Here is a 139,823-nt window from a genome sequence, read left to right on the forward strand (position 1 = left end):
GAATGATGTAAGGATGTGATTTGGAAGATCATAAATATAGATCAGGAAAAGATTAGGGCCCAGGATGGACCCCTGAGGGACTCCAGCATTAATACTAAGAGCTTCTGATTTCTGCCCATCAACCACTACTCTTATTAACCTATCAGAGAGAAATGATTTAATAATTGAGAAGGTATTTCCAGCTATACCATAACTAAAGATCTTGTGAAGTAAACCTTTATGCCATACTCTATCAAAGGCCTTTGATATGTCAAGAGCAATTGCTCTAGAAAGGTAGCCTCCATTGAGAGATTCGATAATCCTATGAGATATAACTGTAAGCACATCTGCTGTAGATCTAGCAGAACGGAAACCATATTGTGTGTCACTAAGAAGGTTATTTTTGCTAAGATGGTTGATTACTTCTCTATTTAACACATATTCCAACAACTTGATGCACAGGAGACTTATTGGCCTATACTGTGAGGGAGATGACCGATCACCTGAATTCTTAAATACGGGGCATACTGATGAGATTTTCCAGGAAGCAATTCTCCTTAAGACAACGTTTAAACAATTTTGTAAGTATGGGCGCACGTTCTGGGTGAAGTCTTTTGAGTACTATAATTGGAATACCATCAGGGCCTGTTGCTTTACTGGAATCAAGGTTTTTGATTAGCTTAGCAACATCACGTATGGATATTTATATATCACATAGCATGTTTTCTGATACAGGAGGAAATATTGGAGGTTGGCAGCGTTGGTCGCAAAGGTTAGAATTAGCTGCAAAGTTCTTGGCAAAGAGTTTGGCTTTGTCTGATGCTGTTTTCCACATTCATAATTTTCACAGACTACAAATTTCTTAGATACTTGAATCAAAAGAATTTAATAATGCTAAAATTAGGTGATGGCAGGGGAAAATTTTCTCTTAAGGGTTCGTTTGGGATGAAACGAATGACATGCTTAGCAGAAGCCATGATGTCAATAAGATCAAATGTGACCCAGATAGTTCACCAGTTACACGAATATTCAAAAACAAAGATATACAAGCGTATTTTGAACTGTGCATGACCTGTACAAAGCGAAACGGGAACAATTGTCATCAAAGTCACACACTGTAAGAGAAGAAAAATTTTGTGCAAATGCTGTCATCCAAACGCAACCGATACATTGACAGTTTCAACCGCCACCTAACGATAATACCATGTGGAAATAGCAGTAGATATGGCAAGAAGCCTATACGTTTTTTTTTTCTTTAGCACAGGGAGATTCCTAGTAGCATATGATCTGACCGGAGTACACACTTCACAATCGAGACATAGAAATTGTTCTGTGAACTGACTTCAATTAATGGAGGTCCCAAAGTTTGGGAAACATTAAGAGGCAGCACTGCCCTCTTAACAATGTATTATTTATGTTATGTGAGGGCCGAGGTTGCGAATGTACAGGCATTATGGACTCAGTTGTATCTTTGATGACTACCATGGTCTACAGCACGACATTATATTATTTTAGGCAGACATCCAAATGTGAAACTTCCATGAATAAACAACAAAACATTACAGCGAATATTTCCACAGCCTATGGAATGCAGGTAAATGCTTTACTAAGAAAATAATAGAGTGGTACTTGCAAGCAATGAGACCGATCACAAATATGACAGTTGTCCAAACCATCTATGTTTCAATGATCGTATACAGGTTGGCAACAAAATCCTATTACATCGACCAAAGTTTCATATAAAGGGCAGGAATTTCCTGACATGGGGTGGGGGACGTCTCATGAGTCAGCACCTGGTGAGGGATTGGCGAACTAATCAAATCACAAGAAACCTGTTGACGAACATTAATTTCTGTTGTTTGGACTTTTGTCTTGACAAGTTCACATCATTTCAAAAAAAAAGAAGAAAAAATCCTTTGTCTTTTTTTCCCATCAATAAATGCTTATTACTATATCATTCTCCATTAAGTTTTCTTGTCTTAACGTTTTGATTTTGTTGTACCATTTTTTGTATTGTGCAGGGAAGATTAATTATCTCTTCCACCTCTGGGTGCCAACTCAAGTCATATTTATGTGTCCCCCTATAAGGACAAAGTAATATGAGTATTGTCAACAATAACCAAGAATATAACAGGAGCAGAAGATGCCACTATAAGAACGTACAAAATCATAATTTAATGTAAGATGATTTCTTCTCTTCTCCACAGCCTTTCTCATAGAAAAGAGACATTGCTAGTCATTTAAAAAAAATGCAACTCATGAATCATTAGTATCATTTAAAAAAATGCAACTCATGAATCATTAGTATCATTTAAAAAAAATGCAACTCATGAATCATTAGTATCATTTTAAAAAAATGCAACTCATGAATCATTAGTATCATTTAAAAAAAATGCAACTCGTGAATCATTAGTATCATTTAAAAAAAATGCAACTCATGAATCATTAGTTTCATTTAAAAAAAATGCAACTCGTGAATCATTAGTATCATTTAAAAAAATGCAACTCATGAATCATTAGTATCATTTAAAAAAAATGCAACTCATGAATCATTAGTATCATTTAAAAAAAATGCAACTCATGAATCATTAGTATCATTTAAAAAAAATGCAACTCATGAATCATTAGTATCATTTTAAAAAAATGCAACTCATGAATCATTAGTTTCATTTAAAAAAAATGCAACTCGTGAATCATTAGTATCATTTAAAAAAAATGCAACTCATGAATCATTAGTTTCATTTAAAAAAAATGCAACTCGTGAATCATTAGTATCATTTAAAAAAAAATGCAACTCATGATTCATTAGTATCATTTTAAAAAAATGCAACTCATGAATCATTAGTATCATTTAAAAAAATGCAACTCATGAATCATTAGTATCATTTTAAAAAAATGCAACTCATGAATCATTAGTATCATTTAAAAAAAATGCAACTCATGAATAATTAGTATCATTTAAAAAAATGCAACTCATGAATCATTAGTATCATTTAAAAAAAATGCAACTCATGAATCATTAGTATCATTTAAAAAAAATGCAACTCATGAATCATTAGTATCATTTAAAAAAAATGCAACTCATGAATCATTAGTATCATTTAAAAAAAATGCAACTCATGAATCATTAGTATCATTTAAAAAAATGCAACTCATGATTCATTAGTATCATTTAAAAAAAATATTAAAACAGATATCATCAAACTACTGCCATTGAGACAAATAGGGTTTGCTACATTTTTTTGTGACCCGTGAGTACAAAAAAGAAAAAAAACAACAACAACAACAATTATTATTATTATTATTATTATTATTATTATTATTATTATTATTTGGATATCATCGACAAAGTATATTTACTTTTTTAATATTATCTGAAATTTTATTTTCGTTTGTAGACAAAAGCAAGAAAATTATTGAAAAGTTTGAAATTTGAAAGTAGAACAAATTCTGTGTTCTTTAATGCATATCAACACCTTTTGAAGACATACAATATCCATTGGAAACTATTTATTGAACAGAAGTTGCTATTGCACCTATGGCTGGGAAGTTCATATCTTTTCCAGTGGTATCATTATAGCGTAAGTGGATGCAATAGATTTGATAAGATTTAAGCTAGTTCCATAGTCAGTCATTATCCGCAATATCAGGCAAGATATAGGCAGGCTCGTTCCACAGCAGACATCCTAACTGTAATCTCAGAGCGTATATACCATTCACTGGATAAAGCGGGGGAGGGTAGAGTGGTAGCTCTGGGTATATCTAAGGCTTTTGACAGGGTATGGCATGAGGGTGTCAGAAAAATCAGATCATACGGTATCACTGGAAGAATACATAACATAATTAGATCCTTCTTAGATAAGAGAAAAATCCAGGTTGTCCTTGACAGTCGTACATCTAAACAATATGATATAAATGCGGGAGTGCCTCAAGGGTCTATCCTTGGACCTCTGTTATTCCTAATATTCATAAATGACGTCCCGGACAAAATTGTCTGTGAGATGGGTATATATGCTGATGATACCACGCTCTATAACAGACACTACAGGAAAACAAATGAACACATATCTAAAGAAATGGCAGAAACATTAGAGGATGACCTCCGATCTGTAGTGGAATGCGGACAAAAATGAATGGTCACATTCAATGCTGCCAAGACTAAACTTGTTTCCTTCAATAATTACAATGGCCAATGACTCTTTATCTGAAAGTACATCTTTTAAACTCCTCGGCCTAACATTCACAGGAAACATGAGTTGGAACAATTACATTGAGAGTATTGCCAGGACCACTGCAAAGAAGGTGGGTTCTCTCTACCGTGCTAGAAAGCTACTAATGCCCGAAAGTATCCTATACCTCTATAAGGCCACCATTCGCCCATGTATGGAATATTGTTGTTATATTTGGGCTGGTGCATCTGCCACTAGTCTCTCGCTCCTAGATGAGGTTCAAAAGAGAGTAGCACATCTGATAGGTCCTGAACTGTCATCTAAACTTCAGCCTCTGTCCCATCGACGAAATGTTTCATCCCTCTGCCCGTTCTACAAGTACTTTGACAGTGAATGCTCTGACGAACTGCAAGCACTTGTACCCCCTCAACGTAAATACACCCAACAAACCCGACAAGCAGCTAAATCTCACCCCTTCATGGTAGAGATCCCTAGATGTAAGAAAGCCTTCTACTCCAGTAGTTTCTTCCCCAGAACTGCTAGACTTTGGAATTCCCTTCCGGGTCCCTACTTCCCCAACTGTACTGACATGCAGAAGTTCAAGTGCAACATGAACCGACATTTTGCTGCCCAACTCCCTACACAGTACTCCTGATGTTTATGTCCCTGATAGTAGCCCCCTACAACAAAGTGGCAATGTGCCTTGTTTGGGGTGAAAATGTAAAAAAACATTTTTTTAAATATCACATATGCCCCCTGATTTAGAATTTAAATAAGAGAGTGAAGAGAGAGTGAAGAGAGAAGTAAGAGAGAGGGACAGAAAGAAGAGAAGTGGGATAATTTTTTTTTTTTTTCATGTGATAAAAAGTACTGCGAGTTTTCAAATTTTAAATCCTGGGTAACACCAGGTTTCTCAACTAGTTCGAAAAAAATAAAAAAAATAAATTCGAAACTGATGCTGTGATGGGATAATTTTTATTGGTCCAAATTCATCCAATTCACAATCGCTCCTCTTCTCTCATGCTACCCTCCCACCAACGCATTTCTGAACGTGTCTATCAAAGACTTGAGTACCACAACAGGAAGGAGAAGTGCCGATTTTGGTGGAGACTCGTCCCGCGCAGCAAATTTCATAGCGAGGACTGTAACTTGTGTAACCACAGCAGGAAGAAGGATCGTCAACCTTTTGAGCCACGTGACCGCTGCAGCAAATTTCCAACGTCGGGTCGTAATATTTCTGGTCACAAAACCCTGCAGATTAAAAGAAAGATTTGTAGAATTAAACGTTTAAAAGAAAAACAAACAATAAACATTTAATAGTTTTTTCTCCGCGGTTAATTGTATAATACAAATCAGTGGTACTTAATCTTTTTTGTCTTAGGTGATGCTATAGCAAACATCTAAATGACTACGTTAAACACAGTTCCTGATTTCAAAAAAAGAAAAACTAAAAGATTCATCTGCCTTACTTTTAATGCTGGGTTTATTTATGGTGTCTTTTAAATTCAATAGAAATCCTCCTAAATTTGCTGATGAGGAGACCGTGCTTACCAAAAAAAACTATATATAATTGTTCTACATAACTTCATGTATACTACAATAAAAAGCACGGATTTCCGAAACGATCGTACAGATAATTGATTTTGTTGTTGTTCCTTCTTATGAAACTGATTTTTAATTTGATTAAAATTTGATTTTTGAATTTTAAAAATTTTTTTAAATTTTTAAATTTTAAATTATAAACCACATTACTTAATATTGAATTAGCTCTAGGACATTTAACTATCGAGCTTATTATATATCTAAATTACAACGAGCACTTTCTATTTCCTGTATTTTAATTAAACTAGTAATTTCACTGTTACATTAAAATACACTTAGCTCTTTAAACTATTGTTCTAATCTCCTTTAAATTATATATATATATATATATATATATATATATATATATATATATATATATATACATATATATATATATAAAATATAATTCTTGGTTTGTTATAGGTGAATAAAATCATATTTCTACGTTATCAATTTATTTGAAATTTTCAGACAACCCATCTTTAGAGTCGAGGGATGTTTTTATGTTATTAAAATAAATTTACCTCGCGAATTATTAAAATATTAAATAAAATAAATATATTTTTTTAACTGTTAGAGCGAACCTGCTTTGTTGATAAAACTGAACTTCCGGTTCGATTCATTTCACAGCCACGAATTGACGAAAAAGAAGTAGATTTCATTTTCTGTTTACTTGATAAGTAAAAAAAAAAAAAAAAAAACATAATTCATTTGTTTATCTTCCAAATTTGTTAATTTACACATTTTTTCTTTATTATATAAGGCCAAAAAAAAAAAGTTTGTTGCTTGCTTTTTGAGTTTTTTTTTTTTTGTTTTTCGATATAAAATTGGTTGGTAAAAGTACAGTTTTTTATTTGGTGCTAATGCAAAGAGTGGTCCGAGCTATTTTTTAAATCGTATTTCCAGGTTTAATTAAAATTTCATTATATTTTTTTTATTCAATTGTAAGGTTAAAATACACTCTCCCCTCCCCATGTTAAGAATAGCTTTTTAAATATTAACGTTATTATTACAACACGGATCAATCTTTGCATGAGTACTGTACTTTCACCTAACAATTTAATAAACAAAACATGGTACTTATGCAGAGAAAGTACCATAATAATATAATGATAGAATAATAACGTTATTTAGAAAGCCATTCTTAACATGGGGAGGACGTTTTGTTATTATTCTATACTTTCACCTAACAATTTAATAAACAAAAGATGGTACTTATGCAGAGAAGGTACCGTGCTGAAATACCGCTATTAAGAAAGCTATTCTTAACATGGGAAAGGGAGAGTGTTCTGTAACTATTTTATATTTTCACCTAACAATTTAATAAACAAAAGATAGTACTTATGCAGAGAAAGTACCGTGCTGAAATAATACCATTATTTAGAAAGCTATTCTTAACATGGGGAGGGAGTTTTGCATCTATTCTATACTTTCACCTAACAATTTAATAAACAAAAATAGATAGTACGTATGCATAGAAAATACCGTGCTGAAATAATGTTATTTAGAAGACATTCTTAACATAGGGATGGTATTTTGTAACTATTCTGTCCTTTCACCTAACAATTTAAAAACAAAACATGGTACTTATGCAGAGAAGCTACCCCGCTGAAATAATGACGTTATTATTTAGAAAGCCATTCTTAACATTGGGATAGGGGTGTTTTGTAACTATTCTGAACTTTTACCTAACAATTTAATAAACAAAAGTTAAACTTAAGCAAACAAGGAACAGTACTGAATCATTAACATTATTTAGAAAGCCATTCTTAACATGGGGAGGGAGGATGTTTTCTAACTATTCTGTACTTTCGGTGCTGATGCAGAGAGTGATCTGCGCTATTTTTTAAATCGCATTTCCACGTGTAATTAAAGTTTTATGATATGTATTTTATTCAATTGTAAGGTTAAAGTACAGAATAGGTACAAAACCCGCTCCCCATGTTAAGAATGGCTTTTTAAATAATAACGTTATTATTTCAGCAAGGATCACTCTCTGCATGAATACCGATTAACGTTTTGTTCTTTGCTTTTTTTACCGTATTTTTTTTTTTTCAAGAAAACCTTTTTTTAACAAAGATTGAAAGTGCACGTTTTTTCTTTTTTTTTTACAGAAGTTGTTTATATATAAGAAAATATGAATGCTTATAAAGAAATTGGGTACTCGTGCACTTATTGATCCGTGCTGAAATAATAACGTTATTATTTAAAAAGCCATTCTTAACATTAGGAGAAGAGGGTGTTTTGTACCTAATCTGTACATTAACCTTACAATTGAATGAAAAAAACGGTAAATTTTTAGATTAGGTCCACCTCCACAATTTTCTTTTAAATGACGACTTTTGGAGGTTTTCGACTATGCTGAATACGGAAATCGCATTGAAATTTTGCAGAAATAAGTAGTTATCGAGATATTAAAAATTTGTATAATGTATTGTAATCTCTGGCAGCCGTCTTTTTTACACGCTTGCGCGCGTCATAAACAAATCTATGCGCATAACAAAGATGGCCGCCAAAGAATACAATGCATAAAACAACTATCTATATCTCGATAACTACTTATTTCTGCAAGATTTTAATGCGATTTCTGTCTTCAGCATAGTCGGAAACCTTTAAAAAGTCGTCATTTAAAACAAAATTGTGGAGGTGGACCTAATCTAAAAAAAATACCAAAAAACATAAAACTTTAATTAAGCTTGGAAATACGATTTAAAAATATAGCGCGGATCAGTAAGTACATTAGCACCCATTAATCGACTCACATGACCTTATTAACAAATATTATCAAAGGCAACATATGTTACTTTATTACCGAAATGGATATTTTTTTTTGTTTTTTTAATGCTAAATTTTTATTCGGCTCAAAAAACACAGCCTTTACTGTTATATTTGAAAATTACAAATGGCGGCAGACTGTGTTAACATATTAGGTTTGGGAAAATGAGTTAAAACTAAAAAAAACTATACAATATAGTGTTAAAAACCACTGAATACATGTCTGCCTATGTCACAGTAACATATATTGAGTGAGTTCCTGACAGTATTTTGTATAGTTTTTTTAGTTTTAACTCATTTTCCCAAAGTTAATGTGTTCAACAGTCTGCCACCATTTGTATTTTTCAAATGTACAGATAAACACTACATTTTTTCAAACCGATTAAACATTTTACACTAAATGAAAACACTAAAATCTTATCCAGTTAGGTAGAAAAGTAACTTATCTTGCCTTTGATAACATTTTTTTGTTATATTTATTTTTCAACAACTTTTTCGTTTCTGTGTTTAATAATACAAACCCGTTTTATTTACTATAACGTTTAGTCAGCTCAAAAAACAGTGTTTATCAGTGTATTTGAAAAATACAAACGGTGATGGACACTGTTGATGATGTTAAGTTTGAGAAAATGATTTAAAACTAAAAACTATACAACATACTATCAGAAACCCACCGAATATGTTAGCCTATGTCACAATAACATATAATCAGTAGGTGTCTTACACTGTTTTGTATAGTTTTTAACTGATTTTCCCAAACTTAACGTATTCAACAGAGTCCGCGACCATTCGTCTTTTTCAAATACATAGATAAACACTGCGTTTTTGAGCCGATTAAACATTTTACATTAAATAAAAACACTAAAAAATTATCCAGTTAGATAGAAACGTAATTTACCTTACCTTTGCTTTCATTTATTCGTTTTTGAACAACTTTTTCGAATCTGTGTATAGTAACACCCCCCCCCCCTTACCCAAATATTAATTAAAAACTCACATTTTTTAATACAATAAAAAAGAAAACTATTTAGCATTTCAATGGTTTAGCAACTTTCGGCTTAATCCACTGAATGTTGGTCGAGCGCAAGCCATGATTGATGGTAACTCCCGAAGATCCGGATCCAATTCTGCAAGATTACCATATTTTTTTTATTTTCGCCTTTTTTTTAAAACTTTTTGGAGTGGATTGCTGTACTAAGAATATAAGAAACATGCATTTCCTCTTTTTATTAGAATTTTCCATTACACGAAATTAAGCCACAGCAACGCGTGGCAGGGTACAGCTAGTATATATATATATATATATATATATATATATATATATATGTGTGTGTGTGTGTGTGTGTGTGTGTGTGTGTGTGTGTGTGCATAATATCTATCTATTTATATATATATATATATATATATATATATATATGTATATATAATATATGTGTATATATATATATATATACCAGCTGTACCCTGCCACGCGTTGCTGTGGCTTAATTTGGTGTAATGGAAAATTCTAATAAAAAGAGAAAATGCATGTTTCTTATATTCTTAGTACAGCAATCCACTCCAAAAAGTAAAAAAAAAAAGGCGAAAATGAAAAAAAAAAATGGTACCCTTGCAGAATTGGATCCGGATCCTCGGGAGTTACTGTCAATCATGGCTTAGGCTCGACCAACATTCAGTGGATTAAGCCGAAAGTTGCTAAAACGTTGAAACGCTAAATAGTTTTCTTGTATTCAAAAATGTGAGTTTTTAATTAATATTTGGCTAAGGGGAGGGGTTACTATACACAGATGCAAAAAAGTTGTGCAAAAACGAATAAATTAAAGCAAAGGTAAGGTAAATTACGTTTCTATCTAACTGGATAATTTTTTAGTGTTTTTATTTAATGTAAAATGTTTAATCGGCTCAAAAACGCAGTGTTTATCTATGTATTTGAAAAAGACGAATGGTTGCGGACTCTGTTGAATACGTTAAGTTTGGGAAAATCAGTTAAAAACTATACAAAACAGTGCCAGACACCTACTGATTATATGTTATTTTTACATAGGCTAACATGTTCGGTGGGTTTCTGATAGTATGTTGCATAGTTTTTTAGTTTTAAATCATTTTCTCAAACTTAACATCATTAACAGTGTCCGTCATCGTGTATATTTTTCAAATACACTGATAAACACTGTTTTTTGAGCCGACTAAACGTTATAGTAAATAAAACAGGTTTGTATTACTAAACACAGAAACGAAAAAGTTGTTGAAAAATAAATATAACAAAAAAATGTTATTAAAGGCAAGATAAGTTACTTTTCTACCTAACTGGATAAAATTTTAGTGTTTTTATTTAGTGTAAAATGTTTAATCGGTTCGAAAAAATGTAGTGTTTATCTGTATATTTGAAGAATACAAATGGCGGCAGATTGTGTTGAACACGTTAAGTTTGGGAAAATGAGTTAAAACTAAAAAACTATACAAAATACTGTCAGGAACTCACTCAATATATGTTACTGTGACATAGGCAGATATGTATTCAGTGGTTTTTAACAGTATTTTGTATAGTTTTTTAGTTTTAACTCATTTTCCCAAACCTAATATGTTAACACAGTCTGCCGCCATTTGTAATTTTCAAATATAGCAGTAAAGGCTGTGTTTTTTGAGCCGAATAAACATTTTACATTAAAAAAACAAAAAAATTATCCATTTTGGTAATAAAGTAACATATCTTGCCTTTGATAATATTTGTTATACATTTATTTTTTGACAACTTTTTCGAATCTATATGTACAGTAGTACAAACCCAATAAAAACACTAAAAATTATCCAATTAGGTAGTAAAGTAACTTATCTTGCCTTTGAAAATATTTACTTGTTATATATTTGTTTTTGTTGATAACTTTTTTAAGTGTTTGTGCAAGTACAAACCCAAAGGTGTATTTTTCTGTCTAATTTTATTTTTAGTACTGCGCTTAAATTTAAATTTCACGAATTCCCTCCCCACGTTAAGAATGGCTTTCTAAATAATGTTAATGCTTCAGTACTATTCCTTGTCTGCTTAAGTTTAACTTTTGTTTATTAAATTGTTAGGTGAAAGTCCAGAATAGTTACAAAACACCCCTATCCCCATGTTAAGAATGGCTTTCTAAATAATAATGTCATTATTTCAGCAGGGTAGCTTCTCTGCATAAGTACCATGTTTTGTTTTTAAATTGTTAGGTGAAAGGACAGAATAGTTACAAAATACCATCCCTATGTTAAGAATGTCTTTCTAAATAACATTATTTCAGCACGGTATTTTCTATGCATACGTACTATCTATTTTTGTTTATTAAATTGTTAGGTGAAAGTATAGAATAGATGCAAAACTCCCTCCCCATGTTAAGAATAGCTTTCTAAATAATGGTATTATTTCAGCACGGTACCTTCTCTGCATAAGTACTATCTTTTGTTTATTAAATTGATAGGTGAAAGTATAAAATAGTTACAGAACACTCTCCCTTTCCCATGTTAAGAATAGCTTTCTTAATAGCGGTATTTCAGCACGGTACCTTCTCTGCATAAGTACCATGTTTTGTTTATTAAATTGTTAGGTGAAAGTACGGTACTTATGCAGAGAGTGATCCGTGCTGAAATAATAACGTTATTATTTAAAAAGCCATTCTTAACATGGGGAGGGGAGGGTGTTTTGTACCTAATCTGTATTTTAACCTTACAATTGAATTAAAAAAAAACATATAATAAAACTTTAATTAAACGTGGAAATACGATTTAAAAAATAGCACGGACAACTCTCTGTATTAACACCAAATATTATTTACGCACGTCATCAATCCATAAAATTTCTTCGAAAAAAACCTGTACTTTTACCAAACAATTTATAATGTTAATAATAAAAAGAAATTCATATTTTCTTATATCGAAAAATAAAAAAAAAACAAAAAAAAACAAAAAAACGACTTTGACTCAAAAAGCAAGCGACAAACTTTTTTTTTTGCTTGATATAATAAAAAAAAAATGTTTAAATTAAAAAATTTGGAAGATAAATAAATGAATTATGTTTTTTTGTTTGTTTTTTTTTACTTATTGAGTAAACAGAAAATGAAATCTTCTAATTCGTTTCGTCAAATCGTGGTGTGTGAAATGAATCGAACCGGAAGTTCAGTTCTATCAACAAAACAGGTTCGCAATAACGGCTTACGAAAAATATTTTTATTTTATTTAATGTTTTAATTATTGGTGATGTAAATTTATTTTAATAACATAGAAACATCCCTCGACTCTAAAGATGGGTTGTCTGAAAATTTCAAATAAATTGGTAATGTAGAAATATGGTTGTATCAACTTTGAACGAACCAAGAATTACATTTATAAAAGAGGCCGGAAAGCCAGGCTTGGAGAACAGCTCGGCAAAAAGACAAAAAGGAAAAAGGCAAATTGAAGGATCGCACAGATCAAAAACATAAAAAACATAACATCGAACCCAGAGATATAGTACTCCTTAAACAAAACAGATATAATAAACTAACTCCAGTATACCACTCAACACCATAGACAGTAGAACAATGCAGAGGGGACTCCACAAGTATAAGGCAAGGCACCAAACTAATCTTAAGACACACGTCGTAACTGAAAAGAATCCCCAAAGATAGTACCCGTCAACAAATAGAAGATGATGATTTCCCTTTAAGTGAAGACCTGGGAAGACAGAAGGAACATGAGCGAAAAAGCGAGGAAGAAGAAACGGAAGAAACGGACCTCCCGATCGCCCTCAGATGAGCAAGACGCCATATAAGAAAACCCCAAGCAGCAGTTCAGAGGATGAGGAAAGCAATCTGAATACAAAGGAAGGGGCAGATGTGATATCGGATATGACGTCACGAGAAGGAGTATAAATAGAACTCATTCAGAGAAGTTCAGGACTCTTCAGCAAATAGCTTCTTTTTTTTTTTTTTTTTTTTTTACACAGTGATCACCACTTATCAAGGCCCAGAAGCCACTCAGGGATAAGGGTTATTGCAAGTACATTACGTTAGTGTGGAGATTTGACGAAGTGTTTACTTAAGGGGGCGGTTCATTAGGAATTTGTTAACTTGAAGACATCCAAGTTGTAGTCCGGAGGGAAGCAGGCAGACGGAACAGAGATCCACAGGCGTGCAGTTCTAAGAAAGAAGCTTTGTTCATGGAATCCGCATTTTGATTTAGGCACAAATATAAAGTGGGGGAAATTTTTCACAGTGGATTCAGCTAGACGGGTGTTTTTTGTGAAAGATTGGCGAGGGGGGACCAGAGATTGGAGTTCAGACGAGCACCTGCCATGGAAATAACGATAAAACAAGGATAGGCTCGCAACGTCTCTTCTGTGGGAGAGAGGTTGCAGGGTAGAAAAAAGGGCATCCCCCACTAAGCCACTAAGTCTATTTTGTACTCTGTCAAGGCAGGATAGGCTGTTTTTAGCAGCTCCTGCCCAGCTATGGCAACAGTATCTCATCCTTGGACGTACTTGGCTTTTATATAGATAGAGAATTGCATCAGTAGTGAGATATCTTCTGGAGCGGTAGAAGGATCCCACGATCTTTCCAGCGACCTTGGCAACAGACTTGATGTACGTGTTCCATTTCAGATCAGGAGTAAAGGTCAAATCCAGAAGCTTGTCAAAACACGGGGCCTCACCCAGACGAGAGCCATCCATCACAATTGATGCGAGATGGGGATCAGAGCGTTGATGATATAAGGATATGAGTTTGGTTTTGGATGCATTACAGGTAACCAGCCACATCTTCCCCCACTGAACCACGCGCTCGAGATCAGAGGAGAGAGAATCAGAGAGAACTTTGTCATTTACAGCCTTTGATGTGTTGCCAGAGATGGTCGTGTCATCAGCATAGATGTCAACGAATGATTTAAGTATGTGTTTAGGGAGGTCATTGATGTAGATCAGGAAGAGAGTTGGGCCCAGGATTGACCCCTGAGGGACTCCAGCATTTATATTGCAGGACTCCGATTTTTGTCGATCTACTACTACTCTTATGAGCCTATCGGAGAGAAATGATTTAATGATTGAGAAAACATTTCCAGTTATACCATAGCTGGAAATCTTGTGAAGTAGACCCTTATGCCATACCTTGTCAAAGGCCTTTGATATGTCAAGAGCAATTGCCCTAGAAAGGAAGCCTTTGTCAAGAGATTAACTAATCCTGTGAGATATAACCGTCAGCACATCTGCGGTAGATCTTGCAGAGCGGAAACCATATTGTGTGTCACTAAGAAGGTTATTCCTGTTGAGGTGGTTGACTATTTCTCTATTTAATATGGATTCCAGCAACTTACTCATGACACACAGGAGACTTATTGGTCTGTACTGAGAGGGAGATGACTTATCACCTAAATTCTTAAATACAGCGCAAACTGATGAGGTCTTCCAGGGAGTCGGAAAGCACTTCTCCTTAAGGCATCTGTTCCTTTCTTTACTTTTCCAATAACTAATCAATGGAGAGACCAATCAGAAGTACCTAACTCCTTAAAAAAAACAGGGTCTAAGGGAAAAAGGAGATAATGACAAGGGTCCCCTGTCTTCCAATCAAATGACCATAACCAAAAGAAATAAATTAAAGATGGCAAAAACGAATTATAGCAGTTAGTGAAAAAAGGATGATAAGGAACAAACCATAGTTTGTTACGCTGAATTTCGGTTCAACACATTCGACCAGATTTCATTCTAATTCCTCCTAGCTCACCATTAGAAAAATCATTGAACTTCAAAAGAAAGAAATTCGGGAAAATCAGTAAATACAAAAAAGAAAAGAAATCCCGTATTTTTTCAACAACATCAACGTTCCAAAGTGCATGAACAATATGAAATTGACATTTGTCATTTTTACGCAATACTCATACAGAAAGACTAAAAAGAAATGATAGATACGACTTATCATAAAAAACATTATAAACATTTATTTTGTACGAAATTCCAATATTTTGTAGTTAGAAATAAAATATATTTTAATTATAAAAAGGGTAGTTTTCAATTACTAAAATCAACCAATACCACAAATAGTGACCCCCCTCCCCTCCCCGACGTTCAACATTGCAACCAAAACAACAAATGATGATCTCCAATGTTTATAACTATAAATGGTAATTTCCGATTTCCAGCATACCCAACTACATATATAATAGATGCGAGATTGCAACCTTCCAGTCGCTAGATCACTGTAAATCGACATTTAATAATGTCTATGCGTTATAAATGTTTTCACTTGAATATCGTTGTGGTTGATGGTGGTCATGTGGTTATGTTCTTTGCAAATAGAGACAAAAATGGCTTTGTTGCAGGGTTTGAATCCCACGACCAGCAGTAATTGTAACTTTGTGCACTGATGATTTCAGAAGGATTAAAAGGTATTAAAAATAATTATATATATATATATATATATATATATATATATATATATATATACTAGCAGTACTCATGTACCGGCGTTGCCCGGTGGAAGTACTACACAAAGTTAGAACAGAACAGATTTGGTAAAGGATCTTCTCCCCATAAAACAAATTAAGCCACAGTTATTAGGAGTGTGGGGGGGGGTATTGTCAGCTCTTGAAAATAGCAGGTACTGGTAGTTGTGGCCAAAATGAGATCATCTGGTTTCCACTGTCAGGCATTGTCTTGTCATGGCAGGTAGTGGAAGCTGTCATTGTCAGCACTGATGTTTACTGGCAATAAGTGCTGGTTTGGGGCAATTACTTGCGAGTACTGGCATTTACTAGTGGGCACTGACTGCCTTTGCAATTGCCAATCACTGGCGCCCATGGTGGTTAGTGTTGTTTTGAGGCAGTTACTTGTGTTTACTGATAAACACTGGCTGCCTTTACAACTATCGGTTTTGGTGTTAACTGTCGACCATGACCAGTATCTCAATTAAACTGCTTCGAAATGAAATTGTCTGTCCTCAATAGTGAGCACTGGCATTTTGAAGCAATTTATTAGTGGACATGGTTTCCTCTGCAAGGATCAGCGATTGTCATCACTATCTATCATGACTAGTGTTGAGCCCCATTGAACTGCTTTGCATTGAAATCATCTGTTTTCAATTGTCTTGCACTGTCTACCATTGTCGGTTACTGTCATTAAGTGGAAGGCACTGTTGATCACTGGCGGTCATGATTGTCATTGGCAGTAATTGGTGATCAATGCTCTTTTAAGGTTGATTTTTGTCACTTCTTGACAGGGGCAGGCACTAGTGGGAAAATTGCTTCATTGCAATTGTTATCCAGTGGTGGGCACAATCATCCATGGTCAGTACTCTTTTAAGGTGGTACTGTCACTTCATGGCAACAGACGGACACCACTGTTTTATGCAGAATACTAACAAAATACTATTTTAAGTTATGATGCTTGTTAAATGTATTTTATACGGTATCGTTTGTGTGTTAAAATATTAGTTGAAAGTACAGAATAGTTTTTAAAAATCTCTCACCTCACAGGTTAGAAATGGGTTTCTAAATAATAATGTGATTATTTTATAACAGTTTGTATTCTGCAAAAGCATTTGTTAAATGATAAATGCATGAATATATTTTTATGAAGAAAAATATGTAATGTACTGTGTATATGAAATAATTTTGGTGACCAAAATAGGATGTTTATTTTTCGAAACTTGGAAATGTTGTGATGTCACTTCTTGAAGTTATTATTTTTGTTAGCGTCAGGTTGTTTAGTTCTAGTTAGCTTTTTGTAACTGTTCAAAAATTTCCTTAATCTGATATTCTCTTAATGTAATAAACATATGCTTCATGTAATAGATAAAATTGGAAATGGCAGACGAAACCTGGTTCAGTTAACCTCCAAAGAATGAATTGTTTTTATTTTAGACATTATTCGTCCAGAGCAAAGTCGATCAAAAACATATCAACTTTGTGAGTGTTTGTTTTGTAGTTTTTGAGTTTGTAAATACATACAACTGCCTTTTATATAATGTTTTTTTAATGCAGTTTTACTGTTAAAAGCACTTTTATGAAATCTTTATCGACAATACTTTTAAGTAAAGAGAATGAGGTCTCAAGGATCTCATTGAAACCATCCCTGCCTGATTCCTCCCTTCTGCACTATTAAGTGGTGTCGCAGACAAGAAGTTTTCTATTTCAGAAAAGAAAAATTGTCTGAGTTTTGTCTTTTAGTCACAGCAAATTGTTCCATTATTGCCCTAGAGAAAGTGACGTAATAGCTAATCAAATTGTGTTTTTTTGCTTTTTTTTTCTTGATTACGGTCATAAAATGAAATTGGCGAATGCCCAAATGATAGTTGCCAACTTCATTTTATGGCAGTAATTGCAAAAGCTTTGCAATCAAACATTAATTAGTACTCGCGACCTTCTCACAAATTACATCTTGCTGTTTCCAAGACAGTGCGCCAGAAAATTGCAGTGCAAAATAGAATTCAAATATCACTGTCTGTTATAAATTTCATTTAAAATCTTTCTAAGCTGCAGTTGTACAATTGCTATGAGTATTAATATGTGTGCTCAGTGATGGGCACAAGTATGGTGATATCTTCTTTACGCCTGGGACCAACTCCTCGATTGTATGTCCTAACACATGTATAAATCCTAGTACCGAGAAATATTATGAAAAATCAGTTTGAATATGATTGTTTGACCCTACAATTTAGATAACCACTCCTGCTCATCACCCCTACATTGCATGCAACTGTGTGTGATATCAATTCACTATATAGACTACAAACTTTATGTGTCTTCCAGGTGCAAATATTTAATAACGTTATAAATACTTATAAAAAAAGAATACAATACTTTTTAAATTTTTTTTATGCAGGATGCGTAAGACTGTGCTGAAATAATAATGTTATTATTTAGAAAGCCACACTTAACATGGGAGGGGGGCGTTTCAGAATTATTCTGGATTTTCACCTAACAATTTAATGAACAAAAGATACAGTAAAAATTGAATTTAACTTGAAACCCCTATTTTAAAAATAGCAGTTTGTAAACTGCAAAAGTACTAATAAATCCGTATTTTGTACCCAATTTTAAATCATCTTTACATAAAATGTATACATGTATTTCACATATAAAGTAATGATATTATGAGATTTTTAAAAATTACACCTAAACAGCATTTAAGCTGACATATTAAACTTTGATTTTGTATTAGCAAACTTTTCATTTAGCTGTGCATGTTACTTTGTTACGGTTTATTTTTTACAAAATTATGTAGTCCCATCCAGACAACTGGTAATATGGAAACATTTTTCAATTATGACCAAAAAATCAAAATCAGCAAGAGCTATAACTTATATTTGTAATTGAAAAATATAAAAGAGATTGTCTCCCTTACAAATGAAATTTTATTTCTTTATAAGTTTTAAAAATGTGTAAACAAATGAAAAATAGAATAAATTCTCTACATCCCAGGCAACGTCGGGTATGTACAGCTAGTAATCTAATTATGAGACAACTTCATGAGTGTGGGTGTTTCTTCTCTTGACTTAATTTCGATAATTATACATCTTTATTTATTATTTATCGAATATTTACTGAAATAAAAAATGTAATAGTGTAAAATAAAAAACATTTTTTAAACCCTATTTCAAGTTTCAGTAATGTTCACTCTCTTCTCCTTTTCGTTCACACACAAGATTGACACAACATAACACACCTTACCTGCATTCATCACGTAATCAGCATCCCACTCTAATTATCGGCTTGTTTGATGACTTTAGTTTTAATTCATTATTTATAAATTTAAGATTTTAAAAACATTTGAAGTGTTTACGAAATTAAAAAAGAAAGAAAAGAAAAAAAAAGACAGTAAATGTATCCTGGGCAACACCGGATAGGTATAGTTAGCATATTATAATACAGCTCCTTTCATAAAATGTACACAAAAAGTTGTAATCTAGGTATAAAAATAAGACAAAATAAAAATTTTTTAAACCGTTACATAAGCTAGCATAATATATCACTATCCCCCAGACACACACCTAACAAAAAAGAAGATAATACCTGGAAGGATGATATTATAACGACAGAACATATACTACACTATCTCCTCAAAAGAGGAAGTAATGTCTCATAAGATGGTATCATTACAACAAATACTAAACCAACCCTCTCTAAATTGAACATTGAAAGACAATAGATTAGTCTGAAATGTATAGTTTGTACTTGTCATTGTAATAGTACAGTTTGGGCATCAAACAGACAGATACTAAATTTTCATCAGTAATAGATTGAAGATTCTATGTTGATTGTTATCTGACATTTTATTCTGTATCTATAATATATATATATATATATATATATATATATATATATATATATATATATATATATATATATATATATATAGTATATGCTAACCATCGACCCCAGCACTTTCCAGTGTTGTGTGTATTTTTTTAAAGTGGATCCAGTCCTAAGAGGTCTTCATTCCAGGTTAATTGTGTGTCAATAGAGATGCCGTCATCTGTGTGAAAATGATGAGGAGACTGTCAAAAATTTGAGTGATGTTAAAGCACTGGGATCACCACAATAAAATGACCTTGTGTCATATCTTGCTGATTGACTCTGCTTTGCATTCAATTCTTCTTCTTCTTCTTCGTCATCGTCGTGGTTTGGCATGTCTTTTACAATGGATCCAAAGTATTCAGACGTGACTGATCTATGGCCATTTGTTGTAAATCGATATCCAAAGATGATTATGGAGAATTGACAGGAAGGTGATACAAGGCGTCTGTCACGACCTGCTGTTCACCGGAGATATGTCTTATAACTTATGAAACAAAATCCGAGTAGTAAGTTTCAAAAGGAGAATATTTATCTGGCTTAGAATGCAGTACAAATGCAAGTAGATAGTGATCAATGTAGATTACAAATTAACGAGTGAATGCTGAAAATGTTTCACTGTCAGATATGCTGTGACATTTTCCTGCAGGTTTCAGTCATCTAAAAATATATGTAAGAGATTGTAGCTGTTATTGGTGCTTATTTTGTTCATTCATGCCAATTAATACCAGTAAAGAAATCAGAATTCAAAACTGAGGATAAAAAATCACTAATGAATACTCTTGATGTGATTGAGGAAGATAATAGTCATATTACACCAAATGAAACTGATTCTCAGAATGAAAATACATTTGATGGTGATCATTAAGAGTAAAAAAGTAAAATCAATATGAAATTCTTTTTTTGAGTACATGATCAGGGATGAAGATGAAGAAAAGTGGAAAGAAACATAAAAAATTACAAATCTAAACAAACGGGAAAACATAAGGAATGATATGAAGGGGGTGAAGAAATAATATGTGTTAATTGAGATCAGCTTGTTACAATTAGAAGGAACTACTTGATTTAGAAAATGCTATAATGCTAACCGCACCGCAGATCAGGAAATGCCAGGTTGTTGTGAATCAGAGATAGAGAAAGAGTTAAATAACTTGATTAATAATGACATTTTGAAGTAGTTCACTTGGAAAATATTTTTTCTGGGTAATATCTGAAAAATTACAAAATATGTGAAAATCAACTAAATCATTTTTCCATCTGCAACAGAGAGTTTATTTGGCATATTTGATGGCAGCCTGATGTCGTGGAGGTTGCAATCTATTGATATAACAGCAACATTTTTACAAGAATATCCTTTGATAAGATAGGTATTTCTATGCTTACCTAATAATATCTGTAAAAAATAATGAGATTAGGTATCTTAAAATATGCACCTATGATCTTTGTATTATTTTTGGTTAATTTTGGCTTTTGTGGCAATCTTTGTTATTTTTATTTATTTTTTTTTTTCAAAAAGCATTACAGGAAAACTGAAGGAATATTTAAAGTTAGCATGCAAGAAAATGGATTATTTAAATATCTGGGATTTGAAGCTTTACAAACTACAAAAGAGAAGGAAATAAAGAAGAATCTTACATTTCGACTATTACATTAATTAGCATAATAGAAGAAAAACAGATGAATTGACTGCAGATGAGTAAGTTGACAAATGATGTGGATTGCTTCGGAAATCAGACCAAATATTAAGTTATAAAAACTTGTCTTATGAATAATACAGGAAAAATGCCACAGGAGAAAAATACCATTAATGATGGGGCGATTCCAAAATTTATACCAATCCCAATACAATTACCGATTATGTTCTAAAATTCTGATTCTGATATAATTACCAATTCTGATTCTTTTTAAATATTTAATTATAGATTTGTTGTTTTTTTATTTTTTGTAATGTTTGTATATATTTTTACAAACTTAAGAAACACACTATATTATACGAGATCTTTCTAAATATTTTTACTGAATTGTTTTCCTTGTAAATAATTGAAATTTGTGGGAGGACTGAAGATTTATTTCTTTTTTAAAACAAAACTAATTAGCATTAGTCCGCCTTTAGATGACAAAATGATATTTGATTTTTTCATAAACAATTGAAAATAGTCTGCGATTGGTAAGTAAAATAAGTAGCCAGTATGAGAACAGAATAGTTAACAAAACCCTCTTCCCACCTTAAGAATGGGTTTCTAAATAAGAATGATGTTATTATAGATAACAGATCTCTTCATGAGATTAGAAAATCTCATGAGGAGAGTAGGGGGTGTTTTTTTAGTAGATTGATTTGTTTTACTGTAAAAATAAAAATAAAATACAGACGACGACGACGATAATAATAGTAGTAGTAGTAGTAGTAGTAGCAGTAGCAGTGGCAAATTTATAGATTAACGGCCTCAACTAAATCATCCCCAAGGAGATTTTACTTTTTAAGTTGATTACGTTTGAACGCCTTGAAAAAAGTCATAGAAAGAAAAATAATTTAACTTACAAGGGGAAATCAAAGAATTAACGTAAAATGATTATCATTTTCTGGCCATTCTAACTTTTTAGAAATGTTCAAAGTTTTTAAAAAGTTGTAAAAAGCGCATTGTTATGGGGTGAGCACTCTCGTACAGGTCCGTCAAAATAAGATATCATTAGATATTATTAGAGCTCTGTTCCTATGTTAATTCACCCAAAAAGAAAAATACGATTCTCCTTTTTTAGGTGATTACATGTAACCAGCTTAAAAACTTAGTGATAAAAATGAATAAAACAAAAAGTCAGTTTCACAAATAAATTTAACGTAAAATGATCACCCCTTTCAGACCAGACAGAACATGTAGCCATTGTTTGAAATCTTAGCCATGTTAAAGTTCCTGATCAAACTTTAATATGAAATGTCATTGTTAAAAATCATAAAAACATGCTTCCTTCCTACTACTAACCCTAAGTTCAGGTGACAATATGAAAAACGTGTAGTTTTTTTTTTTTTTTAGTTTTGTTGGTCGGATTAGTTTGGGTTAGTTGTTAAAACTTTAGTTAACTGCCCTAAAAAGTTAGAATGTTCCAAAATATTACATTATATTTATATGCGCAACTATCCCCCCTACTATAAATTATAAATTAATAATTTGTTTGTTTTTTTTTTCCTAAAAAATTAAAATCTAATTTTTGTAGGGAAGTGCGGTACTTTTATGTAAATATATATATTTTTTAATTTGACAAACTTTTGAATACATTGTATCAAAGATTTTGATAAACTCATTGCATGATTTTAAATCTATATTTTTCACTTGTGCTTTTTTTTTTTTACTTCAATGAAAATAGCTATTTTAGTTTTAACAATTGAATGTTTCCAAATTCTCCATTAACTGAAAATCGATTTAATTAATTTTAAAGGGAAATAAACATTAGGTTTAAAGAATTTCCAACCAAAAAACAAAAACAGCGAAACATGAATTATATGAGAGGATATAGATGTAGTGACCATAAACACTTGTCAGGATCAAGACGGCGCTAGCAACAAAAAACAAATAAATAAAAATTGTGAACCCTTTGAAAGATGTCATATAGACGTTTAGCAAATACATGCAAAAATAAATTTTTAACATTTCAAAAGGACACGATTGAAATCTAGAATATTTATTTTGTTTACCATAATTTACCAAGGAAACAAATTAATTAGATTCAATGACTGAGAGTTAATGCTAAACTTGGGAATGAGATACCTAACCTGTGGTCCTCTGGCCCTTCGTCGTATGTTTTTTTTCATGCTTGCTTCATTTTTTATTGCAAAATCATTTTTTTTTAGATAAGTCTCAATTTTCACTACATCTGCAAAAGTTGAGATTTTTCTGATTCCCAATTCTGATTATTCATCCCAATCTTAATTAGATCGAGAAAAAGAGTGTTAAAATTTCCCAATTTAGGTGATCCAAAAAAAAACAATGTTGGCATGTTCAAATGCTACACATGCTAGCCTGATATCCAATTTATTGCTGGAAAAATAGTTGGACCATTCTGCTGCTCCAGAAAGTACCTGACTCCTGAAGGCAGGCCCTGTTTATGACAATCAGTTAAGAAAGTTCAAAAGCACTGTGGAAATTCCATGGTGACTTACCTACTGTTTTCTCTTATTTCTTATGATAAAAATATTTGTCAGCCACATACTTTTAAACAAAAATTATGAACGTTTGAATTTGTTTTGTTTTTTTATCATAAGAATTATAATATTGTTTTTAAATCTCTTTTTATCATAAAAATAATTTTTAGGTAAATACCTTTTATCGTTTTTAAATAAATCGAATTCACTTTGAAATCGATGACAATGACGATAGAATTCTATTTATGGCGTTTTATTCGATTTTGGAACAATTAATTTTAAAATGGGTAAAATCTTAATTTTTACAACAATCTACTCCAGATATTTCTCAATTTCGAATGATCAAACGATATCTTTTTAAATTAGAGTGAATTAGAGTGAATTAGAGTGAATTAGAGTGAATTAGAGTGAAAGGCCAAAATTTATAAAGCGATATGCAGTCTAATTTCAGTTTGATTTATGACCCAAAAATTGAACACAATAAATTAGTTTGAAACATCAATCTATTATAATATAAAATTCAAATCGTCTTGCTTGGGCGTTGAAACTGTCCATCCGGTTTACAGCTTCCGGTTGAAAAATTCTGCACATGTGTAAATAAATAAAAACAAAGCCATGAAAGCTATTTTTTAATCAACAATTGTTTTCGCATTTAAAATATGCAAATAAAAACAAAACTGTAAATGTCTTCTGTTTTTTTTGTTTTTTTTTTGCATTGGCATTTTATGAATTTTATTTGTATTTTTCATTGTGGGTTGGAATCGTTTTCAAAAAAACAAAACAAATATGTTTACGGTTTAACTATTTTAAAGTCTTTTAGATATACTGTAATTGACAGTTTAAAGACGTTAAAATTAATCAAATCAGCTTGCCCAGTCGTTGAAACCGTGTTAATAAAAAGAAACTACTTAACTATCAGCACAATAACATTCAACTTTTTTATAAATGGAACATAAAAAAAATACGTATAATAAGTAAGTGTTACCAAAGGCAATAAAAGTGACATCTCATAGTTAACCGGTTGGTTAAGAAAAAAACGAAGAAATTAAAACCATTTAACTGGTAAATCCTTTTTCAGGTCCCTTTAATTTTAAAAGTGTATTTCTCACTGTAATTGTACCCAAACACAATAGCAGTTATTTTTCTACGTATTTGCTTTAGTTTTTTACAATTTAAACTATTTTTAATTCTTTTATGTTGCATTAGATTCCATAATTGTCAGTTTAAAGACGTTAAAATTACTTACAAACGTTTATTAATACTTGAAGCTTATTTTTTTTTTTTTTTTTTTTTTTACATGGGTGTCACCACTTATCAAGGCCCAGAGGCCACTCAAGGATAAGGGTTAATAGGTATACATTAGTCATTGTGATTTTAGCATAGTAAACAGTGGGAATTTTGTAACTTGGATTACTTAGGGGGACGATTCAATTTGAACTTGTTCACATTGGACTTTTTTTTTTTTTTTCATAGGTATCACCACATTATCAAGGCCAAGAGGCCACTCAAGGATAAGGGTTAAAGAGTGTACAGTAGAAATTGGACAATATAATAATCATTAGTAATGAAAATTTGTTAAATTTGATAACTTATATGGAACGGCTCATCAAGAACTTATTTACGTTAGACTTGAACACAACCATATTGTAGTCAGCCAGAAAGCAGGAAAACGGAAGACAATTCCACAGGCGTGCAGTTCTAAGAAAGAAGCTTTGTTCATGGAATCTACGTTTAGGTTTAGGCACAGATAAAGAGTGGGGGGAATTATTGATAGTGTTTACAGCTAGACGAGTGTTTCTTGTGAAAGTTTGGCGAGGGGGGACCATAGATTGAAGCTCAGTCGAACACTTTCCATGAAAATAACGATACATCAGAGACAAACTCGCAACATCTCTTCTGTGAGATAGAGGTTGCAAGGAAGAGAAAAGGACATCTCCTACGAGGCTACGAAGTCTATTTTGAACTCTATCAAGGCAGGACAAGTCCTTTCTAGCAGCTCCTGCCCAGATGTGGCAACAGTATTCCATCCTTGGACGTACCTGGCTCTTATATAAATAGAGAATTGCATCAGCAGTGAGATATCTACTGGATCGATAGAAAGATCCCACCATTTTTCCAGCGGCCTTGGCAACAGATTTGATGTACGTGTTCCATTTAAGATCAGGAGTAATGGTCAAGCTTATGCAAACAATAGATTTTTTTAACTTATTAAAACGGGCAAAAGTTTTAGCCGTTGACATGATAAGTGTTTTATGCTATTCTTATAGAGTAATATACTAATCTCTATTAATTCCTAACTGTGCATCGAACGCATACCATAATATTTAGTCCGCTGCACCTTATAACAAAAAAATCACTAAAACATTCCTCAATTAATAATCTTGTATATGAAATCGAATGAAGATAATCACACACACACGCACACACACACACACACATACTGGGAGTATAATTAGGTTTAATGTTAAAACGACTGAGAGAAATCTATCTATATTTTTCCATTTTAATATACTTTCACACGAATGTTTTTGTTATGTAACATTATATCTATATATATGTGTGTGTGTGTGTGTGTGTGTGTGTGTGTGTGTGTGTGTGTGTGTGTGTGTGTGTGTGTGTGTGTGTGTGTGTGTGTTCTTGATCTATTTATGTAATTGTTAAAAATATTTTTTTCCGTCACGAGTATCGCGTTTACACATTAATTCTGTACTCACTATAGCTAGCTATAACATATACTGACCAAACGGGTCACGGACAGTCTAGTTCTTTATAACTATTGACACCAGATATTTTGCCATTACTTTTATTGGCGATCGCATAATATAATTCAAAAATAACTATAAAGCATTTCATGAAAGTGAAAAACAATGTTTTTTGAATAAAATAAATACGAAATCTGTATATACACTATTAAGAAGTCATCGTGTTTTTTTTATATCCGTTCGCACGCAAATAGAAACATATGATTGGTTTGCAAAAAAGGAATATGTAGAGTACACACTACTAAGGCAATCGTTTTTTGATATGTCAATACCAGTGTCCGAATTTCACGTAAATCTAAAGGGTTTTTTTTAACGGGATACATGTTCTAAAATATATATATATTTTATATATATATATATATATATATATATATATATATATATATATATGATACAAAGATATCTTTTTTTTATTCCTCAAAAGACTGGACATAAAGAGTATTCAACATTAGTTCAAACTGAATTATTTTGCTCATCATAATTTCTAATGTTTTTGGTCAATAAAAGTAATATGAAATACAATCATCGTAGATATTCATTTTCTCATGCAAAAACTGATTTTTTTTTTTTTTTTCACAAAACTTCACAAATATTTTTCTTCGTATTAGCTATGAAGCTTTATAAACCAGGTAAAGGTGGAATCGATATATGTATGAAAGCAAAAATAAAGTAGGAAACTCACTCCTGACGACAGACGAAGAGTTGATCACGATGAAAAGAAGGCACAGAATTGCAGTTGTCTTCAACATTTGGGAACGAGAAAGTCGTCGAAAGAAATAGAAGAATTTCAAGCAAAGGCAACAGACTCCCACCAGTTATAGTATTTTTGTGTATAAGTGTCCGGGTGTGACTTATTCAACGTGACGAAGGAGGATATGACATAACATGCATTGAAACTGTCTGGGAATGACGTCATGGCATACTAATTTACTTGGAAAAAAATACTCGCTGCCAAAATTTTGAATTGCACAATAAAGAATCCGTCAGCTGAGAATTGTCTTTGATATTCATTTACTTTGTTCATTAAATTGGCTGAAAACAAAGCGAGTCGTTTTATAGATGAACGATTTGAACATTTCAATTGGAAAAGTTGGAAAGGATTTACCGTTTGTGTTGTTTTGCCAAAATGGTTTGAAAGACAACGAAAGAGTAAAGACGTACACAAAATGGTGACGCCCAAATGTTATTGCAAAAAGATTACAAATTGTTTGCATTTCTTGAACAATTAGGCACTCTATTCGTGATGATTCATTTCCGAAGGACGTAATTATGACTTGTATTGTTTTATGGCATATCAACCCTTTAGTGTAATTTAGATCTATCAATGATGTATTGTATACGATCAGTTGAAGAAAGACCATTATTTTACCAAGAATTAAGCGTAATGAGTGTCCGGGTGTGACTTATTCAACATGACAGAGGAGGATATTGCATAACAGGGAGTGAAGGCATTTAAACGGAGGGGTCATCCAATCATATCCAAACTATTTCATTTTTTTCAAATTAAAATAATTTTCAGAACTAGGACTTATACTTGAGTCTATTGAGTATGCAATCAAGGAGTTTGCTCCGGACATCACAACGATATCACCAGACCTCTGCATGTCACTGGCTGTGTGAGAAAGGTTATATGTTTTGCATTGTTATTAATGAGTAGTCAAAGATATTATTTGAAATCGACATCACAGTTTTCATTGTCTCAGAGGTTAATCTTTAAGGTAAATCTCGTAGATAGTTTTAATATTTTATTTTAAATAAACAGCGGTAGTTATTACTCAGCAATCCTATTTATGTGCATTTTAATACACTTTTGATACTGAGGGATGTCATTTTTATATAAAGTTATCTTGTAAATTTTTCAAAGTAAGGTAAAGTAAGGATGGAATACTGTTGCCACATCTGAGCAGGAGCTGCTAGAAAGAACTTGTCCTGCCTTGATAGAGTTCAAAATAGACTTCGTAGCCCCGTAGGAGATGTCGTTTTCTCTTCCCTGCAACCTCTATCTCACAGAAGAGATGTTGCGAGCTGCTCTCTGATGTATCGTCATTTTCATGGAAAGTGTTCGACTGAGCTTCAGTCTTATGTCCCCCCTCGCCAAACTTTTACAAGAAACACTCGTCTAGCTAAAAACACTATCAATAATTCCCCCACTCTTTGTCTGTGCCTAAACCTAAACGTAGATTCCATGAACAAAGCTTCTTTCTTAGAACTGCACGCCTGTGGAATTGTATTCCATTTTCCTGCTTTCCGGCTGAGTACAATATGGTTGTCTTCAAGTCTAACGTAAATAAGTTCTTGATGAGCCGTTCCATTTACCGAATTTCCATTAATAATGATTACTATATTTTCCAATTACTACTGTACACTCTTTAACCCTTATCCTTGATTGGCCTCTTGACCTTGATAATGTGGTGATGCCTGTGTAAAAAAATAAAAAAATAGCAATCAATCTAACAAATCGATATTATGTTATTGATCCGAATACAATTTCCTACGTTTCTCTATCTGTGTCGAACTTCCGATATCACGTCAACAATTACTTTTTCCTTAATTAGACATTTCATATAATTAATTGTATGCAGTACAAAAATAATAAGTTAGAAAACCTGTTCCTTCCTATATTTACTTATTATAAGATAGAAGGGGCCGTTTGGATATTAATGTTGTTTTGAAAATAAATGACTATGTGTTCATTTATTATAATAACATTTAACATTTCATTTTAAGGTTAGTTCTTTCGTTATTCTATGTGTTATCTTCAACTATAACTGCATATTACATTCTATTTCTAAACCATTCACTTAATATACTTAACGCCTAAATATATATATATATATATATATATATATATATATATATATATATATATATATATATATATATATACTTAACGCCTAAAAATAAACAAATCATATTTCGTTATTTCGTTATAAAATGAAAACAGTTTAGATACGTACAAATGAAATGATATTACGTTTTAAGATTTATTTTTTTCTTTTCAACGATTTCTGCTACATTTTATTTTTAGACACACGAACAATAAACTTATATGTCCCTTGTTTTTTTCTTTATTTTAGTTTCCATGCTAAAAGTCAGTTACTTCAAACTTATATTAATAGTGTTTTACTACTAAAATTATTTAGATTATTCGGATTACTCTTCTCATTTTGAATGTTTCGAAATTTTATTTTCTTGCCCATTAAGTAGTGTCAGGATGATGGTGGAGAAGTTAACCTTTTAGTCCAATTGAATCATTATGGTCACCTCTTGTTTTGACATGCGGTGGGGCACTGTCAGTCGGCCAAGGGAGAGACTTGATTGGATGCTTGGAGATGGAATCTCTGGGTGCCTTTTTCCGAATTTCCTCTCACACAACAGGTTGCGTTTTTCTAATCTCCGCCTGTAATGATATAAAAGCGATCTGAAGAAAAGATCCCAGCGGTTAATTTGAAATTTTCCTTTTAAAGGAACGAAAAGAATTCACTTTTTCATGAAAAACAAAAAGTTTATTAACAAAGACAAAAAAATCTTTTAAAGTCAAATGTGAAGAAGTTTAAAAAAAAGAATTCCTTTTTCATGGAAAAAAAAGGGAAAACAGTTTTTCATTTAACGCTTTTTTTTTTTTTAAAGAAAACCTAAGAACATTTAACATAAGGTTTTGTATTAAAAAAAGAATTTAATTCAAAATGACGTATTTGAAAGAGAAGAAACATTTGAAGATAGTCTTACAAAAGACAATTTTTACTGAATTTTTATGGCATGTTTTTCAGCCTTTTCTTCAAGTGAGACCACTATTTTTTTCCTTGTTTTGTTGTAAAAATACAAGATTAGTTACTGTTTTTCTCCATTTTTATTTTATTTTTTATTTTTTTTTGCTATTGTTATGTCTCATCTTAGTATATATCCTGGACGAGAATCCATGTTACGATATGAGAGGGGGCGATTGTTGTTTGTGGAAATATTCCCCTGTGTAGAATCTTATGACTCGATAAGACTAAATAAGACTAACAGTACCTCTCCATATTCTCATAACATTAATAATGAAAATGAAAAAAAAAAAAATTAATAATGTGTGGGCCATACGGCCTATATGATACGTCTTTTTCACAAAACACAACAACTGTGTGTTATATACATAAAATAATTTTATTACACAATACGGTTCTATCTCCCCTAGAAAATCATTATACAATCCTCAGTGGAGGGAGCGACCGAAAAAATTTGGAAATGACATAAAAGAGATATCTGTCTTTCTTTTATTTATTTATTTTTTGTTCTTGTCTATCAATTTAAAAAAATAAAAAAACAAGAATCTTATATGAATCAACTGAACTGTCCAATGGGGACGATAGTGGGGTTGGAGGTGGGGAGTAATGTAAAATACTTAGCTGGATACGCGATATCGAGAGAGAATGATAGTTTTTGCAAAGAAAATAATAATCCAATTTCAAAGGGTGACGATGTATTCTGGATATAAATCCGCATTTCTTGTTCGAGTTCTCTTTAGTAGTATCAACTCTTTCGTCAATAAGTAATTCCAAGGCAGATTGGGAGAAAAGTCTTCGCGTCTTCTTAAGCAGGATTAACCTTGTTTACTTTTCTGGTAAATATTTCTGCAGGCTCTTCTTCAGTGAATAGTTTTCCATGGAATATCAGACAATAGATTCCTTTATTTCATGCAAAATAATCTCTTACAATATCAGTTCTTTGTGCCATTGTGCAAGGCGGTCAAATCTGCATTCAATTTGCCCTTCTCTGTCCATTCCAGTTCTATGGATTAGTTTGGGCGCATATAGGCAGATTATGGATTCGATCACAGCGCGTGGGAAGGGGGGTATGCGTTTCGGTTTTCCCGCTAAAACATTCTGGATTAGTTTTTCTTTCATCCTCCTTACTTTTCAGAAGAAAGAGAGTGTATGGAGAGAAAGAGAGAGAGGGAGGATGTGATGGAGTAATATCGACTCAAGAGTGGGTGTGGGGGTGATCCTGTTTGAACTGTTTCCGATTTGGGTCTTTAAAACTGTGGCTGTTTTGAAGAAAGGGCTTGTTCAGTTATCCAAAATAAAAATGAAAAAAGGTGGAAAATGTTATCCTACATGATAGTGGCTCTGCCACGTCACATCATTTTGAGTAAGAAATTAACTTTTGTCGCTCAAGGCAATAATTCTTTCAAAAAATTCTCCCTTATATATGCATTAATTGTTTGTTTGTTTTTTTTATTGTTACTTCGGTTAATCTTGTTAACCATGTTTTTATTTCTTTATATTAATAAAATTGGACATAATTATTTCCTACGTTTAGCTTATTATTTGCTCTTTTGCTGTTTCCCTCTTTTTTTATCATTTACTGTTACTTAAATACAAATTTTGATAACGATCCCAGAATTTCCTCAACTATTATTCTTACACTATTTTGTTTGATGCAATCTCTCTTCATGTATCTTGTCGAACGCAGGAATTGTACTATCAGACTCGGGAAGTTAAACAGCCTTTGAACTTTTTCTGGGTTAACAGCGTTTTCCAATTCTAATATATCTTCTTTCAATAATTTCGTCATTATAATCCACGATTCTTTAGCTTGAATTGTAGCAAGAAATATTTTAAACGTTACCAAACAAAAAATTCAAAAGCTCTTCAACTAAAGATTCCCAAGTTCGGTTGAAACGTTGTGAGAATAATACTCAAGATGAGAACAGTATTCCAAATAGTTCAAAGTATCAAAGTTAAGCTCAAAAATTCAGAAAGTATGTCACCTCCTTTATTGACGAACGAAATAGAGAGGAATCACAGTTAGGGTAGAAAGTTCAATGTTAAATCATTAAGGGAAGGTAAACAACAGTTGATTATAAAAATGGTTTGAAAACACAAGATTATTAAATTGTAATTAAATAGACGATCATTATCCTAAAAAAATCTCATTTGGAGTCTCTGAACAGAGGGTGAATGTCTGGCATCCAGTAGGATACTATATCCCCAAGAAAAAGAAAGAGAAAGGAATTTAAAAAGAAGGAGAAGGTGGGAGCCTGGACAAATGTACTAAATGCTCCATTAGAGCTGGGAAGGATATTCAGCTAGAGAAATATTAAAACAAATGTGCAAAACCCACACCCACCATACCCTTATTCATTAAATAAAGGGGGCCGTTCGAAATTTTGTGCAAATTCCCGAATTTGACAAAAAGATTCCAGAATTCAACAAGATACACGTGAAGAAGGTCGGGGATTACATTGACGGAAATGTTGTGAAAATAATGTTCAAGTAGTCCAAATAATCTCAAATAATACGAATTATCAATCCTCATCTAAAAAATTTCAGGATAAAAAGGAAAATAATTTATTTGAATGTTTAAAATAAAATAATTTATGTGGGAGGGTAACCGAAACGAAATTGATCCAATCCAAAAATTCAAAAGCACTAACTGATTTGTGTGGGGAAGTATGCATTTTTGCTTTTAACTGAATTATAAAAAGTTATGTTTTATTACTTAAGAAAAGAGATCCTTTTACTGAGAAAATTTTTATTTTTGTCCCAATTTTTTTTTTTTTTTTTTTTTGAGAGATGGATTTCTTTCACATTAAAAACCGACCTTGTGTCTAACTCTGCCCTGGCGAGGAGACAACTAAATAAGGAATGCATTTGTTTTTAGATTTAAACTTCTGGTGATTGTTCATTCTTGCTGGTTTACAATAAAATAATCACAACGGTTGTTCAATCCCCTTAATTCTGATATATCTATAGATTTGAATGAAATAATATCAAAACAATGTTGAGTCGATTCTCAATTATTTAGTATTAAATACTAAACATGTCATACATATGTAACAATTTAAACAAGTGGTGAATCATCTCACTTCTTCAAAGACTTCCGAAAGTGTGTTGAAAAACAAGAAATGGCAATTCCATGTAATTCGGCATGACAGGCAAAAAGTAATGGAGATAATTTTTGTAGTGGAAGTACAGGTGATAGCAGTAGCAGTGAAAGTAAAAAGAACACAACTGCAACAAGCTCCCATTACAATATTGAATCCATGCTTGGTTCCTAAGCTCAGCACTGGTTGGTGCAAGGACTTTCTGGCTTGCCCAATCAGAAATAATCTTTTAGGTGAGCTAAGTACACTACCAAAACTGATAAAAGAAAATGCCAGCTAGTTTCTCTCTATTTCCAGCCAGATTACATAATGAGCTGGTTCATTTCAGTGTTTCTTTCAACCCTCAAACTTCTCTCCTGGGAGGCACTCCTCCCAAGCCATCTATCCCTAGAGTTCAAAAAGAAGCTGCAAAGATTCTGTCACAGTGTGCTAGAACACATGAACTTGTCTTCGTCAATACTCATGAACATATTCTTTCTCTTACATGCTTTTTATTTAAATGTTAATAAAAACAACTCAATAAAGTTGAAATGTTAGAATGAGACTTTGCCTTCTATTTTACAGTTTTTACTTTGATTATTGTCAGTAGTTAAATGCCTTTTTCAATGGCTGTCATTGGTGAATTCCTTTAAGGCCATGCCGCCACTGTTTTATACCTTTTTTTTGTTTTGTTAAAAAACAAAAAAAGAACACACTATTTTGAGCTATTTTCCTTATTTAAACCTCTGGCCTGTCAGGCAAATGACACCGTTTCATGACAAACGATGCATTAATTTGAATCTGGTACCATTCAAAACCTCTATTTAGATGCAAGTATGAATTTTTGGAGAAAAATAAAAATTAGCCCCCAAAGAGATGTTTTTTTACCACTAAAACACCCCAGGCTTAATTTTCCCAGGGTAAAATATTACGTTTACAGATGTATATTTATATGTTCTTGCTTTTGGGTAATTTTCAGCAAAACCTAAGTATCAGAAAAGATTCTATTGTGAGAACACCTACCAAGATGAGATTGATCGTCCAAACAATCAAAATTAATACCAATCCTCATCTCAAAATAATTTAAAACAATTTATCTAATCAGAATGCATCAAATTTATAGAAATTTTGTTCAAATGAAAAAGAAATAAATTTGAAAACTTTAGAAAACCGAGTAATGCTGATAATTTTTGTCATTAAATAAAAAAAAAATGAATAATTTTCCGGATTGCTGCATTAATTCATATTTCAGTCACAAATTTTTTTTAGAGTGGAATGATTTTAGCATTTCTTCCAAACAAATTATCTGTACTTAAACCACGTTTGTAATAATAATAAAAATGATTAAGTTATAGCAGGTTTGGAACTTATGTATGACACGGGCCGAGATACACAGTTGCCAGACTATGATAATTTTTCAAGGTCAAATGTTTAAGAAAACAATTCGATAAAAATGATATCGTAAAACTTAAATTTAACTTGTAAATACTATTTAACAAGTAGCGTGGATTGTTAAATGCAAAAGCACCAAATAACATTTTTGTAAAAATAAAATTGTAAAAACATTTATTGTAACAAAATTTAAGGCACTTATGCATTATACAGAGGGGGGTCATTTTGTGTTGTTGGGTTTCATCGAAAGACCAATAAGGGGACACAACTGTTCAATCTAATTCAGCAGTGACAATAATTAATTTTGTTATAGTTTTACTTTAATTGAAACAACTTTTTATTAAAATTCTGTTTTTCTCTTATGGCCACTTCTTTTCGTTAAATTGTTTAAAAAAAAAAAATCATGCTTCAATTCAAAAAGTGTTTTAAAAGTGAAAAAAAAACTCCAATGTTGCTTTAATTTTTATTAAAATTCTATTTTCTTACGATGAGTTTCCATTAAATTGTTTGAAAAAAAATTAAGGGCGGACTTAGATATAAGGTCGGTTTTTAATGTGGGGAAAGGAACAAAAAATAACATTGCCTCAGTCTGGAAGGATTTCTTCTCCACTGACTGAGGACAGAAAAGAGGATGTGTAGTATCAGAACAGATACTACACTTTTGGTTTTCAAGTATATTAGTGTTACTTATTTTTAATTTATTTAGTGTGTAATTTGACCAAGAAGAAATTATGTTTTACTAAATTTAGACGAGAAAATAATTCAATGACTTTTTTGGTAAATGTAAAGTTGAAGCGTGATGCTCTTTTTTTTATATTATTATTTAGAAACCTATTATTTAACATAGGAGGGGATGGTTATAACTATTCTAAGAAAAAATTGGAGTTATCACCCCTAACAATGGCGCCGTCCGTATAATGCATAAGTGCCAATAACACAGTTCTCGTTCAAATTCAACTTGGAAAAAATATCCTTCAAGACCGAGGCAATTTTTATTTTTGTTCCTATCCAAGGTGGCCCTTTTGGGGAAGTTAGATTTTCCCCACATTAATACCCGACTTTGTGTCTAACTCTGCCCTCGTGGGGAAGCAAAAAAAAAAATTAATAAAAATTTAAAAATCAAAGAGAAATAACCTAAAAAAATTTTTTATCTAAGACAGAAATAAATAAACTAGAATTTTTCATTTTGATTTTAAAAAATCCACATTTTTTTTAACCCCTTTTATCTTTTGGAGACGAAACCAGAATTTTTTCAGGGTCAAATATTACATTTCCAGATAAATATCCATGTAGTCTTGCTTTTGGGTAATTTTCAGCAAAACCTAATGATCGGAAAAGATTCTATGTACCAAAAAGTGCTACTTTTGGTAATTCTGACCATTTTTACTTCATGGGGATGCAATCACAATCTTCCAATCGTCCAATATTACGTTTCAGATGTATATCAACATGATCTTGATTTGGGTAATTTTCAGCAAAATCTAATGGTCGGAAAATATTTTATGCACCGAAAAAAGTGCTATTTCTAGCTATTTTGACCCCTTTCGGTCCCCTAGGGGACATACCCAAAATTTTTATCAAAAATCCGAGGATGCTACATTTCCTCCCTTGCCTACTTGTACCTATTTACAATGCCTCCTCACGGGACAGAGTTAAACACCAGGGTCGTTTTTTTAACGTGGAGAAAAGGTACGAAAATAAAAATCGTCTCAGTCGTGAAGGATTTCTCCTCCACTGAAAGAGAACGAGAAATGGAAGTGCCGCATCTGAAGAAGAACAGATACTACATTTTGATCTTGCCCAGTTGTAACATCATACAAAATTTAAAAAAAAATGTAATCAGTAGTCATTGAGAATTTTTGAAACGAACGGAGAAGGATGAATTCTAAGGTCCAAATCTGATTAACTTGGTGGACGAATAATAAGAATAATATTAAGAAGAAGAATGACAATGAACAATCATGGCTTCGACTCTATTATAAAGGGACGCCCTCTTGCCACCGACTGATCAGTAGGGCAGGTCGATTTTGGAACCCCGATGAGGCAGTGGTGATGATAGTTGGGGTTTGACATAGAAAAGACCTACATGAAATATTTTTCTCAAAATCGTTATGCTTGAGGAAATGACTTTAAAAGTTGAAAAATTGAAGCGATTAAAAGTTTTTCGGTGAATTGTCAAGAACGTCCCGTCATCAAAACAATCTGTACTGTTAAGAAAATGGAATCATTATTTAGAATATATTTTAAACTACATTTTTAAATAAAATGAGTGAGGATAATGAATTAATAAAATAAATATTAAGTGTAAAGGCAAAATTATGTTTTTTAAATAATAACGCCCAAAGTTCGGTTTTTCATTTCACAAACTTTTTTGTGTGAAAACATTTTAGATTTCACTGTCGCAAAACACGCTCGTTATTGATATTGAAAATTAATATTTGTTTATTATTTAATTTGAAAACATAACAATTTAGACTTAATTATTTCGAAAGGTAAAACGAAAAAGACTTGTTTAAAAAAAAATATATATATATATATATATTTCAAGTGTCTGGAGCGAATTTAAACATATTTGTTTTATCTTTTTTAATTTGTTTTTCTATTAGGTTGGTGAAAAAATAATGGCATTTTTTGACGTTCAAATGACCGTCAAAAACATTATTTTTGCACCAACCTAATATTTCACATCAAATTCTATTTGAAATTTTTATTAAAATATGGTAATACTCCAGTTTTATATTTAAAAAAAAATATATATATATATATAGTCCATACAATTTTATTCTACACATTCTTTACGAAACATAACCACATAAATTTTCAAGTTTTTCTACTTAATAAAAATTACTTTACAGAAAATTAGTGTCAAATATAAATTTCTTTTATTTTTAGGGAGTAATTGTTTTTAAGTAGTGTTTTTCTTCTAAAATTATAGTTTTAAAATCAGATAACCCACAAAGATTAATACGAGTAAATAAGGAAACTCCTTTAAAGGTTTTTCGTTATTTGTGCATCTATGTTATTGTGCTAAAATAACTTTGTTATTTAGAAAGCCATTCTCAATATGGGAAGGAGGTTGTATTGTAACTATTCTGTACTTTCACCTAAAAATTTAATAAACAAAAATTTCATAAAAATTAAATTTAACGTGAAAATACTATTAAAAATAGCAGAGTAACATAGATGCACAAGCATTGGTTTTTCAAACTCTAAACATTAAACATTCGTTTAAAATGGCATAGCTACAGCAAGAATGAATCTCTTTATGGATAAATTCATGTTATCGAAAGAGGAGCTTAAATCTGCTAAGTGTCTAAACTAAACACTACTATGCCTCTGATTTGGTTTGGTCCTCTCTCTTCAATACATCTAATTCAACTCTACAAAGTTTTTCATTATTTCTTATAACTAGCACTTATATTTTTACGTATGAAACTGGAAGATAGCCTAATACAGTTTCCTTCAGTTATAATCCATTTATTTATTTTACTTTTCAGATTAGAATGTCAGTAAAAGCACGACGTTCAGTTTTAACCCATGGTTCACAAAATTTGCTGGTCCACCTTGTCATTTGGATGAAACAGCACCCCCGACTTCACGACAAGTCATCCAGTTTAGTTAGTTCCTCAAAAACAATTATCCCCACTTAAAAAATACTGAGATTTCTAAGTTAATTGCCAAGGAAATAATTAGTATTCGGCAAGCAGTCAATCCACAATTGCCCTTGTTAAGGTAATATTATATAGGACAGAAGGTCAATATATTTTGCTATAAGAGGGCCAAACAGATTGACAGGAAATCTCTTGCAGCAATCAAAGTGAAAAGAATGGAGCAACAGCTACACAGACTGTTTGATATATCTTCTTGTCGGTGTAAACTTTCTGTCTTGAGATGTGATGACTTTGCAGTAAAGTGCAAGGCAGAAAATTGTCAAACAGGGCACATATCTACACTTGTCCTTCTAACAAGGAGGTAAAATTAATTCCATAGATTCACCTGCAATTATGTTTCTTTTTTTGTGGAAAATAAAATAATATATTGGTATTTATTATGTAATCTGGCTCATAAAACATGCAAATTTTCCAATTTTCAGGCTCCACTAGAAGAACTGCCATTTACAGCAATTTTTAAATTAATTGATGGAACAAGAAAAAGCCTAATCACATTTACTGGTCCTTTGGTGAAATTTTGTATCAATAATTATCAAGATTTGGCGCAAGTAGAATTCTAAAAATTAGTGCACCTCCCTATCATCATTATCTGACAGCAGAAGAAACAAATAATTTAAGTGTGAAGACCAGAGGCTACTTTCTGAGTATGCTGTTGGCATTTCTTGTGGAGAAGTTAACTTAGAAAATTGGGCCCTTGAATCAAGGAAGATGGCTTATATAAGCCACAAGATTAATGTGTTTATGGACTAGAGTTGTCTATCCTCAAACACTATGATAAATTAAACATTTTGGTCAAATTTATCATCCAAGTGTGTGCAGTTAGTTGGTTTGAGATCAAAACCGACAATATTTTTTTTAACCAACAACAGTATATTTTAATATGATTCCGAGAACAAAACAGTTAACTGAAATCCAAATTACTGTTTTAAACTGGTGAAAATATAGTGCTTTTGTACTATTTCCGGAAAATATAATATCGATGATAAACTCAGATGAATTGGATGTGAGAGAACAGGGCATTCAAACGATTTTGTCCATTAGGTAAATAAATATTTATCCATTAAATTTTAGTAGTTTTCTTCCATATTAAATCGCAAAAATCTTTTTTAAAAAAAAAAAAAAAAAAAAAAAAAGAAAGAAGTGTTTTCAAATATTTTTGTGTGTGTGTGTGTGTGTGTGTGTGTGTGTGTGTGTGTGTGTCGTTTTTTCCAGAAATAGTGAACAACTAAAAAAAAAAAAAAATGAAAAAGATTACTGCTATCAATTTTGCAGCCACACACTGGTCAAATTTGATTGATTTTTCTCAAAAAGTTGTATATGGGCAGGAAGCAAGACATAGACACAGTATTACTAAGTCATCATGCCAGCAAATTAGACTTCCATTTTCCTCAAAAGGAAATTATACAGAACAATTTATTTCTATTATAAGTTTATATTATTGCCTCTAATAAAAAATTAAAATACATAGTTCTGTAACTTGTATCAAGTTGTTATATTGTGTAATACATCTCCACATCTTTTTGAATTGTGAAATTTAAAAGACTTAGTTGCTAATTAGCTTTTTTTACAATTTTTGTTTAATTAATGCAGTAAAGGTTGAGATATTTTGCTAGTTGTGATTCATAATTAAAATTATAATTAATGTATTTATTTTTCTTTCAATGTATTTTATATAAATATATCAATTTTAATTGAATATTTTATAAAAAATAGTGAAATTTCAAAGTCAGTGTTGTGAAAAATGATATGAAATGAAGGATTTTTCGGCATTTTTCTAAACGATTTTTAAAATTAAATGCTCAATTTTCTGTTCAAGATGGGAATCTAATTTTTGGTATATGTTCTTATCACATCAAATCCCAACTATCATCACTAGTGCCATGTTGATTTTCTGAAAAAAGTTGCAAATCGACCTGCCCTACTGATCAGTCTTATTATTTAATTGGCAAACATTTCAAGGGAGATCACTCTGATGGTCTTTTATAATATAAGAGACATAACTCAAGCTCTTGAAAGCTATTCCGTTTGTACTTTTCTCAATCTATGAAACGTGTTACGTTGGATTGTATCAGCAAAATACGAGAGACAACGATTGTATCTATTGTGAATGAATTTTTTTTTTTAATTATTATATTTTTTATTAAGAAGAAGTAATGCTTACTAGGGTTAGTTACTTTAGATTGAATTTATGAACAATTCATAAAAATCAATATTTCTCAACTTTTAAGGCAATCGGTTGATTTATCTAAATGGAAAATCATTTCCTAATTGTACTATAACTCAAGATTCAGTTATCACCTTACCACAGAAGAACAAAACTGATTTCAAAAGAATGTGATATAAGGAAAAACGTGGTAGTCCCAATTACATAGAAAGACATAACATTTATTACTCCCATGTATAACGATATTATCGGCAGTATTATTCTATTATTCTTATTATGCTAATACTGAATGTATGGAAGTAGAAAATCAAGGGGAAACACTCAATATTAATATTTTATACATAAAGTATGAAGATATTAAAATATTTCGTTCTTTTGAAGGTCAACTGGAACAAAATTGATCGGGGAGAGGATTGAGAACAACATTTTTAATATCATGTTATAATTTAGGGAAAAAAAACAAAATCAACAATTTACCATTTTTTTAAAGTTCTTTTAAAACTATTGTTCTCATCAACATTATTTCTATTCAGATTATTGTGTGCGCGAGAGAGAGAGCAATAATAGTGATAACACAGTATTACATTTGATTAGTGATATATATATTTAATCCAAAAGAAACCCTAGATAGATCAAGTGTATGAAATAACACAGCAGTAAACTTGATAGTACATGCTGAATCAGACAAAGTATTTAATGCCTTGATTCTTTAGCATTTAAGAAACACAGGGAAGATGGGAAAAAACTAGAATCTTTGCATTAACCGAGAGTACATTAAAACAAATGTTTCATTATATTTTTGCATGGGAGAGAGGGAAAACATGAAGCTCAGTATTGTCCAGAAGCAATAACTTTAAAACTGAAAGCTTGGGTAAAAGTCTTATATTTTTATTAATATTTTTAAGCTCCAATCATGTAATAAAAATAGTGACAACTTTTCTTGCTTATATAACAAAGAAAAAACACAAACTTTATTTTTTCACACATCCAACAAAAACAACAGACTTTAAGTTTGGACTGAGAATTATATATACACAATTAATAAATATGACAGACATTTTTGACTGCTGAAAATCCGGCCAGAAATTAATTGTAGTCATTTGTATGTTTAACGTGCTCATTCCAGTAACTTGCTCAACTTTGCATAAAGTCAGCAACTTTTTTAGCAAGCAGGAGCTCAACAGGAAATTCAAGGAGACTCCAAAATCCTGACTAAGACATTCTCTTGTAAAGTCATTAAGCCCAACAGTCGAGGGAACTAGCAGCAGCAGTATCTAAACAATACTTTTCAAGAGTAACTATTCATGTAATTCAAACTATCATTTTAAGGACAACTCAAACTACCTGAATGTGATACACACTTCACTCTCTGCTGCTGCCTGCTTTGTGTGACTCCCCTCACAGGTTGCTACTGTAGTTTCTGCTCCTGCTTTGACTTTTCCTTTCTGCAGCATCAGTTTCAGTGGTTCCAGCTATCAGCTCCAGTGCCTGTCAACATCCGCCTCCTTACTCCAGTGCCCATTGATGTCCATCTCCCAGTTCCAGTGTTTGTCAATGTCCAGTACCCCATCGATGTCTGGCTACCTGTTCCAGCATCAAATCCAATCTATATGACCTGGACCAATCTGATGTACATCATTCTACCTCAGGGACATCCAAACTTACTTCAAAATGATCCAAATACATGATTTCCATTGCCTTACGATTTACCATTTTCCTGTAACCCAGGCTCAATTTCAGAAGGAGTATTACAATTTTGTACCATTCTTCCCCCCTTGACCTGAACCTGCTGGACTACTTCGTTTGGTCATACATTGAGAACATCACCAACATGACTTCCCACAACACCAAAGCCAGCCTGATCGTCGCCATCCACTGAGTATTCATAGAGCTCCCACCGGCTCTTATGGAAAAGGCATGCTCTCAGTATTAAGACTTGTATCGAGGAGATGATTGAGGCTAAAGGCAGTTACATGTGAGCTCTACTACATAATTACGTTGGCTGGATTGATTTTTTTCAATAGAAGTTTTAAAATAAAGCCGTAGTGTTGTTTTCTTTAGGGCGACAACTTTATCGTTCCACCCTGCAAATAAAATACACAATATCGTTTGTAACCGATCATCTGTTTGTCATCTCTTTGCCATTGCCGTTACCTCTTCGCTTTGTGTCTACTTTTTTAGTTGTACATTCGATTGGCATCTCACCAATTCAGCAGTGGATATGCATGGAGAGGAAAAAGAGGAAGAGAAAATATGTTACACACACTTTAATTCTCATTTTTTGTTGTTTATGGCATTGGCCAATGCGGAGTAGTTCTGTTAGTTTTAGTTCTGTCAGCAATGAAATTAGAATAAACGAATATACTCTGCATTTTTTTTTAGTCTTTTTGACTCATTCCTTTCACAGTTTTCACTTGTTTTCTTTTTGTATTTAATGCATGTATAGATATTTGTCTTAATAATTCAAATCCATATTTATCATTCTATGCCTATTAATCTGTTGTCACTACCTATTATTAGTTTTATTTTCAGAAACAATGACTTGTAAGGTTTATTGATTTGGTTTGTCCGTTTTGTGACATATCGACCCTTTGCAGATTATTTGATGCCAAAATGCATTACAATCGGTTGTAAGTAATTTTAGTATATGATTAATTAAACACAAATTGCTATTCTTTGTGAAAAAATTATTAAAAAAAAAAAAAGGGAAAAATGGTCTCTGTTGAAACGACATGCTATTGGAACGGTTGTTGTTGTATTCTTTTCTTTGGTGAAATTGTATTTAATGAAACGTGGTTGCCACTAGATCTTTAATACCTTTTTAAATACTGATCTCAAAAACAATGGGTTTGCTACTAAAACTTTATTCTGTGGTATACTTTTCTTCAACAATGTTTTTATTCCTAATCACAATTACTGTTATAATCTTAGCCCTTAGCGACTTCCATTAAGTTCATTTTTTATGGATAATAAATCACATCAATTAAACATAAATGTGAAACAATATTCTCTTCAAGTTTGTACTTATTTTTTCTGACATAAAGGTTCTACACGTTAAGCAATAATGTGCTCTTTTATTGGGGGAAATTAATTAAGCCAAGACTATTTTTGGGGGGCAATTAATTAAGTAAGCCAAAACTATTTATTGGGGGCAATTAAGTAAGCCAAGACTATTTCTATCTGACACATTTTATCTAAAACTGAGTGGGTATTTTGTCAGGTTTATTCAACATCTTTATGAAATAACGTGAAAAATATGGAGGTGATATAATTAAGGCTTTAAAACCATTTTCCTGCTAATCAAACAGAAATTTGAATGAAGAAAAAACTGTTTTGAAAAAAGATGGAAAATTTTTATTAAAATGAAAAGAAGTGTTATCTTTCGGTGAAATTGCTGTTCAACTGCATTTTTGTTCGTTGGATGTTGTACTTGTTTCGTTTTAGTCGTTCTTCTACACTGCTCATGGCAGCATGTTTGGCCATCATTGGACTACAAATACAAAAACAAAAAAAAAACAAACATTAAACAATTGAAAAAAAAAAATGACAAAACAAACAATCAACAATAGTTGAGAGTGACAGAAAAGCTCTTTTTTTTTTTTTTAAGCTTGACAGGAGAAGATGCCATTCCTTTCCCATCTTGAAACATAATTTGACCTAGCACATCTGAGATTTTATTTATATGCATGTTTTTGGGCTGGGTTTTATATGTAAAGATATACCACTGAAAAGTGATCACTCGAAAAAGAACTATGCAACTCACTAAACATGCAACCTTGCACATGTTCACAAAAGGAGGAAGAGAATATTGATAATAAGAAAACTCATGGCCTTCTATACATACGACCCTGTATGTTACATGAGAGGCCACGTTTCTAAGAGGCCATTGTTTTTATTATGGAAAACTGTAAGCTCGAGCCGCATACAACGTTGAAAATTTCAAAGGGAAGTAACTCAAAAGTAGTTTATATTAACTCTTGAAATAATGAATAATAAACTTTTATTTAAATATTTTTATATTATTTCATTCTTAAAATACATGTTTTTATCCATATAAAATGTTTTCACTGCTTTTATTCACGTTAATTTACAGAACAAAAGTACAATAGAGTTAACCTCCATTGATTTTTTTTTCAAAGACGTAAGCGGTCTTTATGCTTACAACCATTTTTGCGATCTCTACTTGTTGAATTTTTTCTACCCGTTTTAAATATTGTAAAAAAATATATATTATCTTTTTTAAAATATTGTTTAAGTTTTGTTATAATTTGCTTAACAAAATGGTGAACAAATGCATTGCATTTGGCTGCAAAACTGGTTATAAAAACCACGAAAATCTATCAACTTTTCATTTTCCACATGGCAAACCCGACCTGTTTGAAAAATTTGTAAATCGTGCTGATTGGATTGCAACAAAAAATTCAGTTTTATGTATAAAATATTTTAAGGAAAAATTTATTTTAAAAGGGAAAAGAAATAAGTTAAATTGGTCCCTACATCCAATACCAACAATTCATTTACCGTTAGTGAATATTAAGCCATCTCTTCTACCTACATCAAACACAATGAGAAAAGTCCCAAAAGATCAAAATTACCAAGATGATGAACTACCAAATTTTCTTTCCGCAGATATTATTATGAGTTTCGAAGATTTGGAAGAAACAAAGTGTTGCCCCACTGGTTTCAGTTTTTAAAAAAATTAAAAATATGTATGGATTTTCCGGATAGATTTTGAGACAAATTTTCCATTACTAAAAGAGTGCATTTGGATTTTTTTTTTTTTTTTTTTTTTTTTTATTCAATTTTCACCCCAAACAAGGCACAGTGCCACTTTGAAGCAGGGGGCTACTATTAGGGAATTAATTAGCGGGGTCATTATGAAGGGAGAAGAGTAGAAAGATGTTTGTTAACATTACACTTGAACTTCTGCATATCATTGCAGTTGGGAAAGCAGAATCCCGGAAGGGAGTTCCAAAGACCCGCAGTTCTGGGGAAGAAACTATTGGAGTAAAAGGCTTTCTTGCACCTAGGGATCTCCACTGTAAAGGGATGAGACTTAGTAGCTTGTCGGGTTTGTCGGGGGTAGTTACGTCGGGGAGGTACAAGTGTTTGCAGTTCGTCAGAGCATTCACCATTAAAGTATTTGTAGAACAGGCAGAGGGATGCAACATCTCTTGACAACAATTTACACGTTCAACTTCAGAATTATGGAAATCCAATACCATTACCACATTGGTTTGTGAAGGGTCACAATGCAAAACTTACAAGGTATAGCATGTTGAAAAATTTCCCCTCTTATATTCAAAACATTGTAGCAGAACCTCCAAATTCCATTCTAAAAGAACTATACAAATTTCAACATTTTAAACCTAAGGGTCGCCCTTCATTTTCTGTTGAATTAATCAGATTCTCTTTATTATTGCGCTATACTTCTCCTCAATCATATAAACTACTGGTTGAGCAATTACCATTTCCTTCATTTTCTTCATTAGAAAAAATACAAAAAGGTGATGTAGAATCTATAACTGCTGCAAAATCTCTCTTGGGAAAAGGTAAACTTTCTCAGGATTGTATCTTGATGTTGGATGAAATATACCTTCAAAAAGGAACTCAGTTTCATGGTGGGACGTATGTTGGTGCTGATGAAACTGGCAACTTATATAAAGGTATCATGATATTTATGATTTCGGGGTTGAAGGAGACAGTGCCAAGTGTAGTTAAAGTCTGTCCTGAAGTGACTGTGACTGGTGACTGGCTCTCTCAGGAGATAATTGCATGCATTGTACAGCTTTTAAATGCAGGATTTAATATAAGGGCTGTTGTTGCAGACAACAATTCTGCAAATGTAAATGCCTTTAAAATTTTATTCAACAAATTTGAAGGAGATAAAAAACATTTTATTACTTATCCAGATTCTCCAAACAAATTTTTTTTCTTTTCTGACACTGTTCATTTGTTGAAGAATATTCGAAACAGTTTACTAAACAAAAGCAAATTTGTTTTTCCTTCTTTTGATTTCAATATTTTGGACCTTCATTTGTGTTCCCAGTCAGGAGTTTTATCTTGGTCCGATATACTTAAAATATATGACACGGACAGGCTACATTACGAAAAGCACCAAAATTAACTTTCAAGGCATTACATCCCGGTGACAATAAGCAAAGTGTCAATTTGGCCATTGCTGTATTCCATGAGACAATTGCTGCTTGTAAAAGCTACTTTTCAGATCGGACCGACATTGCAAATTTTCTTAAATTGATATGCTGCTGGTGGACTATAGCCAATTCTAATCAAAGATTTACCCCTAATTTTTTGAATAATGCTGTTACTGCAAGTGATGATAAAATCAACTTTTACCAAACATTTTCTAACTGGGTCGAGTCTTGGTCAAAAATTTCTGACTTTTGCCTCACTGCACAGACTAGCAAAGCATTTGTCACAACTTTGAGAGCAGAAGCAATGCTTATGAAAGAACTGCTGAATGATGGGTATGAATATATTCTCACTCGTAGATTTCTAAGTGATCCCCTTGAAAAGCGATTTTCACAGTATCGTCAAATGAGCAGAGGGAGATTTTTAGTGGGTCTTCGTGAGATTTATAGCAGTGAAAAGATTTTAATCTGTAGATCCCTTTTAAAAGAAAATATTAACATTTGGCAGGAAAACCTCAATCCATTGTCAAAGAATGAAAATTATAACAATCTTCTGGATATTTTGTCCAAACATGAGTCAGAAATAAATGAACTATGTTTATCACTTGACACAAAAGAAGTAGCATATTCAATTGCTGGTTATGTTGCAAAAAAACTTTTGAGGCGCTTTAACTGTGATATTTGTTCTACTTTTATGGTTGGCAATGATACAGAGATCACAGAGAATCATTATCTTAATTTATTATCTCGAGGAGGTTTGACAATTCCATCCACTCAGCTTGCTGAATTTATTTGTTCTTGCTTTGCAATTTTGGATTTTTCTTCTCAATTCATTGAAAAACATGGTCAGTCTACAACTAGGAAGTCTGGAGAAATAATTTTAAAAACTTATTTGCCAAAGTATGTATTTACATGTGAGAAACACATTGAAAAAGTACATAAATTTGCAACAAAAATTGTTATAAATATATTCTATAACAACAAACAAAAACTTTCTTCAGATGAAATTAGAAAAGATTCATTAAAAATTTTTAAAAAGTGACAACGCTAAAAATAAAAGTGAAATTTACTGTTGAACAATTACCTTTATTTACACTTTTTATTGAATTTCTTGTGCTTTGTAAAGATACTTTAAAATTCCTCTTGTAAGAAAGATAGCAGTTAATGATTTGATAATTTTGTAACAGAGTGAAAAACAATTTACTTGCTTTCCAATCTTTATATTCATGTGTTTTGTAAATATTTTGATATTCTTAAAAAAAAGATATTCTAATAAAATCTTTAAAAAACAAATAACCTGCTGAAGTCAAAGTAAAAAATTTTTTTTTCATGTTTATAAACAACAAAATTATTCGAAAGGACAGGGGAGACAACTCAAAATGAATTTGTTTTTATTTTGTTGTGTATTTTAAAGAAATAAAAGGGAAAAATACATCTAATTAATGGAAACATTTTACTTTGGACAGGATAACAGTAAAATATGTAAGTAGAATTCATTTAAGCATTATTTCAAATATTAAAACCTGAAATAATTATTTAATTATCTAAGCATTAACATCTGAAATAATGTTTGAATAGAAAACAATTTCTGAGTTACCTCCCTTTGTCTTACTTTCAATGGCCTCTTAGAAAATTGCCTCTCAATGTGACATATACGGCCATATTATTATAGTAAGTCATGGAAAACTTACTTTAAAAAATCTGAGCTGCTTCCTTTTCCTGCATTTCTTGCTTCTTCAGCACATTCTTCTTCATATCGTTTCACATTTTTCTGTCGAACATTATCTCGCCACTTAGCATTGTCCATCATCTCTTTGAGTTTTCTTTCTCGCTCACTCTCATTTAACTTTTCACTGTTCCAGAAAAAGAAATATAAAGAATGAAATGCGATAGAAAAAATAAAGAATGAAATATGATTTTGAAAAAAAAGAAAAAAATTATATAATATTTCTCAAATGAACACAAGAAAATGAGAATGTTACCAACAAGATTATTAGCAGTAGTAGTAGCAACAGTAACTGCTAAGAAATAATGTCTAAACTCATTCAATATTTGCTGGACTTAAATGCTGGTTACTGATTGGAGAAAATACTTTTGGATTGGTTCCCTCTATAAGGAGTCAACTAATCAGAAACAATCTCTCCTTAAATTGAGAACTCATGAATTTTACTTAAAGAAGCGCATCCATACTTTTAAAACAGTGAACCAGCAAGAAGAGTAAGTGTTCTAACAAATTCTTGTCACTCAGAACAACTACCAACATTCCTTATTAGTGCCAAAACAAAATTAGCCTTTAACGTCTGCCTATTGATATCAGCATGCGATGGCAACACTTAAGCACAGAAACTTAGTTTCTAATAATAATACAAACTCTGCCAGTTTTATGAACTCAATATTCTTACTTGCATATGGTTTAGATAACATTCTCTTCTGATGGATTTATTACATTTTCCGTCTTGCTTCAAAGACTTCCGTCAAAACACATGAACATCCAATAACTTCTTTGATAACTAATTTAATAATCCATTTCTATTGTTGAACAAAGATGTGAAATGAAGTTGATAAAATGTTAAAATAAAAGTTTGTCATTTCATTTACATTTTAACTAAAAATGTCTTACAACTGCAAAAGCCACAAAAAAGAGAAAATTTAGATTTAGAATAACATTAATTAAAAGTTAGTTTTTTTTATTATGAATGTAAACTGATTTTTATTTTTAGGTGCTTATTTAAAAATGTTTCACATAATCAGTTGTCTAGGTCAGACTAAGTCATTTTTAAATGACTTATACTGAAGTAAATTATATAGACAATAACATGGTACAACAACAATAAATGAAAATTGGCTTTTAATTTATCAACTAAAATGCTGTTTTGATCCAACTTAAAATTCAACAAGATAACCTGACATTTTGGGATTATGTGAAAGAAATTTTAATTTTAATTTTTCTTTTTCTTTTTGGGACTTCAAATACTTTCAAAGTCTGCGAAATTCACATTAAAAAATGTGTCACATAAATGATTATTTTGCTTTTGAAAATATGAAACTCACGGTGGTCGTGGTGATCGATTCCGGTATTTTTGTGGAGACCTGCTGCGTGAACGGCGTCTGTAGTTACTTTGACGTTGGTTCGAATGAAATGTGTTGGATTTTTCTCGAGAATTATGAGAGTATTTTGATGCATATTCAGAATCGGAGCTATTGCGAGAGGAGTCATTTTGACGGTGAGATGAATGGCGAGATGAACGTCCCTCTTCTCTGTCTTTTTGCTGATGCCGCTGAAAAAAGAAACAAGAAAAAAACCAACGATGAACATTTTTTACTTTTAAATTAAAAAAGCTCAACTTCAAATAAGAAAAACTAAATTTCAAATAAAAATTAATAACAGCTGATCTTCAGTTGCATCCAACCAATGCGTTTAGTGACAAAAATGTTATTTTCAACTTAAGTGTGACAAACAGGAGTCTTATGAATGTATCTAATAATAAAAGGTGTTTAATGTAACTGACCAACGGACAGATAGACAAAAACAAATTTTGAAGTATATACTTTCTCTATAGCTAATGAAAATTCAGACGTGGAGATAATATATTTGTATGGTGAACCTATTAAAGTTGTCTAAATATTTTGTTACTTTAATAATACCGTTGGAGCACAGGGGGAAGCAGGTGTTAATGTGATTGAAAGAGTTAGAAATGGATGGAAAAAGTTCAGAAAATTTAATTCCAGCAGAGCATTACCACTGTGAACCAAGCAAAGAGTCTATCAGCTTTTTTTAATTACTTTTTTCAATGAATATATAGGAAATATAGTATAGAAAATGTGTGCAGAGCAGGAGACTTTAATGGTATGGCCACATTGAAAGAATGTGCAAGAGGAACAGGATCAGTTCACAACGAAAACATGGCAGGAAGTAATAAGGAAATTGGATTTTCAGAAAAAAGATAAAGAAAATTAAAATATAACAGTGGAACCAGCTATGTAGATTAACCTTTTATAAATACAACATATTTGTGCTTTTTTTTATATATTTTTAATATTGTGTTCTTCCTTGCATCTGTGTGATCTGATAAAAATTTTGTATCGTATGATATTTCAGGAAGATTTTTCATCTTCAGATCTATGTTTAAACATGCATAACACAATACAAATGTTAAAAGTAGAGAAAATACACATCTATATTGTACTAGCGGGCAGCCCGGCATTTCCCAGTTGTAAAATGCCCTTAAATATGATATTTTGATTAATGCAGATCTCATATTTATTATTATATTGAACCCAATATATCGTAATGATTTAAAAAGTTAAAAAAAAAAAAAAAAAAAAAAAAAAAAAAAAATGACTTGCGCATCACCACCAAGAATCGAAACCAAAACATTTAGTTTACAATTTACTTTTTCCTTTGATGTTAATGAAGACATGTTTGCTGTAAGGCTAAAAATTAAAACATGAAGCAATAGCTATTATGTTACGCATGCATATTCATAATGCCATTGTTCGATCTTCACCTGGCAAATTACATTTTTTTTTAATTTTCACACTTTTGTAGCGATTTTACTTGGCTAAAACCCAAATATAAAGTTTCACATGAGTTCGAATACCCTATATATATATATTAAGTTTCATGTCTGTAGACCAAAAACTGACAGGAGTTTGGCAGGCAAAATTTTTTCAAACAAACATATGCACATACATAAATATATTTAGAAAGAGGTTTATGTTTACTGTAACCTTTTTACACAAATATTACGCAAGTGTCAATAATGTAGAATATCTGTATGAATATAATTACACGTAATAGTTAACTAATATATGGCATAATCACGTTGACACACTTGTCTGTGTCAGATCACTGAAATTAAGCAACGATGAGCCAGGCCAGTACCAGATGGGTGACCATTTGAGACTTCCATGTGTTGTATGTGCTCTCCGCTTATCTCGGCATTGTTTCTAGTCGTCCTGGACCTCTCTTTGCCACTGGACTCGAGCAATGCCGATTCAGGAGAGGTGTGGTTGGAGATTGTGCAACTCTTGTCACATAATTACACGTGCAGCTGCCCCTACAGGAGTATCCTTTGTCTTTCGAGACTGAACGGAGGCATCATGCAATAGTTAACTAAAGATAAATTTTCTTTTTAACTAAATAGAAAAGATGGTTTTTAATATGAATATCAACACACAAAAAAAAAGGTTTTTAATATGAATATCAACACAAAAAAAAAAAAAAAAGGTTTTTAATATGAATATCAACACAAAAAAAAGGTTTTTAATATGAATATCAACACAAAAAAAAGGTTTTTAATATGAATATCAACAAAAAAAAAAAGGTTTTTAATATGAATATCAACAAAAAAAAAAGGTTTTTAATATGAATATCAACACAAAAACACATAGGAGTATAGATTAATAAGAGATGAATAATTCCATATGAGGTGTTGAATGTCAGAACTCGGTAAGCGCCATTGCGACAAAATATCAAGTTGGTATATCATTTTATTCCCCATAGCCTCCTCTAGCACGTACCAGAGTAGTTATAGTTGAATTCAGGTCGTAACATGGATAGAAATCGACTAATACACAGTATACCCACCAAACTAAACATTTTCTAAGTGTTTTTCTTCATTTTTTGTTTTTGACGCTTACCGAGTTATGACATTCAGCGCCTCATATGTCTTAATTTGCTTGTGTTAATCCGCTACATCTCTGCATTGTGTTGCCTTCTATAAACTTAACTCTATATAAATATTTATATAATCTTTGTTAGCTGCATTTATACACAGAATTCATGTTCCAAATCTCATAATTAGTTGATGGTTCGAGTTGTAGTATAAAGAAACATACAAAGATATGTCTAGAATTACAGGCCAGGAAGGAGTAGATGTTAGTTTGATTGCAAGAGTTAGAAGTGAATGGAGTAGGTTCATTACTAATCAGTGTTACCATTGTCAACCAAGGGAAGAATGTTTACATAGTCTGATGTATGGAAATTAAATTTGGCTAGAGTAGAGGATATGCGTTGCATGGGGAGAAATAATATGATGGATGTGTAATGTGACAGTTAAAAACAGGTTTAGATGTGATGAGCTCTGAGGAAGATTAAGTCTAAACAATATAGGGAAATGTGTGCAGAACAGAAGATTTCATTGGTTTGGTCATGTTGAAAGAACAAATGACAGTTCTTGGGTTAGTAGATGTAGAAGCGTTGAGACAGAGGAAGACAAAGAAAAACATAGGAGGAAGTGATAAGGACGAACTTGAAGAAAAAGGATACAAAGATAGGTTAGTTTGGAAGTCAATTTCTAAAAGCTGTCCAACACATGCCAACATGTAAAATGGATGTTAAATCAATGATGATGATTGTTGAGGTTAAACAATTTAGTTTGTTTGCTTCACTGCATTTCAACCAATTCCTTAAACATAAACTACTATTTAGAGATGGGACAGGGTGTTCATACCTTTCTCCCCATGGTTTGGCATTGTAAGTGAATGTTATCAATTCCAAAGTACATATTTTTATCAATTACACCCTCGTGTCCCACAGATAAGGTTAAAAATTGGACACCAAACCAACTGCAGAGAACTCTATTTGTCTCCTGACTAGATGTTCAAATTCCATAGCACAAATATTTTCTTTTATACTAATGGATCACCATTTACAAAGACCAAAAGCCACTCAAGGAGATTTCAAGTTGGATGATGGAAAAGTACTATGAAAGGATTGGGAACTATGGTTAATTTACAGAATGAATCAAGAGATATTTGTTTACATTGAACTTGAAAATGATGTTGCAGTCAGTAGGGAAATATTCTTGTGATAATGTGTTCCATAGGTGAAAAGTTCCATTTGATTTTAAATATACAGAGGAAGAAAAGAGAGTTCTTTGCAGTATTAGTAGAGAGACGAGTTCTTGCTGAAAAAGTTTTACAGGAGAAAACTAAAGTTTTAAGCTCAGTCAAACACTGGAAATACTGATTGAGGAGCGAGCCATTCATTTCAACTGAGGCAAAACCATGTTTTGGTGAATAAAGGAGAGAAGCTTGATTTTAGAGCAGATAAAATTAACAGCCCCTTTTTCCCCCCTGTTGCACAACTTTCTTCAGATCAGAAGAAATTATCGGTAATGCTTACAGGTCTGATAAAATAGATTTCCTAAAAGCTTATAAACCATTCACAGCAAGAACTCGTCTTTCTACCAAAACTAAAAACAACTAGCCCTGATGGCATTTCAATCATAGTGCTCAAAAAGCTTCAAGCCGAACTAGCTTCCATACTTACAAAGCTGTTTGAACGTTGCCTTAAAGAGAAATGCTCTCCAGCACCTTGGAAAACTTCAGTTTGCTCTGTATTTAAAAATTTGGAAGATCATATACCTCTCAGTATAGACCAATCAGTCTCCTGTGCAGCATGAGTAAGTTGCTGGAATCTGTGATAAATAGAGAAATGATCAACTACCTCAGCTAAAATAACCTATCCAATGACATGCAATATGGTTTTCATCCTGTTAGATCTACAGCTGATATGCTCACACAGGATTAGTAAATCTCTTGCAGAGGGGGGAGGGCTTCATTTTTAGAGAAATTGCTCTTGACATATCAAAGACTTTTGATAGGGTATAGTATAAAGGTCTACTTCACAAGATTTCCAGCTACAGAATAGCTGGAAATGTCCTCTTAACTATTAAATCCTTTCTCTCTGATAGATTTATAAGAGTAGTCGTCGATAGGCAGAAATCAGAAGTTCATAGTATCAATGCTGGTGTCTCCCAGAGTTCCCTTCTACGCCCAACTCTATTCTTGATTATCAATGATTTGCCAAATTATATTCTTAGATCATTCGTAAACATTTATGCAAATGACATTCCATCTATGGCAACACTTCAAAGGCCGGCAACGACTAAGATCTTTCTAATTCCCTCTCTTCTAACTTTGAGCATGTGGTGCAATGGGGAAAAAGGTGGCAGGTTAAGATTAGTGCATCTAAAATCAAACTTCTTCCATCACCAATGCTCTAATCCCCACCTAGCCCCAACTGAACTGAATTTTCATCTTGAGGAAGCACCATGTTTTTACAAGCTTCTGAGACTGACTTTCACTCTTGCTCTGAAATGGAACACATACATCAAATCTGTTGCCAAGATGGCTGAAAAAAATGGTTGGATCATTCTCCTGCTTCAATAGCTATCTCACTGCCAATGCAATCTTCTATCTGCATCCTAAGATGGAGTACTGTTGCCATGTCTATGGCGGAGTTGCTTAGAGATTCCTTTCCTGCAATCAACAGTGTACAAAACAGACTTCGAAATCGAGGGAGGGGGGACAGCAATGTCCTTTTCCCCGCTCTGCTGCCTCTTTTTCATAGAAAAGACATTGCGAGCCACTCTCTGCTCTATTGTTATTTTCATGGCAGGTGCTCGACTGAGGTTCATTCTATGGTTCTCCCCTGTAAGTCTTTCACGGCAAACAACTAGCGACAACTACTATGAGCAATTTCACTTACTTTCTATCTGTGCCTAAATCTAAACCAAAATTCTGTGAAAAAGTTTTTTCTAGAGCTGCTCATATGTAGAACGGAGCAACTTCTGGACTGATTATAACATGGTCATTTTTAAGTCCAACATGAACAGGAAGAGCCATCCTCTACAAAATAAATTAACTCATGAAATTTCCATTACAGTACCCATTAACCCTTATCCTTCAGTGGCTTGCGGGCCTTGATGAGCAGTAACTATATGATGCAGAAATAAAAGAAAAAGAACTTTTTTTCCCTCTACGTACTTAGTATCAAGTGGAATTTACATAAACAGAGTTTTGTTCCCATCTGTGGAACACATTACCAAAGAACATCTTCCCTGCAGACTACAACATGGTCATCTTTAAATCCAATGTCAACAAATATTTGTCATAAACTGTTGTCATCAATTATCAAACTTTGCTTATTCTATTCATTTTCAATCCTCTTATAATATTCTTCAATCAACTGACAATTCATTAAGCCTTATTCTTGAATGTCTTTTGGCCTGGATAAGTAGCAACTCATTAGTAAAATGAAACATCTAAATACTGGATGAAACAAATCTGTACAGATATGAAAAAACAAATCACTATTGATACGAACAAGAATTGCCTTAAACAGTGATGAAAAGCCTGCGTGAATGTGAAGTGCGTAAGAATCTGTATGTGATTAGGCCAATAGAAGATATGATTACTTGTAATCCATGGCGCCTCCTGTTGTCATGATGATCTCTTTTGTCTTCTTCTGATTTATCTTGGTGTTTTTTGTTGATGATGTTCAAATAAGTTTGCATAATTTCATCAGCAGATTGGTCCGAATCCTTGTGATGGGATCGGCTTTTCTTTTCTTTTTTGCTTTTCTTACTTTTGCTTTTCTGGCGTTCTTCTTTCTGTTCTGTAACCTGATAAGATAATACAAAAATAGACGTTAACGTATATCTGTTTCTTTCTCTACAAATATTTCAGAATAATAAAAACAAATGAATATTATTTAAAAATATTAAAATATATCAAAAATACTAAATTGATATTAGGATGCTTAATTAAGATTTTATTTGAAAAGATGGGAGAATTTTTATGACTTAAAGAAAAATGTCAACCTATCCTAATTGTTGCAATATTTTTGGCATAGTAGTACTGGGTATGATCATAAAGATTTGAACAATTATATTCATAGCCAGGGGTGATAAAAACAAATTAACAAAAAAAAGTACCAGAATCACTAAATAAAACTTTGAATTTTTCAATCATAGCTTTTTGTCTTGACACAAGAGGAGAACCACTGCTTACCATTTACTTGAAATTATTTACAATTCGAAGCTTCTCTTACTGGATTAATGCTGCCAATTTTTGTTTTTCTGCTCACAATGATGTCCTCCAGCATTTCCTGTTATTCTTCTACTTTATCAATAAACAACCTTTTATTTTTTTACAATGTTTACTTGCGTTTGTCATTCCTCCTTTGTCATATCTTTGCTGCAATCTTTTCTTAATTGTAATCCCAATTAGTTCTTGCAACAAGTTTTAAAAAGAAACTTCATGCTAAAAAAAACAAAAAACAAAACACTTAAATAACTGAAGAAAAAAAAAAAAATGATTAAATTTACTTGCCATTTTCTGTAATTGTTTCATTTTTACTGGATTATCGAGGATTCGACGACGAGCCTCCTCTTCTCGTTTCCTTTTAAAAACAAATTTTTAAAATTTAATATGAAAAGAAAGAAATAATAGTTAACAACTTTTTACATTGTAAAATGTTTTTTTTTATCCATATGGCAGTCCCTTAATAATGACGAAAACTTAAAATTATCATGCATCCTCCAGACAAGAGTTTGCTTTAAGTAAATTATAACAAGCAGTAATAACTCAATAACATCTAAGAATTACTTCCCCTTAGATTGTAGTATTAAATTATTAGCAACTCCAATATGGTGAATAAACCAATTTGATATCTCATCATATGTTTGTGTTATTATCTGACCAAGTACAAACTATTGCAGAACATGACTCACTCTGTCCATCAGGCAAGTGATGAATGTGCAGATGTCAGATCTATCCGATTGTGACTGTTATAACAAAGTGTTCATTTTCCTAGGCTAGTTGCCCTGCCAAGGTTTGCAGTATGATTTCACTTACAGCTGGAAGGAGGGAGACAAGCAACTTTTTCCAAGGGGATTTAATGAAAGTGAAACAGCCATGACTAAACTTTAACATAACATGCCAAGCTCTTTTCTAGGTTAGCAGTATTTTGCACAAACAGTTGGCAGAGATGGCGGAAATTTTCTGTTTCTATGTCTATCCTTGTAGCCATGTCACTAGTAAAGGTGCTGGAGGTAAATCTTTTATCTGGGCTGACGTTATTCGCCTGATAGTCAGGGACCCGAACCTTGGATTAACCACTAAGGAGGCTGTCCTATCAGCAGGTGCAAAGTATTGGGGCTGCTGTATTGCCATTTGGTGAATGGATTCTGGACCATGAAGTAGCTTCTGGTGTGGCCTCTCGATTCCATATTAGTGGATAATTGTTACGGCTTTACCTTATCATATGCTACAAAAAAAAAAAAAATTCTTTGTTTCTTTTTCTCTCTTAGTTTCCCCTCTCTGTCCTGCTCTAAGTAAATCTGACGACCTAGTCCACAAATTCCAAAATTTCATCATGGCAAGTTTCAAGAAAAAATACACGATTAAACCCGGTTCTCCAACTTCTAACGTAGACTCCTACTACCATGTCTCCTTCTCCAACATCAGGGGTCTATGTTCTAACCTTCCAGAGGTTGAAACCCAATTACAGGAGACTAAACCAGACCTTTTATTTTTAAGTGAAACTGGCATTGGACAGGCTTTCCCTAGAAGAGTTCGCAATTAAAGGATACTCTAACTTAACTTCTAAATCTGACCCCCAAGATCACCATGGGTATGGAATATGTGCCTATATTAAAGATGGCTTTCCATGTGGTAGAGACATCTCCAGGGAAGATCCTAACTTACCGTATATGTGCTTCCGGGTTGCTTTATCTCACACTACTGCATTTATATTTACTCTCTATCACCCCCACAACAGCAGAGTTACTATCTTTAAAAGCATATCTGAGAAAATTGACCAAGTCCTATCTGCTTATCCTTCAGCTAACATTCACGTATGTGGAGACTGCAATGTTCACAACGTGGAATGGTTGACCCACTCAAACAAGACCGATGATGAGGGGAGGTTCTGTCATGATTTCTCCATTGCTTATGACCTCACTCAGATTGTTCAGGAACCCACCCATGTGCCCGACAATGACAGCCAGTATGCGAGCCTACTAGACCTTTTTCTCACAACTTGCCCTGAACTATGTTCAGTTTCTGTTCTCTCTCCTCTTGGATCTTCTGACCACTTTGTTGTATCAATTAAGATAAAAATGAAATGTAATAAGTCCCCAGATGTACCTCTCCATCATACAGAATGGTTAATTGTAGGTATAGATCGTTTCATACCCTCGAAAAAGTTCCAGCAAAAACCTAACAGCCAGCCATGGTTCTCTCCAGAATGTGCTGCTGCCATTGCGCACAGAAATCACTTTTTCCACTGCTTCCAACGTAATAGATGTATGGAAACTAAAGCTGCTTTCAGGACTGCCAGCAACCATTGTAAGAAAGTAATAAAGAATGCAAGAGAGTTGTATGCTCAATCCATTAAGTCCAAAGTAGCTGAGCAGCGGCTTGGTTCTCACCAGTTTTGACAAATAGCAAACAGAATCCTAAACAGAAGCGTGTACTCTATCCCAACTATCATCAATGGACCTGAGGTAATCTCGTCAGCATCAGACAAAGCCAAACTCTTTGCCAAGAACTTTGCAGCTAATTCTACCCTTTGCAACCAAGGCCGCCAACCCCCAATATTTCCTCCTGTATCAGAAAACATGCTATGTGATATACGTATATCTGTACGTGATGTTGCCAAGCTAATCAAAAACCTTGATTCCAGTAAAGCAACTGGCCCTGACGGTATTTCAATTATAGTACTCAAAAAACTTCAACCTGAACTAGCACCCATACTTACAAAACTGTTTAAACGTTGTCTTAAGGAGAATAGCTTCCCATCACCCTGGAAAATTTCATCAGTATGCCCTGTATTTAAGAATTCAGGTGATCGCTCATCCCCTTCTCAGTACAGGCCAATAAGTCTCCTGTGCGTCATGAGTAAGTTGCTGGAATCTGTGTTAAATACAGAAGTAATCAACCATCTCAACAAAAATAACCTTCTTAGTGACACTCAATATGGTTTCCGTTCTGCTAGATCAACAGCAGATATGCTTACAATTATATCTCATAGGATTAGCAAATCTCTCAACAGAGGCAACTTTTCTAGGGCAATTGCTCTTGACATATCTAAGGCCTTTGATAGGGTATGGCATAAAGGTTTACTTCACAAGATCTCTAGTTATGGTATAGCTGGAAATGTCTTCTCAATTATTAAATCATTTATTTCTGATAGGTTCATAAGAGTAGTAGTTGAGGGGCAAAAATCAGAAGCTCACAGTATTAATGCTGGTGTCCCCCAGGGGTCCATCCTGGGCCCAACTCTTTTCCTGATCTACATTAATGATCTTCCAAATCACATCCTTACATCATTTGTAGACATTTATGCTGACGACACTACCATTTATGGTAGCACATCTAAGACAGTAAACGACCAAGTTCTCTCTGATTCTCTCTCCTCTGATCTTGAGCACGTAGTACAATGGGGAAAGGAGTGGCTGGTTACTTTTAATGCATCTAAAACCAAGCTTCTCTCTTTACATCATCAACATTCTGATCCACATCTGGCATCAATTGAAATGAATGGCTCTCGTCTTCAGGAGGCCTCAAGTTTTGACAAGCTTCTGGGCTTGATCATTACTCCTGATCTTAAATGGAACACGTACATCAAATCTGTTGCCAAGGCCGCTGGAAAAATGGTGGGATCTTTCTATATATCCGATAGATATCTCACTGCTAATGCAATTCTCTATATAAGAGCCAGGTACGTCCAAGGATGGAATACTGTTGCCACATCTGGACAGGAGCTGCTAGAAAGGACTTGTCCTGCCTTGATATAGTTCAAAATAGACTTCGTAGCCTCGTAGATGTCCTTTTCTCTTCCCTGCAACCTCTATCTCACAGAAGAGATGTTGCGAGTTTGTCTCTGATGTATCATTATTTCCATGGAAAGTGTTCGACTGAGCTTCAATCTATGGTTCCCCCTCGCCAAAACTTTCACAAGAAACACTCGTCTAGCTGTAAACACTATCAATAATTCCCCCCACTCTTTATCTGTGCCTAAACCTAAACGTAGATTCCATGAACAAAGCTTCTTTCTTAGAACTGCACGCCTGTGGAATTGTCTTCCGTTTTCCTGCTTTCCGGCTGACTACAATATGGTTGTCTTCAAGTCTAACGTAAATAAGTTCTTGATGAACCGTTCCATATAAGTTATCAAATTTACCGAATTTTCATTACTAATGATTACTATATTGTCCAATTTCTACTGTACACTCTTTAACCCTTATCCTTGAGTGGCCTCTTGGCCTTGATAATGTGGTGATGCCTGTGTAAAAAAACAAAAAGCTCACTGCCCATATTTTTTTATAAAAGGAGAATGCAAAAACTTTTAACATTTATTCAAAAACTATACATTACTGCTTCATCAATCAGGTACAATGTATACGAGTGCTAAGTAATAATCCATAATAGAAATCTCACCAATCTGTTTAAATGTATGTATGCATGTTTATAGGTCTGCCTAAAACTTTTGACAGAGACAATGGATTTTTACGAGATCAGTATCATTTTGAAGCTCAACCCCTCAGACAACAAATATTGAAAAATTGTCTAAAAACATTAATTCTTTCACCTTCAACTGAGCATTTTTCTACAGGGGTGGGATGGAGGGGGGCTTTTCTACAGGGGTGGGATGGAGGGGGGCTTTTGTCCGATATTTTCGAAAGTCATTCCATCTTTTCGATTGACTAGTCTTAATTTAAACTTTCATCACTTCTGCTTTGGCGATGGGTGCAACAGCAAAAATGTTTTTTTTTCACGTCCTTTTCCTCCTTCGCAGTACGGGTTCGAGCCTGCCTGCCTGCCTACCACCAGTTTTTTTTTTGCTTAACACATAACTCCAAACACCAGGAACGCTGGGCACCCAGGCTAGTCACTTTTAAATAACAATCTTCGGCACTCTTGCATAATTTGACCCGAATTCTAGTGATTTCCCAGATCGGGCGAGACCGGCAATCATTGGTGTCAGTCGAGCGGTGTAACAGACGCAGACTAAGGAAAAAAGCAAAACAACACCCACCCCCCCAAAAAAAAATACAAATGCAAATTATCAAAAAATAACAAAAAACCTACCTTGAAAAAAGCAAATATGTTTATTTAATTTATTTTAGTATTTATTTATTTTTTTTTTTTTTTGCAAAATATTTATCAACAGCAAGTTATTTAAATAATGTTATCTTCATGAAAAGGTTGTTTACCCATATAAATGTTAGGTGTAAGTACAATTTTTTGTTTTTCTTTAACCATATTTTTGTTTCTTGTTTTTTATTTTATTTTCAAGACTTTGTTCAGTCAGGTTGTTTTTTTTTAATTTTTAGGGGTTGGGGGGATTACACAGAAATAGAAAAACATGTTTTTTTTTTTTAAGAAAGTGATTTTTTTTTTTTTTTTTACGGTTGTTAATTGCCGGAGGAAGAACTTTCTTGAGATAAGGATATTTCCTTAGGAATCTTTTACTTCTGTCGACTGTTGATCGGCCATCGACAGCAAAGAGGGGGGGTGATGGGGTAGAGGAAATGGAAGGAAGCCCCCCCAACCGGGTAGCTTTCGGAAATGTGATTTATGATGGAGACAAAAGGATCGTTTTCCAAATTTTTGTCTTCACATAAATTCAAGTAAATATGTACCCAGAAGCTCCCAGCTGGTCCTGCATTCTTGCTTGTTAAGCTGTTTTGACACAGAGCGGTTCAAGGATTCTCCCTACATTATGTTTTCTTCGGTTGAATAGAGATTCATCAATTTCTAGTGTGCCCTGGGCCTCCTATCTGCCAGGGATTCCTCAGGAAATACTCCTGACAAATTTCTCTCGGAAAGTTTACAATTGATGCACCTCATTCTTTGGGAAAGCAATTTCTTTTCCTGGCAATATGAGATTGTCAGCATCGACGTTCCCATTTGTTTTTCTACCATGTACAGATTTATTTCCTTGCCTGTCATTTTTCTGTTTGGCGAGTCTGAAAATATAGTTGTTTGTCAGCTTTTTTTGGGTTCAGTCGATTTCTTTCAATTCGAATGTCGTCTGCTTTCATTTACATATCGCTTTTGCAAACTCCCAGAAATTGAAGTACAAAAAAAAATATTCAAATTAAATAAATTAAAAATAACTAATCATAAAATAAAAAATTACTAAAAACATTAAAAAAAAAACTTTTTAGCGAATTAGCGTTTCAACATTTGAACAACACTCGGCTGACCCCGATGTTTGCCGGTCTCGTCCGATCCGGGCTTGACGGGAAATCACGAGAATTTGGGTCAAATTATGCAAGAGTACCCAATCTTCTGAAGGTTGAAGTTTCAATTCTCAGTACTGGTGATACTAAGAGTACAATTACAAATTAATTAAGACTTCTACTTGTTCATAGCTGATGGAACGAGGACAAGTTACTTCTGTGGATTAAATGAAGGGTTTCAAGTTTGACAAGACACACTTACAGAAATTCGGAGATTACATTTGCTAAACATTGTGAGAATAACATCCAAGATGAGAACAGTAGTCAGGCTAATACAAACAAGACAATTTTAAATGATTTAAAACGTAATTATTGTTAATCTTCAAAAATAATATGTAATTTGATATAGCAATTACTGGAAACAATCTTTCATTCTAATAGAGACCAATATATATATATATATATATATATATATCATGTCACACAAAAGTGTGTAAAAAACTGCTGGATGAAATCATTTCAAATATTTAGGGAAAGGAAGAAAGCAAATAGCATATCAGCCAACGTCTGCAATGAATTCTATTTCCATAATGAAATGTTTTTTTCACTTTTTCCACAGATTGATATGTTTTTCTTTCAAATTGTTCTTAACTTTCAAGTTTTTCAAGACATTTTCTTTTTTCTTTTGTTTTTAATTTTACTGATTCAGAGTGTGAACAAGGATAATTATTTTTCTATCATTTTTTGACAGAAGTTTAACATTATTGTCCGATCTGCAGATCAAGATATGAAAAGGTCTAGCTAATCAGTTAATAAAAAGAGAGAGAGAGAGAGGAGCAACAGATGTACACAATAAGATCGGACAATAAAACAAGAAACAGTGAGAAAAGGAGCATGATAGAAATTTGATAAGACATGGATCATTTGATGAGTTGATTGTAAATTTAAATCGATTTTTTTTTTCTTCAAACATTCCATAGGATATTTCTTGGCCTTTGGGTCAAGATCAAAGTGTAGTATCTGATCTGATGCAACACTTCAAATTTTTGTTTTTAAATCCTTCACGACTGAGACAATTTTAAATTTTTGTTTCTTTCTCCACATTAAAAGACGATCTTGGTGTCTAACTTTGCTCTTATGGGGAGGCAAAGTAAATAGGAACTCGATTTCAAAACTGAGGAATATTTTAGCATGTATACATATGTCTAACAATATAAATATATGCAGATGCACTCGATGAGAGACTCTAAATTTTAGGCCTATCATCCAATGAATACATGCATAACTTAAAATAAGAATGTTCAGAATTGGTAGAAAATCTTTTTCAACATAATTAATAGCACAATATATTCTGAATGTTAAAACTATTATAATTTGAAAAGTGTTAGCTTGGAGAAATACTACTTATCTTTCATTTAGCAGTACAAATAAACATTAATACTTAACTTTTGCATACAAAATATAATTCTAACTCCTAAACCAAAGATATACAGTATTTCTTGGAGGAGCCACTGCTCAGGCAAAAAACCTTTCTAGGAATAGAATGGATTTATATCTTATGTTGATTTTTACAAATTTATAAAAAAAAAAAAAAAGCAAAATCGAGCTACATCATAAATTGATAAACGAGACATAAAATTGTAAAAAAAAAAAAAGAAAAGCTCAGATTTTTTTTTGTTTACCTGATTTGAAACAACGGATCCTCCCTCATCTTGGCTGCCATGTCCAGTTCAATATTTGCTTTGACTCTTTCACTGAATGTTGCACCATATTTTTCTGGAAATGATATTCCCAAACAAATAAAAAGAGGATTCATAAGAGTGACTCTTCATATAAATAAGACTATCTCCTATAATAATTTGTAAAAATGGATTGTTAAAAGAAAATTCAAAAACAAGGTTTTTCTATAAAGAACAATTTCGTATATGAATTTATTTTATATGGCATATATAGTTAAGTACATGTGACCAAGAGTATGATTTAATTTGTCTTTTTAAGAATTAACGTTTTGTTTAGGGAGCAATTTATCTTCCAGCGAGGATAGCTATGTTTAAAGTGTCAGATAGATGAATGGCAGGAGAGAATATGTCTTTCTTCATTTATGTCTGGAAGCTCTCTCTAACTGTTTCACAAACCCTTAAATAGTGAAGTTTTTAAAAGCTCTGTTAGAAATTACTACAACTAATAGTCTAATTGGTAATTTTTTTTTTTTTTTTTTACACAGACATCACTATATTATCAAGTCCTTTCTAGCAGCTCCTGCCCAGTTGTGGCAACAGTACTCCATCCTTGGACGTACCTGGCTCTTATATAGATAGAGAATTGCATCAGCAGTGAGATATCTACTGGATCGATAGAAAGATCCCACCATTTTTCCAGCGGCCTTGGCAACAGATTTGATGTACGTGTTCCATTTAAGATCAGGAGTAACAGTCAAGCCCAGAAGCTTGTCAAAACTTGAGGCCTCTTGAAGACGAGAGCCATTCATGTAACTAAGTAACCTTGCTACGACTGTTTTTCATCAGAAGAAAGGAATGTCAATGTTTATGATTGCTAGAGAGTCTTTTGATTAAAAGTAATTTCTAATGGACGTTTTAAGACTCCATTGTTTAGGGATTATAGACTATCATCATGAGTCGCATCTTCTGCTTGGTGCAAATGGCAAACCCACAGGACTTATTCTTTACTATTCCTTCTGAACCAGGGCAAGTTGGTTGATTGTTGAGAGATGTCCAATCAAAAACATTTTCTCTCCACCACCTTCTTTTTCCTCTCCCTCTTTTGTCTTCTAACATACCCTCAAAGCATAACTTTGACAGGCCAGTGGTTGATCCTTTGACATGGCCAAAAAACTTTAAGGGTTTTACTTTTGATTTTATCAAATAGATGGGGTAGGGAAGTAGTTTAAAAAAGGGTGGACATTTTGTTTTTTTCAATCAGGAAATGTCCCATAATGAAACGCATTACGTGATTTTGAAACACCTCAATGCGATTGGGTAGTTGTTTAGTCCATGTGATGCAATCAAGGGTATATAAAACTTCTGGGAGGACAGAAATAAACTTTTACTTTAACAGTTATCAGAACCCTTTTTAATTTTAGAATGGTGTTGTGTTTTTGGAAAGCCACCCAACCCAGTTCAATTCTGTGTTTCAATGTCATCTCATAATCACTGGAGAAAGTCAGTTTATGCCCTAAATAAATGAATTGAGTGACCTGTTTGATGGGTTTACTTGTGAATAGTCATGTTTAGGTTAAACTGTGATTTAGCTGTAGACATACATTCTGTTTTCTCTAGGTTTATTTCTAATCCTATCTCTTTTGCATTCTTTGCGAATACATTAACAAAAACTTGAAGTTTATGTGTGCATTCATTAACAAGAGTGAGGTCATCAACATGTCCACCTACAGAAAACCCATTTTGGCAAGTTTCTTCTATCTTAAGCATAACAGCATCTAGTGCAACACAGAACAGGATTGTTGAAAGGATATCTCTTTACTTGACGCCCTTTTTGATGTTTATGGAGTGGCTAAATCCAAGGTGAGTTTTTATAAAAGTTTAATATCATTATAAACTAACATTGCATTTTATCAAGATGACTATAAAAAATATAAATAAAAAAATTATGCTGAAAATAAAAAGAGAAATGAGTGTGTGACAGTAAATAAATGAAATTTCAATCTCCTTACCTTCTTTGGTAGGTTCCGAAACTTTTTCAATATATTTGTCAACTTTTCTTCCGAGCAAATATTCGTTTGCATCAGGCTGACCACTTGTATACATCCAATCAATCTTTGCATTATCTTTTCTGGAATTAGTAAAAAAATAATAATATTTGTAATCTATGCAATAATAATACACTAAGACAGAGGTTCTCAATCAGGGGTAAATATACTCCTAAGAGGTAAAAAAAATTATATAAATCGGGGGTAAATAATTGAAGTACCTGATAATTTAAAAATAATTATTTCTTTTCAGAATTTGTCATGTCTAAGAAACGTAATACAGATTAATTTCATAATTTTCTATTTAAAAAAACGTTTGATTTTCTTTATTTTTGTGATATGAATGTGCAATACTATTTTTATACAAAACCTAAAATCGTAAACAATAAAATAAAGGTTCTTTTTAACCTTGTTTTTCTGTCACTTTATGATGACTATGCATTTTTTGTATGGAAGTAGGGGTAAATGGAGAAATACATAAAGCCGAGGGAGTCAATGATAGAGGAAAGGTTGAGAACATCTGTTCTAAGGCATTTCTTGTTCATTAGATGTACGTTACATACACATTAAATAAAATCATTAAATAAAATGAGTCTGCTTGATCAGCAAACATGGTGATTAATCTGATGTCACCAAGGTAAACAATTTCGACTTTAGCCACTTTAAAATGAATTCTAAAATCGAATTCTATCACTGAGTTGAAACAGTGCAATTTTAAATAATAAATACATTTCAAAAAGCGACATGATTTTACGGCTTTGAAGAATATTTTGTAGAAAATTATTTTTTAAGATAAACAATATTGCTTCAAAAAGAATTTAATTGCTAGTCTTCAATAAATAAAGACACGTTTGTTCTATTTTAAAAATATTTACCTGCTAATGATAATTGATTGAGAATACTTTTTTCTTAATAGTATTAAACCTTAACAGACAACATTTCAAAAGAAATATTATTAACAATAAATTACATGAATTGATGTAGAAAGCACAGTGGAATATCCACATGATCTCATTAGTCTAATATAATGCCCATTACATGATTGTTTATAAAAATTATGCTTTTCATATGCAACATTGACAATACTCCATCATGATGCATGAAATAGAAAGAGAAACATTGTGTATCATACTTTTTCCTACGCTAAAAGTAAAATAGCATTTTTTTCATATAAGAGAAAAATTAATTTTCCTTTCCTTTTAAATTTTTTTTTTTTTTTTTTTTAGCATTTGGAAGGATAACATAAAATATTTTTAAAAATGGATGAATGAGAGAAGGGAATCAATTTGTATCTCTTTTAACTAGTTTTAAACATGTGTAATATATATTCATTTGTCACGATACTATACTCCCAAGCATTACATTTTTTAGGAGGTGGGATACTGCAGTATATGTTTTCCGATACCATTCTCACAAGCATAACTTTCTCCATTTTTGGAGGGATGGGGGTGGAGGAGTAGAGTAACTGTTCTGTGGTGGTGATGCCATCCTCTCAGACATTATCTTCTCCTTTAGAGAGTTATGAGAGTTAGAGTGACAACATCAACAAAAAATTGTCAAAATTAGCTGTTCATTAGTAAACTCAATACTTTGTTTGCATATTTTTGCTTGTAACCATAAAATTACCAAATTTTGTTGATTAGAACACGAGGTCAGCTGAAGTTTTAATTTTCACCATCTCATTTTGATTTGTATACGTATCTCACACACCTGTCCACCATTCGCTTCTACCCTTTTACCCAGTTTTCTTTTTTTTCATACTAATTGGTATGAGTCACCACTCATTAAGGCCAAAAGCCAGTCAAGGATAAAGCTTAATGAAATGAGTTGATTGTTAGTTGGATGATGAAGAATATTATGAGAGGATTAATAATGATGAACAAAATTTGATTACTTATGGAGACAGTTTGTCAAAAAATATTTGTTATATATATATATATATGTCTATTCAAATTTTCTAGATTGAGAAATAGGAAGTTTCACATTCATTCCAGAAACAGATATTTTACCTTCTTCCATTGAGGTTATGTTCCACATCATCAGTCAATCTAGCTTGCAGTCAATCTTTTAGCACTTAAATGCAACTTCACATCAAGTCTGGGTTGTTGGGAAGCACTTCTAGTTTCTATTCTGTCACTTTATATTTACATAGGGACACCGATTGTGATCAACTTGCATAAACATTCTGTGCAGTATTTACTTGTTTTGATATATCCAAGTCACAGCAACAAATTTGAATATTGTTGGATATTCTCTCCCAAAGAGCATCTTTTTTGAATTAATTTTTGGAATTATTTTGGAGATGAGTAAATTTGTTGTTTTTTTATTTAATTTTTTGGACTATTATCCTCATCTTCTAGTTGTTTTTTCTACAACATTTCGGCCAATTATTCCTCTGACCTTCGTCAGGTCAACCGTGACGGGATAGGAATGTCGAATCCTCCAACTACATCCACAGCAATTACTGCTTCCAGTAGTTGTTGTTATCTCACCAGTTTGGTCCATTAATCTTCTGACCGACTTTGGGTGGGATTGAAACCACTACCTCCAGATAATACTCACTTGGAATCTTTGATATTCCTGCATCTTTATCCACTACGCCACGGGCCCCAAAGGTTGGATTTTTAGATGTTATAAATCCACAATCTTCCAATTGTTGGGTCCGTACCGATTGTTATATTGAATTAATTTTTGGAATTATTTTGGAGAGGAGTAAATTTGTTTATAACAATCAGTATGGACCCAACAATTGGAAGATTGTGGATTTATAAGATCAAAAAATCCACACTTGATTGCCCTTTGGGGCCCGTGGCATAGTGGATAGAGATGCAGGAATATCAAAGATTCCAAGTGAGTATTGTCTGGAGGTAGCGGTTTCAATCCCACCCAAAGTCGGTCAGAAGATTAATGGACCAAACTGGTGAGATAACAACAACTACTGGAAGCAGTAATTGCTGTGGATGTAGTTGGAGGATTCGACATTCCTATCCCGTCACGGTTGACCTGACGAAGGCCAGAGGAATAATTGGCCGAAACGTTGTAGAAAGCAACAACTAGAAGATGAAGATAATAGTCCAAAAAATTAAATTAAAAAAATCATCTTTTTTGTGGTTTTATTTGATTTATCTAGGCTCTTTACATGGTGTTATCTTGATTTTTTTTCTCTTTGTAGTTGGAGACTGGCTTGGGATGAACAGACGAATAACAAAAATACTAAAAATTTATAATATGAAGTATTTTTAATGTTCGTCTGTCCATCCAAAGCCACTCTTCAACTACAAAGGGGGAAAAAAAAAAAAGAAAATCAAGATAACACCATGTGGAGAGGCTAGATAAATCAATTATACTAACTACTCTTAGATACTGAGCAGGTAGATTACACTAGTATATAATTTAGAAAACCGCAGAGAGGTTAGCTGACGTCAACTCAGTAGTCCAAAGTTGAAAAACTGCTTACACTCTGGGAATGTATTAGAAATGAATATGACATCACATGGCTCAAAGAGAGGGTGATAGAAAAGAGTTTGGAAGTACACATGGGTGTCAGATGTGTAATGACATGTGCTAACAAGACATAACTAATTAATGTTCTCTCTGTTCACCTCCCTTCCCACTAGTTAGTTATTTAAACGAAAGATCATATCGAATAAATGGTTTACATTCTTCCATTAGATTTCAGTCTTTCTCTCTTCATCTCCTCCTCTTGCACTCAAAAGTGATTTGGAATGACAATCAAATTGAATGTTTCACTGTCTTCCATAAAGTTTTGTCTTGAGTTAATCTCTTTGAAGTATAAAAGAAGCTTAAATTAAAGCAAGATGGCATTTCCTTGGTCAGGCAGGATCACGTTGGAGATGTGTACAATGAAATTTTCAAACAGCCTGGCTAGAGATGGTGTTGCATTCTCAAACTTGTGTCATAGATGCACTAACCAAGTTTCTGTAATGATTATACAAAAAAATTAAAGTTCACAAATTGTTATCCATACCTTGGATTCTGATTGTTACCAATCAACACCATCTCTAGCCAGGCTGTCTGAGAATTTCATTATACAATTATTCCACTTCCTTATGCAGGCACGCTGGAGACATTCTCCCTACCCCACTCACAGGCCAGCATTGCTAAACATAAATTGCTTACTGTTGACTATCTCAAAGGGACCCTCTCTCTAACATGATTGGCATTTCATTGTTTTATCTAATATATTGAAGCTATTTAAAATAGCTGAATCTCTTTCATATAGATCATGTGTTTTTGCATAATTTAATTACAATTTGTGTCTAAAATATACTTACTTGGTCAGGATTTCACGAATCTTCTTTTTTTCATCAATATCCATTTTGAAAAAGTAGAAATGGCAGCCACTAAAAGGAGATCAAATATTGAACAAAACAAAATAAAGAATCACAACAGAGAATAAAAAAGAGAAACATTTAATAGTATACATAACAAATACTAACCCAATTGATCAGGTGCTGCCCAGTATACTACTTGTATCTTATCACCATGTACACTGGATGACGTCACAAAGATAAATGAGGACATCAAAATAGGATTTATCCTTTTTTTTAAGTATATCCATAGAGATTTCTTTCTTGCTAAGAGAACAGGAAAGAGAGGAGGAGAAGAGAAAAACAGAAGAAAAATAAAAGAGAAAACAAGAGGAAGAAGATGAGATTTAATAATAGATATCACAAATACTGACTTAAGTCTAGTGTATTATTGAAACTGTGGCTCTTATCTAGTTTGCTTCTAACTGATCATTCACACTGAATGACGTCACAAAGATAGGTGAATGATATCATAAAGCTACAATTCATAATATCCTCTATTTTCATATATATATATATATATATATATATATATATATATATATATATTTTAACAACATATGTAATAAATTATTTTTATTGAATTTCAAACCAAGAGAGAATTTCTTTATTTTTATTATTTTTTTTGCTCTCCAAAAGCCGATGTCGTCTGCCCTGTGAATTATGTAAACAAAGAACAAAGAAAGGAAGGAACAGAGAGAGGAGGGGGAGAAAGGGAGAGAAAAGATAGAAAGAACCTATAAACCAGAGAGAGTGGTGGAGGGAAAAAGAGACAGTTATAGAGATAGAGAGGACTGACAAGGGTCATCAGCAGCTAGTTGGGCCTCTGGACTTGAAAGCGACAAAGCGAAAGTAGGGGGCGACAAATACAGTGAAAGACAACAACGTTATGAAACTGACTATAGCAGCAAGACGGCAGTGGCGACAATGTCAAAAAGTTTTTGGCTAGTGATTAAAGCAAAAAACAACTGAACAAGAATAAACCCATCAACGATATAGCTGAGCGAAAGACCGAAAGAATGGCAAATTACTAACGACTGACTTCATATGAGCATCGGAAACGAAGATTTGGAGCAAACAACACATGTGCATAATGAGGTAAGGCAATCGAAAAGGGCAGAAAGCAGTTACAAAATATATCAAGGACAGATATATAAACAAACTAAAGGAAAGAAATATAAAAAAAAAAATGAAAGGACACATTTTAAAAAGGAAATCAGTGAGTTATCCAACTTTTCATCTCTCTCTCATATATCTTATGATCCCTCTTAAACTGAGCAGACAAATGTTTCTTTGATATGAATATTGACCGTGTTATATGTTGGTTATATATTGTTCTCTCAATAAAACTTGAATGACATGAAACTATTTCACTTAGTTACATATCTTTTCTTCTTTTCTTGAATTTTATTTATTTTTATATGAATAAAAGTTTGTTAATTTTCCATTGGTCTTTGTTCTCATTATTCCTATGTGTTTTGCTGTCTTGATCTTACTGTTGTCATGAGAACTGGATATCCCCATTTTTCCCTATGTTAGTATTTTGTTACAAACCCAGGGGAATCATCATTTTTATTTTTTTAATATCCTGTTGCGCCCTCATCTCTGCCGTTCCCAGCAGACCTAGAGACCGTATAACTATATATATATATATATATATATATATATAGTTATATATATTCAGCATATTTGTTTCACCATGATGTTCTTTGCAAAAAAGATTACCTATAGTAGGTTGCAATTACTTGCTCAAACAGAGTGGGAAGTCTTAGCCATTGTACTTAAATCAGTATCATTTCCCTAACACAACGAAAGGTTAACCAGTTTCTAAAAATCCATTACTTAACAATCCATCCATCACCTGCCTGCCATGATTTCATGTATCCCGATCAGTAGGGGAGTTGATACTCGACTTTGTTCAAGGGTCTTCCACAGGCTAGCGAAAGGAAGGAGGTGCCTTACTGCTCTTGTCCACATCAGACAAAGTTTTTCAGCCATTTAATGTGAGTGGATGACGTGGAAAAAAGCTTGATGTTAGGAAAAAAAATTGCCAGAAAAAAAGCAAAGGAAAACAATGAACAAAGCTCATCAACAGTCATAACAGGGTCACTGGAAACAAGACCATAGATCTCATCAGAAAGACCAAATGCAGAAGGGAGTGGATAGCCATGATAAACAATGTTTGCAATAACAGACCTGATATGTGAAGATATTATAGTGAAAGAAAAAATCAGAATTAACAAATTTTGTCTCCAAATTTTTTTTCATGTTATGACATTGTGTATTTCATTGCAGCGGCCGATGTTTACACATTGACGTCTAAAATCAAAATTCATAAACTCATTTGTATGCACATCGTCTGCACACATCGACACTGATCTGTGGTCTTGGATTAACTGGGCTCCATTGGTTTATTGATAAAAAATCTGACTTTTTAAAGGATTTAGATGGCTGAGTTTTCTGACTGGTCCAAAATATAATTATTTGCTTTTATTCAGGATAGTGCATGCGTAGACGATATGCGTACGAGTTTACGCATTTTGATTTTGGATGTCGATGTGTAAACATTGGCCGCTACATTATCATTAACAAAAAGAGTGAATCTATCAACATTTGAAATTTTTTCATAAAATTCATCTTTACATTCTTCGTATTTAATGTTTAAATGTGATACTTGAAACCAACACATATTTCTGGCATGCTTGGGAAAACACACAGATACACAAGATCTTGTCTGATAGTTTTATTACTAATGAAACAAAATGCCCAATACTGTCAGATTTTAAAAGTGCAAAGTCAGTGTTATTTATGTCTGAAACGTCAAAGAAATATTGCAGCTTTTTCCCCAAATTATCTCAGCACTTTGGCAAAAAGTAAATGAAATTAGAAATGTTGACTGTTGTGATTATATGCTTGAAATCCTGGATTACATATGCTGAGAACGAATTCACTTTAGGGAGCTGATGATTTTCATTAAATAGAATCAACACTCAAGAGTTTTGTCTCAGTTTTCACCTTGCTATTGCAAGGAATACTCCATTGCTGCTTTTCCAGTCAGCCTTTCACCTATTCTGAAAGTCATTAACCCAAAATGTGCTCAATATCATCTAAATGGAGTTGAACACAACTTTTGAAAATGATGTTGTGCACATTGTATTGTGCACAACATCAGGTTAGGCTGATTCTTAATCAAAAGAAAACATTCTCAGTCTGAAATCGAAACACACAATGGTTGTATCGTAATTTCCTAGATGTAAATCCATTGAAACTTGTGTGTTCATCAGAAAGTGCTAATGCAGTATATTATAGATGAACGTGCAAGCTATATATTATAGTATATTTATTTATACAAACATTATTGGCTACATATGTGCTTACATATTTCTGCTGTAACTCTTTTTAGAGAAACAGCATCATTCTTCTTCAAAACCAAACTTTAAAATAAAATTGTTCTTCATCTATACAAAGCATTTTTCTTTTTATCAAATTATAAGAAAGAAAAAGAGATTAATATATATATATATATATATATATATATATATATATGATGATTGCAACGTCTTGCCAGACGAGTGCCACTCCCTCGGACACTTAAAATCCATGAGCCCAAATGCCTGAGGGAGTATCTATACAAAGATGATGTTACAGAGTCTTAGCTTTGGACGACAGCTAAATCTCTCTCTCTGTTCAAAATGTTGAGATCCAGCAACAAGCAAGACCAAGATAGCCAGCAACAAATTAAACTGCAGACTAGCTTAATGCGGGTACTGGTCTCCCGCTTTATGGTTTTTTAAATCAGAGATTTGCTTCTCCTAGAAAGGTTGCCTTCACCACGGCTTACGAGAGCCCTCTCCACCCCAACACATATATTGTATGTGCTCTCCGCTTATCTCGGCATTTGTTTCCAGTCGTCTTATACATACACTTCACTTGTCACTGGTATTTAACAATGTTGATTCAGGAGAGGTGTGGCTGGAGATTGCGCGTCTCTTGCCACAAAAATTTCACGCGCAGGCAACCCTTTGCGGGTGCCCATAGTCTGTCATAGTTAAGCAACATTCATTATTTCAAGATTAATTGTAAAAAAAAAAAAAAAAAAAAAAAAAAAAAAAGTTAGATTTGTTAAATCATGACTGGAATTTTATTTCTCAAACTTTTGATTAACTTTTTTAAGGGAATTTAGACTTTCTTTAGCAAACTAAATGACATAGGCAAGTGATTAGATAATGTCAAAGGCAGAAGTATTCACAAAATACTAAACAACTTCTACTAAAACAATTTGCTGAAAAAGGTTTTAAATATACATTATATAAAAATCCAACATTTTCCCATAGAAACTAATGGTTTCTTAGGCATTATTCAACCTCTGCGTAACTGCTGACCTCAAATACATTTTTACTTTTAGAATGACCCTTTCATAGACGCATATTCAAAGCATGTCAGGAGAACTTGATTTTTCTGATGCAATTTGCAATGATTTAAGGCAACAGATATTTGCCATTAAGGCACAATATATTTTGAAACATATTTCATCAAGTATTTAATGCATTCTGCATATCGTTCAATTTTGCTTGTAAGACTCCCATCAATTGAAACAAGTAGATCCGTACATTCCTACGCTGATATACACAAGTTCAAATGCTACGTAAACTAACATCTTAATCTTTTATAGGCATGGTCCCAATTAGTAGCCCCTTACACCCAAGGTGCAATATGCCTTGTTTGGGGTGGAGTAAAAAAAAAAAAATCCCTATTTTTCAGACATCTTAGTTAAAAGATGAAATCTTAATCATTCGAGTAGCTGCTAAAACTTTTAACAAAATAAAAAAAAATTTTAATTTTTCATGCATTTAGAATATTATTTCAATTTAAATTTTTTAAAATTTCAATATTTATAGGAAAAATTGACATTCTAAGTTTTATACTGAACATATTTAAAAGCAACTGTTTTACAATTCTTTTATTAAATTTCAATAGTATCATCATTAGCCAGAAGAGATTTTTTCCTTGTCCCATCCAAAAATAAAATATGAAAGAATATTTTTGGAAATTTTTTTTTATTGAAGATAAAAAATAAACGAGAGAAAAATATTTCTTAGTGAATGTCTGTTGATTAAATCCATTCTTTTTTTTTTTTATTCTAAATTGTTAGTATTTATTGTTCAGAAAGCATTGTGGCAGAATTAGCAGCAATCAATAAATATCTAATGACTTGGCGAGAATGGAAATTAATTTTCTTTTTTATAGTCCCAGTGAATTTAAAAGATATGAAATTAGAAGGAAATGGAGATAGTGATTTGATGAGTCAAGAAATTTCTTGTTTAATTTGCGATGGTTCTAACATCTGGTCACAAAGTGGTGGATCAGTTTTTTTACTCTTTTTCCTGGGTGTAAATTTTATTCTGAGGACTCTTCTTAAAGTGCTCCTGGGGATTTGTAACTCAGAAGAGCGTTTCCGTACAGACTGAGTTGGACAACGGATCAACGATTCTTCTATCATCGGAATATGTTCAGTAGATTTTGTAGGTCGCCCGCAACGAGTTGCGTCCAAAACGCTGCCAGATTCAAATGCTTTCTTTTCCCATTTACGCAGTACACGAGGTGTTGGAGCAGGTTTTCCAAAACGCCGCTCAAAAGTTTGTCTTATCTCAGGAATTTTCTGACGGTTCAACACTCGCTCGTGCATCCACACGGAAGATACCAGTCTTTCTTCTATGGTGTATGGGCTTTGGTCACACATCCTTAGGCCTCTGAAATAAAAAAATAAAAAATCCCCTACTTTGTGACCAGATCTTGTTGCTTTTTAATACATTCGAAAAATTACATAGTAAAAAAAGAATAGCTAAAAACAAATGCAGTCAAGCCTTGAGAATCTCAAACTATAAATATTTAATGAAAGATAAGAAAAATATAAGACAAAAATAAAGTTGCATTCAATTAAGTTTTGTTAGAAAATAATCTTTTCAATCTTAGAAAATAAATTCTCAAAGTGAGACTGCAGGAGAGTTGTAACAAATATCAATATTACATCATTTCAAATCATACAATATTCTTTAATTACATTTAATATTAGTTTTGGGTGTTTTTATAAATTGCCACCTGAAGTAAACATGCTAGTTGAAAATATAAAATAGCAGGAAAATTTTAGGAAATACTTGTAATGGTAAAAAATAAGCTTTCACAAAAATTTACAGAAATCAATGTTTTTTTTTTTTTTTTAGTTTTTTTTTTTTAATTCTCTAGAAAAATATGATTTTTAAACTGTAATCCTAATCTAACCCTTTTTTTTTTTTAAACTGTAATCCTAATCTAACCCTTGAAAATCCACTGTAAATGATCATTTGCCAAATTGCAGAAATGTATCCAGTATAATATTAAATTATATATTTCATTATCTAAACAAAAATTGCGTTTTCTCCGCTCAACAGAAATGTTACACTTTAAATAAAAAAAATGAAAAAAAATGAAAAAAAACTACTGGATTATTTTCCATCAATTTTGGTGAATGCTAATTTTTTTACCATCACAAGTATTACCTATAATTTATCTGTTATTTTATTTTTACCTAGCATATTTACCTTGGGTAGCGATCTATACAAGCACGCATTTCTTTTATACACTTTTCTTTCTTTCAAAAGAGTTTGTAGCTACAAAATATAATCAAAGAATTGAAACAGAGATGCATAAAAAAAAAATCACTATATATCTCAATATTAATAACATTATGACATAACATTCGATGTGTGTGTATATTTTTCATATCAACGTAAATTTGATGATTACATATTGATTTTTTTTTATTTTGCAGTAATCAATTTATTATTAAAATAAAAAAATGCAATAACGTAAAATAAAATAACATTTACAAAAATCTATTTAAAAAAAGATCAATTGCAAAATTAAATTCACCAGCATGCATTCCCATTTATATACAAACAACCATTTTAATCTTTTGGCAATAGTTGAGAAAAAAGAATTACTTCATGACCTTTGGAAATTTAAAAGGAATTTGGAAGTATTAACAGTTGAATAGAAAGTGATTTTGTATTATTTGGACTAATGTTCTTAGCGTTCACAATGTTTACAAAACAACACAAGTCAGAGTCATGAACTAATTCTTAAATATAGCAACATCTTGCCAGTCTTACTAGCTCATTCACTACTTAAATACATACACACACTAAGTCTCTTTTAACTGATGATTCTTCAATTTTTGCTGTTCTAGTTATTATTGGCCATTCTATATATTTGATGACCCCAACAAGCAAACATATTTTTAATTCTGTTATTATCATTTATAATACAATGTTTCTAAATGCCACACAGATCCTTCGCGGACAAACAATCTCTTGCCATAGCCACTGGCTACCGGCATCTTGAAAAAACAACACAAGTCACATTTTTTAATATACTAGCAGCTTACATGTGGACAGAAAACCATTTTCCCCTACCCTACGACCCTCTTAACTGATAACTCTCCATTTTTGGCTGTATCACATATTGACTCACTATACGAGGGGCATGCAATAAGTAATGCCCCTGACCCACTTCCAGTTGTCTGATCTAGCTGAAATTTTGCATGTGCAATGATTTATATCTCTACGGGTTATGTGGCAAATTACAGCTCTGAACTAATTGTGGTTTCTGTTTTACAGGTGTTTAAACTGAGTCAGGTGTGAAATGGAGCCTGTTGAATGTCGAGCAGTGATCCTGTTTTTGTATTTGAAAGGACGCACACCACAGGAGACTTTTGATGAAATGAAAGAAACTTGTGGTGATAATGCCCCATCATATGACCTTGTAAAACGCTGGCATCGTGAATTCAAACACGGCCAAAAGTCTGGAAACAGCTCCTAGACCTGGTCGCCCCCTCCCTTCTGCCATTGATGAGGCATCTGTCCGTCAAGTTGAGGCTGCCATTTTGGAAGATCGATACATTACTATTCGCCAAATAGCCCAAGATGTCAATATTAGTACAGGGTCTGTGGAAACTATCATTCATGACCATTTGCATATGCATAAGGTGTCTGCCAGATGGATTCCGAGGTTGCTCACACCATTCCAGAAGCGAGAACGCGTTGAGTGCTCGAGGATGAATTAAGTTTTTCAAAAGACTGATTACACAGGATGAAACCTGGGTCCCTCACTATGATCCAGAGATCAAAGCCCAGTTAATACAGTGGAAGCACTTGGACTCACCACCTCCAAAGAAGGCAAGGGTGCAGCCCTCCGCTGGCAAGGTCATGCTCACAGTCTTCTGGGACCAGGATGGAGTAGTGATGACAGATTTTCTGGCAAAGGGTACCACAATTACAGGAGCCTATTATGCTTCACTTTTGAGGAAATTAAGGGAAGCTATCAAAATCAAGAGGCGGGGCAAGATCAGCAAAGGTACCCTCCTCCTGCAGGACAACGCTCTGGTCCACAACTCGCATGTCGCCAGATCAGAAGCACGAGCATGTGGTTATGAAATCCTACCCCATCCTCCCTACTCTCCTGACCTTGCACCCTCTGACTTTCACCTCTTCTCAGCCATGAAGTTGTTTTTGAAAGGAAAGCGTTTTCCAGATGATGCAGCCTTGATTTCTGAAGTCACGTCGTGGTTGGAGGACCAACCTGGGGTGTTCTACAAAAACGGTCTCCAGAGCTGCATCAAACGATGGGAGAAATGCACAACTCTGGGTGGTTCTTATGTAGAGAAAGACTAATAACTGTGCCAAGTTTCGTTGCTCTACTGCTATGGGAAGTGGGTCAGGGGCATTACTTATTGCACGCCCCTCGTACTTTGGAATGTGTCCTTGAAATCTTAACAGCACCATATTTTCTTGTCTAGATCTTTGAACATTTCTTAGCTTGTTACTTTTGGTTGTTTCAACAAGTTGTAAATAAAGTTGATACATTACGTATGAATAGATGTTGTCATTACCTTTGACCATGTCTCATTTCTAGAGATTCCACATAAACTTACTGTACACGTACAACTCTCTTGATCATTGTTACAAGGGACGTTCCAAAAGTAATGCTTTCTATTTTTTATTCCACCCAAATGGATCAGAGAGGATTGCAAATTGCATTGTTATGATGACTGAATTTATGCATTCATGGTTTGAAAGTTTCATCTCTTTGTTACAGATATTGAGTGTCAGACTCTTAAGAAAGCAACTCCTGTTATGGATGTGCACTGGAAGCAAAAAAGCATCATTGAATTCCTAGAAAAAGTGCATTGAGAATGGTTGTAACTATGTAGGAAAATAAATTATGGAGCATAAAAGGTCACTCATTTTAATGGTATCCCTCCCGTCTTTATAGCTCTTCAACTTTTTCATTTATAAAAAAAAAAGTAAGAGACTTTACTTTTGGAACAACCTTTATACTTTCAAGTCCCTCTTTGACTGCTATTCTCCATGTTTTTTTCTTCATTTTTATCCTTTTTGATGATTAATAAACCTAAACATGTTTCAAAGTCTTGAATGTTAAAAATTACTTAGTTGACTGAGATATAATGCACGTTTTCAAAAAACATATACACATTTAGAAACATCACTTCAGTTTTTGCAATTTATCCCAATATTTTTTCATAATTTGATGACAAGGATGCATGTAAAATTTACTGTTTTCCTTTGCTCCAAGAGTATCCCTACACTTTATTCTATTTATTAGTTGAATCACTTTTGAATTTTAAATAGTTACAAAGCCATTCATTTATAATGGACTAAAAAAAAAATTTTTTTTGACTAAAAAACCTTTTTTTAGTCTAAAATCCAAACTTAAGCACATAAATAAAATCATGGACGATATATTTAAATCTTGAAGTGATTATTTTATTTTATTATTTTCCAATAAAAAATTAATAAAATTTTACCGTTTGTTCCTTCCCTCCCCCAAAATTAGAAAATTATATTGCTTTTTATGCAATTGCACTTCAACACCCTGAAAAATTATATTTTAGACTTTAGAGTGAAGTTCATTTTACTATCTAGAAAACGGCATGTTTTAACAGTTCTTTTTGTTTTTTGCATTTTTACCAGAAGAAGTAATCATTTTTTAATTAACATTTTTTTTTTCAAAACTATTTCAGATTTTATTTTCTTGTTGCTCCCCAATATATATACAACTTTTTAATTTTTTCAAGAAAAAATTGTAGGAGCCTCATATAAAAACAAAAAACAAACATCTTTAATTAAAAGAAAAGTAGTAGACGTTTTGGAAAGTAAAAAATATAGTTCATTGTTCTGTTTTATATTATACTAGCATGGGTACCCCGCGTTGCCCAGATCGACATAAAGTTCAGTCTTGAACATACCTACTAACTATATTAAGGATATTAATCATTTTCATCGTGAGTAACGTCGATACCCCCTCCACACACACACACAATTTCAAAAGTAAAGGAACAGATAAAAACATGTAAATGTAATCGCCCCCCAAAAAAAAAAGAAGTATGTGATACCCTCTCCACCAGGTGAGATTCTAACGATAGTAAAAATCATTTATTTATCAGCGTCCAAAATGGCTACCCTTAAAAATATGCGAAGGGAATGTGGTATTATATTGGAGCACACTTACACATTTCCTTTACCCTATCTCCTCCCTCTTTGCTATCGATGGCTTTTCAACAGTCGATCGAAGTAAAAGATTCCTAAGTAAATATCCTTATCTGAACAGCCATAGAAAAAACATAAAATAAAATAAAAATATTAAGTTTTCTTGAAAAAAAAATAATAAATTTTTTCCTGTTCCTTTCATCTAACAATTTACACTTTTCCTAAACATATTTTTACGTATTTTCTTTATATATGTATATATAAAATTTTTGTGGACCCCCCCCCCAAAAAAAAAAAAATAAATAAATAAATAAAACTTGACAGAACAAAAAGTCTTGGGAAAAAAAAAAAAAATGTACTAACACCTAAGAATTTACGGTAAAAAAAAGTAAAACTTTTCTTGAAGGAAAAAAAAACAACTTTTTATTGATAAATATTTTGCAAAAAAAAAAAAAAAAATATATATATATATATATATATATATATAAAATCAAATAAAAAATTTTCAGTCCTTTAAAAGGTAGGTTTTTATTATTTTTGATTATTTACATTTGTATTTTTTTCCGGTTTGTTTTTAAAGCGTCTGTTACAACGCTCAGCTTAAACCGATGATTGCCGGTCTCGCCCAATCCATGTTTGACTGGAATTCCCGAGAATCCGGGTCAAATTATGCAAGAGTATCGAATATTTAAAAATAAAGCAAAACATCTGTCTGCATGAAATTATTTTTTCATGTTAAAAACGTCTTGCGATTACCAAATTAATTTATTTGGGAAGAGTTTGTTTTTTTATCTTTCAAACTTCGAAACGTATTAAAAAAAAAAATTCATCAGGGGAAATAATTGTACTCGTTTCATAAAAAAAAAAAAAAAATCAATGTCGGAAATAATAATTCCAAATAAATTTAATATATTATCAATATAATTGTTATTTAGAGTTGATGAAATAATCTTAAATAGAACACTTAAAACAACTCTTTTGCTAGAAACTTAAACTAACATACAGCTATTTAGTACAATTGATTCTCCTTAATATAATAAACAAATGAGGTAAATTCTTAATCGTATATTTTTTAAGAATCATACTATATATAGAAATAAATGAAATACTAAACTAATGGACTCTTTGTATATATTAATCAAATTGTAAACAAACAAACAGACAGGAATACAAATTTATGCATATAGATGGTTAAAAAAAACAGGGTCCTAATTTTATAACGTGAATCTCCATTCTTTCTGTTGATAACATGGGGACAATAAGTTACAGCCTCTATTTTAAAAATTAGTCATGAAAACAAAAAAAAAAAAAAAAAAAAAGAAATACAATGAGGTTTTCATTTATTTCTTCATGCCAAAGCCAGAAGACAGTAACTCTGCCTACTACTACTCTAGATATTACAAAATTAGACAAGAATGAATTTGTGGAAATCATCAGAAACTAATTCACTTCTCGAAGGAGAATGCGATGTAGCAGGCATAATTAACTTTTTTTCTCTCTCCGAGAACAGCCCGTGAGGTGATTTGGTCGCATGTGGATCAATCACAAGGCAAGGGCATATTAACTTTGTCCATTCTCTGAAGGATACTTCAGACCCTTTGGAAATTGTGGAGAGTCAGAGAGTTTTGAGGAGATAATGAAGAGGAATATCCCTCCTCTCTTTCCTGCCTCTTCCACTGTACTCCTGAACACTGCTCATCTTTGCCTGAAGATAAACTACTTGTAAATTTTTTGCAAGAAAAAATCTGCTGTTTAATTCTTTTTTTCATTCAAAGTTAAAAAACCAACTGGTAAAATCAAAAAGGGTTACACAGGTTAACTGGGGTGTTTTTGATGAATTACTGAAAGATAGATTCTTGCAGTGAAACTCTATCTGATAAATGGGAAAGTTGATTTAGTAAAAAAAGAAAAAAAAGTTATTAAATTAAAATTGCTATGTGCGAGAGGGGAGACCAAGACTTCATGTATAGAGCAAAATAACATTATTATTAAAAAGAAAAAGGAAAATAACATAAAGAGGAGTCATTGATGTAGATATGATAATCACAGAGAGAGAGAGAGAGAGAGAGAGAGAGAGAGAGAGAGGAGTGCAAGTGATGCATCAATAAAAGCATCGTTTTTCAGATGATTAAATAGTCTTCTCTGCAGTTCTTGAGAAATCTACGTTAGTGCCAGTCACGATTTGAGATCAAATCGCCAAATTTCACTATAAGGAACATAGTAGGAACGTTAAATTGAAAACAAAAACTCTAGCCAATCCAAACTATGTTTCATAAATTTGGAAAGTATAACTATACATTTTCTTTGTATACAGAATATATATATATATATATATATATATATATATATATTTGTATTCATCGACATACAGTCCTGTTTCGTTGTATCACAACTCATCAGTGCCGCTAGACTAGCATCTCTCCCAACCCAAGGATTGAACCTAGAACCGTGGTGTTGACAGTCGGCAGTTCTCCCACTCGACCATGGAAGCGACGCCCGCAAATAACTCGTCGGAATGTCTATTTAAATAGACATCCGCCACCACTTTTACAGTGCTCAAACCGCCTGTTTGTAAACAAACACTGAGCTTCGCATTTTTCAGCCAATTAAGTAGAAGCAGTAATATGTTGCTACACAGTCATAAGCATGTTTTGGTCAGTCAGTCATAAACAATGAAAAAAAAAAAAAACAACTTTAACATCTCGCTTAAAAACATTCCAATCGCATATAGATGGAATTATCCTCACAATGAAAATAGAAGATGTACTCAGAAAGATGAAATGGAAGGCACATTTTTTCCCTTAACTCAATGAATAAAGGTGACAAGGATCATTACGGTTTTAAAAGTCAGCAATTAGCACCTTATGTTGAACAATTGGATTACTTTGAAGTAGATCTGGCAAAAATGGTGAGAGATATTACACAACAGAAAAAATAACTTCCAAAAAGGATTAGACAAAATTATTTTTAAAAATTCAAAATACAAAAGAAATACTTGTTAAGGCAGATAAAACCCAGAACTTTTATAAGGTGAACAAGACAGAATATTTTAAATTATTGGAACAGAACATTACAAGTTATTATAAAAAACACATGTTGATTTAGTAGAAAAAATTAACTTAGACAGCAAATCAATAATCAACAAGCTAGAAATTAGTAATAGAATTATTAAATTAGTAAATAAGGAAGCTTATATTCTCTTAAAAGACCATAAGCAAGATTTCGACAAACCAACTAAAGACTCGGAAAAATCAGTAAAAGGATCTTAGAAGGAATTAATTCTCAAATCAAGAGCACATAATCTAAACCAATGGATCAAATACGGCTGATGCAATCGATTGATTCTCTAGGATAAAAAACAAGGATAAATATTCTTTCATCCAATTTGATATCATAAATTACTATCCCTTTATTACTAAAAAACTCTTCAATGACACCATGAAATTTGCTTCTCTCCTTACTGACATCTCCAAGGACGAGATTGATATCATTAGAAAATGCAGAAACACTATCCAGATTAGTAGAAATCAACAATGGATTAAAAATAAAGCTGGACCATTTGATATTCCTATAGGTTGCTTGACTCTGCAAAATTATGGATTTATCCTGTACAATCTAACTAAAAGATTATAGAGGTTGATACAATTGGTTTACATAGAGATGATGGTCTTCTAATAAAAAATGCTGACGGCTCTAAATGTGATAAAATCAAAAAATTATTATAAAAGAATTCAAAAGAATAAATCTTAAGTTTGAAATTGCCACAAACATAAACCTAGCTCACTTCCTAAAGACACTGAACTTAAACAAGGAAATTATGAACCCTATACAAAAGATAACATTAACCCTTCTCTTAAATCATCCTAAAGCTATCATTAAACATATCCCCAAATCCATTAACAGAAGAATTAGCTCTAACTCTTCATCCAAGGAAATATTCGATAAACATTAAATTTTTTTACAATAAGACCCTTGTAAACAGTGGATATTAAAAAACTCAATTAGAGTATATAATGCCTGCAAAGAAAACATCCACATCTAAAAGAAACCGTAAAAGGAAAATCATTTGGTTTACCCCCTCCCTTCAATCAAATAGTTAAAACCAACCTAAGAAAAATTTCTTAAATTTCATTAAACTACACTTCTCCTCCAACAATATCCTCCACAAAATATTTAATAAAAACACTGTTAAATTAAGTTATATTTGCAGTAATAACTTAGAAAGAATAAAAAACCATAACAATAAAACTTTAAATAATAAAAACAGAATGTAACCAGAGTAAAAAATAAAAACTTGTAGTTGTATAGATAAATCTAATTGTCCCCTCAAACAGAACTGTCTAATAACATCTGTTATATACCTAGCTAACATTAGAGCAAAGGAGGACCCTGCCACTAACAAATTATACATAGGTCAATCTAGCTACACTTTTAAACAAAGATACACTCGCCATAAAAGTTGCTTCATGAATTTAAAGTATAGTGATAAGACATCATTGGCTGCATAATTCAGTGAACTAATAGGAAAAAGCTTAACACCAATTGTTAACTGGGAAATCCTGAAAAAAAAAAAACGATAAAAAAAACAACAGAACTTGTCAATCACTTAACTTTCCTTGTTTCCTTTGCTTAAATGAAAAACTCTTTATCATTAAATTTAAAGATAAGAATAAACTCCTAAATAAGAAACAAGAAACATCAATAAATTGTAAACATTACAAATCACACCTCCTTAATCATTTACATACTCCTCCAACACTACATATACCACAAAAATGCACCTTTTCATTTAAATACCTGGGTACTTCTATAACAATTATACCTATATTGACCTGACACCGTTATTAACTGGATTGCACACAAATACACTTTCCTATACAAAACTGATTTCTCCCCCATAACAGTCTGCCCATTGTCATTGGCTTCAACGATGACATTCTATTATTCTGGATTATACACAAATATACAAAAAACAAACACAGCAGCCCTAATTCACTACGGCAATTCAATCATTTATTCCACTTAAAACTTTCATTTTAAAGTTACACATGCCATTTCCTATTACTTGCATTAACGTTATTTACATATTGTTAGATTTAAAACAATTCTGTTGCAGCTTCTATTCATCATATCCGGTTTTAGTGTCCTATATTTATCTCAATTACAGTTTTTGATCAACTAGAAAACATTCAAAAATACTTAAAAAGTCAAAATAATCCACATTTGTTGTATTGGGGGGGGGGAGATTCAATATTTATAAATGTACGTTAATCTTTTTCTTTTTTCCGTTTTAAAAAACAGTGAATTCAACAGGGGTCACAAAAAATTGTTCCTTCGCTAACCATGCATGCGCGTCTAGCGTTCTTTCTAGATTTGGTTTAAATAGTAAAAAAACATGTTATTTTAACTTTGTCACTGTGGATCAGTGGATAAAGGAGCAGAGTCGAAATATAAGGGTTTCTGGATCACGCCAATGTAACATAGTATTTTTTTGTGGAGAAACTTTCGACATTAAAAACGGTTTATTTACTTTTTTACATTCTACATTTTCCTATTTTCTATCAAAATGAAACGAAAACCTTCATTTGGCTTTGGGGTGTTTTCTTTTTGTGTTTTTTGGGTTTATTTTTATTTTTTATTTTAGTTTTAGTTTTTTTGGAATTACGGTGATAAGTTAAATTAAATAAAAACAATAATCAAAGATAAATACACGGAAGAAATTCCATTGTTTCATTCCATTAGGATAGGATTACATGTTTTAGTTCTTAAATAAAATTTTGCAGAGGCCGGTAATTAACCAGTCAACATTACCGCAACTTCAATGACTAAATGGATGCTTTTTTGTTCCCCCCCCACTCTCTCCAACGGGCATGCCCACTGCATCAGATTTTTTCTCTCCCCTCCCCCGCTACTATTTTTTTAGTTATTCATTTATTTCTTTTTTTTTTTTTTACTGCTGGGGGTTGATCAATACTTTCTCCACCCATTCTTGACATTCCTATAGGCATTCTTACCATGAGGAGTTATGGGTGTCTATTCAGAAAGCCGTTCATAACATGAGGATGTTAGGGGTTGAGCAGCAAGAACAATAACCATACTTTAACTTTTTTCGAGGGGGGAGGCATACTTCCACCGAGCAATGCCAATTAGCGGGTACTGCTAGTAATAATATTCAACAAAATTAAGATTATTAGTATGTGTCCTTGCCTCAACTCTTATACTATAGAAATGCTATCATCCTTTTATACGACTTAACCCAAACAAATAAAACAGAATTAATAATCAGCCTAAACTTAAACTTTGATTTTTTGTTCTAATTGAAACCAATAGTTTTCTCCACTATATTAAAGCACTCTTAACTATGATATTTAAATCGTCAACTCTGACTAGTTTCAACATCTCACAACCACCAAGTACATTATAAATTTAAACAGTGAAGGATATGCACCATTATTTAAAATAAACTTAAAGACTAACTCTGAAATATTTTTATTTGAATCTACTCAAAATGAATTAAAAAAAAAAATGTGTACATGTACATACGTATATATGTATACGTGGATACCTTTAGGTCAATTATCTTGACTTATTTTATCTTTTGCCATTTACACTTTATCTTGTATTATTCTTTACATTTTGATTTTTGAATTTTACTTTAAACACTTTCTTCCCACTGTTGTTAACATTATTAATCAATATAATTATGAACAATTATCATTTTTAATTATCATAAATATCAGTCACCAACATATTTATCCCCCATTACCTTCTTTTTTTAATTATCATCACAATTAGAGTAGATGATTATATCTAAGCATGGAGATAAATTAATTATATACATTTAGAGATTGTATTATTATTAAATAGTAAATAAGTTAAAACCCTATGATGAGATATAGGAATGAGGGTGGGGGAGTGGGCAGGGATGGGGGACGAAAAGGAAAGAGAAAGATGTGCCTTAGAATCACCAACAATAAATTATTATGGTTTCCCCTTTTTATTCTTCCTCTTCCCCTTATTTTTCTTTTCTGTGTCTTTTCCTTTTCTTCTTTATCTCTTAACATCTTTACTAATGTATGTAGGGATGATAGTGCTGGGGTGGGGATATACAGGAGGGTAACCAAATCTAACATTTTCTGACCACAAACATTCTTGTCAAATTAAAAGTATTTTTATAACTGAATAACCCCAATTAAATCTGAAGCCCCTTTTAGCATAGATATGTCAAATTCACATTCCCCTACTGTTTGAACCTATACACACTAGTATGTTTAAGATTTAGGACAGTCATCACACTTGCATACAAATACTTTTCTTTCTAGTCTTCCATTACCTCTATCATCCTTAACCCACCCACCCCCTCTCCCATTCACTCCTATATCTAAACAAACTCAAATCAGATTCATTGGTATTTAACAATGTTGACTGGAAATTGCAAAACTACTGGCTCAAAAATTCCACCCACAAGCACCCTTAAAGTTGGTTTTCATAGTCTGTCAAGACTGAAGGAAGCTACTAATATATATTATTAATATAAACAAATTTACAAAGTCGTAACACTGGACATGTTAATGTGTCAGGACAGATGGCTAATATATATATACACACAAGAATATTTTAACCTAATAATTATTTTAAATAAGAAAACAATTACCAATGGCTTGTTGATTATTTATTTATTTGTTTTTTTTTTTCAGATTTTGAAAGTGATTCAGTTTTTCAGATATCAATAAACTATGCTTTTCCAGGAACAAGTGTTTTCAGCCGAACAGTGACCTTTGTGAGAAAAAAATCACTAACAATGACCATCGACCAACCAAGTAGACATCTTGGAGAGCAAAAGTACTATTTAGTATCTCTGAAAACCCATTGGTGTGAAAATTGTGTCTCCACACCAACTTAGTGGTCTGCACGTTTTTGGAGCTAAAACTGATGATACACACGTGATTCCAGAATCCAGTAAATGCCTGAATATGTTTAGGGGGTCTAAAACTAGATGATGTTACATTTGTAATCCCATGATTAGGGATCACATTTAACTTGTAATCCATGACGACTGTAGACAACAGACAATGGGAGGTAGGTGTTACAATATAATCATTTTTTTTTTAAATGGAGATGAATACATGTTCATCCGCTGATCCAAAATAGACCTTATAGAAATTTTAAAAAGGCATGGTTTGTAGAGGCTAACACAGAAAGGTAGCCAATGATAAATAATAAATAGATGGTAGTAATTCTGGTGCAAGAAAGTATGTAATTATTTTATAAAAGTTTTTAAAGTATTTTTTAACAGAAAAAAAGTTACACAGACACACAAAATTGATCTAGAAAATGGCCAAGATTAAACAATTGTTACATGTCCTTAAAAACGCTCTCTTGTCCAGAAAAGGGTAATTGTTTTATGTTAAATTTACATGCAAAAGTGTTCCCCCACTATAAACCCTAAAATATTTTAGGTTATTTACATGTAATTGCCTAAAATAAATAAAATAAAAGTTTATAAGGGAAAAGGTGTGAATTAGCATAGAGTGAAGAGCTTCATTAAATTTACAAATGTTTTATTTTGTTTGTTCATTGTTGCATTTGAGTATTTTAACACTTCTTTCAATAATCTTCCCAAAGATTGAGTTTAATCTCCAAATATAATATTTTGATTGCAGAAATTCCCCTCTGGACCAAAGTACTATAGGTTTACAATAACAGATGCCACATACAAATTTATTATGTCTAGATTATTAGCCACTATCTTATATAACTTTAGAACAACATTTTAGACTCATTTAGTTGTTATAAAATCCTACATTTCATCCTAGGAGAAACACCATCACAATCGTAACCATCTTTAGAGGAAGTAGTTCCTATTTTTCCCTTTAAATATCAAGTCCTCCTACCGTCCCCAGTCAACACAGAGAGGAAATATACACATTATACATATATTGTACTCTTCGTAACTGGATCATAAACTCATAGACATAACATAATCTTTCCCTTTTCGGATTCAAAAATAATAAAGTCTAGTACCTAATATATACCAAACAGAATTTTTAATTAGTAAAATATAAAATGAAAAAAATTATAGTCACAAAAAATAAATAAATAAATGCAAATTTCATTTTGTGCTGTTTTCTTTGCTGTTTTGGTAACTCATTACTAGGACTATGACAAGAGAATATTCTTATTGTTTTGACTCTCGTCACAGTTAATCGAGAACCACATCACTATCTAAAAACATAAGATATTAACTGATATATACTTGAGAGTCAAAATAATGAAAAGAATATTCTGTTATCATTACCAAATTTTACAAAGTCAATATTGTCTGCCATGGGATCAGATATCTAGAAATATCAAATCAATAACAAACATTTAAAAGACATTCATGTTAGGAAATTCTACCATATTGAACTTAATTGATTTATTCATTTTTCTTTTTATAAGTGAGTATTTCTGATTTAAAACCAAGCAGTTAAGTAGTTGAAATTGAACCAAACAAGTATTTTGTTTCAGTCAATAAGTTTGGATTCTATTTTCAAGTATATTTATAGTATATAGCCAACCATTTACACTTTAAAATCACCTTACTCTATTATCCATTGTGAAAACTTTAAAAATATATAAAAACTGTCGATACTTGTAACAAATAGGCACTCAGAGAATTTCAGTACTTAAACAGTCTGTACAGAATATTGAGAGAGAATTCAGAGTCAATCACTAGTGTTGTTGTAAAAGCTCAACGAACACAGAACTGATTTTTTTAGCAAAGGATTTATTTAATAGAACTACTTTCTTGTTTGCCTAATCTTAGGATTTAGATAGGAATTGTGTTACTAATTTTATTTTAGGATTTAGATAGGAATTGTGTTACTAATTTTATTTTAGGATTTAGATAGGAATTGTGTTACTAATTTTATTTTAGGATTTAGATAGGAATTGTGTTACTAATTTTATTTTAGGATTTAGATGGGAATTGTGTTACTAATTTTATTTTAGGATTTAGATGGGAATTGTGTTACTAATTTTATTTTAGGATTTAGATGGGAATTGTGTTACTAATTTTATTTTAGGATTTAGATAGGAATTGTGTTACTAATTTTATTTTAGGATTTAGATAGGAATTGTGTTACTAATTTTATTTTAGGATTTAGATAGGAATTGTGTTACTAATTTTATTTTAGGATTTAGATAGGAATTGTGTTACTAATTTTATTTTAGGATTTAGATAGGAATTGTGTTACTAATTTATTTTAGGATTTAGATAGGAATTGTGTTACTAATTTTATTTTAGGATTTAGATAGGAATTGTGTTACTAATTTTATTTTAGGATTTAGATAGGAATTGTGTTACTAATTTTATTTTAGGATTTAGATAGGAATTGTGTTACTAATTTTATTTTAGGATTTAGATAGGAATTGTGTTACTAATTTTATTTTAGGATTTAGATAGGAATTGTGTTACTAATTTTATTTTTAGGATTTAGATAGGAATTGTGTTACTAATTTATTTTAGGATTTAGATAGGAATTGTGTTACTAATTTTATTTTAGGATTTAGATAGGAATTGTGTTACTAATTTTATTTTAGGATTTAGATAGGAATTGTGTTACTAATTTTATTTTAGGATTTAGATAGGAATTGTGTTACTAATTTTATTTTAGGATTTAGATAGGAATTGTGTTACTAATTTTATTTTAGGATTTAGATAGGAATTGTGTTACTAATTTTATTTTAGGATTTAGATAGGAATTGTGTTACTAATTTTATTTTAGGATTTAGATAGGAATTGTGTTACTAATTTTATTTTAGGATTTAGATAGGAATTGTGTTACTAATTTTATTTTTAGGATTTAGATAGGAATTGTGTTACTAATTTTATTTTAGGATTTAGATAGGAATTGTGTTACTAATTTTATTTTAGGATTTAGATAGGAATTGTGTTACTAATTTTATTTTAGGATTTAGATAGGAATTGTGTTACTAATTTATTTTAGGATTTAGATAGGAATTGTGTTACTAATTTTATTTTTAGGATTTAGCTAGGAATTGTGTTACTAATTTATTTTAGGATTTAGATAGGAATTGTGTTACTAATTTTATTTTAGGATTTAGATAGGAATTGTGTTACTAATTTTATTTTAGGATTTAGATAGGAATTATGTTACTAATTTTATTTTAGGATTTAGATAGGAATTGTGTTACTAATTTTATTTTAGGATTTAGATAGGAATTGTGTTACTAATTTTATTTTAGGATTTAGATAGGAATTGTGTTACTAATTTTATTTTAGGATTTAGATAGGAATTGTGTTACTAATTTTATCTCAGGATTTAGATAGGAATTGTGTTACTAATTTTATCTTAGGATTTAGATAGGAATTGTGTTACTAATATTTTTTTAGGATTTAGATAGGAATTGTGTTACTAATTTTATTTTAGGATTTAGATAGGAATTGTGTTACTAATTTTATTTTAGGATTTAGATAGGAATTGTGTTACTAATTTTATTTTAGGATTTAGATAGGAATTGTGTTACTAATTTTATTTTAGGATTTAGATAGGAATTGTGTTACTAATTTTATGTTAGGATTTAGATAGGAATTGTGTTACTAATTTTTATTTTTTTTTTGCTATCTATTTATGAAAAATGCTCATCCTCTGAATGGCCATGCCTCTCTACCCATGTCCAAGCATCACCACAAATGATGACCAAATGAACCCCGAGCACAATAGCTTACCCATGCAACAAACACAGGTAAAAGAAGAATAGTTCATTTTCACCTACACTTTACTTGTATTAGTCTCTACAGGCCATATGTTCTGTCAGTCCTTTTTTTCGTATTTGGGAGGGGGGATAAATAGTTATAAATTGAAGATGACATTCCAATTTCAGTATTAGTGGAGGTCTGTACCATAGTCTTTAGAAAATTACTTTACAAAAGACACGTTGTATCTTATGTTAATTCATCCTCTCTTCACAAGAAAATTAAGATTTTACTTTTTTTTAAGGTGATTATGTGTAAACAGTTGAAAAGTTGACAGTAAAAAGAACTTTAATTGAAAAATTTTTTATCAATTTTCATATTGTAGAATGTAGTATGATTTAAACATAAATTTCACATAAAATGATCGCTCACTTCTAGACTTGAGGATGTTCTTAAGGACGTGTAATAAATTTTTGGTGTGTATCTATGTTTTGTTTTTGTTTTTTGCTGAAAAAGTACATTAAAACATGAGTACAATTAGAGCTACATATGTCATGTCCCCTCCTCCCAATAAGATTTTACTATATGAATACAGCTTGAAAAAGTCGATGGTAAGAATAAAAATAAAAAAAAACATTTATGTTTTACACTGAGGGATAACTTTTGCATATAAATTATATGTAAAATGATCATCAACTTCCAAACCCTATCCTAATTCGCCTCTCTCCCCTTATGAGATTTTTTTTTTTTTTTTTTTTTAAAGCAATTACATGTAAACAGTCTGAAATAGTTTAAATTTTATAATGGGAGCGAATTTTCACATCTAAATTTAACATAAAATGACTATCCACTCTTAGACCAGATAGCTGTTTTAAACAAATTTAACTCCGGTCATAAAAGATGCTTAAATATGATATTTTAATTAATGAAGAAGTCGTATTTATTATTATACTAGCATTTCAGCCTGGCGTTGCCCGGGTGTTTGGAGGTGTGTGTTAAGCAAAACGAAAAAAAAAAAAAAAAAAAAAAATGGTAGTAGGAAGGCAGGCTCGAACCCGTACTGCAAAGGAGGAAAAGAAATGGAAAAAAATGTGACGTCTTTGCTGTTACGACCACCACCAAATTGGAAATTTGGTAGGTTTTAATTAAGGCTAGACAATCGAAAGGATAGGATGACTTTCGAAAATATCAGCGAAAAAAGCGCCCCACACCTGTAGAAAAGTGAAGATATTAATGTTTTTAGCCAATTTTTAGATATTTGTTGTCTGAAAGGTCGAACATCAAAACAATACTGATCTAGTAAAAATCCGTTGCCTCTGTCGAAAGTTTTAGGCAGACATGCAAACATACATACATACATTTATATATTGGTAACTAAAAATTTCAACCCAAACTGATTTAAAAAGCTTGCCCTATCTCTGAATACCCTTTATGTAAAATTTCAAATGCTTAGACCAGAAATTGTCTGAGTAATTTGGTAAAGACCGAAGCGATCAAATTTAAAAAAATTTTGACCCCTATTATGATCTATTAACATTTATTGTTTTGGGCTCAAATCAAGTTATTAAGTTAGATCCATGCCCAAGGAACCTACATCCAAAATTTCAAGTGTTTAGACCCAAAATTGACGGAAGAGTTTGGTAAAGTTCTCAAAGGTAAAATCGTTGAACTTTGAATCCTTAACAGCCAAATTTCTGGCCGAAAACGGATTACAAAGATTTTCCCAAACCTTAGTACCCTGTATATCAAATGTTGAATTTGTAGACTGAAAATTGGCAGAGTTATTGTGTAGGGAAATGTACACAGACAGACACTTTCACTTTTATATATATATAGATTATATTGGATCCAATATATAGTAATGATTTAAAAAAAAAAAAAAAAAAAAAAAAAGACTCATGCGCCACCACCGAGAATTGAAACCAAAACATTTAGCGAACGATTTTTGTCTCTACCGTTAATGACTGAACTATGAAGACATGTTTGCAAGGCTAAAAATTAAATCATGAAACAATAGCTACTACGTTATGCATGCATGTTTGTTTGCCTTCACCTGGCAAATTTTTTTTTATTACATTTCACCCACTTTGATGTAGGGATCTACTATCAGGGACATGAGTTGCAAGGATACTATGTAGGGAGTTGAGCAGCCAGATGTCTGTTCACATTACACTTGAACTTCTGCATGTCAGTACAGTTGGGGAAGCTGGAAGGGAATTCCAAAGTCTAGCAGTTCTAGAAAAGAAACTATTAGAGTAGAAGGCTTTCTTACTTCTAGGCATCTCTACTGTGTAGAGGTGGGATTTTGCTGCTTGTCGGGTTTGTCCATTTTTGTCCCTATTCCACTACAGATCAGAGGTCTTCCTCTAGTGTTTCTGCCATTACCTTTGAGATGTGTTCATTTGTTTTCCCCTCGCGTCCGTTATAGAGCGTGGTGTCATCAGCAAATACACCCATCTCAGAGACAATTTTATTAGGGAGGTCATTAAGAATAACAAAGGTCCAAGGATCTATCCAAGATACACTCGCATTTATATCATATTGTTTAAATGTATTACTATCAAGGACAACCTAGATTCTTCTCTTACTTAAGCAGGATTCAATTACGTTAAGTAGTTGTCCAGTGATATCATATGATCTGGTTTCACAAAAGCAGTTTTCCAGCAGTCAGGAAAGCAAGATTTGTTAAGGCATTTGTTGTAAAGTTTGAAGCGGACTGGAGCAACTTCAGTTGAACTTTTTTTTAATAGTACAGGCAGGATGAGATTGGGTACATATGCTTTTGAGGTGTCTAGGTTTATGATATCATGCCCCTGAGAAGGGGTGATTTTCATATCATCTAGTGTAGTGCCAGTCTGCAAAGGAAAATCAGGGAGGAAGTGGTTTGTTGGGTCCAATGTAGAGTTTGAAGCAAACTGACTGGCAAGCATGTTAGCCTTCTCGGTAGCCATGCGAACAACATCATGATTATTGGATAGTATGGGAATTATTGATTGCCCATTATTTATTGTTTTATTATTATTTGTTGTAGATTTTCCAGAAATCACGAGTTCCTAATTTCTGCACTTTGATGCGTTTTCTGGTTGTTTTGGTGTATTCTCTCTTAGCTGTCGCTATTTCTTTCTAGCTTCAATAAACTTTTGTCTGTTTGTACTGGACTTATGTTGGATAAATCTGTGGTATGCATGCTGCCTTTGAGCAATGGCAGCTGCACAAGTAGAAGTAAACCATTGGGGAGAGTGAGGTTTGCAAAAGAACTTCCGTGTGGGAACATGAGCTTCAATTGCCACTTTGAACCATTCAGTGGTCTAATTTGCGCACTGTTCTCCAGGAAGAGAAAAGATATTTCCTCATGGGGAATCTCTGATGAGATCCCTGATGGCTTCCCAGTCAGCTTTCTTATAATACCTTGTTTTGAGTAATAGCTCTTCAGCTTTGGGTCAAGAATTTAGGGCGATTTCTACCATTATTACAGCATGATCAGTATTACAGAGTGGGCAATGACCATTCGTTACACAATTAGCGAGAACTGTGGTCAGAAATTTTTTAAACAAAAATATATGCATAAATATATATGGAAAGAGTTTTGTGTTTACCACAAATTTTTTATGCAAATATTACGCAAGTATAAATCATGCAGAATATTTGCACAAATATAATTACATGTAATACTTAACTAAAGATGATCATCTATATATATAGAAAAGCGAAAATGTGTGTTAGTATGTATGTGTGTCTTTGTATGTATGTATGTGTGTGTGTTTGTATGCCTCGAAAAATCTTTCGACATGGGTCACGGATTTTCACGAAATCGGTATAATTTTAAAGTTCCAACCTTCGCCCGACAAATATCGAAAAATTGGCCAAAAACATTAATTTCTTCACCCTAAAATCATCAATTTTCTACAGGGAAGGGTCAGCAAAAACCGTCCTTTCATGATAAGTTCGCTTCTATGCATGCGTCATACAATGTCAGAACATGATTTACTTTAAATATTTGAAAAACTGACATAATTTCGTTAACGTCATCTTAGCTCAGTTGCTAAGAGCGCGGCCTCATCATCTAAAGTTTTTGGGTTCGAATCGTGGTGTAAGATGTCTTTTTTTTTTTCGATTTTTTAAGTTTTTTCACATGGGTTTTTTATTGGGGGGGGTATTTTTCAGATTTTTTAACGAAGTCTTAATGTTCGTTTTTCTGTTTCACGTTTTCTTTTTTTTGTTTTTCCCATTTTTACATTTAACATCGTTCATTTGCCTTACGTTAGTTTTTTTGTGTTTTTTTTTTCGATTTTTTAAAGTTTTAAAATATTTACTTCGTTTATTCTTATGTTTTGATTAACACCCCCCCCCCAAGCACACACACCTCGAAACACCCGGGCAACGCCGGGTACCCCCCGCTAGTTACATAAAAAAAACGAAAAATAGGAAATTAATTAAAATGAATATTCATGCAAATTAGCTAGATCTTTTGCAAATGTAATTCCACAACCCATATATAAAAAAAGTTGTATTTTCTATTAAATAGAAAAAAAAAGTTTTTTTTAACATGAACACACAAAAAAAAAAAAAAAAAACACAAAAAAAAAAATAGATTTATAGAAGTATAGATATATGGGGTAGGGGGGAATTCACCGCTCATACACGTGAACCAATCTGTCCTCCTCTCCCCGCTATTAGCACCGAAAAACAATTACTTCTCTTCTATGAAAAGTAAAAATAATTAACGAACCTGAAGAAACTTGCTCCCCACTCCTTTTTTTATTTTCGTTTTCTTTTTTCAATTTTTTCGGAGAATTATTATCGAATAGACACTAGTCTCCCTGATTTTTTAAGTCAATATTTGAATATTTGCAGGAATGCTCAACGTTCTAGTAAATCGATCACCCATTTTAGAACCACTCGACGATTTTAGGCAACATATTTCCAGAATTTAGTCTTTTTTAAGCAGTTTAGACTCTTAAAAAAAATTTCCTTTTTCAAAATAATCTTAAGGGTGTACACTGTTCAAAAAACGCTAAATATGCGAAATTTGATTTAAAAACGACGAGTGGTTCTAAAATGGATGATCGATTTACTAGAACGTTAGATTGGAAACTGAGCACCCCTCTATAAATATTGACTTTTTCATTAAAAAATATTTTTATTATTATATAATCTAATAGCTTAGTATCCATTCGATAATAATCAGCTAAGACAAAAGTAAAAAAGTATATATATATATATATATATATATATATAGAGAGAGAGAGAGAGAGAGAATGGGGTGGCAAGCTTCTTTAGGTCTGCCGCCAGGTTTTATCAAATTTAGTTATTTTAAAAGCAGTTTGGCCTTCAAACGCTCAATGGTTCCATTATGGAAGATCGATTTACTAGAATATTATACGAGAAATTGAGCACCCACAATTTTTTTTTTTTTTTTTTTTAATATTGAAGTTTTTGCATTTTGGGAGAGATTAGTGTCTAATCGGTAATCGTTGAAAAACTTGAAAAAAAAAAAACGAAAAGTAAAAAAAATAGAAAGGAAGTGAATGAAATGCAGATCGACCGTTTTGTTTTGCTTTATTTTTACCGCCTAATTATTAATAATTAAAGTGTTTCCATGTAATCGCCAAAGTAAAATCTCATTTTTGTGTGTGGGGGGGGGGGGTCGAAACATTGCAGTTATACAATAATACGTCTTTTTTTTTTTTTTTTTTTTTTTTTGTAATATTTTGGAGGAAAAAAAAAGGCGCACGTGAAAGCGGTACCACTTTCTGTATTTTATTTTTTTAGTTTCGCCTTTTTAAAAAAGAATTCAGTGTATTATTAGCGAATGGACCCTAATCTACCAGATTATCAAAATAAATTGTTAAAAAGTCAATATCAAAATGTGTTGAGGATGCAGTTTCTAATGCAACGTTTTAGTAAATAGATATCACCCATTTTAGAACCACTCGATATTTCGCGAATTTAGCCCCCCCCCTTTTTTTTAAGCAGCTTGGCCTTCAGAAATTTTTTTTTTACCTTTTTTAGAATTCGCCTTCCAAGTTATCTCATCTATACAGCTTTACAATATGTTCAATCCAAAAGATTAATTGCACAAAACAAGGGCAAATATCCAGATACGCTACAACAGAACACCGACCACTCTAATTTGTTTTTTAGATAATTGAGATTGCTGACAACGAATCTGATAGTCAAACTTGGGACAAATTTACCGTTTGCATAGTATTAACCCCTGAACCCACGAACTACTTTCCACCATTTTGCAGCTTCCGTTTACGCTACGCGCGCTGTAGCATAAACGACGGCTTCAACAAGCAAACTGCCTTCTCACATGGCGTACAAATCTACCGCGGAAAATTTGAAATTAGATGAAAAAGAAATAAAGCAAGAAAAGAAAAGCACACCAAGTTGGGGGGGGGGTAATTAAATTTTTTTTTTTTTTTTCCAGAACATAGAATTTTCTAATTTTCAAAAATACATTATAGCACTTTTTGGGAGCCCCCCCCCACCCCGCTCGTACCCCCAATGTAAACAGTAAAATCTTCGAAAAATGTTAAATGGTGGTAAATGTCGGTGCGTTACTTACGGAAAAACGGTTAACTAAACTGCAGAAGCACCTATTAAGCCACATAAGTTCTATAATTGAATCCCCCTCCCGCAAAAAAAAGAACGAAAAACATAAAAATGTTTGGTGCTTATGTTTTTGTAAACCGCATTAAAAACTATGTGAGACAAAAAAAAAAAAAAAAGGTCCCCCAATTCATTCTACTTTTCTTCAATTGTAAGTCATTAAAAAATGTCAGTCCATAATTTTTTGATTGGTACGCCATGTGAGAAGGCAGTTTGCTTGGTGAAGCAAGTCGTCGTTTATGCTGCAGCGCACGCGCGTAGCGTAAACGGAAGCTGCAAAATAGTGGAAAGTAGTTCGTGGGTGCAGGGGCCGCATGGGTTAATATCATACAAACGATAAATTTGCCCCAAGTTTGACTATCAGATTCGTTGTCAGCTACCTCAATTACCTAAATAAACAAATTAGAGTGGTCGGTGTTCTGTTGTAGCGTATCTGGATATTAAGAAAAAAAAGAAAAGAAAACAGTTGATTTTTAAGGATATTCCAGTTTGTATTCTGTAGTTTTCACTGGTCGCTATGTTTGTTTTTGCGCGCTTTTGTTACCGTGCTGAAATAATAACGTTATTATTTAGAAAGCTATTCTTAATATGAGGAGGGGGAGGGTTTTTTGTTTTTTTACACAGGCATCACATTATCAAGGCCAAGAGGCCACTTGAGGATTAGGGTTAAAGAGTGTATAGTAGAAATTGGACAATATAGTAACCAATTCGGTAAATTTGTTAACTTATATGGAACGACTCATCAACAACTTGTTTACGTTAGACTTGAAGACAGCCATATTGTAGTCAGCCGGAAAGCAGGAAAACGGAAGACAATTCCACAGGCGTGCAGTTCTAAGAAAGAAGCTTTGTTCATGGAATCTACGTTTAGGTTTAGGCACAGATAAAGAGTGGGGGGAATTATTGATAGTGTTTACAGCTAGACGAGTGTTTCTTGTGAAAGTTTGGCAAGGGGGGACCATAGACTGCAGCTCAGTTGAACACTTTCCATGAAAATAACGATACATCAGAGACAAACTCGCAACATCTCTTCTGTGAGATAGAGGTTGCAGGGAAGAGAAAAGGAAATCTCCTCTGAGGCTACGAAGTCTATTTTGGACTCTATCAAGGCAGGACAAGTCCTTTCTAGAAGCTCCTGCTCAGATGTGGCAACAGTATTCCATCCTTGGACGTACCTGGCTCTTATATAGATAGAGAATAGCATCAGCAGTGAGATATCTACTGGATCGATAGAAAGATCCCACCATTTTTCCAGTGGCCTTGGCAACAGATTTGATGTATGTGTTCCATTTAAGATCAGGAGTAACGGTCAAGCTCAGAAGCTTGTCAAAACATGAGGCCTCCTGAAGACGAGAGCCATTCATTTCAATTGATGCCAGATGGGGATCAGAGTGTTGATGATGTAAAGAGAGAAGCTTGGTTTTAGATGCATTAAAAGTAACCAGCCACTCCTTTCCCCAAGGAGAGAGAATCGGAGAGAACTTGGTCGTTTACTGTCTTAGATGTGCTACCATATATGGTAGTGTCATCAGCATAAATGTCTACAAATGATGTAAGGATGTGATTTGGAAGATCATTAATGTAGATCAGGAAAAGAGTTGGGCCCAGGATGGACCCCTGAGGGACACCGGTATTAATACTGTGAGCTTCTGATTTTTGCCCCTCAACTACTACTCTTATGAACCTTATCATATCAGCAGAAAAAAGAAAAAAAAATTTAATGACTTTTAAAACGTTATAACGTTTTAATCACGTGACACGTTGGTGAAGAAATGGACAGTAAGTCAGATAGCAAAGAAGTAACCCCGGTACTGGTCGCGGTAAGAGTTCCCTGCCGAACACCCTAAAAAAACAATGACTTCTCCCCACGCATGCGCAAAGGACATGTTTTAGTTGCCATAGTAACAAAACTTTTTATTTTATAATAACATTTTCTTTTTAAATGACAACGTTAATGTTTATGAATATTGAAATAAAATACATTACTACACATTTATTAATAATATCTCACTTTTAATCACTTTTATCGACTTTTTTAAAACTTTTTTTTTACTTTATAATAGCATTTTCTTTTTAAATGACAACGTTAATGTTTATGAATATTGAAATAAAATACATTACTACACATTTATTAATATCTTTTTTTTTTTACTGTTTATGTGTCACTTTTATCGACTTTTTCTTTTCTTATATTGAAATATTATATATATGAAATATTGAAATTATTCTTATATTGAATATTGAAATAAAAGACATTACTACGCATTTATTAATAATATCTTTTTTTTTTTACTGTTTTACTGTTTGTGTCACTTTTATCAACTTTTTCTTTTCAATATTCAATATAAGAATAATTTCAATATTTCATATATATAATATTTCAATATAAGCAAAGAAAAAGACGATAAAAGTGACACATAAACAGTAAAAAAAAATATTAATAAATGTGTAGTAATGTATTTTATTTCAATATTCATAAACATTAACGTTGTCATTTAAAAAAAAATGCTATTATAAAGTAAAAAAAAAGTTTTTAAAAAGTTGATAAAAGTGATTAAAAGTGAGATATTATTAATAAATGTGTAGTAATGTATTTTATTTCAATATTCATAAACATTAACGTTGTCATTTAAAAAGAAAATGCTATTAAAAGTTAAAAAAAAGTCAATAAACTAAAACATGTCCTTTGCGTATGCGTAGGGAGAAGTCATTGTTTTTTTAGGGTGTTCGGCAGGGAACTCTTACCTCGACCAGTACCGTAACCCCTTATAACGAGAAAGTGAACCCCTTCTTAAAAGTCATTAAATTTATTTTTATCAAAATTTTTTCTTGCTAATATAATTATTAAAGTCTATAATCTATGATAATCGTCGGAAAAAAATCTTTAAAAAGGTGAAAAACATGCATTTTTAGGGATTAGGCACTCTCGTGCAGGTCCACCCAAATATATAACAAATAAATGTTATCAAAGGCAAGATAAGTTACTTTTCTACCTAACTGGATATATTTTTCGTGTTTTTATTCAATGTAACATGCAGTGTTTACCGATGTAATATGTATTGGAAAATTCAAAATGGCGGCCGACATTTTCTTTAACACGGTAAGTTCAGGAAAAGATGTTATACATAATAAACTAGACAAAATACTGTTAGAAATTCGCTCATTATATGTTACCGTGACATAAGTTGACATATATTCGGTGTTTTTTTAATAGTATTTTGTCTAGTTTATTATTTATAACACCTTTTCCCAAACTTACCACGTTAAAGAGAATGTTGGGCGCCATCCTGAATTTTCCAATACATCGGTAAACACTGCATGTTTTTCGAGCTGAATAAACACGTTACATTGAATAAAAACACAAAAAATATATCCAGTTAGGTAGAAAAGTAACTTATCTTGCCTTTGATAACATTTGTTATATATTTGTTTTTTAACAACTTTTTCGAATCTATGTGTACAGTAATACAAACTCCGTTATTTAGAAAGGCATTCTTAACATGAGGATGGAACGATGTTTTCTAACTATTCTCTACTTTCACTTAACAATTTAATATAAAAGATATCGTAAAATTTGAATTTAACTTTAAAATACTTTTTTTTTGTTTGTTTAATAGCACGGTAACAAAAATGCCTAAGAACAAAAAAATCGTCCGGCAAAATCTTTGTAAATGTCGAGTGACAAAACTTGAAAATAACAAGAAATATGTATATAAAAAAAAAATCAGAAAAATCAAAAATTTAATAAAAAAGATTCAACTACTTAAAAACAGGCTAAATTCACGAAATTTGGCCTGAAAACGTCGAGTGGTTCTAAAATGGGTGATCGATTTTCTAAAACGTTACATTAGAAACTGAGTACCCCTACAACAATTTAAATATTGACAGATTATAAATAAAAAACAAATTAAAAAAAAACAGTTTTTTTTATATAATCTGTTAGACTAGTGTCCATTTGATAATAATCCGCTGAAAATGAACAAAAAGACGAAAATAGAAAAAATACAGCGAGGGGTACCGCTTTCATACGTGCGACGATCATTTTTAATATTTCAAAAACAAATACTGAAAGTTTATGTATTTACTTTTTGAAATGTAATCAATAAAATATATTTTTTTAAATGTCTTTCACATGATTTTTTTATATAAAAATAATAATCACAGAATACAATAACTGGCTATTAAATTTAAAATAGGTTACATCTTTTACGGGACTTGGAAAACTTTTATAAATTTAAAATAATGAAATGAGGGATCAGTTTGTGGTAAAGAAAGCACAGCAAATTATACCCTCAATTCATGGCCACTTTATCAATTTTCGTTAAAAAAAAAGAATTCACCTTGCTGCACTGTGATAATATAAAATAATTGAAACTTACCTTAGTAGAAAAAATAATTCTGCTGGAACTGGCCGAGCCCTTAAAAAATAATAATCTGGATATAAATTTGTTTGGAGAAAAAAATCTCAATTAAAACATTAGACAAAAAGGGAAACCAGGATTAGAAATATGAGAGTACTTGATGTGACGTCACACTTGACAAAGGTCAGGGTCAGGCGCTATTTGACCCTGACCTCCACCAAATTTCTGTGAGTGTGAAATAATGTGGCCATATATTTTATCTCCAGGGAGGTCCATTTAGAAAATCAAACATAAAATGAGTATTTTGATAAATTTGCTAATACTATGGATAAGTTGGTATCACGCTATGCCAATTCACCAAAAAGAAAATGAAGTTCTACTTTGGAAAAGGGAGGGGGCGATTATACGTAAACAAAAACAACCCGAAAAAATTAGAGTAAGAATAAATAAAGAAAACAAAAAAATATTTTAGACTTTAGAATTAGTAATCAAACAACGTAAAATAATCACCCACTTCCGAACTAAATAGTGTCTTTAACAAATGAACTTTTTTTTTTTTTAAATCTCGGCCACTTCATTTATTTTTGAAATGAAAATCAATTGTGTGGGTGGTGGTCGTTCTACTGACAAACATATTTTTAAATAATTCATTTTTTGTTTTTCGTCTAGGCCATAGGAGAGACAACCGAAGCAGCAAAACTAACGCTGGCTTGCCAGGACACTATATATATACAAATGTAGGCAAATTGGAGCATATTTTACTGGTTTAAAAATATAGGTTCCTTTTTACCAATTGTCATCAAATTTTAACCAGAAAATAGTTCGAAAATCTTCAAAAAGTCTGCAAATTTTTATGTTTGTCTAATAGAACCAAAGATATGAGTATTTCAATATTCAATTTGGCTACAAGTATAGATATATCCCTACATATACATATTTCCCCAAAACATCTGGCTTTGATGGAGAGAAAACTAAAACTTGCTACCATGGTTTCAAATTATCTAAAATAACAGCAAGGGGAGACTTGATTCCAAATATTTCTCATATGTTATATCTCCCTTCTTTGGTTTTCATACATAAAGTAAATTTCACAGTGTATAAGGATTATTTTGTTAAATCTGGAATCAAGTCTCTCCTTGTTGTTATTTCAGATCATTTGAAACCATAGCAGCAAGTTTTAATCTACATTTATATATTGATAGCTCAAATTTTCGACCCAAACCGATGAAAAAGCTTGCCCTACCTCTGAATACTCTTTATGCAAAATTTCACATGTTTAGACCAGAAATTGTCTGAGTAATTTGGTAGAGACCGCAGAGGTCAAATTTTTTTAAACTTTGACCCCTATTATGACCCCTTAACATTTATTGTTTTGGGCTCAAATCAAGTTATTAAGTTAGATCCATGTCCAAGGAACCTATATCTAAAAGTTCAAGTGTTTAGACCCAAAATTGTCGGAGGAGTTTTGTAGAGTTCTCAAAGGTCAAATCGTTGAACTTTGACCATTTAACAGTAAAATTTCTGGCCGAACACGGATTACAAAGATTTTCACAAATCTCAGTACCCTGTATATCAAATTTCGAGTCTGTAGACTGAAAATTGATAGAGTTATTGCATAGGAAAATGTACACAGACACACACAGACAGAAACACAGACACGTTCACTTTAATAGATGCAACAAAGATATATACGTACTAGCATGGGTACCCGGCGTTGCCCGGATAGTTGGATGTGTATGTTGAGCAAAAAAAATAAACGGTCAAATTGTTTAACTTTGACCCCTATTATGACCCCTTAACATTTGTTTTGGGCTCAAATCAAGTTATTAAGTTAGATCCATGTCCAAGGAACCTATATCTAAAATTTCAAGTGTGTAGACCTAAAATTGTCGGAGGAGTTTGGTAGAGTTCTAAAAGGTCAAATCGTTGAACTTTGACCCCCTTAATCACCAAATTTCTGGCCGAAAAGGGATCACATAGATTTTCCCAAATCTCAGTAGCCTGTATATCAAATTTCGAACCTGTAGACTAAAAATTGACAGAGTTATTGCGTAGGGAAATGTACACACACAAACACACAGACAGACAGACACTCTCATTTATATATATATATATATATATATATATATATATATATATATATATATATATATATAATAATGGTTGTGTAGTTCCAACGACATTTCTCTGTAAAACGCAATCAGTGTTGCCAGAGATACAATGTTTTCCACAAAAGACATTACCTAAAAAAAAAACTTTATATAAAAATATCTGAAGAGAGCTGAACAAAGCTTGAAAGTAAAGGCTGTGTGGTTCCAACGAGAGAAAAACAATGTACATTTAAAAGAGTGTTGCTCGTACGAATGTGTTTTTGAAAGATATTCGTACTAGCAAAACTAAAATGTTTCCAAAGGTAAATTCAATAAACTCATGATATATTCCATAAACGCATGACTTAAAAAACTTCTTTTTTTTTTAACTTTTAACTTAAAAATATCTGATGACAGCTAAAACAAGGCTCCAAACGCGTTATGAAAATATTTAAAAATATTAAAATGTGATAAAGTCTCAAATATCTAGAGCAGTTGCTGGTTACACTCTTTATATATATATACTAGCATGGGTGCCTGGCATTGCCCGGGTGTTTTGAGGTGTATGCTGAGCAAAACAAAAAAAAAATGGTCAATTTTTTTAACTTTGACCCCTATTATGATCGCTTAAAATGTATTGTTTTGGGCTCAAATCAAGTTATTAAGTTAGATCCATGTCCAAGGAATCTATATCTAAAATTTCACGTGTTCAGACCCAAAATTGTAGGAGAAGTTTGGTAGAGTTCTCAAAAGTAAAATCGTTGAACCCCTTAATCACAAAATTTCTGTCCGAAAACCAATCACATCGATTTTCCCAAATCTCAGTACTCTGTATATCAAATTTCGAATCTGTAAACTAAAAATTGATAGAGTTATTGTGTAGGGAAATGTACACAGACGCACACACACATACAGAGACACTTTCACTTTTATATATATACTAGCATTTCAGCCCTATCTCTGAATACCCTTTATGTAAAATTTCAAATATTTAGACCAGAAATTGTCTGAGTAATTTGGAAGAGACCGCAGAGGTCTATATATATATATATAGTAAGTTATAAAATATATATGGCGATTAAGCTACACTGAATATTCCGTGTTTCATCCACTCTAGGGCTCTTCCTGAAGAGCCCTAGAGTGGATGAAACGCGGAATATTCAGTGTAGCTTAATCGCCATATATATTTTATAACTTACTAACTAGCTCTACCTACGTATTGAACACTTTTGAAGTAAATACTTAAAGTTTATGCATAAATTTATACTTTCGTTTATTAATTTTATGAAGTATAATGGGGGGGGGGGGTTCACCTCAAATACACAAACAGAATGTTCAAGAAAGATTATCGCTACAGTTCTCTGTCTCTATTCTCGTTGCCTTCTCTCCTGCCTGATCAGGAAAAAATCTCCCAGCACTGAGAAATGAACATCGTTTTATAGTTTCCATCTTCACGCACACACGAGATTACGCGAGAACGGACGAAATAAAAATGCTGGCCGCCATGTTTGTTCTTCCTTTTCTTCGCCTGAACTCACTCGCTGAGCACCCACGGTAAGACTTGTCTTTTCTTGCTTCTAACCACATGCCTCCCTGATCTCAAGATCACATTTCGTAGTCTCTCATCCACTGTGGCGGTCGCCTCTCTCTACTTGGCCTCTGAGGTGTCTCGTCCTCCTCCTGTGGCTGCACACTCCCCTCCACTGCTTCGCCCTCCACTGGTCTGACGTCGAGAATGTGCCTCGGGACTCCTTCCACCACAATGTTGTTACTAGTGTTCCTCCCAGTCACGCGACCTCTACTCCATTGTTTGGTGCAGCACGCCCCCAGTGGCTTCACCCATACATCGTCCCCGAGTTTAATTGTCCCTGTGGCCTCTACTTCTCGGCTTGCCGGCTCCACCCTGGGATGTCTCCAGGAATATGCAAGCGTCGACAGTTGCGGGACCGTTTTTGGTACTTGTCCCAGTTTAGGCGACATGTTATACCAGAAGACGACTTGCTCAGGTGAGGTGCCTCCTCTTTTCGCAACTGCTTTTATGGTGCGGTGGTTTCTCTCCACGATCCCGTTGCCACTGGGTCTGTAGGCAGCTCTGAAAAATTGTTGGATCTTCCATTTTTTCAGTACTTCTGTCACTGCTACTGACTTGAATACAGTCCTGTTGTCGGTTAACAACTCTTCCACGGGGCCTCGCTCCAAAAACACCTCATCAAGGATTGCCGCCTTTCATTGTCTGTTCCTCCACGTAGCTTCTTCCATAGGGCAAATTGCCCAGGCCCACAGTCAATCATGGTCAGGTAAAGTCCACCCCTGTAATGGGTGACATCGCATGCCAGTCTCTCCCAGGTCCCACTCACCTCCAATTGGCCAGCTTCATGTGTGCTTGGAGCATGATCAATCGACTGACATCTGTCGCATGTCCTGACCACTTGCCTCACTTGCTCCTTGGTGATCCTCAGGTCAACTTTTTTCACTAAGTACCATTCCTCTCTACCCTCATATGGTGCAAATTGTGCAGTTCTCGCACTCCAACATCATCTAGATCCGATGCAGCAACAACATCTTTCTTTGGCAACAGCCAACTCTTCTTCACTCTCGTGAGAGCATCTGCTCGGTTCTTTTCAGAAGCCACTATGTCTACGCGAAGTTTCAAACAAAACTCTTGCATCAGCTCAGCCAGCACCCCAAGCCTGCGCTTCACTAACCGCAGCCCCTTTCGTTTTTATCCTTTTTTCGCTTGAAATGAGAGACTTTAGCCAAGCAAACACCGTGGCAGAGTCTGTTTTGATGCAGATGTCACGTAGTCCCCATTTCAAGGCCAGATTGACTCCTTTTATTGTCGCGTCTAATTCCGCCACATTGATGTGGCTGATGTCATTCTTTTTCCTCAACCAGGCTGCATCTTCTGCAACTATTCCTCCAATTTCCAAAACGACCCCTGTTGCAATGCTGCTTGCATCGCACCACACGACTCCATCCAATGTTCGCGATACGTTCCAGGTTCCCCGGACTGGGTCTTGCCGTTCTGCTTCTTTCAGGAGCTCTTCCATCATGGCGACCGTTCTTTCTCCCACCTTATCATTCCATCCTCGTCCTTCGGCGTGTCTCTTTATGTAGCTGCATGATGGTCTAAACCAGCTAGCAACAGGGGTAATGTCCAATCAACTTTCCGCATATGGAAAAAAGTTCACGTCTGTTGAGCTCCTGCTTCAGTTATGGGATCTCGTTTCCCCTGCAAAACTCTAGGCCGCCTGACGTACCTCATTTCAGTTTTAGGCCCAAAGCAGCCCCTCCGTCTAATTTTTCCGGCTCTTTGGCGACCAACCTGAACCTCTTCAAATGAGCCACTACCTCCTTGGCAGTTACCACAGTCTCATTCACCAGAATGTCGTCTGTGTATGAGCTCACTACCCCATCTCCCTTTCCCATTGTCTCCAGAATCTTCCTGAGGATAGTTGACATAATCTTGGGTGCTGAATTTAACCCGAACCCCACTCACGTAAGGCAGTAGGTTTTGCCTTTGTACTTGACTAACTGATATTTCCAGAGCTTCTTGGCAACATGGAGTTGCAAATAGGCAGATTTTAGATCTACCAACGTAGATGTGCCATTCATCTGCCTCCATTCCCTAATGGTCTCACTGCACACATCTACGGTGTCGCCTCCCGTATGGCACTTAACATGGCCGTTCAGCTCTCGGAAATCCAGGACTGGTCTTACTTTCCCTTTAGTTGTTTGCAGAACGGCCATCAACGGCAAAATGCCCGACTCCACGTCATCCGTCCAAGGCATCAGTATCCCCTCCTCAATCCATCGGTCGACTTCTTGCTCCAACTCCTTTCTCGCCCCTCCTCTAAGCGAATTTGTGTAGCACGCCACCCTGTTTGTCAACAATTGCGCTTGATGTTTCCATGCCCACTCCACCATCCACCACTCTCCGTCGAATTCGTCTCGGAAGTCCTGATCTTTAATCGACAATTTTCTTTCCTCCCCAGTCTTGTTGATCCCTCTGGGGGCTTGCTCCGTCACCACGCACTCAGCTAGTCCAAACCTCACGTTGTTACATGTGATGGTAACACCTCCAAGGCGGCATATAACATCCATTCCAATGATGGATTGGACGCCAGGCACCAGGCGATCAGTGACAATTGCATGGACCCTCATCCGACGTTCAGCAATATCAATAGTGACGGTCTTCCTCCCTCGACACTTCACTCGCGACCCATCGAATGCCACTACTTCACCTTTCCCTTTCCATCTTCAGACCAGGGTAGTGTGCACCATGGTAGTGGTGCAGCCAGTGTCAATCAGGGCCATAACTTCCCGTCCTTCCACCGCAATCTTCTGTTTGGGCATCTGCTGCGGGTGTGCCACTATTCTCGAATCGGGGCGATCGCTGGCGCGTCGGCCTCCCCTCGCCAGTTTCCTGAACTTGTGCATTTTACCGCTAAATGGCCTCTACGATTGCATTTGTAACACACTGTCCGTTGCAAGAACTTCCTGCAGTCTCTTCTCATGTGTGGTCCCCCGCATTCGAAGCATGCCATCCCCGGGTTCGGCAGATTCCTGCCCACATCCTGCTGTACCATTGCTGTTGTTCCTCCAGGCTCCGTCGGCTGGGTGCTCACCAAGATTTTTGCAGTTTTAAGCAGCTCACTCACATCCAGCGTCTCCACTCCCGGGACCTGCTGCAACCTTTTCGATATCTCTTCCAGGAACCCGGTAACGAAAGTCATCTTGACTACGTGACTCGTGGCGTGTCCCCTGATGCCTGACAACTCAACCAATCTCCTTATCTCATTCGCGTAGACATCAACAGATTCACCAGTCCACCTCTTCTCTTTCAACTTATTAAAGGCCTCAAAAGGCCCCTCTGCAAAAGCTTCGATCAGTCGATCCTTGATGGCGTCCGCGTCACCCTGTTCCCGCTCGCTGAGCTCCAAATAGAGGGCCAGTGCGTCCCCTTCTAGAAACAGTGGTATTACTGCGGCCACATCATCCAGCCTCTTAATCCTTGCTACAAGGTCCACTTTTTTCAGCCACGCCACCACATCACCATCGCCATTAAAAGGCTTAATCATGTTGCTTAAGCCTGTGTTGGCCATAGCCGAAATAGCTTGAAATATAATGGGGGGGGGGTCATCTCAAATACACAAACGGAATGTTCAAGAAAGATTATCGCTACAGTCTCTGTCTCTACTCTTGTTGCCTTCTCTCCTGCCTGATCGGGAATAAATCTCAACACCGAGAAATGAACGTCGTTTTATAGTTTCCATCTTCAAGCACGCACGAGATTACGTGAGAACGGACGAAATAAAAATGCTGGCCGCCATGTTTGTTCTTCCTTTTCTTCACCTGAACTCACTCGCTGAGCACCCACGGTAAGACTTGTCTTTTCTTGCTTCTAACCACATTTTATGTGAGTAAATTAAGTAGTTTATATATATATATATATATATATATATATATATATATATATATATATATATATATATATATATATATACTAGCATTTCAGCCTATAGGGAAATTTACACAGATAGATAGATAGATTGCACAAAAATATATACGTATACATAAATATATAAGGAAACAATTTTGTGTTTACTGTAAACTTTTTACGCAAATATTATGCAAGTATAAATCATTTAGAATATCTGCATGAATATAATTACATGTAATAGTTAACTAAAGATGGTCATCCCATAAGAAAACCGAAAAAACTAATAGGGAATAAATTAACATGAATGTTTAAAAGAATATGCAAATTAGCTAGATCTTTTGCAGATGAATTCAATTCCATGACCCATATAAAAGAAAATTGTATTTTCGTTTTAAATAAATAGAAAAGAGGGTATTTAATATGAATATCAATACACACAAAAGCAAAACGAATTTATAGGAGTGTGTGTATATATATATATATATATATATATATATATATATATATACTAGCTGTATCCTGTCACATGTTGCTGTGGCTCAATTTGGTGCAATGGAAAAAATTCCAAAATGTATGTTTCTTATATGCTTAATTTCCCAGTATGTGTGGATACACAATTTTTTGTTGTTCCATTTTCTAAGCTGATATTTTCGCTTTTTAGTTTGCTTACTTTTGAACACACAACATAAATAGTCCATGTGAGAAGCAGTCAGTGTGTAGCTGTAAGCCACACAACTGTAAAGATTGTCCCTGTTGATGGTGATTGCAAATGACAATCAGATTGGAAAGTGCAATTTCCTAAAGTGAAATCGCGTATCCAGTGGAATCATAGGAATGCGTGGAATGAAGTGTTCGAACATGTTTTCCCTTACATATACACACTCACATGTACGCCCGCATGTATGCACACACACACGCACGCATATACACAGCCACATACACACACTCACATTCATGCACATACACACACCCGAGCTGTGACGTCACTTCCTTTTAAGTGAAAACCAGACATGCGCACCCAGAACACTAACTCCAGTATAAAAGTCAACAAAACCTGTTAACTTCCCTTTTTTTGTCTGGACCAGCGTTCGAGCTGTTTAGTCAACGAACCGACCGCGTGCTCTATCTCCATCAAAACAGACATATGCGCGACTTTCTACTGGGCTTAACCCTCTCTTTCTACAGACGGCTTGCCACTTCGCGTTTCTCTATTGCATTCCCTTTCCTTCCACGCGTGTAGTCGTCAACGGCTGAATGAACACGTGTAGACCGAAGACTTTCATTTCTTAACAGAAAATAAACATGTCTATTTTATTCCAGCATTTGAGGTCTTTGTTTCTTTCATTCAATTCGTTTCATTGTTTTTTCTTGTAGCGAGTTAGGGTATTTTATATCCTGGTCCGCAACATGAAATGGTGACCCTCCTTTATTTTAAAAATGAAATGAATGAGTGAACGAAACACACAGTGTAAGCTAAACCCTTCCACACAAATTCACGGCACGAAAAACAATTTTTCTCTAACAAACAAACAAACTTGTCGACCACGAGGAGGAACATATTCAAACCGCGCATACGAAATTGAAATATAAAAATTTCAAAACAAAATGGAACTTCAACGGATGGACTTCGACGAAACCATGGCATTAAACATTCGGCAACCTGACCGAAACCGAGACGAGGAATTAGCAGAATTAAAGTCGGCGGTTGTGAAGATTTTGAAGCAGCTAGCCGACGCACTTCAAACGCGTCAACATTCTCACAGAAACCACGACGACACGCGGCAAAATTACAGGCGAAGAAGTTCAAGCAGGAACCGATCCACGTCACGACATAGACAAGATGTGTGTTTCTATCACAGGAGATTCGGCGTCGACGCGAGAAGATGCACTAAACCCTGCGCATTCAAAAAACCGGCACAGGGAAACGAACCTTCCAGCCAGTAACAACGACGACTGTAGCTGGAGCACACAAAAGAGGCCGTCCATTTTATATCCGAGATAAAATTCACGGATATAACGTTTTAATAGACACCGGAGTGGAAATCAGCGTCATACCGACACCGCATGGCCATCCAACAGGGACCCAATTTTTCAACTTACAAGCCGCCAACGGTACAAAAATACCCACTTTTGGTGAAAAAACCTTAAATTTAAACCTTGGAATGCGGAGGAATTTTTTTATGGAATTTCACCATAGCCAGCGTGACCACTCCAATTTTGGGGGCAGACTTTTTAGCCCATTTCAACCTGTCTGTCGATATGACTCATCACACATTAACAGACAACGAAACGAAGATTTCAGTGAGAGGAACTACCTCGAAATTTTTAACCACCGGAATCAGCACCGCCCTACCCAAAGATTTACATGTCCGTCGGTTACTCCAAAAATTTCCTCAACTTTCTCAGCCGTTTAAAAACACGGACCCCATCAAACACTGCGCTAAGCACTATATTTTTTTACTAAAAACTAAGGTATGGGACTTGCAAATTTTTTTTTTTTAAATAAGATTAAAGCATTTCATTTAACCTATATACTAACACATTCTTATTTACATTTTATATAGAGACTCACCATACACGCATTCACATACTATAGTTTAAATTCCAGCGCATAACTTACACTTCTGGGATTTTGTTCGAATACTGTTTCAAGCTAGTATTTAGCATCTCAATTAAGGAGTTTATAAATCGTCTCTCTTTATTACCCAGAAATAGAGTAAGCATTCCCCATTGCAAGGTATTTCCCATATTTACACATATGAATATGAACACATAATACTCAATAATGCGTCATCGTTGTGGTACTATAGTAACCCGGTTTTATAGGCATAGTTCCATAACCCTATTTTCTTATTTTTACTTAATAATTATATTAATTACTTTGAGTATTATTATTATTATTCGTTTTATTGCTATAATGATTATTATCATTAATAGTATGATTATTATTATATTTTCCCTTTATATATATATATATAAAGTTTTTTCAGTTAAATATTATTAAATATTATTATTAATTTGTTTATATTTTTTCAGTAAATAATATTTTACAGTAAAGCATTATCATTAGTATTATAAATTTCATAACACATTTTATTAATACGCCTAGATTTAGTTTTGCCAATTACTTACACAGATTATTATAGTTGTAAATTTTCAGTTTAATTTTGTCATTTAAGGGATATTATCAATACGTATAAAATTAACAAGAATAGTACTGTATGTATTAGATAATATTTTTTTGAGTTGATTTGATTTGAATTGATTTAAATTGATTTAAATTAAATTAGTTTAAGCGGTTGGTTTCTGTTTGACATACGTTGTTTTGATTTGCTTCCTCTTCTTTTTCTTTTTCTTTCTTTCATATGTCTGGGCTCACATAAACTTCCTGACCCATTTTCGCGGCCTGTCACTTTATTTTATAAGGGTTTATTGACTTCGTTAATCTTCCTCTCTCTCTATGTATTCCCCCCTCTATTTCTTCATTATTATTTTCTTTCTTTTTTATTTTCTTTTTTCTGTCTCTCCCCGTGCATTAACACATTTCCTTCCCTCCCCTTTTATTTTATTTTATTTTATTTTATCTTATCTTATCTTATACTCACTTTTCTATTAGGCGTAAGCAGTTTCTGTCCTTTTCTTTTCTTTTCGTTTTTCGTATCACTTCAGTTTTTCTTATTTTGTATGGCCTGTCTGCTAAATTTGTTTTAATTTTTAAATTTTAAATTTTTAATTTGATTAACAATTTGAAAGTTATTTTAGAGTAGAATTTTAAGCTCATGTTCTATAATAATAATAAAAAATATTAAATATATCAATTTATATATTTATTCACAGTGGCGGCTCGTGCCTAAGATTAGTGGGGGTGCTGTTTAAAAAAAATGCGTATTGTTTTAATATTGTGTAAAAATAAAACAAACATAAAAAATATACATAATTTATACGTATGCACACGTATAAAAATACAATAACTTAAAGGAATTCTAAATAGATGTAAATATTTGGAATAGCTTACTTATTATATTTATTTGAAAGTAAATTCGATTCTTCTTGTTTTAATTTGTGAGAAAAGATTGGTAATTTTCTCCTTAACTTCTGAATGACTGCTGAAGAGCTTTTTTTCAATTGAAAGCACTGCAAGTGCATTTAGTCTTTCGCAACCCATGGTGCTCCTTAAAAAAGTTTTTATTCTTTTCAGAGTTGAAAAACAACGTTCTGCCTCTGATGTAGTCATGGGAATTTTCAAGATAATTTTTATGAGTTTTGTGATTTCACTAAGAACATCGTTTAAATTGTTTTCCAAAATAAATTTCAGGAGATCAATTACTTTGCAATACTCATGGATATCTGACCTACTATAAAATATTTCTAACTCAGTTTCAAGCTTTTGTTTGTCAATCATGGGATATGCTTCAGTTGTCAAGGATATCTCGTCTGTAGGTAGTTCTTTCTTAAAACTAGCAAAGCTTTTCTTGTTAAACAATTTAGCAAGTATTAAATGTTTAGTTGAAGAATATCTGTCCGTTATATCAACAGATATATAGTCACACAGTTCTTTAGCTTCGGCATTGAGTGTTTGTGAAGGATTTTCACAGTATTTGGAGTTTCTTATCTCTAAAATAGCAGTTTTGAAATTTGCTATGTATTCATTGACTTTATATATGCTAATTTCCAGAGATTGCATTTGATTATAAATAATTTCAACATGAGACATAAATTGATGAAATAGCTCTAACCAAAATATGAAATTTTCATCGTTCAAATATTTCAGAATTCCTGTCGCTTCTGCAACGGTTTCATCTACATATGATGTTGACTGAATTTCAGTGAGACATTTTTTTAATGCTTAAACATTTTCATGAACTCTATTTATGGTCCGTATGTTAAAGTTCCACCTTGTGGCGGATGGACGTGGAATGCTTACATCCAGATGCTTCTTGAGAATGGACAGACGCTATGGTGATCTAGAAGAGAAAGTCGGAATAGCCAAAATGTTAGATATAAATATTCTAGCATTTCGTGTCATGCTTGCTGCATTCCTCATTATTAAATTACGTTGATGCGCATAACAGTGAGTGAAATGTGCATTACTATAAACTGCTTTTATTTTCGCCTGAAGACCAGCTTTTTTGCCTTTCATGACATTTGCACCATCAAATGTCTGAGCTATCAGTTTTTGGCGATTCCCTTGAAGGATTATATCCAATTGTGTAGAATACATTTTGATATTCCATCAGCGGTTTGGTTTTCTGGAATAAAGAATCCCCAAAAGCGTTCAAGTATTTTTTCATCCAAGACGTACCGTAAAACAATGATCATTTGTGTATGTTCAGACACATCTGTTGTATCGTCAGCCATGACAGCTACAAAGGAAGCTTTGCTAATTTCTGCCCTTATTTCATCACGGTATATTTGTAAAAGACAGTCAAGTATGCCATTCTGAATAGTCTTGGAAACACCCTTGAAGACACTACTGGTTTCTAAGTGATTCTTTAAATCTGGATCTAATTTAGATGCAAAATTTACTAATCCTCTAAATACACCTGGATTTACTGAATCATCTTTTTCATCATGTCCTCGTAAGGGAGTTTCAAAGTTCCCACAAAAGAAAATACAATCTATTATTTTAGATAAAATTTCACGGTTCTTCTTAACATTCATGTTATGATGATTGATTGAAAGCCTGTACGTCTCACTTTTTTCTTTAATATTTATGGTCCCCAAAATTGATAGGGAAACTACAGTGTCAACGTGCTTCTTTGACTTCTCATGCTTTTCAGTTCTATCTTTCATTTTGCCAATAGTTCTGAAACCATCTTTTGTCCACGTTACATCATCCCCAAACAACAAAGAAGGAAAGCAGAACAATGCCTTTTTTAGTTCGCAGCCGCAAAACCAACTTTTCCGTTGGTACCAGTCAGAATTAAAGCTACGAATATACACTTTGTTGTTGCTAATGCCTGGCTGAGATATTTGAATATCAGGCGTTGAACGGCCTCTTTTCTTAATTTCAACTTTATCATGGAGAGGCAGCTGTGAAAACTCAATCTGTTGAAGTTCACTTACCGTCACAGAAGTTATTTCTTGGGGATGCAAGGAGGCCATGGTTAAATTCTTTTATATCAATTGTGTTGGGAAAGGTAAGTACTAGGCAGTCTATTAGTAGAATATTAATTAGAGTGCCTATTTACTATGCCTCCCCACGGGACAGAGTTAGACACCAGGGTCGTTTTTTAACGTGGAGAAAAGGTACAAAAATTAAAATTGTCTCAGTCGTGAAGGACTTCTCCTCCACCGAAAGAGAACAAGAAATAGAAGTGCAGCATCTGAAGAACAGATACTACACTTTGAGATATTAAATCTTTTATTCATGTTAACAAATACAGAAAAAATCAACGATGAACAAAAAACTACTTTGATCTTGTCCAGAAGGCCAAGTAATTAGAGTAGAAGAAATACAATGTTTACGTGATCCTCTTTTTGCGATTCAACTGAACCGGAAGTTCTAACTGAGTTGAATCGTACTTTTATAACTTTTAGATAACAGATTTTTATTAACGAAAATAGTTTTACTATTTAAAAACGTTTTTATTTATAAAAAGCTTGTTGTTAATTAAAAATAGGCGTATAACAAAATAAGCTTGCCATTAAAATTGTCTTTTTTTAATACAAATATTTTTTAACTTTGCCATTATAAGCCGTCGAAAAAGGGATAATACGCAAAAACATTTTAATAAAAAAATACTATTTTAAATTGTGTACACTTTACAGAGTAATAAAAAAATATACAAATATATTTCTTTTAAACTTTACAAATTAGATAAATTTCATGGGCTTTTCCGCAGGCAAACAAATGAAAAACATTTTTTAAATACATTTTATTTACAATTTTTTAATAATTTATTTTTTCATAAAAACAAAATCTTTGAAATTTACTTGCTTGCACACGATGGTAAAGTTAGGAGTTTACCATTTAAAAATGGTTTTATTGGATAACAGTTTTATTTAAAATTTAAAAATGTGTTTATAACTAAACTTACTTTGTAAATAAAATATAGAATAAAAAAAAAGTTTACATGTTTGTACTATGAGCAACATTTTAAAACATTTTTTAACTAAAATGTATTTAAAAAATAAAATTTTCTTGGCTTTTCTTTAGAAAAAAAATGTAAATATTTTTTATTCTGTAAAGTTTAACTACTACAAAATGAATAGATTTCAAACTACATAAAAACACAAACAAAATAAGCCGTACGTGAAAAAATAACATTAGTTACGTTGGTAGCTTTACGGGTAAAAAGCCCGAACACTTTTAATTAAAAAAAAAGTTTCGCATATTGTATATTTTTTGTCTGCTTAAATCGCATTTAAAAGTGTGAGAATTTTTTTTAAGGGGGATATTTATTTACAAGAACACTTTACACTTTTTAATAATAATAAAAATAAAACATTTGTAAACAAGCCTTTTAAAAAAAATAATAATATAAGCGAAAACACGCAAACACCGGTTTTCATGAGCGTTTGGAACTGCTAAAACGACAGTTCCAACTTAGCTTTCATTCGCCGTCTGAAGCGGGCATGCGTATAAGCGAACTTCGCTAAGAATGTGTAACTGTGAATTTCGCAGCTCCAAGCAAAGTTTTACTTTTATACTTATATGAATATGGGGACAGTTATCGACATTAAGCTTCAGGATTATATATACACACACACATATATATATATATATATATATATATATATATATATATATATATATATATATATTATTAATATGATATATTATCACATAAAAAGGAAAAAATAAACGTATTATTTTTACCGTGTATCGATAATATTGAGTAGAAATGATTGGGGGTGCTGCAGTTCCACAGCTCCAGGCACGAGCCGCCACTGTTTATTCATAAACAGATCCACCGGACATATATATAAAAAACTTTTTTACCAAAACCATTATATAAACAAAAGAAAATTGCTCCAGGAAAATGCCTAATTTGTGATGTGGATTACTCAAAATAGAGTTTGGATCATTTTACCACACTGCTTTCAAAGACATTCACTTCGGATTTTACCATACAATTTGGATGTAAACTTTCATATCCTTTTCTTGAAATTCCCTTACTCTATGATTTTTAATTACTCAATCAATTTTTAATTGTGATTGTCCATGTCTCACTGACTTTAGTAAATAAGGTGTAAACCATTATAACTATTTGCTAATATTTTCTCATCTGAAGAGATGGTAGACATCGAAATCCTATAGGATAAGGAGTTAAAATATTTCTAATGTATTCTTTGTCTTACATAGAATAATAAAAATCTTTGGATCTTAAACTCAAACATTTAACGTCATAAATTTCTAAATTCATTGAATGACTAAAATTTGATTTATTTGCTCTATCTTGTATATCGAGCAATTCTTATTTAAGTGGGATAATACTTATACAGTATTACTGCTAGTAATATCTTGTAAATCTTATAATCACAGGTTTCCATATCAGCTGATTGTTGGATAATTTTATTCTGAAGTATATATATATATATATATACATATATATATATATATATATATATATATATATATATATATATATATATAATTTAAAGGAGATTAGAATAATAGTCTAAAGAGCTAAGTGTATTTTAATGTAATAGTGAAATTACTAGTTTAATTAAAATACAGGAAATGCTCGTTGTAATTTAGATATATAATAAGCTCGATAGTTAAATGTCCTAGAGCTAATTCAATATTAAGTAATGTGATTTATAATTTAAAAATTTTAAAAATTTAAAAATCAAAATTTAATTAAATTAAAAATCAGTTTCATAAGAAGGAACAACAACAAAGTCAATTATCTGTACGATCGTTTCGGAAATCCGTGCTTTTTATTTGTGGTATACATGAAGTCACGTAGAACAATTATACATAGTTTTTTTGGTAAGCACGGTCTCCTCATCAGCAAATTTAGGAGGATTTCTATTGAATTGAAAAGACACCAAAAATAAAAATAAAATAAGACGTCTATGAACTTAACGATATTACTCAGCTTAAAATTCCAAGTGAGGTATATATATATATATATATATATATATATATATATATATATATATATATATATATATATATATATATATATATATACCTCACTTGGAATTTTAAGCTGAGTAATATCGTTAAGTTCATAGACGTCTTTGTATTGAGCTGTAAGAATAGATCATTCACTCAACCAACTGGAATTCGTATAATTAATTTTAATATTTGGAAAAACCTTTTTTACCAACTCTTCTTTTGATGTAACTAAATTAAAGAAGTTAATGAAATTCGCCCTTAGCTCAGAATAATCGGCACTTTTCCGTACCCAATTTCCCATAATTGATACAAAAATTTCTCTGCAGATGCAGATCGAACTTACTATATATATATATACTTCAATATATATATATATATATATATTGAGTTAAGTTTAATGTCTTCACATGGCACCAAAAAGTAGCGTATTTGAGGCAAACATTTATTTCATCTGCTGGCGTTGATTGAGAAATTACAGGTAACATTTGTCTGGAATCTCCTGCAAGCAATATTACTGCATTCCCAAACGGCCTGACATTGCCATGCAAATCTTGCAAGGATTGATTAGGAGCCTCGAGTGATTTTTTGTGTACTATTGTGCATTCACCCCAAACAATAAGTTTGCATTGCTACAATATTTTTCCCATGCTAGATGTTTTGGAGATATTGACCATGGTAATTTTGAAAAATTAAATGTTTAATAGTAATTTCAAAGCACAATGAGTAGTTCTTCTACCTGGTAAGGTCAATATCAGTAAGGTCGCAGCTATTCCGTATGCACCAAGAACTAAGGCTATGTCACTTTGTCACGGAATGGCTACCAAAATAAATTTATTTAGAAAGGTTTTACCAGTTCTTCCTGGTTCTATTCAAAGTAGCAGTAATTTCCAAATAACTTCTATTCTTACTGTAAGTAAATTAGGTGACTAAAACAAGCCATGTTTTGACAATGTCTTATTCACTGTAATTAATTTAGGTGACTAAAATAGGATTGTTTCATGTTTGGACAATACCTTATTCACTGTAATTAATTTAGGAGACTAAAATAGGATGAGGAATTAGAGATGGCTAGATAGAGAGGAAAATAGACTGATAGAGATAGAAAAAGAGAAAGAGAGAGGGAAATAGAGAAAGAGACAGAGATAGAGAGAGATAGAGGGATTGAAAGATAGAGACAAAGAGAGAGGGGGGTTAAAGACAGAGAGGGAGAGAGACAGAGGCAGAGAGAGAAAGAAAGGGGGAAGAGATATAGAGGGATTGAGAGAGAGAGAAGGGAATCAAAGAGAGATGGAGAGGGTGATAGAGAGAGAAAGAGAGAGAGAGATGGATGGAGAGAGAGATATATATATAGAGAGGGCGAGAAACACCGTTTTTTTTCCTCAATCAGTGGAGGAGAAATCCTTCAAGACAGAGGCAATTTTTATTTTTGTTACTATCCACTTTTTCGGGAGCTGGATTTTCCACACATTAAAAACGGACCGGTACTTGTGCAGAATTTGAACTAGATGTAATTAACTGGCTGCTCAAAACATGACATCAACTACTGGCTTTCGCCAAACGTCGATGATTATCAAAGTATAACAACACTACTCAAGGAAAATACTGAAGAAAACATGTAAATATAATAAAATCACCAGGGAAAAAAAAATATATGTAATAAAATTAAAAAGAAACAACGACTTACAGGAAGAATTTCTGTTTCATTTTTGTAACAATTATTCAAAAAAGTTTTTTTTACACATGTGTAAAATCACAATCGTTATTTTTCGCCATTTCAAAATGGTCGATTGTTCCTATTTACAATGCCTCCCCACGGGACAGAGTTAGACACCAGGGTCGTTTTTTAACGCGGAGAAAAGGAACAAAAAATAAAAATTGTCTTAGTCGTGAAGGATTTCTCCTCCACTGACAGAGAACAAGAAATTGAAGTGCAGCATCTGAAGAACAGGTACAGATACTACACTTTGATCTTGACTAAAAGCATTTGTGGTCGATTGTTGGCAAAAAAGAAATGATGTTGAAAAAAATGTTTTTAATATTGTAATATTTGCTAATTTTAAATATATAAAAACACGCTTGGATGAGATAAAGATGCTATTCCAAAATGTTGAGGGAATCGCTTCAGAGGTTTTTAGATTATCGATTACAAACAAACACACTTTTTACATATATATATATATATATATATATATATATATATATATATATATATATATATATATATATATATCATAGCCAAATTGAATATTGAAATGCTCATATCTTTGGTTTTATGGGACGAAACTACATGAAAATTTTGGTTAAAATTTTATGACAATTGGTAAAAAAAAGAACCTATATTTTCAAACCAATACAATATGCTCAAATTTGTATATATAGTGTCCTGCCAAGCCAGCTTTAGTTTTGCTGCTTCGGGATAAATTTTGCTTAGAGTTTTCCGTTGCTTGGTTGTCTCACCTGTGGCCTTTAATAGATATTCAACCTTTTTTGGCAATTTTATAAGTTCCAAATCTCAGTGACTATTGATTAGAATTTAACAAATGAAGGCTCGTTGGAAAGGTAATGACCTGACTTGTATAGTAGGCTATGTGGCATTCACACATTAAGGGGATAACATTAAGAGGATCATCCATCATCCAAAGGTCGCACATTAAGGTCGCAAATTAAGGGGATCATCCATGATCCAAAGTCTGATTTTGGCACTTTTTACAGCCATAAAATGTTTCAATCACAGTCGTTTGTTTTTCTAGTTTTGCATATGAATTACAAAATATCTGATATTTCCCCAAAACCTCTGGCCTTAATGGAGGGGAGATTAAAACTTGCTGCTATGGTTTCAAATGATCTGAAATAACAGCAAGGGGAGACTGATTCCAAGTATTTCTCATATGTTATATCTCCCCTCTTTGGTTTTAATACGTAAAGTAAATTTCACAGTGTATAAGAATTATTTGTTACTGGAGATATTCATAATTGTATCTTATTTCCCAAAAGAGGGAAGATATAACATATGAGAAATATTTGGAATCAAGTCTCCCCTGTCTGTTATTTCAGATCATTTGAAACCATAGCAGCAAGTTTTACTCTCCTTTCCATCAAGACTAGAGGTTTATGAGAAATATTTATATATATGCATGTGTTTCATGGGAGGGGGTGATCTTACCGAATCTTGCTACCATGATAGATAGAAAATTGCCTGTTAAAATAAATCTTTCCCTGTATTAAAAAATAGACTATGTGACGAAAAACAAAAACACTCAAATTTATTATTCATTTGCTAAGAGTGAGCGATGGTCAACAAGAAGTCAAAGAAAAAGGTTTAGCCCCAAATTCGTTTCCTTTATATTTTTTTAGGTGCTTATGTTACTGTGCAATTTTTTTTAAATTAGTATTTTCTTAAGTTTCACAAATCTTTTTAATTAAATTTTTAGCTGGATGTACAGAATAGTTACAAAACACCCTCCCATCCCCATATTAAGAATCGTTTTCAAAATAATAACGTGATTTTCTGCAAGGACCAATGGCACAGTGGTAAGAGTACTTGGAAAAAATAAATTGTAAAAAATGATACTCTCCTGAAGGTTGATGGTTCAATCCTCAGTGTGGGCAACTGAAAAATACAATTGTGAATTACTTAGAATCTCTATCCAGTCATGGCTGACGGAACAAGAGCATGCTACCCCTGTTAAGTAAATAAAGGGTTCCACTCGAAATTCTGTCCAAATTACCGAGTTCGACAGAAACATTCCTGAATTTGACAAGATACACCTGGAGAAAGTCAGGGGTTACATCAACCGAAATGTTGTGAAAATATCACTAAAAATGAGCACAGTAGTCTGATGAATCCAAATAATATGAATACATTAGTGAATAAGTACCGTTTTTTTTTATTACTTGAAAACTAATAAATCCAAAATAACAATGCAAGAATAACAATAAATACCTCCCTCTCAATTTTTTTATTACTTGAAAACTAATAAATCCAAAATAACAATGCAACAATAACAATAAATACCTCCCTCTCAATTTTTTTATTACTTGAAAACTAATAAATCCAAAATAACAATGCAACAATAACAATAAATACCTCCCTCTCAATTTTTTTATTACTTGAAAACTAATAAATCCAAAATAACAATGCAACAATAACAATAAATACCTCCCTCTCAATTTTTTTATTACTTGAAAACTAATAAATCCAAAATAACAATGCAACAATAACAATAAATACCTCCCTCTCAATTTTTTTATTACTTGAAAACTAATAAATCCAAAATAACAATGCAACAATAACAATAAATACCTCCCTCTCAATTTTTTTATTACTTGAAAACTAATAAATCCAAAATAACAATGCAACAATAACAATAAATACCTCCCTCTCAATTTTTTTATTACTTGAAAACTAATAAATCCAAAATAACAATGCAACAATAACAATAAATACCTCCCTCTCAATTTTTTTATTACTTGAAAACTAATAAATCCAAAATAACAATGCAACAATAACAATAAATACCTCCCTCTCAATTTTTTTATTACTTGAAAACTAATAAATCAAAAATAACAATGCAACAATAACAATAAATACCTCCCTCTCAATTTTTTTATTACTTGAAAACTAATAAATCCAAAATAACAATGCAACAATAACAATAAATACCTCCCTCTCAATTTTTTTATTACTTGAAAACTAATAAATCCAAAATAACAATGCAACAATAACAATAAATACCTCCCTCTCAATTTTTTTATTACTTGAAAACTAATAAATCCAAAATAACAATGCAACAATAACAATAAATACCTCCCTCTCAATTTTTTTATTACTTGAAAACTAATAAATCCAAAATAACAATGCAACAATAACAATAAATACCTCCCTCTCAATTTTTTTATTACTTGAAAACTAATAAATCCAAAATAACAATGCAACAATAACAATAAATACCTCCCTCTCAATTTTTTTATTACTTGAAAACTAATAAATCCAAAATAACAATGCAACAATAACAATAAATACCTCCCTCTCAATTTTTTTATTACTTGAAAACTAATAAATCCAAAATAACAATGCAACAATAACAATAAATACCTCCCTCTCAATTTTTTTATTATTTGAAAACTAATAAATCCAAAATAACAATGCAACAATAACAATAAATACCTCCCTCTCACTCGCCCAAACTGAAAATGCTTCCAAAAACGTACTTCATCATTTTACACTAGCACTTCGTTCAAACTCCTCAGCTTAACGATATGTTGGAACAGATACATCGAGGGCATTGCCGCGGCTGCTGTGAGGAAGGTGGGCTCTCTCTACCATGCCAAAAAGTTACTTACACCTGAAAGTATCCTGTACCTCCACAAGGCCACCATTCGACCATATATGGAATATTGCTGTCACATTTGGGCTGGTGCATCTGCTACTAGTCTTTTACTTCTGGACAGGGTTCAAAAGAGAGTTGCTAACCTAATTGGTCTTGAACTGTCGGCGAGCCTTCAATCTTTGCCTATGGCTATTTAAAAGTTAACTCCAAATATATATATTTTTAACCAAAGTTAGTTGTATCCATGATAATGGACAATAATATGCACGTTTTTTAAATCACACACACAAAAAACAGGGAGCCATCTTTGAGAACTGTGCTACCTAAGTACACAAATATGCCTACAATATTTAGCCTCTTTTCCCTCACATGGATATTTGGTTCAATGTATGGAGCACCAGGTGCAAAGGTGAACATCACTATTGTCTTCTTAATACCGATAGTTAATCTATATGCGTCACATGCTGCTGAAAAATAATTCATTATATCTTGCATATCTCCTGAATGAGACACAAAATCAGTTCCCTAACAAAGCCTCCAAGCATTTGTGACTTGGTGTTAAATCTTCTTAGATTGAATTCTTTGCCAGTATCATAAAGCAGAGAAAGACGTTTATCACAATCTTTAAATGCGTATGCAAGAAGCATTGCGAAGTAAATGGAGAATAGAGCTGGAGGCGGAATATCCCCGTTTCATACCGTTGTCGACAGCAAACTCCCTCAGATAATTGCCCGTTAAATGCAACATGAACCTTCATGTTTCTGTGGAATTATTGAAACATCTTAACAAAAGCAGGAGGACATCAAATTTTCCCAAGAATTACCCACAATACCTCTCTGTTTACGGTACTAAACACCTTTGTAAGGTCCACAGATAGTTGATAAATTGGCATCTCTTCTTCAATACATTTTTCCTGCAACTGCCTTGCAATAAATATATCCACAGTACTCCTACTTACAGTGAAACTGCATTGCACCTCAGGAATAATAAGTGGACAGATGTTTACGATGAGCCTATCCAAAAATCTTAAAAACTATTTTCAATAATTGTGCTGAAAAGCAAAATAGCATCCATTTGCAGCTGAACATTTTGCTAACTTCATTTCATTTCCTCTGATGATATGAACCATTATTGAAAATCCATGGATTAAAGAAAATTAAAATAACCCCTTCTATATATTCCTTTGTCAAGCAATAAATTCTTAAATCGAATATATGCCTCTATATGTTGTTTTTTCAGAATTTAAAATTAAACCACAAATTTTTATATATATATATATATATATATATATATATATATATATATATATATTCTTATAAAAGTCTTTATTATTATATAAAACATTTGAATAATACTGGGTGCAGTGCCATTATTATAAATTGTTGATATTTTGTATATAGTTTAACCGTATATTATTAAAGAAGAAAAATTTGACAACGAAAAGAAACTAAAATTCATCTCGAAAATATTTTTTTCTTTTCTTTTTTTCTCTTTAACTCTAATTAGAGCTAAGAAGAAAAAAAAACTTTTTCATTTTAAACTTAAATTCAAGCCATTATCATCGCACAAACAGAAAAGCCAGGCATATAAAATCAACAGTGGGTTCTTTGATATGACAGCAGTGTGTTCAAAATGAATGTTTCTATAACCAGAAACATTCATTTCGAATGCACTCCTGAGTACACTTGCACCATGATACTTGACTTTTGCATTTTAAACTTTAATTCAAGCCATTATTTATCAAAAAATAATAATAATCATGATAATAATCAATAGTAAATTCTCTACAGTGCAATGTAGACTACAATATATTGTGGACTAAGCCATTTCAAGGAGGCATGTGAAGCTTCCTCCTGCTGCACTGTGATGGATCTCCAACTAGGGTAGGCAATCAATCAATTTGATTGAAAAATGGGCAATTCCACCAATTTTGATGACAATAAAAAACTATGGGTGTGTGAAACATTTGTTGAGCATCATTCAATCTCAAGTAATGTTGGGTCTCCCTGCCAGTCTAAAAGTCACAGTGCACAAGTGAGAGAATTTATGTAGCCTTTTTATCTGGTGTTTTGCTTATATATTTTGTCATTTTCCCCTGTGCACAAATATTACAATTTAGGAGGTCGTCTGAAGGTATTATTTTCAGGCCTTCGACTACATTTGGTAATTTTTTAATATCAGCTGTATTGCAGTGTCCTAGAATTTAATGCCAGGTTTCCAAATTATGACTGACAGTTTTGGAGGGAGCCATACTTTTAAATAATAAGGTCGGCCATTTTCTTTAATGTCAAATACAGTTCCATTGGGGTATATTAATTTTGACTTTTTGGGGCCAAACTTTATATTCGCGCCTTGTTTAATGGCAGCCTGCACGGAAAATATGTCTTGCTTAAATGTAGGTATGAAAAGAGCATTTTTTAGAATACAGTTACAGATTTCACCTTTATTATTTTTTAGTGATATTTTAGCATCGCCTCTTTTCAAGACTATATCATTTATTTGACTACCGTCAGCAAGTTTGACAAAATGAACTTGTGGATTAAAGTTTGAATCAAACTTAATAAAATCAGATTCCTTGGTGATAACGTGTGCTGTAGCACCACAGTCTACAAGGAGATTTTTACCGTTTGTGGTATTGTTAAAATTATATGTGAATAGAAATATATGTTCTTCATCAAAGTTTTTAACATTTTTTATGGAGTCCATTTTTGAGCTTTTATATCGACATTGGAAACTTTTGTGGTTAGGTCATCCACAATTATAGCAGATAATTTTATTCGTTTTCTTGCGAAAATTACTTTTGGGGAAACGTTGCAGTGAGATGCATAATTTTCGAACTTCATAATATTGCTGGAGTTATTATTGTCCACGAGCATACGATTAGTCTCTTCGTAATTGCGCAATGCCACTTTAAATTCACTGAAATTTATGGGTTTGTCTTTTTGCGTTATAACAGTTGTAAATGGTTTAAAATCAGCTGGAAGTCCCTTGAGGGTCATTGATAGCAACAGACTATCGTTATTATTTCACCTGAGAGTTTTAAGGCATTGGCAGTTGTTTCTGCCCTTATAACGTAGTCAGTAATAGTTTCATCCTCGTTACATTTTAGAGACATTAGTTCTGTATATAGTGATATAATTTTCGGTTTCCTTTTTGATAAATAATGCTCTCTTAATATGTTCAATGCTTTCCGTCCATCATCCAAGGCATCTCTTATAATCAGAGACAGACTTCTATTGTTTTAGCATTGAATCAGTTCTGCAAAAACAATCGCATTCTTTTCGAGAAATTCGGGGTCATTAGGATTCTCTGTTAGAGATTGTATCACTTTTTGTAGTTTCTGAATCCTTAGATACCCCAGAAATTTTACCTGCCACAATTCGAATTTAGATTCTGAACCGTCAAAAACAAGACGATGGCTGGGCGCATAATCTGTTAAGTGTTGAGACATTATGTTGAACAAAGATGGTGGTGAAGAAGCAGTGCAGTCCTGATACTGAGTGTGAAGTAATTGCCAGTATCAAAGATGGCGGCGAAGAATCAAATGCGGTTTGTGACCTAGACAACGGCAAACTGATTGAATTCAAATTTTGACAATTTTTATAGTAACTTTGGAAGCTTTTCATTGGTTGGTTATTATAACTTGAGGTTATAAAAACAATCGTTGAAATCATTGGTGTCATACCCCCCCCCCATTAGGAGTCAAAAACATTTAACAATAATAATTAAATGACATCTCTTTTTTATAACAAATCAACGAAAAGGTTTATTTTGCATTAAGAAGGACTTTGTTAGAGGCAAAAGAAAAGAAAAAGGAACAGAAAGTTCTTGGGTGTTCTAACGTCTGAAAGCAATAAACTTGAAGTGTGCCCAGACTATCTAGTGGAAGTCTTTAGTGGGGTAGTCACAGTCTGGAAGGATTCAGTGGACAGAGAGCGAGAGGAGAGAGGTCCGTGTTCTTTGGTGGTTGGGGCTCCTCTGCTGGCGGCTGGATCGTTCCAGACAAGAGTAAATAATCCATTAAGTGACATATAGGATTAATGCACTCTGGAGCTGACTGGTCAGTGTGTGGCCGAATCAGTCAGCAAAGGGTCATTAATCCACAAGAAAATAGTCTGTTATGGTAACTGCTACACCTGTTAAACAAATAATTTTTTATGAGATTTTTTCAGTCTGTTCTCTTACTAATGAATTATGTTTTCACAGTATTATTCATATATTTTGGAGATATCATTAGTTTTCCATATTGAAAGTCAATAAACGTAGAAAAAGTTTAGTCTTGATCGTGGTTTTATGATAAGAATTATAATTTTATTTATTTCTTTTAAATTCATTAAATTTCATCAAAATTATTTTATTTTTGTATAAAAAGAATGTTCCAGTTTATTATTTCTGTCAGACAATTTTTTTAAAAAGTAATGTTTATCCTTGTTCAAAAGTATAAGTCAAGAAACACAAACATATTTCCATAAAAACTGTCAACTAAACTGTTTATATATTTATTTCCAAATAGTTTTCAAATTTTTGCATCAACAAGTTTTAAAACACTTACAAAATTCATCAAGTAATCAATTTTTAGTACTTATGCAGAATACAGACTGTGCTGAAATAACATTATTATTTAGAAACCCATTCTTAACTAAATTATCTAACAGACATTTTTGATAAGTTTGATTTAAAAAGAAATATTTCTATACTAGAAACTTTGTATTTAAATTATTTCTACGAATTTAATTTGTTTCCACTTTAAAAATGATTTATCTTTCATTTTCGTCTTTAAAAAATATCTATCACTTAATGTTAATATGCTTGTTCAATTTTAATTTTAGTCTTTAAAATCAATGAAACAACGAAATATTTATTTGCAGATTGTTTCGTAGAAAAAACACAAATTTTCCATTTTAAATTAATTCGTGTTTTTCCTTTTTTTTTTTTAATTAAAATTGAATAAGTTAAGTTTCAATCATGTTCTTTATTTTTCTCTTTTTCAATGCAATTTTAAAAAGTTTCCCAATGCCTTTTGTAAAAAGTTCTCATTCATTATCAACGGATCTTGCTTGCTTCTACCTCAGGCATGATGTCATTTTTCAGTGAAGAGGCCCACTTCTATTTATTTTATGACAGCCATGATTTAGCACAACTTTATTGCCAAAAATATAACAAAATGGCATATTGCATGTAAATTAATAAATAATACCATACAATTGTAATCAAAACTAGCAGGGAAATCCAACATTGCCCGGGATTGAATGAGAATTGAAAGTGTATTAGTTCATCTTTTTCCCCGTCTTTTTTAGAAACAATCATCATCATCTCATTTAAGCAGTATCCGTTCCACCATTAGACTCCATTAGCTTCCTTAGTCATAATTCTTTACTGGTGGTATTCTTGTGTGCGCGACCACAAGACAAATCATCCTTTTGTAATTTTCCCCTCATTGAAGAAAGACAATATAAAATTCACATTTCAGAGTTAAGGTCCGAAAACTGTGGTTTCAGGTAACTAGAAACCTCCACTATGCATTCTGTGTTTTCCTTTTTATCCTAGGATAATTAATGCCTTTGAATTCGTCGCATATTTCAACTATTTTAATGTCTAGTCTAGCAGAAAAGCTGATTCTCTCGCAATTTTCCTTTGTCTCGAATTCGCTTGACACACATTCCAACATGTCAGGTAACTTGACATAAAGGTCCTTTTATCTTTCAAAGGAAATCAACAATTCTTTTCTTTTCAACTATTTTAATGTTTAATCAAAACAGTGAAATTGTTCTCAGTCTTTTGGTCTCTTTTCTTTGCCCGAGACCTAGATTAAACATATCAGTAAACTTAGACATATTTAATTCTTCTTAACGGTAAAACGCCCCGACAGCTACTTCCTTTCTTCTCAGAGTCTGAACAGCTACTGAATATTTTTCTTTTCAAAAATGCCCCACAAGGAAGATTTTAACATGCAAGGAGAGGCTCACCCAATCAGCAAGCAGAATGGGATCACGTGATGTAGAAGAGAAGGAGGAAGAACAAAACAAGAAGAAGAAGAAAAGAGAGAAAATAAGGAGAAAAAAATAAAATAATGGAAATAATTTTTCACAATTTAGTCCACAATACAGTGTAGTCTACATTGCACTGTAGAGAACCTACTGTTGATTCAATAAAATTATTTACCTTTATATATTGAGAATTTGGACCTGAGCATCAAATTCAATTTGGTTTTTAGCTAGTAAAAATAGCTGTTAAGGGGTAAAAATTGATAAAATTAGAACTTGGCAGGCATAGATGAAGTTAAAGTGCTTTTCTATGCATGCACAAATATGCATTTATACATTAATTTCTGTTTATTTTTAGAGTTTTCATATCCATCTGTTGGTCGCTCAGATGGTAATGTATAAGATTGGAGAGCTATATGTTTTGCTTTCGATTCTAGCTGATGGCACTCAAGTCATATTTTTTTTCCTTTTGAAATTACTAAAATATTTTGGGTACAATATAATAATCTATAGAGTATTGGCTCTATGATAATTAGTATGGAGTCTAAATGAATTAAAATATCATATTTAAGCATATTTTACGACCGGGTTACACTTGGCAACCACTATTATATAAAGTGGCTGTTACTTTTTTAACTGTATCATTACATTTCAACTACTCAGACCCACATGTTGTCTGGTACCGTCATAAAGGAACAAATAAAAATGGAACAAAATAAATGTGTTTTACAATGCTCTGCCATATAAGATGTGCATTTTAAAAGTCTCTCTCTCTCTCTCTCTGTCACCTGACGCCAGCCTTAGCCAGCACTTTCTCCCCCTCAACTTCACACATCTCTCTTCTCTTGCTTGACTACATACTGTCCTCTTTTCTTCTTCTTTTTCTTTCTTTCTTCTTTCTGTGACATCAGCTCATATACACTTGCCAATTTGCATACGTGCTTTAATGGCTGCTGCTGCTGCTAATATTTTTGCTAGTCAGCTATCCTACACCTGCTGCTGATTTTCTCACACACACTCACACGCAGTATGTTACCAAAAGAGCACACTGCTTTGTTACATATCTTCCAATCTTCCCCCCCAAAATATTTTATAAGAATTTAATTAAACCTGCCCGAGGCAATAAAAGAAAAAAGAAAACAAAAAACTAAAAAATTTCACACACAATAAAACATGAATAATTAAATCCAATTAAAATGTCTTAGAGTATAATCTGTTCAGTATTCCCATTTTATACTTATTTTTTCTTTTCCCTATCAGAAATTCTTTATTTATTTTTTCTATTTTTTTAAAGGAATCCCAACGTATTTTTCTGAAGAGTTGAATGCAACGTTTTTAATATGTTGAAAGGGGGAAACTCAGTTAACTGTTTAAATAGCGAGAATGTATGTTTTATTGTATTTTATTTTTAGAAATTTCATCGAATCAGTGTTGAAATGTTTCAGCTTGGTTGTGCAAGAAATTTATTCTTTAGAATAAATTTAAAAATCAGTTAAATTCATGCAAGACCAAATCCAAATTTGAATAGTCTTTGATGTTTATTGATCCTGAATCTGTAAATTAATCAAACTGAAACAGGATATTTTTATTTTTGTAATAAAACCAGTTTTTTGCTTCTTGTCAGTCTTCATAACACATATGCTATAATGTTATTTGTATTCCAAGATAGATTAAAATTTTTTTTTTTCGTGCGAGTTTTTTTGTTTTTTTCACGCAGCTTTTTTCTTATTCTCTTACACCAATCCTCGATTCCCTCTCACCATCGAATATCAGTCATAAAAAAGAATTATATCTCTCTTTGCTCCTTTTACAGATTTTTACACCGACTGCCCAAATAATTTTCTTTTGGTTAAAACTCCATCTTTGAAATCTTTGATTAAACAAGTTATCATAACCTTTTTCTAGACCTATGACTCATTTGTCTCTTTATAGCTCAGTTACTTTTTACAAGATTATTTGAGAGAACACTAGTTAATTTAACCTTCTGTTTAGTCCATGGCCCCTTTTTGTCTCTTAACCCTCTGTCCGTTTGATGAGATTATTCAAGAACAATTTTGGCCTATTTTTGTCTCTTAAATATTCAGTAACTTTTGATGAGATTATTCAAGACAATTACGGTTGACACCTGACTCAACAGGCTAGAGGCATTATTCATGCCCTCGACTTAATCGGATATCAACATCACACAACCATTATTGCATTTTCCCTTTTTCATGTCACAATAGAGTTTGACCTTATCATTAGCAGTTCTGCTATCTAATGCAAGCACTGTTTATTCACTTATTAATTCTATTTTCTGCTATTTTCTAAGCTTCTTTGTTTGTAAACCGACCCATCAAAAATCTAGTCACTAACTTCTGATGGCTAGGTTATGTTCCATACCTGGGAAATTTGATTCATTGTCTGGAGTCTGTCAATAACTTTCTGACTGTCTACAGAAAAAAATTGTCACTATTTACATTCTCTATCTCTATAACTGCAGATTGTGAACAACCTAAATATTTAGTGGACACTTATCTTTTTACGACAGCAGCAATGCATAAAGAGTTTCAGTTTTAAAGAATAAATAAATAAATAAAAATAAAAGCAATACCCACCCCCCACCCGACATACGCACACTACCCCTATATCATATATGTACCTAGAATTAGTTGGCTAAATATGCCTGCTTCCTTTTCCGAAATGACCTCGAGGTGTGAATGTCGCATTTTTCTCCCACTCTTAAAGCTAAGTTTAAAAAATGTTTGTCTCTCTAATTTTCTGAAATCTATTTTGTGCTAATTAATGGTAACTCTTTTCTTATTGCAACCTTGACTTAAAATCCGGCAACTCACATTACCTATCGACTTGATCCTTTTTGTTCTGAAATCTTTTTATTTTCATGTATGCTACAAACGAATATTGCTCTGTTACATGTAAAATGCGGAAAAAAAAGCCACCCACGAAAATGAACCTCCCAAACTAAAAACCTCGAACTATTATCTAAACTAAAATGTAAATTAATTCCAAATTAAGCTGACTTCACAAATTGATAAAAGTAAAATATTGTATTTGAATTAAGGTGAAGCTCGAATGATTCAAACTCGAGATAGATAATGCCAAAAACATCCCCCATAAATATGGGAGGGGAGATTATCTTCAAAGAGCATCCTATATTGATAATTTAGCACCGGACTTGTACTAAGTAGATATTAATATGTCCCTCGTTCCCATTCCGTTTTTTTTTTTTTTTTTTAATGGAGAGTAGATAATGTGGTGGATGTGTTATGGGCAGCTCCAGTAACTCTCACTTCTCCTTTTTTGTCCCTCAGTCCTCCTTCAAATGAGTGATTTTTCTGACAAAGTGTGAAGAAAAAGCTGCTTCCAGGTCGGTAGTACTTTGTGAACAGTAGTATGAGATGTCAGAAATTTTTCTGTCTCTATATCTATCCTTGTGGCCATATCACTAGTAAGGGTGCTGGAGGTAAACGTTTGTCTAGACTGACGTTATCTGCCTGATAGTCAGGGACCCGAACCTTGGATTAACCACTAAGGAGGCTGTCCTATAAGCAGGTGCAAAGTACTGGGGCTGCTGTATTGCCATTTGGTGAATGGATTCTGGACCTTGCAGTAGTCTCTGGTAGGGCCTCTCGATGCTATACTAGTGGGTAATTGTTATGGCTTGACCTTTCCATGTGCTACAAAGAAAAAAAAAATTTCCTATCTTTTTCTGTCTGTCGTTCCCTCTCATTCTTGCTCAAACCAAGTATGCTGACCTGTTCCACAAACACCAAAACCTCAACATGAAACATCTCAAAAACAAAAACTCGAATAAACCTAGAACCCCATCTTCCAACGTAGACCCCTACTACCTTGTCTCCTTCTCCAACATCAGGGATCTACGTTCCAACCTTCCAGAGGTTGAAACCCAATTACAGGAGACGAAACCGGACATATTCTTTCTAAGCGAAACTGGAATAGGGCCGACCACTTCCCTAGATGAATTCATAATTAACGGATACTCTAACTTAACATCGAAATCTGACCCCCAAGATCGCCATGGGCATGGAATATGTGCCTACATTAAAGATGGCTTCCCGTGTGGCAGGGATATCTCCAGAGAAGACCCTAATTTACCTTATATATGCTTCTGGGTTGCACTACCTTACACCACTGCATTTGTATTTGCCCTCTATCGCCCCCACAACAGCAGAGTTACTATCTTTAAGAGTATATCTGAGAAAATAGACCACATCCTGTCTGCACATCCCTCGGCTAACTTTCACATTTGTGGTAACTTCAATGTCCATAATGTGGAATGGCTGACCCACTTAAATAAGACAGATGATGAGGGGAGGTTCTGTCATGACTTTGCCATTGCCTATGACCTTACTCAGATTGTTCGCGAGCCCACCCGAGTGCCAGATACTACCGGTCAGTTTGCAAGCCTTCTAGACCTTTTTCTCTCAACCTCCCCTAAGCTATGTTCATGCACTGTTCTTTCTCCTCTAGGATCCTCCGCCCACTCCGTTGTATCAGTTAAGATAAAAATGAAATTTAATAAGTTCCCAGACATACCCCTCCACCGTACTGTATACCAATACTCCATGGCTGACTGGGATAGCTTCTGTACATTCATATCTGATCTACCACTGCCTTCCATGTTTAAAAAGGAAGTTTCCTCTATAGTATCAGACCTAACCGAATGGTTAATTGTTGGCATAGACCGATTAATACCATCTAAAAAATTCCAACAAGAACCTAACGGCTAGCCATGGTTTTCCCCAGAATGTGCTGTTGCCATTGTGCACAGAAATCACTTTTTCAATAACTACAAACGTAATAGATGCACTGAGACTAAAGCTGCTTTCAGGAACGCCAGCAACCACTGTAAAAGAGTAATAAAAAATGCAAGAGAGCTATATGCCTAGTCTGTTAAATCCAAAGTAGCTGATCAGCAGCTTGGTTCCCACCAGTTTTGGCAAATAACAAATAGGATCCTGAACAGAAGTGTGCGTTCTATGCCAACCATTATCAATGGACCTGAGGTCATCTCGTCAGCATCAGACAAGGCCAAACTATTTGCAAAGAACTTTGCAGCTAATTCTACCCTATGCGACGAAGGCCATCAACTCCCCATATTTCCTCCTATAACACAAAACACGCTAGGTAATATACAAATATCTGTGTGTGAGGTCGCCAAGCTAATCAAGAACCTTGATTCCAGTAAAGCAACTGGCCCTGACGGCATCCCAATTAACGTAGTGTTAAAAAAGCTTCAACCAGAACTTGCTCCCATACTTACAAAATTGTTATAGCATTGCCTTAAGGAGAAGTGCTTTCCAACAACCTGGAAAACCTCATCAGTATGCCCTGTATTTAAGAATTCAGGTGATAAGTCCTCTCCCTCTCAGTACAGACCTATAAGTCTCCTGTGTGTCATGAGTAAGTTGCTGGAATCCATACTAAATAGAGAAATAGTCAACCACCTCAACAGAAATAACCTCCTTAGTGACACACAATACGGTTTCTGTTCTGCAAGATCTACCGCAGATGTGCTAACGGTTATATCTCATAGGATTAACGAATCTCTCAACAAAGGCTACCTGTCTAGGGCAATTTCACTTGACATATCAAAGGCATTCAACAAGGTATGGCATAAAAGCCTACTTCACAAGATTTCCAGCTACGGTATAACTGGAAATGTTTTCTCAATCATTAAATCATTTCTCTCTAGGCTCATAAGAGTAGTGGCTGATGGACAAAAATCAGAGGCCTGCACTATTAATGCTGGAGTCCCTCAAGGGTCCATCCTGGATCCAACTCTCTTCCTGATCTACATCAATGATCTCCCTAAACACATACTTAAATCATTCGTTGACATTTATGCTGATGACACAACGGCAACATATCAAAGGCTGTAAATGACAAAGTTCTCTGATTCTCTCTCCTCTGATCTCGAGCGTGTAGTTCAGTGGGGAAGACGTGGCGGGTTACCTTTAATGCATCTAAAACCAAGCTCCTATCTTTACACCATCAATGCTCTGATCCCCATCTGGCATCAATTGTAATGGATGGCTCTCACCTAGGAGAAGCTCAATGTTTTGATAAGCTTCTGGGCTTGACCTTTACTCTTGATATGAAATGGAACACGTACATCAAGTCTGTTGCCAGGGTCCCTGGAAAGATGGTGGGTTCCTTCTACCGCTCCAGAAGATATCGCGCTACTGATGCAATTCTCTATCTATATAAAAGCCAAGTACGTTCAAGGATGGAATACTGCTGCCATATCTGGGCAGGAGCTGCTAAAAACAGCCTATCCTGCCTTGACAGAGTACAAAATAGACTTCGTGGCTTAGTGGGGATGCCCTTTTCTCTTCCCTGCCACCTCTTTCCCACAGAAGAGATGTTGCGAGCCTGTCTTTGTTTTACCGTAATTTCCATGGGAAGTGCTCATCTGAGCTCCAATCTCTGGTCCCCCCTCGCCAATCTTTTACGAAAAACACCCGTCAAAAATTTTCCCCACTCTCTATCTGTGCCTAAATCAAAACGTAGATTCCATGAACACAGCTTCTTTCTTAGAACAGCACGCCAGTGGAACTCTGTTCCGTCTGCCTGTTTCCCACCTGACTACAACTTGGATGTCTTCAAATCCAACGTAAACAAATTCCTAATGAACTGCCCCCTTAAGTAGACACTTTATGAAATCTCAACACTAACGTACAATGTACTGTACATGCAATAACCCTTGTCCCTGAGTGGCTTCCGGGCCTTGATAAGTGGTGACCTCCTTGTAAAAAAAAAAAAAAAATTCATTCATGTCAAGTGTTTTGCTTGACCACCACACAGTTTTTCAAACTTTTGCAAAATGCCTGCAAAAAAGTACCAGACAGTTCAAAATTTCGCAAATAAAACAAAATTCTTTATAAGTCACTCAGCAAATCCCATGCTAAGAATGAGTGCGTCTCTTCATTTTCAGTTTCTTATTAAAAAATAGTAAAAATTAAAAAAAATACAATGTCTTCATCCCTTTTCACATTAGTAAGATGATTAGATGATTATAAACGAGACATAAACTTGAAACAATCAATAGAAATAAAGTCAGATTTATTTTTATTTTTTAGAACTTGTTATATTTTAATTGTTTAAACATTTATTCCCGTCTTGCAAAATCTCCAGCAAAGTTTTTCAAATTTTAAAACTTTAGTAATCCATAAAAATAAAACTAGAGATACCATTTAAACAGTCCAAGCATAAACTTATAAAATATGTTCATGTCATAATGATTTATTTTAAATTCCTCTTTAATACAAAGCAAGCTATTTGCTACGTTAAAATGAGTATGCAACAATATCCTTTATCATGAAGACTAGAATATTCGTCTTTAACACTAAAACAACATTGACAGTAAACCATGGTCTCACAAAACATCATTGAGCAACAAGAAAATATGATAGGACTGAAGAAAGACAAAAGTGAGCAGACAAGAAGAAAAAGAGCAGACAATTGTACTCACTGACTTAAAAAAAATTTTTTTCTCTCAGCCTGGTTTATGCCTCTCTTTTGTGACTGCATTTTTCTGTGGTAACGTGAATTTTTCTTTCTTTTTTCTTCATTTTGATCCTTTTTTGATAAAAATCCTGGTCATGGCACTAAAATAAATATAGAATATAACGTGACCATTACCTTTCTAACCAGGTTGTAACATTTTAACCACTAAAACTTACGCATTGTCTGGTACCGTCACAAAGG

The 139,823-nt window shown here is 33.0% G+C and overlaps 1 protein-coding gene and 1 long non-coding RNA gene across 4 annotated transcripts; both read right to left on the minus strand.

Annotated features, from left to right (window-relative positions):
- Positions 1–5,114: 5,114 nt before the first annotated feature.
- LOC145291986 (uncharacterized) lies at positions 5,115–27,839 on the minus strand. The gene is made up of 2 exons (XR_013869519.1): positions 27,373–27,839; positions 5,115–5,399 (listed from the first exon to the last, which is right to left on the minus strand). It is a non-coding gene; the product is annotated as an uncharacterized LOC145291986 (long non-coding RNA).
- Positions 27,840–44,093: 16,254 nt separating this feature from the next.
- LOC145291989 (pre-mRNA-splicing factor CWC25 homolog) lies at positions 44,094–104,361 on the minus strand. 3 transcript variants are annotated; one of them, XM_080137950.1, is made up of 9 exons: positions 104,194–104,361; positions 70,919–70,987; positions 66,588–66,706; positions 64,582–64,675; positions 57,039–57,108; positions 56,123–56,329; positions 49,968–50,194; positions 48,608–48,769; positions 44,094–44,254 (listed from the first exon to the last, which is right to left on the minus strand). In XM_080137950.1, exons 2-9 carry the CDS (start codon positions 70,960–70,962, stop codon positions 44,140–44,142), a joined length of 1,038 nt encoding a protein of 345 aa, XP_079994076.1. In that variant the 5' UTR covers positions 70,963–70,987; positions 104,194–104,361; the 3' UTR covers positions 44,094–44,139. The 3 variants fall into 3 exon arrangements, with proteins under 3 accessions (XP_079994076.1, XP_079994077.1, XP_079994078.1); XM_080137951.1 differs by lacking the exon at positions 104,194–104,361 and adding an exon at positions 71,084–71,222; XM_080137952.1 differs by lacking the exons at positions 70,919–70,987; positions 104,194–104,361 and adding an exon at positions 71,084–71,220.
- Positions 104,362–139,823: the final 35,462 nt, after the last annotated feature.

This window comes from Euprymna scolopes, chromosome 13, assembly GCF_053919585.1.
Source record: "Euprymna scolopes isolate OS-2025 chromosome 13, ASM5391958v1, whole genome shotgun sequence".
NCBI lineage: Eukaryota > Metazoa > Mollusca > Cephalopoda > Sepiida > Sepiolidae > Euprymna > Euprymna scolopes.

Coding starts and splice junctions, on each gene's coding strand:
- LOC145291989 (XM_080137950.1), bottom strand. CDS start 70,962: ATGGATATTGATGAAAAAAAGAAGATTCGTGAAATCCTGACCAA. Junction 66,707..70,918: donor ATTCGTGAAATCCTGACCAA/GTAAGTATATTT, acceptor TACTAATTCCAG/AAAAGATAATGCAAAGATTG. Junction 44,255..48,607: donor AGCAGCTCAGATTTTTTAAA/GTAAGTTTTCCA, acceptor TTGTATTTGTAG/TCCAATGATGGCCAAACATG.